Below are 103,535 nucleotides of genomic sequence, written 5' to 3'. Positions count from 1 at the left end.
CTGGGGAAATCAGGCATTGGGCATCCATTCCTACATCTTAACCTCCTCCCTAGATGGTGGCTTCTGAACCACCCTAAAAAGAACTAATTTCTCTGGGCCTCTTAAAGCTCCCTGAAAGTGAAAGTGACAGTCGCTCAATGTGTCTGACTCTTTGCAACCCCATGGACTGTATAGTCCATGGAATTCTCCAGGCCAGAATACTGGAGTGGGTAGCCTTTCCCTTCTCCAGGGGATCTTCCCAACTCAGGGATCGAACCTAGGTCTACCCACATTGCAGGTGGATTCTTTACTACCTGAGCCACAAGGAAAGCCCGTCTTAAAGCTCCTATGCTGTGGATGGCTGACAGGGAAAGTAAAGTTGCCCTGAACCCTAAAGCATTGCTCTCCAATAGCATTTTCCATGATGATGGAAATGTTCTAAATCTGTGCCGTCCAATACAGTAGCCAGTAGCTCTATGTGTATTGAGCACTTAGATCATGAGACTGAGGAACAGATTTTTTTTTTTTGGCTGTGCCTTGCAGCTTGTAGGATCTTAGTACCCCTGACCAGGGATTGAAGCCCAGCCACATCTGTGAAAGCGCTGATTGCTAACCACTGGTCCTCCAGAGAACTCCCTAAGAACACTTTTTAACTCTACTTAATTTTAACTCATTTACATTCTAATAGGCATATTTGGCTAGTAGCTACTGTAATGGAGAATGCAGCTCTAGGGCCTTGGGGATGACAGCTAAGGTAAGACAGCGACAGCAGGAAAGCTGGGAGTTTCATTCCTTATCCCCCACCTGAGGGGTGGTGTTGGGGTGGATGGCCTCAAATAACCACAGAACACTTCTCTTGCCTTTTTATTCTTCATGCACATTGGTCCCCTCTTTTTCTAAGTTTCTCATCACACACTGATATCCCCACACCTTGGCCATCTCTGATGAGTTGTTGGATATCTCTCGGTGAAGGCGCCTGGGAGACAATGCTTCACACTTGTCCCTGCCTGCTCCCAACTGTCTCTGGCGGGCGTCAAAGACCACGTGCCCTACCCGGGTGCCTGACCCTGGGCAGTGGGGCTTCCAGTTGGTTTTGGGAGGCATAGACGTCTGGCGGTAGTTCTGGCAGGCTGCAGGAGCTGTGTCCATGGGGCGGTACACCCAGTCTTGGCTGCCTGCTCGCCGGGAAGGCGGTTGCAGCTCTATCAGCACAGGCACCTCTGAGAAGGTTTGTCGGTTACTGTAGACCACCTGGGCCTTGGCGGGGGAGGAGGGCTGGCTAGGTGGGACAGAAGCCCCTGGAACATGCTGCCCGGCATCATGCCTTCGAGGAATCTTCTCAGATATAAATGACTTTGGGGTCTGAAGTGGGCCCAAAACTTGGACACAGTCAGTTCCTAGAGGGTTCTTGTGGAGGACAGGATTGGGGACAAAGCACGAGTCCTCTTGGAGGCCTGATCCCTTGATAAAGTCCTGAGTCTTGGAGAAGCCAGAGTCTTGAGTAAGGGCTGGACCCTTCTGGGGGTCAGGATGTTGAGTAACTCCTGCGTGCTTGTGGAGGTTAGGGTTGTGGCAATGTTCTGGGCTCCTGTAATGTCTAGCATCTTGGGGAACATCACATCTTTTGACTTCGCTGACTTGGGTAAGGCCCAGATTCTTATGGAGGTCAGAATCTTGAGTAAGGTCTTGGCTCTTGTAAACTCCAGAATCTTGAGTAAGGCCTGGATTGTTGTAGTCTCCTGAGTCCTTATAGAGGCCAGGGGTTTGCACAAAGCCTGGGTTCTTATGGGGACTGGATTCCTGGGTAAGGCCTGAGTTCTTGTTGACTCCAGAGTCTTGGACAAAGCATGGACTCTTCTGTGGTTCAGAATCTTGGGTAAAGCCTAGACTCCTAGACACTCCTGGATCTTGGGCATTACTTGTACTCTTGTAACATCCAGAACCTTGAGAAGGGTGTGGGATACTATGTAGGCCAGTGTTTTGGGAGAGCTCTTGACTTCTATAGAAGTTTTGTTCTAGATTTCTACAGACTCCAGAGTCATGCCTAAAGCCTGAGCTCCTCTGAATGTCAGAAGTTTGAAGAAATGGTGTGTTCTTGTGGAGACCAGAAGGTTGGGTAAGATATGGGCTTCTAAAGAAACTTCCCTCTTGAGTAGAACTTAAACTCTGGGAGCAAGAATCTTGTATAATGACTGAATCCTTGTGAAAGTCAGAGTCTTGGGAAAGGCTTGGATTCTTGCAGAGATGAGGGTCTTGGATAAAGCCTGGGCTCTTGTGGAGGCCTGGATTTTGAGCAAGGCCTGGGCTCTTGTGGAGGCCTGGGTCTTGGGTAAAGCCTGGGCTCTTGTGGAGGCCTGGATTTTGAGCAAGGCCTGGGTTCTTATGGAGGCCTGGGTCTTGGGTAAAGCCTGGGCTCTTGTGGAGGCCTGGATTTTGAGCAAGGCCTGGGTTCTTATGGAGGCCTGGGTCTTGGATAAAGCCAGGGCTCTTGTGGAGGCCTGGATTTTGAACAAGGCCTGGGCTCTTGTGGAGGCCTGAGTCTTGGGTAAAGACTGGACACTTGTGGAGGCCTGGATTTTGAGCAAGGCCTGGGCTCTTGTGGAAGCCTGGGTCTTGAGTAAAGCCTGGGTTCATGTGGAGATTTGGATTCGGGGTAAGCTCTGGCTTTCTGGGAACTCTAGTGTCTTTTGAAGGGCCTGGGGTTCTCTGGAGACCATGGTCTTGGTTGAGGCCTAGATTCTTATGAAGTTCAGGGGTCTGGGGCTGGTTTGGGGTTTGGGAAGTAGTGGAGAACTGAGGAGGGGTGGGACCCTGGGAAGAGAGGACAGACTGAGGAGACTTGGAGGGTGGGGGACATTTGGGGGTCTGTACTAAGATGGAGGGCTTCTGGTGGTTGCTGTGTTGATGAACAACAAAGGATCTGGGAGAAATGAGAGGCAGAGAAAGAGTGCAGGGTGGAGGCACAGTACCCATTGAGTTCTGGGTACTGATTGGAACATGGAAGCAAGGTTGATAAGGGGTAGCATCTTTGGAGTACACCAGGAATTTGGGGTAGACTGGAGTCTGGGAGTCCGTGTTTTGCTTCTCAGAGCTGTAAGGGTGGAAACTGCAGTAAGGGAAGGTCTTGGGCTGCACAGATTCATCCTTGACATCATTTGAAAGCTTCCATTCCATGTTCCCCAACTCCAGGTAACCCAATATGGATCCTGTGAAGGGCTTGGCACTGTCCTCACTACATTGCTTCAATGTTTGCTCAGCTGTACCAGAGCTCACCAGGCCATGCCCCTCTTGGAGCCTGGAGAGTGTACCTAAGTCCTTTCTGGAATACCCAGAGTTCTGAGGGGCACATACATGGAATAAGTTCTGCTTTACCCTGCGGGCATCATAGACCACATGGCCAGTGGAGAGGCCTTGGCTAAAGGCAGACAAAGTAGAGGGAATAGAAGTTAGGATGGAGGAAGGTGGTGTGGAAGGGACTGGAGTGGTCGGCTGGGCCATGACCAGTGCAGGGACAGGGGTTGTGGCAGACATGGGGGCAGGTGCTGGTGTAGGGGCTGGAACAGAAGTAGCAGCAGGGCCAGAAGCTGGGGGAGGGACTGGAGCAGAAGTTGGGGGAGGGGCTGGGGCAGAAGTTAGGGGAGGGACTGGAACAGAAGCTGGAGGAGGGGCTTGGGGAGGGACTGGGACAGAAGCTGGGGGAGGGACTGGGGCAGAAGCTGGGGGAGGGACTGGGGCAGAAGCTGGGGGAGGGATCAGAGTTTGGGCATGGGTATAGGTTAGATGAGCATGGGTCAGAGTGTGGGTAAGGGTGTGGCCCTCGCACTGGGCTGGGCCCTGTGAGGGGGCCTGGTCCGGGGTATAGGCTAAGGTGTGCTCTGGACCACAGACCTGGGCAGAGTTGTGCTCAGGGCCAAGGGTTAGGGAGTTGGTCTGGGCCTGAGGTGGGGCATGCTCAGGGGAGTAAATGGGGGCGTGGGTCTGGGTCTCGGCTGGGGTGGGCTCAGGAAGTTGGGCTGGGGAGAAGGTCTGGGCCTTGGCAGGAGCATGCCCAGGAGACTGGACCTGAGAGCGGGTCTGGGCCTGGGCTTGGTCATGGTCTGGGGTCTTAGTCTTGCTCTCTTGGGGCAGGCGCAGTGGAACCATGTCCACCTTGCTCATCCTACGGAACTTGGAAGATGTCTCCTGCTTAGAGTAGAAGGTGGCTTGGGCCTTTAAGGCTGTGATCTGAGGGTCCTCCCCAGCTCCCGTTAGCCCCTCCTTCCACAGTCCCCATGGCACCTCCATGGGAGCCCCAACATGTCCACACTGAGGCGGCATCCAGCAGCACTTAGAAGCCTTCTCATCGTTTGTGTCTGGTATCCAGGAGTCCAGGTGGTTAGGGTGCCCGAGCAGGAAGCTTGGGCGGCGGTGGAAGCGGGGCGGGACTCTTGAGCACAGGTTCTTGGGATCCACGGAGCAACGTATGCACATGGGATGGCTGCCAGTATAGCTGGATTGCTTGTCTGCAGGGAAAGGTGAGATGTGACAAAGCCTGGGTTCCTGAGGGGCTGAGGATGGGGATAGGGAAAGAAGAAAGGGGACAAGTCCATATCCCCAGAGCCCACGCCGGGGCCCACTCACCTCTGGGGAAAAAATGACGGAAAAGAGTCCGCAAGGAGTTCTTCAGGTGTTTCCAGAGCTGAGGGAAGCAGAGGAGGGGAGAGTCCGGGAGCAGGGTGAGCCCTGAAGTCCAATCCTTGCCTGGCCACACCCCAACAGCCCTCCCAACTAAGCACCTTTGAGACCCCAAGGCTCCCCCAACACTGCTGCCCAGATCCTGCCCTGACCAGAGTCACCACATTGATCCCCACGTTGAGCAAGATGAAGCTGCCCAGGATCAGAAGAATTGAGTCTCCTAGGTCCTGGCACTTTCTGGGGTTGGTGCCAGAGCACGCTTGGGCTCCGTGGTAGGTTCGCTCACCCATGGCTGGGGGTCCCAGGGCTACCTGGGCCCCCTGGCCCCCACATACTCACTAGGAGCCAGACTCCTCTGGTGGGGGAGGGGAAGAAGGACTGTGTCATAATGGGGAGGGGGGTGGGGTCACAATGAGGGAAGAGGAGAATAAAGAGGGCCGAGAGTGGCATTCCCTGTTAACCGGGGTCAGGCAGCCTGAGCCTGGACAGTCAAACAGGGCCCCAGAGGCCAGCACACCTCTCCTCAAGACGTCAATCCTTCCCTCACAGCCCACTGAGTCACTCATTCAAACCACACATTCCACCCCCTTGGCCTCTCCTGAGACAAGACCGACCCCTGGCATCAGAACCCTGGGAAGGCCTGGCTGGAGTCCAGAGCCTTGGCCTTCTTCATGCCCTTCACTGGGTGTGGACCTGGATCTGTTCAGATGGGGACCCTCCCAGTTCCGAAGCAGCTTCTGATATGAGCTCTGGGGACAGGGACAGCTGAGAACACAGTAGGTGCCCAGAGACCAGTGGTTTGGAGTTTGCACCTGCAAATCTATTTCGTTCATAGTACAAGCCCAGGAGGGGCCTGCTGGGAGGACTGTGGCCACTAAGCCAAGGGGACCCTCAGGCCAAGGAGGAGACACTGGCTTCAGGAAGCCAAGGGCAGGGACCCAGGCTGGCAGGAGTGGCGCTTCCAAGCCACAGACCACCAGCGTTTCCTGGACTCTTGATCTTTATTCCTTTCTCCATGCCCTGACCCCCACCTCCTCCATTGGCTGCCGGTCAGTGAATTTTCCCAGTCCGGCTTCTATGCAGAGAGGGCCTGGAGGCAGAGTTGGAAGGTGGCAGCGAGTTGGCTCGCGCCCTGCTCTCCTGCACCTGCCGCTTCAGCTCCAGGCTGTCGTACACCTGGTAGCTGGCATTGCCCCCTGGGTTCCGGCTGAGTGGCATAAAGGTGGGCTGGGGCGGCTCTGTAGCCTGGACTTCGGGCAGCGGCTGGGAGGAGCGGAGGAACAGAGCTGAGCTGGGAGCCGGGGCCCGCTGGTATGAGGCCTCGCCCAGCACAGTGAGGGAGGTGGAGGTGGTCAAAGGGTGCCTAGTGGGCACTGTCTCAGTCCATTCGGCTGCCCGGCGCCGGACCTCATGGGGATCCCGGGAGTAGTTCAAGTGTCCCGTGGAGGGGTGGGGGCTGCGGTTGGGCTGGCCGTGAGCATGGCCAAGGAGGCTCCGTCGGTGGACCTGTGGGGAGAAGTGCTCTCGGGCTTCGGGCCGGGAGCCCCGGGTCAACAGGGCGGAGGGAGGCTCAGAAGCCTCCAGACCACGTCGCCTCTGATCCCAGTTGTCATACAGGAGCTGGCCCCTTGAGGGGTAAGGGCTGTGCCCCGTAGGGACCCACGAGGGGTTGGGGGGCAGCCGTCGGGGAGGCAGTGGAGACGAGGTCCACTGGCCTACCTCCACATTGCCCCAGGTGTGGGATGGTGAGCAGAGGGGCCCGAAGGACTGCAGCCTGAGCTCAGACTTGGCCTCCACACGCTTGGGCAGGCGCCGCAGCTCAGGTGACAGGTAGAGAGAAGGTGGCGGCAGGCTGGCCAGGATCCCACCCTGGCGGCCCCAGAGCCCCATACTGGAGGGCAGGCCCATCCGTTGGTAGAGCCCTCCCCAGGCCCCCCTTGGGTACTTGGGGTGTGGGAAGGCAAGGTCTTCGTCCTCCTCCAGGTAGGAGTCCAGGTCCTCCCGATCAAAGGAGGGCCTCGCCCGCAGCTGTGACATCTTGTGGCTGCGACGTGGCCTACCGAAGACCGAGCAGCTGTAGGGGAATCGTTTGGAGTTCTTCGACATCCGCTGGTGGCTGCAGGGGCGGCTGCGGCTGCGGCCCTGGCGGTGAGGTTCCTGGTGGCGAGGTTGCTGGCGGCGAGGTTGCTGGCGGCGAGGTTGCTGGCGTCGAGGGCGGCGGCTGCGGCTTTGGCTGCGGGGACGGTGGTAGGAGGAAGAGGAGCAGCAAGTGGACCTGGCCATCTTCACTTCTACAGGGTCCAGGGTACAGTGGATGTGGACGTCTTTGGCCTTGGCTGGAGGAGATTTGGGGGAACTTTCACAAGCCTGCGAGATTTCATCTAGGAGAGGCAAAAAAGAGTCTGTGAGGGCCCGGCAACTGTCAGAAGATTTCAGGGTCGGGGAACAACTGGGACCTGGGTTTCTGGTGTCTTGGGAGTGGCAGGGGCCAGGCGCCTCCTACCTGTCTTCCATACTTACTTTTCTGATTAATCCAACAGATGCTGTTGTCTAAGACATTCTGGAGCCTGTGCCACATCTGGGGGTGGAGTGGGGTGGGTGGAGTGGGAATGAAGACCAGACTCTCCCCACTCACCACCCCAACCCCGCCCCAGCCAAGACCATTTCTGCAGGTGCAAGTGCCTGCTGCTGTCTCCCACTCTCAGCCCTCTTCACCCCCAGGGTGTCCCCAACCATCACTGACCATAGTTGCTACGTTGATCCCGATGTTGACAAGAATGACAAGGCCCAGCAGCAGGAGCAGGAAGTCCTCCACATCCTGGGTACTTTCTTGGTATTGATGGCAGCACCCCAGGTTGTCAGACCAGAGCTGATTTTCCATGGTGGGGGGGTCCTAGGGCCACCTGGGCCACCCGCCCCCCCCCCCCACCAGCCCTGACCCACACTGCACTCATGGTGGGACCTGGGACACCTACCAGCAGGTGAGGGAGTGCGATCACAATGAGGCATGTTGCAGGGAGTCACAATGCAGAGGTAGCACGTCTTTCATCCACTCAGCTGGCCCTTGATGTGGCCATCTTCGCCCCTGGCTCCCACTAATGGAGCCCAGCCCCCAGAGTTCAGTCTGTTCTGTCTTTGTGTAGGGGCTGGCTTAACTCGATTTGAAAATGTAACTACAGTGGGCAGATGGTCTTCATAGGGACTGAGCCATGCATAAAGGATTTCCTCTGTTTCATTGAGATATGGCAATCTATAGCCCGTTGGGACTCCCTACCCATACCTGCTTGCAGCATGCAGCTTTGGTAATTAGATGGATGGGTGACAGTAAGAGTCCACTGTGGGGTCACCCCACTGTACCATTCCCTCCCACTTCTGCCCATTTCCCTGTCATAAGCTCTCTAGCACCCACTGGGGCCATCCCTTCCTGGCCAGGGATTGCAGCCTTTGCTGTTGGTGATCACTGAGCCAACTGGCGCCTTTGCTAGAGACCACCCCTCAACCATGGTTTCTCTCCTTCCTAACCAATTGCTCTCCCACTGAGCCACCCCTCCAACTTGAAAAAGGATTAGTTTCCATCTTAAGAAAGCTACATGAAATTCACAAAGCACAAACTTTGGATGCACTTGTTGATGAGACAAAAGGAATCTATGATTTAAACTGGGTTCATTGCTGTGGTCTAAGAAAGTGGTACTGGGGAGACCTCAGGTCATTTTGTTTGTACAATGAACAACTTAGCAGAAAGAGGAACAGGGAATTCCCTGGAGGGCCAGTGGTTAGGACTCTGCACTTTCATTGCCAAAGGCCTGGGTTCAGTCCCTGGTCAGGGAACTGCTGCTGCTGCTGCATCGCTTCAGTCGTGTCCAACTCAGTGCAACCCCACAGATGGCAGCCCACCAGGCTCCCCCGTCCCTGGGATTCTCCAGACAGGAATACTGTAGTGGGTTGCCATTTCCTTCTGCAGTTCATGAAAATGAAAAGTGAAAGTGAAGTCGCTCAGTCGTGTCCGACTCCTAGCAACCCCATGGACTGCAGCCTACCAGGCTCCTCCATCCATGGGATTTTCCAGGCAAGAGTACTAGAGTGGGTTGCCATTGCCTTCTCCAGGTCAGGGAACTAAGATTCCACAAACCGCACTGTGTGGTCAAAAAGAGAGGGGGAAAAAATAGAGGAACAGCCAGTGGGCATTTCCCATCCAAGCCTCAAAACATATAGTAGGTGTTCAAAATAGACCCACCTAGTGGCATCAGTTTAAAATGATCAATAATGTTGGTCAAAGGAAAATGGCAGAGAAGCGAGGTGATTCATAAAAGGCCTATCTGCTCACATTCCAGGAACCCATCTGGTATGGAAGGTGAGGTCTAGTCCTTCAGCCTGGTTCCTTGTTCACAAGTTGAGCATGTGTTGGTGATCCTAACTGTCTAGAAGTAGGTAGGGCCTGGGTTTCTCAGATGTCCAGTGGATGGAATATTCTGATGAGTTTCCATGGGAAACTAAGGGAGATGGGAGATTCTGATGGGCCAAGCTGACTCAGAAGCAAAGGGGATCTACCTGTGGGAGCAGAGGCTGGAGCATCTGAGACCATGAAGTTGATCCTTAGAGTCCATGTGACCGTAAGTCACATGATCTCTCTGAGCCCCAGTCTCATTTGTGACATGGAGATGCTGAGCAGAGGCATGAGGTCACAGAGGGCCACAGCGTCCTCAGTATTTTATCACTGCTCCAAGACTGCTCAAGGGTACAGGAGCTTTGGGTTCTGACAGGGGAACTGTGAGGGCCAGGGTACCCTCACTCTCAGCCATCCCTTCCCAAAGAATCCAGGGCTTAAGAGGGACCACGCCTCACCTGTAGCTGCAGCCTGAACCTGGGCTCTGGCAGGAGCCAGACCTCTTGAGGAGGTGGAGCCATGAGATGAGGGTCTCCCCTCAAGTGCAGTACTGCTGGGGATCTGGAGTGGGATTTGGGGGGTGCTTCCCCGAACACTAAAGAAAATGGATCAGAGGCAGGCAGGAGCCTGGGAACCAAGAAAGGCCTGGGAAAAGGCTGAGGACAGGGCCTGGGGCCAAGAGGTTGATGAGGGGCCTCAGGGCTCTCTAGGCCCTGTTGCCAGGGAGATCATTTCCTTAGTAACCAAGCTTCTGGGTGCTGTGTGGGCCCTGGCACCCCCCGCACACACACCACCACAATCCACCTCCTCTCTTCTTTTTATTCTTCTCCCAGTCACCTCTCTGTCAGGGAACGGTATACCCAGTCCTTTCTCGTCCCCTCAGCTGTGCTGGATCCGGAGGCCAGAGGGTAACAGTGCGACAGGGCCTCCACCTCCCTGGTCAGCTCCCGCAGCCGCCGCCTCACGTCCCTGGCATCGTAGGCAACGCGCCCTGAGGAGCGGCGCCGGGGGATGTCCGGGACATTGGCTGGGCCCAGGATGGGTGGCTCAGCTGGTGTGCCCTGTTCCTGTTCTGCCTGGGCCCCTGCCCCTGCCCCCCCTCCACTGTTCTTGTGGCTCAGGATCTGAGTGCTGGGGAGTGGGGGGTTCACAGGGTACACGTAGGCCTCTAGGCCCAGATCAGACTGCATCTCTCTCTTGAGGGGCCTTCCCTCTATAGTCTGCTGGAAGCGGATGGTCTGGGTAGGAGGCTCCAAGGCGTCCTGGGCCCAGGGAGTCCAGAACCTCTGGGCAGTCTGTAAACCCTCCCAATCCTCAAGGTAGTCCCAGTTGTGGGAGCAGGCCGCTGTGTGCTGATGTGGGGGCTTCTCGTCATCATCGTCGTCAGTGTCAGGGGCCCAGGCTACTGGGCGGCGGGCACGGCGCGAAGAAGAGCCTTGATGGCGACGGCGGCGAGTGGGTGGGGGGGTCACCGTCATCTTCACGGGGTCCATGGTGCATCGTAGGTGGACTGCTGGAGAGCTATGCTTTGAGGGCTGGGTCTGCTTCCCAGGTGAGCGTAACTTAGAAGCTTCTGTGGATCGAGGAGAGGTGAGAGGCTGGTGGGGAGCCTGGCTCCTACAGGGATGGAGAGGCAGGGTGCAGGAAGAGAAGCTGCGTAGTTATGGAGTCTGAGAGGGAGAGCGGGAGGGGAAGGGGCCGGCTTAAGGACAGGGACAGAATGCTGGATTTCTGCCCTTCCCGTGCCCACCCCCAACCCCTACTTACCTTTCTCACAAATAACACGGAACACTTGGTGTAAGAAGCCACGGAGTCTGCGCCAGAGCTAGGTGAGGAAGGACACAGTGACCCCAGATAGGCCCTGGCCATCAGGCCTGCCCCCCAGCCGTCCTGCCAGCACCCTCCCGCCCGGGCCCACCCTGACCAGCGTCACCATGTTGATGCCAATATTAATGCAAATAATAAGGCCCAGCAGCAGCAGGATGGAGTTGCCCAGGTCCCGGCAGCTGTTGGTGTTAGGGTTGTGATATGAGGCCCACCTGGGCCGTGGCTGCTCAGCCATAGCCATGGGGGTCCCTAGGGCCACCGGGGCCCCTAGGCCCCCAGCCCACTGTGCCCACAGTATCCACCAGCCCACTTTTCTGTCCCCTGGGGGTAAACGGGTCACAAAGGTGTGGGGCTATCCCTCACAATGTGCCAAGAGAGAGAGTCCTGGGCCCAGGTTTGAGCCTCTAGCCTGGGCCAGGTCTTAGTAGAGACCAAAGCCTACAGTTTGCATGCCTCTCCTGGAGTCAGCCACGGGCACCATCCTGTGGGCTTTCTGGCCTGCCTGGTGTCTGCCCCCATCAGTCCCTGTCTGGTTCTCTATGCCAGGCTCTCCCCTCCACAGACACTGGTTCTGATCTTAACTCCCCAAACAACCCCATTGTCATGACAACCACACCCCAGCACCCACTGCCCATTTCTCTCAGACCTCAGAGCTCTTCACTGAAAAGGGTTGGACCCTCTTCTCCTACCCCTTCAAAGGCAGAGTCACTTCTCCAAGGTTTGTTTCTTTGGAGCCCCCCACCCCCACCTCCTAACATAACAGCAGGCAAAACCAACAGTTAAACTTTTATATTTACAATATTCTCTTCATCTTTTGCCAGGTTTAAAAATGTGTACAGAGCCGCAAAGGATTGGGGTGGGGACATGGGACTGTCAGGGAATTGTTCTGGGGAGAGGGGCTGGGCATTGGAGTCCGTGGCTGAATCATGGGGTCCCCCAGCCCCCCTCCCATGCCCCAACTTGGGGGGCATCTGTCTACAGGGTTCAGGGCCCAGGTCCCTAGCATTTAGAGGGCATGGCTGTTTGGAAAGGAGCTAGCCCAGGCAGGGGAAGGGGAGGGAAAAGAACCAAGTTTCCATGGGTGAAGGTGGGGGCAGAAAGGACAGTCAAGAGGCAAAGTTCTGGGGAGCCAAGACCAGGGATTCTGAAACTGGGTGTCAGTGGAAAACAGCACTCTACCCCTGACTCACATTTGGCACTAACGAACCCACGAAATGCCAGCAGACAAGGATTTGCTCTTCTCTGCTGGCATCCCTGAAACCTTTCCTGACACGGTTCTCTTCCCCAGAGGCCCAAACCCTTTCTCTTTGGGCAGTCACCTTACACGCGTCCTTTCAAAATCAAATTCTTCCTGCTGGTGTCTGCCTAAGCCCCGTCCCCCACTGCCCCCTCCATCTGTTCCTCAGTACAGCTGACCCCATTCTCTCCCCAACCTGTCCTGGGAAGCCTTTCTCCCCTGCTCTCCTCCCCTCTCCTCTGTTCCTTTCCTTAAGCCCAGGGGAGCAAGGCGGGGGGCGGGGGCGGGGGCAGGTCAAAGGAGGGGGGTGGGCAGCTGCAGGGAGGAGCTGGCTGGACACCAGGAAGGGATGGCTTCCCAGGGGGACAGTGATGCGGGGAGGGAGAAGAGAGGCCGAGAGGGAGGGATGACACGTGGCGAGAAGAGGGACACAGGTGGGACCCCTTAGGCTGCCACCTCCCCCCCCCCCCCCCCCCCCCCCCCCCCCCCCCCCCCCCCCCCCCCCCCCCCCCCCCCCCCCCCCCCCCCCCCCCCCCCCCCCCCCCCCCCCCCCCCCCCCCCCCCCCCAGTTCTACGCTGGCCACGCGTGGGGGGGGGGGGGGGGGGGGGGGGGGGGGGGGGACAGGGCGTGCGGGGGGGGGGGGGCGGGGGGGACAGGGGACCGCTGGTGGAGGGGCTGCCGGGACCTGCCACTCATGTGCGGGGGATCCAGCGCTGGGGGGGGGGGGGGAGGGGGGGGGGGCGTGATTACTTGGCCCATGTGTCATCTGGTGGCCAGGGGTCTCTGTTTGTCAACACACCACTTCCAGGGTCTCCAGGGGGTAGGAGGAAGGAGCAGGGGGGAGAAGGCATGAAGGAACAGAATTCTGGGGTACAAATCCCCGCAGGAATTCTCTGAGGGAGCCAACATGTGTCCAGGGTGGCCAAAAAAACCTCACCCTGCACATGGGAAAACACACCCCCTCGTGAGAAAGCACACCTCCACGTGGGTGTCCCAACAGAGGGGAGAAGACACCCCCCCCCAGTTGTTCAAAGGCCCAGGTCCGGAGAAAAGAAAGGGCCTCTCTGCTCCGGAGAGACGCATCGCCATGAGAAAACCCATGTCCACCTAATGCTCGTCCACGTGTGAAAGCTCCACACGAGAAAAGCCTGTTGCATCAGGGAGGGCCGGGGAGGGGGTCCTCCCCGAGCTGCCCCCTATACCCGAGTGGTGGAATGGGGGTGGGGGAGCGTGTTGTTGTGGCTGGTAGCTGTGGGGGGCGGCGGGGGGAAGGGCCCGAAGGGATGGAGGGACGGGGGCGGCGGGGGAGGGGGTGGCCCCAGGCCGCTGGGCAGCAGGGTCAGGGCCCCGGGGGCCAAGAGAGGCACGTCGTCCGGCGCCCGGCGCAGGGCCAGAGTGTAGTCGGGTGGGCAGGCGGGGCGCAGGGCCTCTGCAGGGTCCGCCCCAACGCCCCCGCCCCTCTTCAGCTGAAGTGACACCAACTCCCTCCTCGGGTGGCAGCTCGCGGCCGGCAGCGGGGAGCAGGGGGCCCCCCGCCGGGCACCCCAGAGCCCGAGCCGCCGGGAGGACTGAGCCGCCGGCACCGCAGCTCCTGCCGCCGGTCCCGCTTGTAGTAGAGGGCGGCGAAGGCGAGGATGTTGAGGAAGAGGAGCGAGGCACCCACGGCCACGGTGACGCTGAGCTCCGTGGAGTAGTCTCGGGAGTCCCCGGGGAAGCGGTCGTAGGCCCGGGGGCCCGGCTCGGGCTCGGGCTCGGGCGGCAGGGTGGCGGGGGGCGGCGGGCGGCGCGTGCCCGGGGCGCCGGGGGGCGGGCGCGGCGGCCAGCGCGTGGCGTAGGGCGGCAGGCGCGTGGTGGTGGTGAAGAGCTCCGTGTGCAGATTGTGCAGGTGCGGCACGAGCTCCAGCCAGAAGGCCACCTTGTTGGCACGGTAGTTGTCGCGCACGCGCGGCTTCAGACCGATGTGCAGGTACTGCTTCTCTTTGCTGTTGAACTTGCTCCACACCACCTCCTCGAAGCGGTTGGGCTTGGTGTGGATGAACTTGGTGTCCTGTGGCACCGGCTGGTTGGGGTCGCTGTGGACACAGGCGGGCAGGGAAAGGAGTGAGGGTGAGGTCCTGATGAGAAGGGGAGGAGGCTGTGGGACCAACGGGGAGTGGGATGGGCAGAGATGCAGAAAGCTGGGGAAACAGGAAGAGAGGCAGAGAGAGACAGACACGAAGAGACAGACACTGCCAGAGACGGAGATAGGCAGACAAATAGGGATCAAGCCAGACTGCCAGAGAGACGGCCTGAGATGACGCCAGAGGGACAGAGAGGGCAGACGGACAGACCGCCAGTGACACAGGCAGAGTGAATGAGATAGAGACATATGGAAACAGAGAGACAAAAGCCCATGAGAGGCACCTGGGGGTGGGGGGAAGCAGTGAGCAAAGAGTAAGCAGATCAAAGAGAGCAAAGATATTAATGGACTTCAGGAGAGCTAGAGACAGCAATAGAGAGAGAGATACAAACTCTTATACACATACTCAGAAACACAGATGGGAGCAGTCAGAGGAGAAAGAGACTGGTATATGGGTACGCAAAGACAGACACAGAGCCAAAGCGATCAAGTGGAGCCCACCCGCCGGAAAGGACCTCTCGGTCCAACATTTCTGAATCTCCAACACGCACAGAGGAGCTGTCCGCCAGGTGTCTGAGTTGAGAAGGTAAGAGCGCCTTGATGGAGGAATGATGGCCGTGTGAGGAAGAGGGAGAGAAGGGGCTGAGGATGGAGGGTGTGTGTGTGCCCTGACCGGCAGGGGTGCCCCACCCAGCCCCTCTGGCCCTCACCCAGTCTTGGCGAAGTTGGTCCAGTAGGTCATGACCACGGCGCTGAGCATGACGTCATTCTTAGAGAAGTTGCAGGGGAAGAGGTCGGTGGCACCCACCATAGGCACACCAAAGACGTAGGGTAGCTCATCCCCGTGCGCTGCATCCGCCCACTCGGGCCGGCCCTCAGCCTGGCAGTGGTGGTAGAAGGTGTAAAAGTAGACAGGGGACTGGTAGTCAGCGTGCAGCTTGGCGGTGGCCACAGCCGGCGCCACCCACTGGTGGTCAGTAAAGAGCGCCAGCAGGGTCTTGCGCCGCATCTCGCCGTTGTCCCGGTCGGCCCAGTCCGTGTACATGAACTTGATGGTCTCCCGTAGCACATCCTTGCCCTCTGGGTAGCCATACAGGTTGTCCACGAAGTTGGAGACCGTGAAGTCAAAGGCGCTGGCGGACACGCCATCCTCGCTCTCTGCTGAGTCCTCCACGAACTTGAGGCCCTCTCCCTGGTTGACCCCAATGAGCATGTCGTAGTTGAGGAATTCTCCCTGCTGCATGAGGATCTCAGGGTCGTCAGGGACGACATCACCATCCACCACAGGCCCAAAGGCGATATGGTAGCTGGGGAGAAGAGGTCAAGGTCACATCACCTGTTGGCTGGCCTCCTCTCCACCCACAGCCTGCTGAGCCCTCTGCTCAGAAGACCACTTTCCCCTAGTTAAAACCTTCAGAGCCCTTTCAGGACACCTGGCCTCTTGGGAAGTCCTCCCTGAAGCACTTCCTGGGGTCTGGTGCATCCAGGCTCTGTTTAGGCACCTCTGCTTCAGAAAGGCTTCCAGGGGAAGGTAGGTCCATGGGAAGGGCCTGAAGTCCACCTCCCCTGGCTAAATAGACAGCCTGTGGCCCACAGGCACCTTCTACCCTCAACCTCCTTGGACCCAGCAAGAAGAGTGGAGGCCTGGACCCAGCCCCATACCGGGCAGGCTGCACGTCCTGGTCCACCAGTTCCCGAGAGGGCTTCCGGCGCAGACACTCCACAGCCTCGGCGCTGTCCTCCCGGTCACAGCCCACCTTGGCAGCCAGCAGTCGTGTGTATTTGAGTGGCTGGTAGTTGACAGACCAGCTAGAAATGGCAGTGCCGCTCTGGGCAATGGCCTTCTGGAACAGCCCTGGCAGGACAAGCAGGCTTTAGGCTGGGCTATATCAGCCTGAGGGAGAAGAAGGGGGACCTGGTAGGGCCAGGGGTTGGGGAAGGGGACAGAAGGGACAGGCTGGGGAGGTGGCTTGTACCTTCCGAGTGGTGGGAGAGGATCAAGAGGTTGACACAGGAGGCTCCTGCCCCAGATCCGAAGATGGTGATGCGTTCGGGGTCCCCTCCAAAGTGGGCTATGTTCTCACTGAGCCAGCGTAGGGCCTGGATCTGGTCTAGGAGCCCATAGTTGCCTTTTGCAGCCTGGTCCCCAGTGCTGAGAAAACCTGGGGGCAGAGGAAGAGAGGGGGCTTCCTGAGGGTGTCATGGCACCCTTGCTCTCTTTCTGGGCAGCTCAATCCAGTCCAGAAGCCATTCTGCTTCAGTTGGGTTTAGTGTAACCCTGCCACCAGGCCCTCCTCCCAGGACTCCAGCCCCTAGAGTTGGCTGCCCACCCTCACCGAGCACCCCAAGCCGGTAGTTGAGCGTGGCTACAATGACATTGCCGTAGGCGGCCAAGACGGAGCCATCGAACATGTTCCCCGTGCCCTCCATGTAGGAGCCACCGTGTAGAAACAGCATCACTGGCTTCTTCCCGGAGTCCCGGATATCTGTGTGGGGAGGGGGTTGGGGGGATGGGCCAGGGGGTGGGGGACAAGGACACAGTCAGACCAGAAGCAGCACCTCCCAGCTCCCAGGACTGCTGAGTTCCAGCCGGGAGCTCAGGGGACATATCACTCCCATCCCTGGGGGGCAAGACCGGATTCCCCTCCCTCCCTCCCCAGCTAGCCCTGGCAGAAGTTCCCTCCCCACCTCCTGCCGGCTTGCCCCACAGCACTTCTCCAAATGCCTGGCAGAGCTTCCAAGAAGCCTAACAGAGGCAGGGGTGGGGGGGGGTGGCCCTCCTCAGGGCACCTGCTGGATCCAGGGGAACCCCTCCCCACACATACACAGCAAATCTCCTTCCTGCTCCTAGGAAGCATGAGCTCCCAAGGCTGGCACTAGAGCTAGAGATGCTAGGAGGGTCCTGGCGTTTCCTCAGACTCAGGCCTTGGGCCTCAGCTCCACATGGTAGCCTGGTCTGTGGGTGAGGGGGTGCCAGGCCCTAGGGTCCCTGGGGGCTTGGTCTCCTCCCCGCCCTAATTCCTTTCTAGGTCACCTCCCAAGTTACCATGGCAACCCCCAGCCTAATTACTGTGGCAGGAGGAGGCAGGGTGGGAAAGAGCCTACTTAATGAAGCCAGGGTGCAGCTCACTAGTCTGGGTCCCTGAAACTGGCCTGAGCCCTGAGTACTGGACCCCTCTCTTGCCCTGTCCCCAAAGGATCTCATGATCACTGCCATATGGAGTAGGCCCTTGGGGCACTCCAGACTGGACTGGAGGGTAACTAATTCCAGAAGAGGGTGGGAGTCTGAGAGGGCTTGTCAGGGTCCCTGCCCCTGCAGCTCCTCCAGATGGAGCCACAATACCTCCAGGCCCTCCTCTCTCTTGACACCTGCCATCTCTAACCAGCCTAGGCAATTGGCAAACAAGAGCAAAGCCTGGGCCTCCAACGCTGGTCCCTAGCACCTCTGCCTGTCTCCCTCATCCTACTGGAAACTTCCCTCTTGGCAGAAGGTCAACCAACAGGTCACTAAGAGACTGCCCTCCACCCTGGATCTCTTCGGACCTTCTCTGCCACCTCCTTCCACCTGACTTTGGCCAGAAGCTCCTAGGTGGGAGGTGCTCTCCCCCAATCCTGTTTTTTCCTCAGTTCCTGAACCTCCAGTGGCCTTCCAGGTTCAGGCTGGTCTCCTTCCCTCCGAGGTCCTGTCCTAAATGTCCTCAGTCCGTCCCCTTCTCCCCACCCAGCACCTCCACTCCCAGTGTGGGGGGAGGGGGAGTTGGAAAGGGAAGGAGCAGGAAGAGGGGCTGGGGCAACAAGAATTCAAAACCAACAACAAAAAAACAGGATCAAGAAAGAAGAAAGAAAAAAAAACAACAACCAAAAAGCAAGAAGCTCTGGGGCAGATTCAACAAGAAAAGAAAAACAAAAAAACAAAAACCCAAAAAGATCCATTTTTGGAAAAAAAGGAAAAAAGAAAAAAGTTCTTTGCACTTTTTCAAAATTTTGTGGTGAAACTTCAAGATATTGGGCCCTGTTTTCAAAAATTTCCAAATTCTTTAATTTGCTTCAAATATGTGTTTCTGCATTGGACAGGCTTTTTTTTTTTTGGAAATCGTAGCAATGTTTCAATTGTGTCATCAATTTGCCAACTTGAAATTTTTTTTTTGAATGGTGTTTTGTTCCAAATTAAAATTGTCTTTTGAAATGTTACATTTCACAAGTTTCAAAACAGTCCAAATTTCTATCAAACTAAACATTTTATCCAATTCTTTTTTTTTTTTTTCCTGACATTCCAATTTCTTTTTTCACTTTATTTTTGCCATGTTTAACCTTTTCTTGCCAGTTTTCTAGTGGGTCCAACATTGTTCAAATTTCGTTTGAAGTTTTCATAATTCTTTTTTCCAATTATTACAAATTTTTCTTTTCTTTTTCGTTTTTAGTTGGGAAAACGACTGAGGGGCCTTGAGGGCTATGGGGGCATTTAGTTAGGGGCAGGGCCGAGAACGTCCTCGTATCAGCAACCACATGCAGCAGCGGGATTTTTAAATCTACCTGTGTCTGGCGGATTGAGCGTCGCCTCGTCACGTTTTTTTGTGAGCGGACCTAAGACCGGGAACACAAAACAGAGAAAAAAGGACAATTTTGTGGGGAAAGATGGGAGTCGGGGGGAGGTGGTGGATGGGGAGGGGAGGAGAGAAAGCAGAAAAGGGGAGGGTGAGGGGCAGAAAAAATAAGCCAAAAAAAGCAAAATTTGTTTGCAAGAAAAAGAAACCAAGAAAAGAGAAAAACGTTTCTACAACCCAAATTTTGTTCCCCTCCCGGGAAAAAGTCATGCCCCAAAGAAAAGGCTGGTTTTGCGGGGGGGTGGGGTGCCTGAGTGGGCTGAGGCCTGTCTTAAGACATATTGACTTGGCTGGAAAGGATTTGGCTTGTCCAAGTGTTTGCTAATTGCTGGAAATGAAACGGTGTTAGAGGTGGGGGTGGGTGGGAGGGGAGGGGAAACCAACCCAGGAGCCTGGGAGCCCAAGGCCAGCTGTGCTCCCCCCAAAGGGGGGTGGCCACCACTCAGGCAGGCCCTCTTCAGGACCAGCCAAGCACCTGCCTGCTCCCCCAGGCTGTAGACAGGAGGGGTTGCAGCAGAAAGAACTCTGCCTCTCTCTGGACCAATCTGGAGGGCAGAGGGTAGTATGGAATTGGGGCAGCCCAAATCCACAGCTCATGGCCCCTGAAAGCCCTCAGCTTTCCACTGGCAGGCAGGGAGGGGAGGTCAGTGAGCACTGCCTGCCCACCTTCCCAGCCTCTCACCAGCCAGCATTTCACTTCCATCTGCACAGACGAGCCTGACTCTCACCCCATATCCCCAGTGTGGGGCGAAGCAGGGAAAGGGGTCATCAGGTCTTGCCCTCCACTCCACCGCTTCCCTCTGACCCCCCTCCCCAACCTCATCCCTTACCCAGGTCTGCTGTCCTTTCCCCCCACAGATGGTAAACTTCCCACCAGGGGCACCAGCCCCTCCCCCCACACCAATCCCTGCTCTAATGCCAAAAGCCCCCTCCCCAATGGGGGATCCAATCCACAAATAGGGACTAGGAAACACACTGCCCTGAGCCAGCCTGACACATAAGGTGCCAGGAGGTGCTGGGAGGCACAAAATGTGTCCCCAGAGGAGGAAAGGCCCCAGACTGGGCTCAGAGTTTGGCTCTAGGCTTCTTGAAGACTGGGTGATCAGTCAAGGGAGAGCTGGAACCCAGAGGTCTGAGGGGTTCCCCCAGGCTGGTCGATTTCTCCTCAGCAGCATGGGGATCAGCATGGGGAGAGACGGGTCAGCAAGGCCAAAGTGAGCCTCTGAAAAGCTCCCCGCAACTGGTGATGATGGCCCCATGAGGACCCATTAGGATCAGGGCCTGTTCTTCTCTGACAGGCTGGGGATGGGGATGAAGTGAGCAGGGCATGTGTGCGCGTGAGAATATTAAGTGTGCGGGTGTGTGTGTGCCTGAGTCAACCTCTTCCTCCCAGAGCTGGTGTGAAGATTTAGTGAGATCACCTGAATGTGTCAGGCCCCAAGCAGGTCTGCAATAAGCGATGGTTAAAAATACAGAAGGTGTGGGCTTGGGTGGTATGGGGGCAGGGTGGGCAATTTGTGTGGAGGTGTTGGGGTGGACAGTAACTCGGTGAGAAGTGCTGGGTGGATGTTTCTCATGAGGGGTGATGAGACAATAGCCCACTGAGCAAGGCATTGGTGAAGGGATGGGGGACAGCTTTCTACATGAAGATGTGGGTGGAGAGTCCACGAGTGGAGAGCATTGTGATGGGAGGTGTGTTGGAGGCACGGGGGTGAGTGATTCACTGGTAGCAGGGCACTGGGGTAGGTGGTCCATGAGAAGGCAGGGGAAGGTGGAGTGGACAGTTCTCAGGCTGGGGAATTAGGGAGGATGTCTGGAGTATATTGGAGTACACAGTCTATTAGAGCGGCTGGAATCTGAATAGCATTGGAGCAGGAACTTCTGTGCAGTGTGTGTATGGGTTGCTTGGAAGCGTGGCTCATATGGGGAGGGGTAGTGACACTGTTGAGGTGCACGAGTGTTCTGTGATTGGTAGGTCCTCTGGGTTCAGGGAGCAAGGCATTGGAGTACCTGACCTGTGAGTAGGGTGCAAGACTGTCACCTGTGTTGTCACAGCCTGAGGTATGAAACTTATGACCTCAGGGCAGGAGCTGGGGTAAGCAATGTCTGGGAGGTGTTGAGAACGCAGGGGACTGTGGTGTGAGTGACCGGTTGGAGCATATGTGCAGGTGCAGAGTTAGTAGGGTGATGGTCTGTGTATGAGTGTTATAAGGCCACAAGATCTATACACCCAGGGATCCTGGGGAGCACAGGTCTATGTGGGTGACAAGGCGCACAACTCCAGAGAAGTGTTGGCATGTGCGCTGTGTGAAGCTGCTGGGAATTTTGATATGTGGGATGCCAGAGCACAAGGTTGGGCTTCCCAGGTGGCTCAGTGGTAAAGAATCCGCCTGCCAACGCAGGAGATGCAAGAGACACAGGATCAATCCCTGAGTTGGGAAGATATCCTGGAGGAGGAAATGGCAACTCACTCCAGTCTTCTTCCCTGGAAAATCCCATGGACAGAGGCACCTGGTGGACTATAGTCCAAGAGGTCGCTAAGAGTCGGACACGACTGAGCAACTGAGCACAGAGCACAAGGTTAGTGTGCTGGTCGGTTGGATACATGACCTGAGTGATGAATAGTTGAACTGCCTGGTCTGTAGGGGGATCTGAGTTCATGATGTGGGAGTTTTGGGTGTACAGTGGGGTTCCTGGGTACCAAACCTATTTTTACAATCATTGGAAGAAAGCTGTGGGGGGACTTTATGGGAGTGGATGTTCTCTGTGGGTGTTGGGGTGTTTTGGCGCAGTAAATAGGGTGTTAGACGGGTAATGTGTTTGTGAGGATGGTCTGCGGGGTGGCTGCAGGCCTGCCAGTTGCCTTCTGCTGTGGGCTGCTGGAAAGTGTTGACACTCTTGATGGTCTTGGTGTGCTGAAGGTTGGCTGGCACGTAACTGTCTGGGGGAGTGTCCTGGGGAGTACCAGAAGCTAGTAAACTGGAGAGTTCATTCAAGAACAGCCAGCTCAGAACCCTGGGGAAGGTGTTCTGTTGGGGATGGGCAGGCAGTGCTGTGAGTGGAGGGGCCCTTGGCAAGGAGATTCCCTGATCCTTTGGGAGTGCATAGGGATCAGGGGACAGAGCCTCCTGGGGAAGATGTATTCCCCTCAGGTGAGGGGCCCTGTATGTGACAGGACCTCTGCCCATGCTGGTCTGGGGAGAAGGAGTCTTTGCTGTCCTCCAGTGGAGGTGTAGGTAAAGTGGGTACTTGCTGGGGACAAGCCCAGGCCTAGGGGGCAGGAGTCAGGGCAGAGCTGGAGTGGCTGTCCTGGCAGCAGATGGATGCCTCCGCCACCTGATCGCCGCCCCCGCTCCGCCCCACCCGCCCCCGTGTCCCTTCTGGTTGTGCTTCCGTGGGGAGGGGGTGGGTAGGCCCAGCTTAGTGCCTGCAGCCCTCCCCATGGGCTAGAAAGGCGCACAAAGAGCTTCTGGACTGCCTAGCAGGGACTCCTATCATCCTGGGAGCCCGCAGGAATGCACCGCCCCTCATGGCCCCCCGCGAAGGCCTAGCTCCCTCCCCCGGGCGTGCCGGTGCCAGAGGGTCTGCGTGGACATTTGTGGGCTGTGTCCACCGGGGGCCCGGCCCGGTGCCCGCGCCCTTACCGTCCTCGGTGGGCACGTAGAGGTTGAGGTACAGGCAGTCCTCGCTCTGGTTCTGCACGTAGGTGGCGGCCGCCTCCAGGTTGTCGGTGAACCACACGGGCAGCATGATGGCCGGCAGCGCCCCGTGCAGGTTCTGCGGGCAGGCGGGCGGCAGGGTCGTGGCGTTGCGCACGCCGGGCCACGAGGCGGGGGCCTCGGGCGGCTGAAAGCGGCGGGCGCCCAGGGGGGGCGTGGCGTAGGGCACGCCCAGGAACTGCACGACCGGGCCCAGGATCTCGTTGTTGAGCTCGCGCCGCACGCCGCGCACTCGCCCGTAGGCTGTGCTCACCACTGGGAAGCGCTCCTCCCCGAGGCCACCGAGACCCAGGCCCGGGCCGCCCGGGGCGCCGCCGCCGGGACCCCCTCCCCCCCGTTGAGCCCCCGCCAGCCCCACCAGACACAGCGCCAGGAGCCACATGCTGATCGGGGGACCCCCCCTCCCTCCCCGGGACCCCCCCCCCTCGGAGAGAGAGAGAAGGGGGGAGAGGGAGGGAGGCCCCCCCTCGCCCCAGGAGGGAGGAGGGGGCGGGGGAAAAGAGGGAGGAGGGGGTTGGGGAGGGACCTGGGTTAGACTGGACAGAGAAGGGGTCTGTTCCTCTCCATGGAGGGGGCGAGGGGTGGGGAAGGGGAAGGAAGTGGGAGAAGGCGAAGGCAGGCCCGACCTGAGGGGAGGGGGGATGGACAGACGGACAGACAGAAAAAGACAGAGGAGAGGTGCAAGAAGGGAAGGGAAATTGGATGGGGCAGACAGATGGGAATGGGGAAACAGAAGAGACAGGTGGTTAGTGACTCGGAATTCAGACCAAATTGCTCCCCTCCTTCCATCCCCCTGCCCCCTTGGCATCTCCTCCCACCCCAACCATCCCCCTCCCTTCTGCAGGGACCCATGTAGAAAAGTCTGAGGCTGAGGTGAGGTCGAGATGTGTTAAATGTCTAGGATAGCCAGAGGGGAAGAAGGGCCAGTTCCCCAGACCACCCAACACACCCCCTTCCAGCAGGGGTCGATCCCTCCCAGGCAGGCTCTCCTCTAGGGACTCAGGAGTCCCAGTTCTCACCTCCCGGGGAGGGATGAGACAGACAAGGAAGAGAAAATAAAAATACCAAGTCATTAATTAGCAGGAAGTGGCGGGTTTGTTTATACGTGTTAATTACTCCGGAGCTGTAATTTCATGGCACTGAACCCCCACCCCAGGCCAGACTTGGGCCTTCCTTGGGACTGCACAACCCCAGCACTTTCCCTTTCCTTCAACATCTCGTTCTTGAAGGGTCTGTGTAGTGGGGGAGACCCCTCTACTCCAGGTCCTCTTCATTTCTCTCCTCAAAAGTTAAGGTGTCTTGAGGCAGGGTCTAGACAGGGAGGAGATGCTGGAGGGGCAAATCTGGGGACAGATGTGTGATCCTGCAGCCGGTTGCCGGGCGACGGGATGCTGCCCCGCAATGTTACCTCGGCAACAACGGGCTTCAGCTTTAACCCCGGAGGGGGAGGGGTCTGGAGGAAGAGGGGAAGGGGCTGGATGGGTTATGGGGTCCACTCAGGGCATGAAGAGGAGAGCAGAGGCATGAGTCAGAATGCTGGAGTTTCCCTGAGTCTTAGCATAGAGGAAGAAGTATATATGTTGGGGGGAGCTGGAGACTGGGGGCAGAGAACCCTGAAAGAACCACCTCTTGCCCCTTGTTGGCCAGTCAGAACCTAGCCCTAGTGACCAGGCCTCTGGCTGGAAAGAAGGGGTGCTGGGGTGGGTTTGAGGGCAATCAGATGCACCCATCAACAGTTACCCTTCCACAGTCTTGAACAGCCTTGACCCCAGACACCTCTTCCTCCATGCCTGGCATTTTGACCCATAGGGGCAAACCATGGCTTCTTTGCATCCCCTTCCAGCTCTTCACCTCCCCTTCCCCTTGCCAGCCCCCCACAGTTGCTGTTCTGATGCCTGGGTGCTGAGGGCAGCAGGGGCAGGACAAGGGAACACGTCAGACTAAAGGGGCAGACACCCAGGTCATCTCAGCAAGCCCCCGCTGCTCCCCTGCCCTCACCCCCCACCCCCCCCAGCCACCAGAGCTGTTTGCTGACGCGGGGTTTTCAGAGCCAGGCGCCAGCCCGCGGGTGGCTCTCTGCAGGTGTCAATGTATTCCAGAGATGAGGACACGGGAATCCTTACCACACACACCCAGTCATGCCCTCCCTTTCTTCAGGTCCTCTCAAGCTCCTGTTCCCCTGACACCTGGAGGGGGCTTGGAGGTGGCTTCCCAGGTTCTCCTCTGCCTGTGCCAGGCTAGGCTCTGCTTCCATGGCCTTGGTGCCCCCTCCCCTTCCCATGAACAAGGTCTGCCTCTGACCCCCCCTCCTTTAAGGTACTTTGGGCCCCTGGCCTCCTCCATGCCAGCCTCTCTGCCTTCCTCCCTCCCACTGGAGCCCTCCCCCCAGCTCTTCTCCATAGCGCTCCCTCAGAGCATCTTTCCGAGGCCTCTTCCAGCTTGCTCCAGCTCTTGCCTTCAGTCTCTTGCCCCTTTTTTCGTCTCTATCTTCTACACCTCCCTTTTGGTGTTTCTCATCTTTCTCTCTCCTTCAAATCCCTTTCCCAAATTTCTCCCTCAAGCCCCTTCTATTTCTCTCTCTCTTTCCCTAGCTCTGTCTCCCCCATTTTCTCTTCCCTGCTCTCCCCATCTCTGTCTGCCACCTCTTGCCCCCCCCACCCCCACCCCTCGCATCCCTCTGCCTTGCTCGCTCCATTCCTGCCCAGGCCTGACTCCCCCAGCCGCGAGAGTTGAGGGACGGGGGCTCAGGCCGCAGGCCCCCCCCCCCCCCCCCGCCTTCTTCCTGCAGTGGGGGAAAATGGCTTGGCCGGGAAGGGGAGAAGGAGGGGGAGGGGGAGATGGGAACACACGGGGTCTGTGGGCCCATTCAAAGGATCATTCATGGGCTGGAGAGAGGCAGAGACAAAGAGACCGAGACGCAGAGACACGGCGAGAGCATCCCTAGGCGGAGACACGCAGACAGAGCAGGCTGGGGGAAATGAGGCGCAGGGAGAGAGAGGGGGAGAAGGGAGACCCCACTGGACCGCCACGCAGCCCCCTCCACCCGGCCCGGCTTAGCTCCTACCTGGCTCAGCCCTGGGGCCGTGGTGCCTCCATCCAGGGCTCCGAGTAGGGGGCGGACAGGCTTCGGGAGGGGGGCGGCGGCCTGTGAGCCCCCGCGGCCCCGCAGGCCCAGCCCCCGCCCGCAGCGCCTCACCCGGCGGGGGAGGGGGTTCGCCCCAGCCCCGGGGGGCGGGGCCGGGATCCAGTCGATCCTCGGGGAAAGGAGAGGTAGGGGATGGGGTCAGGAGGAGCCCAAGAACAGGGAACCCCGCAGTGGGGACGGGGACGGCGGAGGGAGGAGGGAGCAACGGGACAGGACTGGATCGGGGATCCACTGGCTCCGTGGGCTGGCTTCGAGGGGCTAGAAGGCGGTACAAGCGGAGGATCCTACGGGATCGGGTGCGGGAGGAGGAGTCCACGGCAATCCCCAGGGGCCCAAAGCCCGGGAGCGCAGGATCCGCGGTGCAGGGGCAGGGATCCAGCCGGAATCCTCAGGGAGGGGGAGGGATCTAGTCGATCCCGAGGGCGGGCGGGAGGGGGAGGTCCAGGGAGTCGGAGGAGGGCGGGAGCCGAGTCTGGAGCCCCAGGGCGGGGGTCGGCGCGGATCCTAGGAGGGAAATTGGGGGTAAGCGAGAGGCTTCGGGGAAAGCTCAGCAGCCGGGAGGCCCGGACTCCTGGCCCCGCGCGCCAGGGCCCTCCCGCCCCGCGTCCATCCCAGCCCGAGAGTGATGATCCGCCGGCGGAGCAGCCGCAGCAGCCCCGCGCGTCACCGCGCGGCCGCCTCCCCCGCCCCCTGCCGAGAGAGCGGCGCACACCCCTTGCTAGCACCCGCCTGCCCGCCCGCCCTCCAGAGTGTGGGGGGAACTGGAGAAGGTGGAAGGGGGCGGGAGTGGACAGACCGACGGATGGACGAAGCAGGCCAGGGCAGGGTGGAAACATCCCCCCCGCCCCGTGATCTCCCAGCCTCGGGGTTCTGACTATTAGTTGGGGGGCGGGGAAGAGGGGGTGGTGGTGAACTCTAAGGGGCGGGGCATCACACGAAGAAGGCGGAGCCTTCTGGTCGGGAGGAGGGGCTTTGGTTAACGGGCGTGGTTTAAGGTGATGGGTGGGGCTTCGTTATCCGTGGGTCCGCCTCTTTGGGGGAGTGGGTCTGGTTTAAAGCTGAAGAGGAGGAGCTTGTGGGGAAAGGGGCGGAACTTTGCCTAGGGACCGGGATCTTCGGAAATTGACCGGTGGTTGCGGTGGGGGAAGGTGTTAGGAGAGGCTATCAACTTGGAAAGTGGGCCAGTCCGTGACGCAAATCCTCTTGTCCCGCCCCCCACAACCCCGCCTACATTGCTCAGCTCCTTCGGTTTTAATTGGTTCTGGTTTCTCCGCCCGCCAGACGTCTTCGCCACTCAACAAAGGTTTTACAAAGGTCCAAGTACCCGGGTGAGGACCTGGACGCTAAAATGAACACGGCCCGGATTGGGCACCCGTAGACCTTATTTGCATGGGAAATCGGGATTGGCTGGCTTCTTGGGGGGCCCGGGCGGTGTTCGTTCGGCTCGTGACCGTCGACAGCCATGGCGGGTCCCGGGGCTGCTTTCCGCCGCCTGGGTGCCTTGTCCGGAGCTGGGGCCTTAGGCTTGGCCTCCTACGGGGCGCACGGTCAGGGGGCTGGGGATGGAACTGGGATTGTGCTGGGGGAGATCTTTAGGATCTGGTGCATAGGCAGAGTCTAAAGGAAATGTCGGCCCTCCCGTCGACCAGACTGCCCGCGGAACCCTGAACCTTTTAAAAAACCTCTCAGCCGGGTCCACTGGGTTCCCAGAACTGTCCGTGCGTGTTTCCACCAATCAGAAGCCTCCTGGGGGCTCCCTTTCTTGTCGGCGTCCACCCGGGTCCACCACCACCACCACCACAGAAGTGGGGACTGTCTGGGTTGGCGCTAGGACTGGTAACCTTTGCTTCTCCTTTCCACAGGAGCCCAGTTTCCGGATGCCTACGGGAAGGAGGTGAAGTAACCGTGCTGGGGCTCCTCGATTTTGAGGCCTCGGAGGGCGCAAAGTCTGGGGTCCCTGAGAGGAGGGGAGGGACGAAACGCGCGGGTCTTTGGAGTGGCAAGGAATGCAAGTCTGAGGCCTGGGTACCTCAGGGAGGGGCAAGCTGGGGCTTGAGACATCGAGTTGGACGTTCCTGTCCACTGTGACTCTGCCCCAGCCTCCGGTGTCTTGCGTTGCTTAGGAAGTACCCCCATTTCTTTTTTTCTTACAGCTCTTTGACAAGTCCAACAAACACCACTTCTTACACAGCCTGGCCCTGTTAGCGGTACCCCTGTGCAGAAAGCCCGTCTGGGTAATTCCCCCCGTCCCCACCCCTAACCCTGACCAAGCCCCACCCTCACCCCTAACCCTGACCAAGCCCCACCCATTCCCTCTAACTCGCCGGGTTTTTACTGGCCTGAATTCTGCCTTATATCTCCTTCAGGCTGGGTTACTGCTAGCTTCTGGAACTACCTTATTCTGCACCACCTTTTACTACCAGGCTCTGAGTGGAGACCCCAGCTTCCAGAATTTGGCTCCTGTGGGAGGGAGCCTACTATTCTTCGGCTGGCTTGCCTTGGCTCTTTGAGCTTTCTTGTGTTTAATTTCTGGGTATTTTTTTTCTTTTTAAGTATTGGAGCAGGGAAGGAATTAAAAGAGAAAGGCAAATAAAGAACTTCGGAGTTTTTGTTCATCTAACCTCATAAAAGAGAAAGGGCAAAAATTGTCAACCTTTGAACTCCTTCCCTTTCCCAAGACCAAATCAGTGAGGCTTGGGTTTGGGTTGGAGTCACTGTTCACTTAAGGTTAACTTGTTATGAGGTTCTTAAACTGGTGGGCGTTAGAGTCATATAGAATGCTTGAACTAACACAGATTCTTAGCAAAGCCCTTTTTGGGGCCTGGGAATCTATTCTAACAAGCTCATCTTGTGGTTCTGATGCTCACTAGCATTAAGCCTAGATTTTGGTAGGGTAGTGGTTTTCTGGGGCACCCACTTACTCTAGAAGTCAAGGTTAAGGCAAGGTGGGATGGGGTGTCATTACTTACAAAATACTTTGGGGTTCAAAGCTGAGACCGAACATCATGTGTTGGGAGTCAGAAAATGCTTCACAGTGCTTGAGATGATTCTTAAAAAGAGCTCTGTTGTGTGGCTGAAACACAGGGAACAAAGAGAAGGAGATGGGAAGGGAGGGGCATGGGGCCACCTGAGTCCCCAGTGTGGGCTGAGTTTCTTAAGGCAGAAAAGGAGTGAGAAAAGGTGGCCAGGCAGGCTGGAGTAGCACCCACAGCAGAGAACTGGATGGTATTTAGGGGGCTGATTTTTATTAAAGTGTTCATCAAGTGTTGGGTCATGTGTCAGACAAATGTTACAAGGAAATTGAACCAAATGGTTGGACAAGACAGATATTATCTTTCCCTAGTGGGGTTTTCATCTAATACTGGAAACAGACATTAAATAACTGAATACAAATATATCACTATGAGATGTGCTATGTGCTTGAAGGAAAAGAATAGAGAGGCCAGAACAATGGGCAGGGAGGGGTGTGTCCCTTGAGTTAGGAAGGCCTCACAGAGCAGGGCCCCTTAAGGCTGGAATCAACCATGCACCGAGTGGTGGGAAAATGTGGTTTTTGGCAGAAAGAATACCTGGTAAACAGGCTGAAATGGAGCAGTTTGAAATCCTTGAGGCTGGAGAGAATTGAGCAGATTGGAGAAAGCAAAAGCAGCTTGGCTGACATACAGTGATTAGAGGGTCTCCCATGGCCAGTGCAGGCCTTGCAGGCAGTGGTGGTGAAGCACTCAGAATTTATTTCCAGCGTGACAGTAAATCATTGAAAGGTTTAAAGTGAGAGAGTGCTAGAGTCTGATTTATATGTTTAAAAGGTTTGGAGAACCAATCAGAGGACAGCCCAGAAGCCACTGGAGGTCCAGCTGTGAGATGGTGATGGTGGCTTGGCTGAGGGGGAAAGAAGTGGTGAAAATGGTCCAATTTAGAAGATGAAAGAGAGGGAGATTTCTGGTTTATGGACCTGGCTAGGTGGAGGTGCTGTTACTCAGATAAGAAACTGAAGGAAGGGACAGATTGAAGGAGGTCAGTTTTGGACACTTGCTTCTGAAATGACTGGAAGACATCTGAGTGGAGATACCAAGCAGGTAACTGGGGAGCTCAGGGAGAGTGATCTGGCCTCAAGTTTACTTCACAACCCTCTCTGGTCAGTCTTCTATCCCACCTCTTCCCCATTCATGGGAAAGTTTCCATGAATCACTATGATCTCATTTGCCAGACCCAGTGGATGATTTTCAGTCTCATCTCCCTCAGCCTCTGCAGCATTTGACACAGTTGGCCACACTGTGCTCAAAAACATCCTATTTCTTCTGTGACACCACTCTCCTGGTCTTCTCTCTCTATGGCTGCTTTACCAGATTCTTGTCTACCTGGTTTAACCAAATTTTAATTAAAAGAGAACTTATATGCAAATGTATACATATTTTAATTTCACCTTTTAAAATGTCTATTTTTGTGTATATCTTATAAACATGGATATCTGTATAGTATCCTGTCAGTGCATACTTTATTTTTGTGAAGGGGTGCATTCAAAAAAGTGCAGATCATTCAGCTGAGTGAGATAGTTTCTAGGTAATTTCATTTGGCCCTATAGCCTTAATTACAAGTTGCATACTTCTATTTATTTGGCTGCACCGGGTCTTAGTTGTGGCATATGGGATCTAGTTCCCCAAGCAGAGATTATAAGAACCCAGGCCCTCTGCATTGGAAGTGCAGAGTCTTAGCAATTGGACCATCAGGGAAGTCCCTCCATACTTTTAAATTCAGAATTTATCTCTGACCCTAGTCCCTGCTAAACTCCATACCCCTGTAGCATCTACAGTGTATCATAGTGTTTAGTGGAGACCTGTAGGAATTAGGTGATGAGGAGAGAAAGGGGCATCTTCCAGACCAGGGCAAGTGCTTTGAAGGCAAGAACCCCATGCCTTCGAGACTGGAAAGGATTCCTGGTGGCTGGCTTAAAGATCATGAGATGGTCAACAGTGAAAGATGAGAACAGATGGGGCCAAATGATGGAGTGCCTTGTGCTGAGGGGTTGGACTCTTCTGAGGGTAATGGCGGGGGCCAGGTGGCTGGAGCATTTATATCCAGAGGGGAGGTATAAACTGAGGTGTATTAGTAGAGGATCAAAATATCACTTGATTGTAAAGATGAGGGGATGTCCTTGGCAGTCCAGTGGCTAGGGCTCTGTGCTTTCAATGCTGTGGGCCCAGGTTCAATCCCTGGTTAGGGAACTAAGATCCCACAAGCTGTACGGTGTGGCCAAAAAAATGAAGATGAATAAAATAAGGCCTCAGGAGATCTCCAGAGTGCCAGTGGCAGAACCAACATTGGATCCCCAGGCTCCTACCTCCCAGTCCAGTGCCCTTCATCTCAGGCAGCATTTGGAGTGCAGGGAACCTCTGGGCAGAGGAGACCTGGACAGTCCATAGACTGTATCCCTATTACCTTTGCTTTGATCCTCCAAGTGGGTCAGACTCTTGAGGAACCAAGCTAAATAAGGCCCAGTGGTAATTGGTAATTACTACACATTGTATCCACTTCCCACTGAACAGTCCTACTAGTCAGTGGAAAGTGAAGCTATGAGAGGTGAAGCAACTTGTCCTATATCCTACAGCCAAGACCTGGGGAAGCTGTGATTCAAACTCTCTTCTATCCAATTCCCAAAGCTAAGATTTTTTTTTTTTCTTTGTATGTACCAAGAAATTCAAAATTTCAGCAGTGAAAATAGACCCTTTAATTTGATATAATGTGTTCAGGTTACAAGTAGATATTGAACTTGTTTTGCCTTTGGGGACTGGTAAGACTCATTTGCTGAGTTCAGCATGCATAGTTCACCAGAGAAGGAGACTAGATTATACTGGTAGTAAATCAATTGGAGAATCAGAGTGCTTAGAGCTCAGGATGGAATGGGCGGGCAGAAAATGACCAACCAATTAGAGTAAAGGGCCTCCTGGACCAAGTCTGAGTCAGCTTTGACTTCCATTTTCCTTACATCCTATATCCAAGCTATCATGAAATCCTGTTGGTTCAAATACAGAACTTAAAACTGACCATTTCTCACTACCTCCATTGCCACTACCCTGACAGCTGGTCCAAGCCACCATCAAATCTCTAGTTTTTTGCAAGAACTTCCCTTGAGTTCCCTGTTGAATTCTCAAAAGGTTCCTATGTCTGCACCTCACTTCAGATATGTGCTTGTGCTTAGCCACTCAGTCATGTCTGACTCGTGACCCCATGGACTGTAGCCCATGGGGCTACAGAGGACCAGGCTCCTCTGTCCATGGGATTATCCAGGCAAGAATACTGGAGTGGGTTGCCATGCCCTCCTCCAGGGGGTTTTCCCAACCCAGGTCTCCTACATTGCAGGTAGATTCTTTACTGTCTGCGCCACCAGGGAAGCCCTTACTTCAGATATTCTAATGTAACTGAAATGAAGTGGGACCCAGCCAGAGGTTTTTTTAGTTTCGTTTTGTTGTATAGTTGCTCAGTTGTGTCTGACTGCGACTCCATGGACTGTAGCCCGCCAGGCTCCTCTATCCATGGGATTTGTTTAGATTTAATATGTATTTAGCCGTGATACATCTTAGTTGCACCACCTGGGATCATCCATCTTTGTTGCAGCATGTGGGATCTTAAGTTGTGGCATTCGAACTGTTAGTTGAGGCACCTGAGTTGATTCCTGGCCAGGAATGAAACCTGGGCCCTCTGCTTTGGGAGCGCAGTCTTAGCCACTGGACCACCACAGAAGTCCCAGAGGTATTTTTTAAAGCACCCCAGATGATTTGAACTTGTGGCTAAGGTTGAGGACCGCTCTTTCAATATGTGAATCTCATGTCTCCTCTCTGGCCAATTCGTCCAACACTTTGCCTTTCATTCAGTAGAAGCCAGTGGTCTACAGGGCCATATGTGATCTGGCCTCCTGTGACCTCTCTTTCCTCCTTATTCTTTTCATTGCAGCCACACTGGGCTTTGGTTAACTGAACAAACAAGGTACACTTCTACCTCTGGGCCTTTGCTCTTGTCCCCTCTACCTGAAAAACTCTTCACCTAGCAATTGGCATGGCTTAATCCTCAACCCTCTTAATGCTCAACCATCACCTCAGTGATGATGCCTTTCTACTTCACCCTCTTTAAAATTGCAACTCCTGCTCACCATTCTTCTTTCCCTGCTCTATTTTTCCTTAAAACACTTGTCACAGTGTGACTTCTGATGTATTTTATGTACATTGTTTCTTCCTGGGGAGATTAGGAATTTTGTTACTTTTTAAAAAAATGCTACATACCTTTTTTGATTGCCTGTCTGAAATACAGTAGGGGCTCATTAAATCTACACTGAATAACTGAATTTCCGTTTGTGTTTTGGTGGAGGTTGGTGCATGGTTTGGGCCAGGTAGAATCTGAGGCACTAAGGGATACCAGGAGAGAGGTCTGGCACTTGGGTTTGAAGCAGATGATGACTGAAGCTGTAGGACCAGCCCAGAGGAACAGGGACAGAGGAGCCAGCAAACCTGCTTCTCCCTATGTTCATCTTGCTGGGTGAGACCCCCATCTGCCTGGTCACCAGACAGGCAACAGAAGTCATCCTGGACTCCTCACCTCTGCATCTCACCTCTCAAGCAAGTTCTCTGTTATTGTCTAAATATAGCCAAAGTCTGCCGCTTCCCCTCTGTCTACACTATCACAGCCATCCCCTCCCCCAGACTACTGGCAACAACCCAGTCTTAGGTGCCTCTGTTCTCCACCACGCAGTTTAAATGGTTTTCTAAAATAGCTGACCTCCCTCCGTCTTCGTAAAATCTTTCAGTGGGCTCCTGCTGCCCTGGGGGCCAAAGCCCAGCTCCCACAAGGCCTTCTGCGCACGTGGCCCGAATTCTTATCTAAAAGGGCATTTCTTGCCACTAAGCCTTTAGGCCCCCAAGGCGCAGGACCCCCTCACACCTCCTGGCCTGGGCTCAGGACTCCAAGCCGAGGAAGTGATGCCTGTTGGGGAAGGCCTGCCTGCGTCCGGGCTGCCTCCTTAGCCTCGCCTCTCGCACGCTCGTTACTGACACTGTCTGGCGGCCTGTCGCGTGGCTGGGGGCGCCTGAAGGAAGGATTGTAATTGCAAAGTGTCCGTGTGGGTCACTGCTGCGTCAGGTAGAGAAGACCGGCAAGGTAGCCCCAAGGAGGCAGGAGGGGAGCCAGGAGCCAGTCGGAAAAGCCAATGGGTGAGAGTGTAGGGTGCTTGGCTGCGTCAGCGAGGCCCGAACCGCCCTCAGGAGGAGGAGCCTGGGGTCCAGCGCCGCGCGAGCGGCCCTCTCTCCCACTAAGGGTCACTGGTCACTCTCCGCCCGCAGACCTGGCGGGGGCCGCAGGGCTAGGTCTCACCCGGCTGCCTACCCAGGCGAGCTTCAGCATCCGAGCGGAAAGGGCGGGGACGCCCGCCAGGCCTCGGAGTGGGTGGCCTGCGCTCCAGGGCCCCACCGGCAAGCAAGCATTCTTTCTGCGCAGGCGCGCCGCCCTGGCCGGGAGGGGCGGGGCCTGGACGGGTCTGGGGCGGAGTCACCTCTGGGCCCGCCTCCACTAGCTCCTCAGGCCGCCGAGTGCTGGGCACCCGGGCTATTCTAGGGGCTTCAGGTGAGCAGGGGGAACAGAGGGGTCAGGAGACCTCCTTCGAGGTCGGGTCGTCGGTCTGACTGCAGGCCCATCTGTCCTGCGGTCTGCCAACAGCCGCCTCCGCGGAGAATGGGAGAACAAAGGGAGGGGGCGGTACTGGGGCCCCTGCGGGAATCCAGGGTCCCAGCGCCCCCGCCTTGCCCGCTGACACTTTCGGTTTCTCCCCGAGTCAGACGCGCCGCCCTAGAGACCCTGGGCCGGCGCTGGGCGCAGCCGCCTCTCCGCGTTTGCCTGTCGGTCTTTGTGTCTGTCTTTGTGTCTGTCTGCTGTCTTCGAGCTTGCCTCCACTTCTAGAACTAAACCTCTGGGACACCGAGATCCCGCGAATCCTCGCCTCTCTCCCATGGCAGGTAAGTGGGCGCAAGGTCGAGGGTCTCCGTTATCCCCCCCACGGACTTGGTAGCCCGGTGTCAGACGCATCCTCCGGGAATGTGCTCGGACTGGCTGTGTGGGGCCCCTCCCTTCCTCCCCGAGAAGCCGCCGCCCTGCTCCCCCGCCCCATCTTTCTCATTCTCTTCTCATCACAATTTCCCCGCAGCCTCGCGGCCTGTGGGCCAAGGGGTAAAGGGATGAAGTCAGGGACCCCTTCTAACCTACTCTTGTCCCCCCCACAGGCTACTTGCCCCCCAAAGGGTATGCCCCTTCGCCCCCACCTCCCTACCCTGTGACTGCTGGATACCCGGAGCCGGCACTGCATCCTGGGCCTGGGCCCGGCCAGGTGTCCGGGCCCGGGCAGGCACCAGTGCCTGCCCACGTGCCTGCCCCTGCGCCGGGCTTTGCTCTCTTCCCCTCGCCTGGCCCTGGGGCCCCGGGACCAGCTGCCCCCTTCTTGCCATTGCCAGGGGTGCCTTCCGGCCTCGAATTCCTGATGCAGGTGAGTGGGAGGGAGGGAGGGAGGAAGGAAGGGAGGAGTGACAGGGAGGGGACCCAGGCGACTAGGCAGGCCAGCTGATGTCCGCCTGGCCCCTACTGTCTTTCCAGATTGATCAGATCTTGATTCACCAGAAGGCTGAGCCGGTGGAAAGTGAGTGGAAGGAGGAATAGGTTGGGCCTCATCACGGGGGCAAATAGTGGGCTCTGGGGCAGGCGCTGGTGTCGGAGCCTCAGCATGTCACCCCTTGGCAGCGCTCTTGGGCTGGGAGACCTGTAACCGCTATGAACTGCGCTCTGGGGCCGGACAACCCCTGGGTCAGGCGGCGGAGGAGAGCAACTGCTGTGCCCGGCTGTGCTGTGGTGCCCGCCGGCCCCTGCGAGTCCGCCTGGTGGACCCCGGGGACAGAGAGGTGCTGCGCCTGCTCCGCCCCCTCCACTGTGGCTGCAGCTGCTGTCCGTGTGGCCTCCAGGAGGTGAGTGGGGAAGGCTGGGGCCAGAGAGAAACTCGGGTAAGGGGCTGGCCAGTGATGGCGGCAGAACCTGGGTGAGGCATGGGATGAGATGGTCTTCTGATTGGAGTTGGCCAGCAGCAGGTGGGATGGGAGGCCTAGTGAGAGGGAAGACAGGTGGTCTAGTGAAGGGGATGGAAGGTCTCATGAGGGGAAACAGATGATAGAGCTAGACTGGTGAGAGTTTGGGGGCCAGGGTACCCGGCTGGGCAGTGATTCTGTCTGTTTCCCACTCCAGATGGAAGTCCAGGCTCCACCGGGCACCACCATTGGCCATGTTCTACAGACCTGGCATCCTTTCATCCCCAAGTTCTCCATTCAGGATGCTGACCGCCAAACCCTCCTGAGAGTGGTGGGGCCCTGCTGGACGTGCGGCTGTGGCACGGACACCAACTTTGAGGTATCAGGAATAAGGGGAGATTCCTGGGACCTTCATAAACCAAGGCATCCATGAGGTAGGATAGTCAAGAGCTCATTAATCCAAACCTGCTGTGATGCCTACCACATTGCTGGCTTTTCTCTACTCAGAAATAAGATGGACCAGGATCTTATAAAACATGGCTGAGGATTTCATCTGAAGGGCCAATGCTGATTGCGATCTGCAACCTTGTGTTGAGGGAGAAAAAAATAATCTTAGGCCAGGCTGGAGTTAGGGTGAAGGATGATTATTGAGTGTACCTTGGGCTGGGCCCACATGGCTCCTGTGTGTGTGAGTTCGTGAGCCCAGGCCCTGGAGCAAACACTGATTTCACTTGTTAATATCCTGTGGCTTACCTTGCCAAATGTCCACCCATCCACCCCTAGTCTGAAATCCAGGTGATGTCCTTCTTACCATACATTCTGGTTACCAACCCAGAGCCTAGAGAATCCAAGTGGTGACCATTTAAGAGTAAAGCCTGGGAAGCACCTTCTTTTCTAGAAGATAAAGGCACTTGAATACTTTAAGAGATAATTATATGTGTAGATAAGGGAGGAAACAACAGGTATAGTCTGGTAGGCTTTCCAAGGCTTCTGATAAGGTGCTCTACCTAAGGTTACTTTTTAAAACTGAGTCACCTTGGTACCTGGGGAAAGCTTCTTTGATAGGAACTCATTGGCAAAGAGATAACTTGATGATCTCTGGATGGGAATATGTAGACTGCATGGTTCTTATCAGGTCAATCTTCCTTTTATGTAATATGAATGGTCCACATTTGGGGTTGTGCTCTTGGGACCACAGGGCTGGCTGGGAGAGGCCCTGCCCAACCTGGGACTGGTCTGCAGGAAGTGCCCCAGGGCTGTAGGACCTTCGGGGAAGGGGATGGGCAGGACATCACTCCAGTTCTAGCCACAGGAGAATTAGCGGAGGATAAAGTCCAGGCAGTCATTGTGAATTACCACCCACATTGGCAGGGCCTGTTGCTGCTGGGCTGAGAGAGGCCAGTGAAGACCCTGATCCTCAGAGGCCACTTTCTGCTGCCCCCTCCTCCCACTGGATGGACTTGTATCCACCCAGGATGAGGCTTGCATGCTGCACTAGACAGAGCCCTCACTACCTTGCAGATAAGAGGACAGACACCCCTCTGGGCCATCTAGCAGCCTGGTTGGCTGAGCACAATCAGGCATTTAGCAGCTTCTTTTAGCCCATCTGGCCAGGCTACTCTGTACAGGGCACAAACTGCACCAACCATTGGTGGCAAGGACTTTGGTAACCAAAACAAACTTAGCAACTGGCCATCCGCTAAGGAGATTAGATTGTATTGTGCTTCTGTTTCTCCCAACACTGATGTTTAGCAGTCACGTGTGGCCTTTCAAGAGCAACAGATCCAAGTTGCCACCCTGATTTTTGTTGTGGACTCACAGGGTAACTTCAGGTGGGTCAGTGTCCCCAGATGTCACATGGAACCCAAAGGCTTTGGGAGGATTCACTATGTGTACCGCCTGCACAGTTCATAACCGGGGACTGTGGAAGTGGGATGGGAGACAGAGATCAGGCACACCCCTTCTATGTGGGATCTCCCTCCCTCCCTCTCTCCTGCCAGGTGAAGACCCCAGACGAATCCCGCAGTGTGGGCCGCATCAGCAAGCAGTGGGGGGGCCTGCTCCGAGAAGCCCTCACTGACACAGATGACTTCGGCCTGCAGTTCCCACTGGACCTGGACGTGAGGGTGAAGGCTGTGCTGCTTGGAGCCACGTTCCTCATTGTGAGTCGGCGGCCCTTGCTCCTCCCCCCACTACCCCTCTGCTCTCACTCAGAGGTTCTGAGTGCTTCTTGGCCTCCTGCTAGGAGAGGTTCAGAGACAGAGTCTTTAGGGGTTTGGGGTTCCAGACCTGGGTTTTGATAGCTGAGCCAGGCTGGCCCAGCCAGATATCCTGCTGACCATGCCCTCCCCTCAGGACTACATGTTCTTCGAGAAGCGAGGAGGCGCTGGGCCCTCTGCCATCACCAGTTAGAGGCCCTCTCTGGGTGAGGAGACCATCAACTCAACCAGAATTCAGGATGGTCACTCGCCCTGGCCCCTGCTCAGAGGTAGCCCCTTTCCTCTGTGTACACTGCAGGCGAGAGACAGGGAGGCCTGCGAGGCTGGGGGCTTGGTGCCCCATCCCTCCCCTGCTCCCCTGGCCTCCTTCACCTGTGGCCCCTACAGAAGGGTATGTATGAGAGCCCTTCCCCTGCTACTTCCCGCCACATCTCCCGTGGCCCCTCAGCATGCAGGCATATTGGCTTTCAAATGTTCCCTACCCACTTCCTCACAACCCCTTCCAGGGTCTCTGCTCCAGACGAGGCCTTAGAACGCGGGACTCTGGGGTTCTCTGACAGGGCTGGGGGTGGGAAAGACACCAAAGATGGCGGACCTGGCCACCCTTTCCCCACATCTGCTTGGCCAATTTGTTCAGCCTCAGACAATGGCACTCTGAGGGCATCCTACCTCCCCACTAGGGCCAGGACCCCAGTGCCAACTTCCTCTCCCTCAGCTGGTGCTTGCTGCGACTTCCTGTGCCTTAACCACCCGTTCCTTCCTTTGTCCCAGGAAGGAAGCTGTATCTTTTTATGTTATATTCATATAAACTTTGTAACTTTTTGCACACTGGAAGATGTTTGTAATAGGAGAGGGTAGGAGAAAGAGTTGGGTGTGGGAAGAGACAAAGGGAAATAAGACAGCTGTGATGGGCAGGGTCTGGCCCATCTCATAATCCACACTGCCAAGATCATGTGTCCTTGAGTCTAAGAGAGCCCCTTTCATCACCCATGATGGCCCCAGACCATGCCAAGGCAGCTGAGGCTGTATTCCCCAAGTCATCCAAGATGGTTACCCCCAGAGCACAGTGTGGTAGCTGATGGCAGTTCAGGATGGCTTCTCCCGTGACCCAGAATGGCCTTGTGCTCATTTTCTGTAGTGACAGAAGCTTCCTGTGGGTATGATGTGCCACAGCTCCGCTCCTCCAAGTATTCCCTCTTGTTGGGCAGAGTGGACTAGATCCTCCTATGGCCAAGGGAGCTTGTGGCCTCAGAGGCCAAGGGGCAGGTGAGGAGACAACAGTGCCTGATGCTGGGCTCCTCCTGTACCTACCACAGGCCTGTTGGGACCTTGTTCTGCTTCTGCCTTGTCTCATGTGGCTAGGCCCTTGGTCTGTCTGGTGTCTGTGCCCAAAGGAACGGAGCTCAGGGCCGGGCCAAGACATAGCGGCTGGCAGCTGAGAGGTCCCACTGGTAACGCTCCAGGATGCGCCGGCAATCTGCTCTGGACCAGCTGCTGAGGTAGAAGAGCTGCTCTACCTGTGGGGGTGGGAAGACAGGCAGCTGACTGCCAGAGGGCAGGGCCAGGAAGGGCAGGAACCAGGGGAAGGGTCGGACTTTACCTTGAGGTTCCGTATGGCAGAAACCACATCTCCCCCAGTGGCTCTTAGAGCAGCCTGGCACTCCTGGTGGGTGACTCCGTGCACACTCAGCTCTACCTGCCGGGGATGAAGCCTCATTTAGGCCCCTCTTCCAGTCTGTAGCCCCTCTGGACACCGGGCCACTTCAGGGAGACCTCACCTCCATAACCCTCCTCTGCAGCTCGGGGTCAGACAAGGGTCCTCCGGAGGGGATGGTGGCTTTGCTGGCTCCAGGTGCTCCTACGGGGTGACTGTGGGGAAATTCTCTTTTGGGCCAGGGAGGCCGCTCCCTGGGAGGCTGGGAAGAGCTGGCAGCCATGGGAAGACGGGGTGACCGGCCTGGGGGTCCCTGGGGCCCAGTTCTGGCATGTCGAAGTTCAGGGGGACTCGACCCGCCTCCTGTGGGACGGGGACCCAGGGAAAGAACCGACTCCAGACTCTTGGAAATGCCTGCATATTTGAGAAAGAAACCACAACTTGAGAGGAAGCCCAGCTGCCTTCTTTCTCTGGCTATCTGTCCTCGGGGTGGTCCTCTGTCCAGGCGGACCAGAACCCAGATGTGCACGATGGATGCCCATATCCAGGCACCCAGGGGGCCCAGAGAGCAGCCCAGGGCTGCAGGGGGGAGATGCTGCCTGAAGTCCAGCCAGCATGTCAGCAGGCAGAGGAAGGGCAGGACCCGATAGGTGGGGAGATGACAGATACAATCAGAGCAAGGGGCACTGTTGGAGGGTGATTCCAGACCTTCTGGGAGACCCTGTAGGCTCTGTCCCCACCGCCATGCCCACCTTTAGTCCTCTGCAGAGCCACATTCCTTCTCTGGCCCCGAGCCTGAGGGGCATCCTGAAGCTTTGCCTTCCCTCTGTCCCTGTCGGAGAGTATTCCAGTTCATTCTCCACCCCCACCCCAGAGAGCAGTTCCCTCCCCCAAAGAATTTCTGGGGCCTCCAAGCAGGCTGAGACCTGAGGCACCTCTAGCCTGCCCTCCACCTTTACCCCTTCCCCTCCAGCTTCTCCTCTCTGGGGCCTCCAGGCAGGCTGAGACCTGAGGCATGTCCAGCCTCCTCTCCATCTTTACCCACCTCCCTCCAACTTCACCCTTCTCCCCTCCATCTTCACCTCCCCGACAGGCTCCCCTTCCAGAAAAGTTGCTGGGCTTGGTTGGTTCCTAGCCTAGCTCTGGCCCCCACTCTTTCGGGTCCTTACCCATCTGCGTTTCTCTGGTGTCGCTCTCCCCGGGCAGGGGTGCCTCTGAGGACGGGGCGGGTGGCTGGTAGGTCTACCAGTGTCACCGCCGAGGCTGCGAAGCTGCCTACTTTGAATGTGCGACCGTTCTGGCCCTTCCAAGTTGTGGAGTCAGGGCTGTGGGAAGAGGCGTGGGTGAAAGGGCTGGGCCCCAGGGGAGAGTGGGGGCTGGGCCCCGTCCACATTCAGCTCACAAGCTGTGCGCTATGGAGCCACATCTGCCCGGAGGAAGGGACGCTTTTTTCTCTCTAACACAAAAGGGCTCTATGGGCCAGCGGTGGCTCTAGCAGGGAGGCCAGGACTGTGGTAGAGTGCTCGGGGCCCGGGGGGGGAGAGGAGGCAGAGGCCTGGGGTTCAAGGAGCTGGGGGGAAGCTGAGCCGGGACCAGCATCAGGAGGGTTGGGAGGGAGTCCTCCTGGGGCTGGGTGGGAGGCATGAGACCCTCACCTGCCCTCGATGATAGTGATGGGGTCACCAGGTTCCATCCTCAGGGCACCAGGCTCCATGACCTCCCTCACACAACGTCCCTCAGGAGGCCAGGCCTGTAGAGATAGGAGGAAAGGGTAGCTGGGCTTGTGGCATGAGTCACAAGGGTAATGTCATGGGAACAGAGGAGAGACTCTTCATGTACCCATCAAGCAAACCCCTACCAGGTGTGTCCTGGGCCCACGGGGGGGATGGTCCCTGTCTCTCGGTTGTAATCCAGTGGTAGCAGACCTGGATTCCACACCAAGCTGGACACAGCCCAGGGGTCAGGAAGTAACAAAAGGGGACCCTGTCTCTATCTAGGGGGGGTCAAGGGGAGAGTCACCCTGTACACTTTCACTCCATACCCAGGCCCATCACCTCTGCCTCCCAAGGACCTGGGAATTCTCCACTGCCTCCACCTTCATCCAGACCTCTTCATCTCACATCTGCTTCACAGTCATTGCAGTCTACTGGTCTTCCCATCTTCAGCCTCATCCTTCTAATCCATTTTTGCACCAAACCAGAGTGTGTGCTATGCTAAGTTGCTTCAGTTGTATTCAACTGTTTGTGACCCTATGGACTGTAGCCCACCAGGCTCCTCTGTTCATAGGGTTCTCCAGGCAAGAATACTGGAGTGGGTTGTCATGCCCTCCTCCAGGCTATTTTCCCAGCTCAGGGACAGAACCCATGTCTCTTAGTCACCTGCATGGCAGGTGGGTTCAGGAAACCAGAGTGACATATATCTAAGGATGGCCTATAACTCTCCTGCTCACAACCCTTCTGTGGCCCCTAGATGTCCTCAGAGTTAAGAACTAAACTCCTTTAATGTTAGAGTATATAGTGATTTAGGGCACAGCTCTGCAGTCAGTGACTGGTTCAGCTCTCCATTCCTTCACTTCCTTAGGCAAATCACTTAAACTCAGTGTTTTAACTGCCCCCTCCCTAAGATCGAGCTGGGTTGTTGTAAGGACTGAATGAGTGAAGATGCATCAGGATACATGGAGAGCACTTAGTAAGGTATCTTACACACACCAAGCGCTCTCAGTGCTAACACCGGTTATTTACCATGTCTTATAAGTCCCTCCTTGGTGCACCCCGAAAGTGCCTCTGCCACCTTGGTCACTGTACTTCCCCCTCCCACTCTTAACCTTTCCTCTGTCTGTCAAACACCCACTGCATCCTGCCTCTCTGGGCTCCCCTCTCTCTTCCCCAGCCCCCAGCCAGCATAAACTAGACCTCAGCTGTCTCCCTGGGGCTCTGAGGACCCTAAAGGTGGGGAATGAATCTGCTTTGTTCAGAATCAGGTCCCAGACCCCAAACTGGGAGTCAGTATACGTCCATCTTGTGCATGGGACCCTGGGAAAGAAAACAGAGGCAAGAGAGATTGGAGGTTTCCGGGGAGACAGAAGCTCCCACCTCTTGGAGCAGCCCCTCTAGGTCGGAAAAGGTGGGCCGGTCAGCAGGGTGGTAGGCCCAGCAGCGCAAGGCCAGGGTGTAGAGGGCCCTGGAGCAGAGAGGAGGCCTGGGCAGGCGGGCTCGGTCCTTCTCCAGCCGTTGCAGGATGAGGTATGGCGGGACACCGGCCCAGGGCTCCTCGCCCCCAGCGAACATCTCCCACAGCGTCACCCCATACATCCACACGTCCGAGGCAGATGAGAAGGCCCCGTGGCGCAGGCTTTCGGGCGCACACCTGCGGAAGCGGAGCTGAAGGGGGCCGGATGTGTGCACAGGGTGTGTGCCCGGAGCGCCCACCTGCCACTGGGCACGCCCCCTTAATGCGGCCCGCCGGCCTGCGTTCCTGCCAAAGTCCTCCTTTCTCTGCCCTTCCAGACCGGAAGACTCCTCTAGTCCCCGCCTCCCTCAGAGGACCACTCCCTCGGCTCCTGCCCCCAGATCCTGCCCTACCGCCCAGGTTCTCACCATGCAAAGGGGATGCGGCGGGGCCCACCCATGATGTATCGGCCCCGGGCACCGCCCAGCGGTCGCACCAGCCCGAAGTCAGCCACCTTGATGGTGCGCGGTGAAGCCAGTAGCAGGTTGCGTGTGGCCAGGTCTCGGTGGACCAGCCCACGGGCCCCCAGGTACGCCATGGCCCCGGCCACCTGCCGCAGGAAGAGGCAGAGCAAGGCCAGGGCCAGCGGGGGCGTGGGGGCTGGGGCCGTTAGACGCGCGTGCAGGGAGCCCAGGGGCGCCAGCTCCATCACCTGCAGGAGCACGTCGGTGTGAGCGGTGGTCCGTCCCCATGAGACCCTAGCGCTCACCCTCCTGTAGCCCATCGGCCTGGGGACTGTCCCAGGTGCCAGCATCAGGGTTTGCTCACCATCTGCAGAGGCTGGCCTAGTACAAGGCCGTGCAGACGCAGCACGTGTGGATGTTCCAAGTTCATCATGACGGACACTTCTCTCAGGAAGTCCTCTAGCTCAGTGCCCTCGGGACCTTCGGGACCCACCCGGAGGGACTTGACAGCCACTGGGACCTGGGCGTGGGGGGAAGCACCGTAAGGCACAGGAGCAAACAGTTAAGCCAAGGCCAGAGCAGAGAGGGCCCTCAGAGAGGGGGCAGCTGGTCCAAGATCCCAGAATGAAGTAGGTTCCCTGGACACTCACAGTCTGGCCGCTGGGTAGTGTCCACAGCCCTCGGTGCACCATGCCAAAGCAGCCGGAGCCCAGAAGCTCCCCTCGGCACACAGCCCGGTCGGGGATCAGACACTTGAGTCTCCCATCTGGCTCAGGGAGGGATGGAAGGCTATCTGAGGGTGGGGTGGTCTCCTTCTGCCCAGAGGCAAAGCCCCCAAGGATCTGAAACAAGGATGGGAAATCAGGTGTGTGGAACTCTGTTTACACTCTTCTCTGCCACTCAGCCTGCCCCCTGCCCAGGCCTGAGCTGGCCCTGAAAAGCCTCTCGCCCCCACCCCAAAACACACACCTTGTAGACCCAGTTCTTAGACTTGAGCCCCGAACGGTGCCTCTTCAGAGCTTCAGCCAGTCTACGTTGGGCTGAGGGAGGCCAGAATCAGAGGGATGGGGTAATGGGGGCGGCACGGAGCAGGATGCAAGAGATTTACAAGCAAGAAGGCTGGGGTGTGTGGTGGTTGGAGGAGAGTTGCAACTAACAGGCTGGGGAAGGAAACAGTAGGGCCTAGAGGCAGGGGACTCTCACCAGGCCGGCCCATGCCAATGCCATCCAGATCTTCAGCTCTTACAAAGTCGAAGTGCTCCGGCCGAGTCACGTTAAGCTCCTCCAGGATTGGCCGGTAAAACTGGGCCAGCTGGAGGTCTCGGAGCAGCCGCAGCAGCCACAGGGAACCCGCCTCGGGGAGCATGTCTGGAGGAGGGACCCCTGTGAGGCCCCGTCCTCCAGTCACATGGTCCAGGGTAGTCACCTGAGATACTCAGGCACCAGAGACATGGTCACCAGCTCCACCCTCAAACCCTCAGAAACACTCAGGTACAGAGGGAGGGATCTCAGGGTCAGCCAGGAATCCTGCCCTTCATACACACAAACCCCACCCAGGAAGAATGTTCTCCCACACCTAAGATTTTAGCACCTAGCAGACTTCAGATGTGTGGCCCCGCTCTGAGATATGGCACACTGCCTGTACCCCCGTGCAAGCTAAGTCGCTTCAGTCATGTCCAACTCTTTGCAACCCTATGGACTGTAACCCACCAGGCTCCTCTGTCCTTGGAATTCTCCAGGCAAGAATACTAGAGTGGGTTGCCATGCCCTCCTCCAGGGAATCTTCCTGACTCAGGGATGGAACCCGCATCTCTTATGTCTTCTGCACTTGCAGGTGGGTTCTTTACTACTAGTGCCACCTGGGAAGCCCTGCCTGTACCCCTAGGCCACTCAGATATACTGCCTCTTAGACTTGAGGTGCACCCTTGTACACACCCACTCAGGTACACCAGAGACATTCTGATCCACCACATACACTCCAGAGATGCCCAGATACACTAACCACACTTCAGACAGAGGTACAACACACACACACGTCACACCTATAGATCCCCTAGAAATGTGATGCAAAAGACACCAGAGACACATGATACATGTCCACTCCCAGCTGAGCCATATACTAGTTGCCGCAAGACACCAGGATTCCTGCCACGTACCCCTCACACACACCCTCCTTGAAACATGTTGAGTTTACTGCCTCCAAGATTCACCAGCCCTCACGTGTGAGACACCCAGGTCTACACAAACACAGCACACAAGACATCAAGCTTTGGTGTCCACATGTGCCTGAGATACGCCGGTAGGCTGCCCCCTCTGCCCAGAGCCGCCCAGAGTCATTGCCTCTTCCACACCCTAGGCAGCAACATGTGAAATCAAATCGGGCATTTGTGACGGGCGGTAAACCTCAGGTACTGCTCAGAGACACCCAGGCTGCGAGGTACACAGTCCCTTCCCCACCCACCTGAGCTCAGATCCCAAGACAGAGCCCGGCCGGCACACGTGAGTCCCAGGCAACTCCACCAGTCTTTATTCAATAAGGCTCTCGGCGCCGGCTGTCTGCGCACACACTCTCCCTCACACACACCTGCCCCCCGCGCACCCCTAACTTAGTTAAGCCCGGAGGAAGCGGAGGGCCCCAGGCTGGGTCCCGAGGGACGCTCGGAGGTGGCGAGGAATCGCGGGCCACAGCAGGGGCGGCGGGAGGAGAAAGCCAGGATAGCTAAGACATCCGGCCCAGTGGCAAGGTGAGAAGGGGAAGGACAGCACGAGATGGGGGACAGGAGGAGACGTGGCCGCGGAGGAGAAGGACCGGGGAGGGGAGGCTCGCACCGCCAGACGCGCCCCCAAACGAAGGCCGCCCCGCCAGCCCGGCCCCCAGAGCCCCTGCCTCTCCCGACCCTCACCTGGCGGAGGCGGAAGCAGCGGCTGGGGAGCCGCCCAAGCTGCCGGGACTAAATCCCGGGGAGGGCAGGACCGAAGCCGCGGGGCGGGGCCTGGCGGCTGGGCCCGGGTTCCCCGAGGGATGGGGAGTGGGTGGAGGAGGTGGGGGTTGATGCTGGCGGCCGGCCAGCCAGGCCAGACCCTGGGGGGGCCTCCCTTCGCCGGTCCTTTGCTCGCCCCCTTCCCACCCTCTCTCCACCTTCCCACCCTCTTTCCAGACTTCTCTAAAGAACTTCTCACCCCTCCCCAGACTTCCTCCTCGGTGTCTCGTTCTCCCTTCACCCCTGCCCCGTGCCCCCTTCAACCGAATCCTCCACCTGCCTCAACCAGGGCCCCACCCACGAAATGAATAACCCCTGGTAGAGAGACCCGCCCAGGGCCCGGGGATAAAGCTAAACCGGACAGAGTCCCTGAGAGGGCTTCATGGCACTCTGATGCAGAAAGCCGGCCTGGCGCAGCTTTCCGGGCTGTGAAATGGCGCCACGACCGAGGTGTTGATGGTGGCGCAGGTAGTCAGCTCCAGACCGCACCGAGTCTCTAAGACTAAAGCCCTTGGCCTTTCCCCCTGCTCTGAATGTCCTTTCCCAGTCTCATGTGCTGCCCCCGAAATGGACCTTTTGGGGAGCTCCCCAGGGTGGAACGGGGCGGGGGTCTCTGGAGCAAGCGGGGCGGAGACAGCTTCTGAGTGGCCCCTCAGCCCGATTCCAGCTTGGTACCTGGTCTTGGTGATCCAGGGCAGCGCTCCATACCTCAGGGCACAACTTCCCATCTCTGGCACTTCCTGGCCTCCTTCTGGCCCCTCCCACCTGTTACCTCTGCTGACACCAGGGTTCTGTACACTTCTGCTTGCCCTGTGGGGCAGGACAGTCTGGCTCCAAGAAGGCTCTGAGAAGCAGTAAGCCCTCTTCCTTTCCCTCACGGGTCTCAGGACCAGTCTTAGGCTATCTGGCCTGTGTCCTTCTGTCCCAGGGATAGATGTGTGAGCATAGCAGATGCAGTCTCTAGAGTCCCGTGGGGGGCAAAGCCCCCTCATCTTGGTAAACATATGGAAAACTCCAACACTGATGGGAAAATCGTAGTTCACAGTTCTCCTCCTGTGGTTTTCTTGCCAGCTCTCTTGCCCTCCCACCAGGGCAGATAACAGATGTGATTGTTTCCTGCACATGTCTCATCTCTGATTTGCTGTGGACTGGCTCCACACGGGCGGGCTGGATCTGTCAGGTGTCTTGAGGTACCTGGGACAATGCAGGCCTATAATAGGTATGGTGCGTGTTGTCTATGAAGTCTGCTCAGTCTAACTGCCGAGCCCTGGGCGGTGAAAAGAGTGGAGTCCTGACAGCTAGATCGCCAGGGAATTCTCCAGCAATTACTATTCCCATTTATAAAACCCAGAGATGGTTTCTGCCTGCTCTTGACCTTTCGGTCAACAGAATCACACGCTTTATTGTTTGCATTTGGCTTCTTTCACTCAACATTTTTTGTTTGGTTGAGGTTCTTCTTTTTTCCCAAATTTTTATTTATTTATTTATAGCTGTACTGGGTCTTTGTTGCTGCGGGAGGGCTTTCTCTAGTTGCTGAGAGAGGGGGCTACTCTCTAGTTGTGGTGGTTGGGCTTACTGCAGTGACTTCTCACTGCAGAGCATGAGCTCTAAGTTTCGCAAATTATAGAGCACAGGCTCAGTAGTTGTGGCCAGTGGGCTTAGTTACCCTGTGGCATGTGGGATCTTCCTGGCGCAGAGATCGAACCTGTGTCCCCTCCATCGGCAAGCAGATTCTTAACCACTGGACCACCAGGGAAGTCCCTTGTCCAGTTTCTTGATGGGAAACACAGCAGTTCCATGAGCATCTTCAGGAAAGAGCAGGTGAAACCTGATTTTCCTCTGGATGTCCAGTGTCCTCACAGATCTGGGTGCACGGGAAGTCCTCTGGGTCTTGAATGAATGAATACATGCGTTTGGAGCACATGGTGGGATATGAAGGCCGATGCAGCTGGAGAGGCTGGCAGAAGCCAAACTAGCTGTCAGATCATCCTTCCAGCAGGCTTTCACTGTGCCAGGTTCTGGGGACCCAGGTGAACAAGCTGGCACGATCCCTGACCTGGTTGGGTTCAGTCTGCAGGGCCTTGCAGAACAGGCTCAGGAACTCAGGCCTTTCCTTAGGGCTTTGGTACCCCCCGAAAAGTTTTAACAGGAGAGTGACAGAACCAACCAACCCGAGGTGTAAAGAGGCTGGGAAAAGGTGAGAGAGAAAAAGGAGGGAACTCAAGGAAGAGGCTGTGACCATTGGCTCAGGGGAGAGAGGCTGCCCTGCTGGCCTTGGTGTGGGATGGAGAGGAGACTGAGGAGGGGGCGCTCCTGACTGAACTCTTGGCCTGGTTCCTCTGTGCTCCAGCAGGAAACCAGAGGCAGAGGCTCCACCCACCTTTGTCTTTCACTTGGGAAAAAACCCCAGGAAATCAGAGGCCTCTGTATCCCCCTTTGTTTCTTATTTTTGGAATTAAGCTTCTCTCCTCCCCCACCTTTGCCAATAAAGATGATGGGGTATGGAGGAGCAGAGCCTGATGATTCTCACCCCTGCCTCGGGAGGCCTGCCTCCAGGCTGAGATGGGGCATCCAGCTAACACTTAAACTTGGAGGCCCAGAGCACCACCCCCTCCACCCTCTCCATCTGCCTTTCCCCAACTTCTGCCTGGCCCTGCAGGCTCTGCATCCAAGAAAGATGAGCACATTCACACCACCAGAGCCAAGTTTTCCCCACAGGGCAGAGAACCAGGAGGACATGCAGAGATGGCGGCCCAGTGGCCAACCTCCCCTCCCCCACCTTGGGTTTGGCAGACAGATAGGACCCATCCTTCATCAGGAACCATGCTGGTGCCTCTGCCTTCTCCCTTGCTGCCCTGATCCCTGAGATCACTGAGCGTTTCCCCTTCTCCCTGACCACATCAACCTCTCAGCAGAGGAAAGCCCCCCAACATTCTGGTTCTCTCTCTCCTCTGAGCCTTTGCATGACTATTCCCTCTTCTTGAAAGTCTTCCCACCCTTCTCCAAATCTGGCCTTGCCAAATTCAGGCAGCCTACCCCTAATCTAGTCTGGACTCTTCCCCTACACCCTAAGATCCTTGTGCTTTCTTCTCATTGCACTCATTGCTCTGATAGAATTTGCCAGTAACTTGCCTTATCTCTCCTGCTAGATTCCAAGCTCCAGGTAGAATATGACTTCATCTTGTCTGGGCATTGCTATGTCCCTCATGCCCAGTATGGTGTCTGACTCATATGATAAGTGCTCAGTAACCTTTGTTGAACAAATGGACGAGTCAGAGTCATCTGGATAGAGTGAAGCAAAGGAGATTTTTGACATCAGGAGCTCCTTTGATGGCAGTGATGGGGATGGGAGTTTCTAAACTTAATCCATAAGTGTTCTCCTGGTGAACCCACCCCTGCCCCCTCCCCATGTGACACTCCCTGGCCCCACATAGCTAGCTCTCCCCAGACCCTTGAGTAACAGCCTCTTGTTCCATTACCCCATCTCCATCTCCCAGGACCCTAAGGTCTCATTCTTTTCCAGTTTACACTTGCTCACTAGTTAATGGAGTCACCAGCCCACCACTTTGTATCTATCTGACAGTTTTCTTTCCAAAGTGGAAGCAGTCTTAAATCTTCCATATTCCAACAGGCTCATGATGGAGCTGAGGGCCTTTACAGAACAGTAGTTCTGGGACATCCCAGGTGGTCCAGTGGCTAAGACTCTAAGCTCCCAATGCAGGGGGCTCGGGTTCCATCCCTGGTCAGGGGACTAAATCCAACATACCGAAAATAAGAGTTTGCATGCTGCAACTAAAGATCCCATGTCCTACAACTAAGATCTATTGCAACCTAATTAATTATTATTATTATTTTTAACCAGTAGCTGAGAGCTCACTTCTGGAGTCTGACTACCTGAGTTTGGATCCCAGCTTGATCACTTACCATCCTATAAATCTGGGCAAGTTACTTCATGTTTGTACACCTCCGTTTCCTCATCTTCAAGATGAGATTATTATGAGTATCTACCTTGTGGGGCTATTGAATTAACTGTGCCCATGTGTGTGGTAGCTGGTCTCCAAATCAGCTCCCAGTGAACCTCCCCAGCTGGTATCACAGTGTCGTGCTTTTCCACAATGATCTGTGTAATCAATGGGGTTCCCAGGTGTTGCAGTAGTAAAGAACCTGCCTGCCAATGCAGGAGATGCAAGAGACACAAGTTCGATCCATGGGTCAGGAAGATCCCTGGAGAAGGGAATGGCAACCCACTCCAGTATTATTGCCTGGAGAATCCCATGGACAAGGAGCCTGGCACGCTACAGTCCATGGGGTCACAAAGAGTGTAATCAATGGGATATTGTGAGTATGGTGTGTGACTTATGAGCTAGGTAGTGAAAGGCAGTGTGGCTTCTACCTCCCTCTCTTGGATCACTCACTCTGGAGGAGGCCAGCCACCATATCCTGACAGTCAAGTAGCCCAATGGAGAAGCTCCACTTTTCGAGAAGTTGAGGGCTCCTGCCATCAGCCGACACCAACCAGCCAGCCAGACATTTGAGTGAGCTATCTTGGAATCTTGGAAGCTGACCCTCTAGCCCTTAGATGTCTACAACCCTGACCTACATCTGGACAACATCCTCACCAGAAACTCTGAGCCAGAAACACCCATTTTAGCTGCTTCTATATTTCTGATTCACAGAAACCATGAGATAATAAGGGTTTACTGTTTCAGACAATTGAGTTGTAGAATAATTTGTTCCACAGCTATAGGTAAATAACACATAGTCTCCATATCTGTTAACATCATTAACTCCATCTTACAGGTAGGAAGACTGAAGCTCAGGTTGGTGAACTGATGTTTTTCATGTACATATACAGCTATTAATAGGAAGTGGCAGTCAGACACGACTGAAGCAACTTAGCAGCAGAAGCAGCAGCAGCAGCAGTGCCAGCCATATCCTCAATCCAGGGCGTTTTGTTGTTGTTGTTGTTATTACTTTTGGCCACACCACCATGGCATGCAGTATCTTAGTTCCCTGACCAGGGATCATTGAACCCAAGGTCCCTGCAGTAGAAGCACCAAGTCTTAACCACTGGGCCCCAAGGAAAGTCCCAACCCAGGGCTTTTAGTACCAGGTTCTAGGCTCTTCTTTCTGTCCCACCATCCCAGTTATCCATTGTTGAATAACAATACCTAGTGGCATTAAATAACTATTTTATTATGCTCTGGACTTTGTGTCTGGAACTCCAACAGGACACTGTGGGAATGGTTTATCTCTGCTCTACTATGTCTGCGGCCTTGGGTGGAAAACCTGATAGTCTGGGGATGATGATCTGAGAGTGGAGGGCTGCGTTACTTACACATCTGGCAGCAGATACTGGCTTTTGGCCAAATCCCTCCATGGGGACCCTTAAAATAGGCTGGGCATCCTCATAGCATGACGACTGAGTTCCAGAGTGAATGTCCCAAAAGGCAGAAGGTGACAGATTCTTAAGGCCTGGGCTCAGAAAGTGGCTCAGTGTCACTTCTGCCACATTCAGTGAGCCTGCTAGCCATGGAACCCAGGTTCAAGGGAAGGATACATAGCACCTACCTCAGATAGGCAGCTTGTCACAGAGTATGGGGCCATTGTTTAAAACTGCCACACCCCATAGCAACCTCCTGATTGGTGAGGGGCTCTGAAAAACCATCCCTGCCCTGACAGGCCACACGCTGGTAGGTTGGCCTCATGTGCACAAAACAAATACTAACTCCACCAGCCTCCTGTGCAAAGTGTTCATGAAAGGCTTACCCAAGGAAGACCTATCACAAGGGTTCAGAGAAGGTGCTGCAGTCATCAGTGACACTTCCTGGCATCTACCATGTGCCAGGCTCTGAGCGAACAGACCCAGAACCTTAAGCAGTGGCTTTAGAGAGTAGTGTGTGGTACAGCAGGAAGATGTGTAAAGAAACACCACTACCTGAGGTAAACAGGTGCCACACAAGAGAAGCCTGGAGCAGACTCACTCCACTTAGCCTTGGGGGCTCAGAGAAGGTTTCTCAGAAGAGGGGATATCTGAGCCAAAGGAGAAAGTCTTTCCAGACAGAGGAACAAGCCTGGGCAAAGGAAGGAGATATGAGGTAACAGTATTTGGGCAACTAGAAGTGACTCAGGGTGGCTGTGGGGTGGGCAGAGCTGAGGTGAAGCCCCAGCGGACACCAGGGGGTTGGATTCCAAGAGGCATTACCTACCGAGATAGACCACTTACTGGTGAGAAGTGGGCGCATGGCATGAGGGGAGGAGGATGGCTGTGACCCTGTTGGAAGATAGGTCTAGAAAGGTGGACATGTGGAGTCGGAGATGCCTGTGGGGCTTTCAAGTGGGATTCCAGCTCTGTGTCTGGACAGTTCTGGCCTGAGGACTAAAGAAGACGAGGGGAGCTGCAGGTGGAGAGTATTGAATGTCAGGATCAAGGGCCAACTCTATATTCTATAGGCAAAGACAAGCTAGGGAAGGTTTTAAGTAAGAGATTATAATGGCTAATACTTAATGAGGGCCCATTACATGTTGGGCAAAGTCCCAAGCATTTTATATGAACTGATTTGGACCTCACAGTCATTCTGTAAGGAAAGTGCCACTGCACTGAATTTAAGATATTTTCGATTGTAATATATACCATTATGCTATGACATGTCTTCAATTTAAAATGGGTCCTTCAGAGATGTTAAAATGTAGATCGAACGAAAAAAGGAATCAAAGAAATACATGGTCCGCATTTAAAACATGAGGAAACAGGAACAGAAAAATAACTTTCCCAAGGTTTGGTAAATGCCAGAGCCAGGATTTGAAATCACGCAGCCCAACTCCAGAGCCCAAGTTTCCAAGCATCATTTGATGCTGGGCAGGAGGGTCTAGTGATGTGGAATTTTAAGAAGACCAGTGTGGGGACTTCCCTGGTGGGCCAGTGGTTAAGAATCTGCCTTCCAATGCAGAGGGCACAGGTTCGAGCCCTGGTAGGGGGACTAAGATCCCACAAGCAGCAGGCAAACTAAGCCCAAGCACGATAACTAGAGAGTCCCCACCCCACAAGTAAGATCCAACACAGCCAGGAAAATAAATATTAAAAAAAAAAAAAAAGACCAGTGTGGCTGCTAAGGGTGCAGAGTGGGCTTTAGGGGAGTGAGCAGAGTCAGATGCACATTTGGGAGACTGGGCTCCACGGGGAGAAAGAGGGTTCCAGAGAGGGCTGGGGCCCATAGAGCAGGAGGAGGGGCAGAGAGGAGCAAGGTCCTTCAGAGATGGGCAAAACTGTTGACCCACTGCATGTTGGGTGTGAGAAGGAGGACAGCTCTAAAATGCTGAGCCTGGAAAGAGGGCACATTCTTGGGGGGCTTGAGACAGCTCCTGGAGACAAAGGAGAGCTGCTGTGGCTGGGGTGTCAGCAGGGCGCTTCTCACCCCAGTGTGGGTGTCAGCGTTGTCCGGTGCCTGGCTGGCAATCACTTAGTATTTATCAAATGAGTGAATGTTTCAATTGTTGTATGAGCTTGGGCGTGCCATATGATCTCTGGGTTCCATTTTCGGTATAAAATGAAAGCGTTGGACTAGAATGTGTAAAACAAAATGGAAGGTGTTTCTCCAGAAGGGATAAATTACTCCTTTCTCTCTATCCCCAGCACCTTTACAGATTCCCCCAAACAGTGGTTCTAACCCTGGCTGGCTGTAAATTAGATTAACTGAGGCCCCATATGAGACCACTAAACTCTGAATCTCTGGAGACAAGACCCAGCAACAGGTAGCTTTTTTTTTTTTTTTTTCTTAAACAGGTAGTTTTTTAAAGATGACCAGATGACTCTACATGCAGTCTCCCAAGTGGTGCTAGTGGTAAAGAACCCACCTGCCAATGCAGGAGGCATAAGAGATGCAGGTTCCATCCCTGGGTAGGGAAGATCCCGTGGAAGAGGGCATGGTAACCCACTCCAGTATTCTTGCCTGGAGAATCCCATGGACAGAAGAGTCTGGTGGGCTACAGTCCATAGGGTCGTGGAGTCGGACACGACTGAAGTGACTTAGCACGCACACACGCAGCTGGTTGAGAACTGGGAGCTTCGTTTCCAGTTTGAACTTCAGTATCCAGTTTGAAAACCATGGGGCTGTGTGAAGGCAAGGATCCCTCCCAGGCCTAGGCCCTTGGACTGTGACTTATAGCTGGAGTAGGCCTCTCTTTTCATGTCCCATCTCCCATCCCCCAAATCTAAACTCCTGCTAACCAAGGGACCAGACACCAGGGTTTCTCAACCACATATTGCTGAATGTTTAGACCAGATCATCCTTTGTCCTGGAGGACATTCCCATGCATTTTCAGATGTTTATCAGCATCCCTGGTCTCTAACAGTTAGATGTCAGTACTACATTCCCCACCCCACCCCCCATCAAAACAATAAAAAAATCTTCTCTGGTGCAAAATCCCCACCTCCCCAAGTTGAGAACCACTGTGCTACACGAACCTCTCTCTCCCCCTGCCCTACCCAGCTGCAGACAGAGGCCAGGCAGAGGCGGAGGCCATTTGACAGCACGTTTAATTGGGCCTGGCAGGAGGGAGGCCTCTCTCTGTGGGAGGCTTCACAATGTTAAATGGAAGGGGAGCATGCCAGCAGGCTGACTGATGTGGTCTCACTCTAGGGGGAGGGACTTTTCCAGAACACTCATTCCCGGATTCCCAATCAGTCACAGGAGGGCCAAGAGGAGTTTCTGGGGCCTGGCAGCTCCCACGTTCCGGGAACAGGCAGAAAGGGGATGTGGGAGTGGTGGTGAGCAGAGGGGATTCTTTCCTTCTGTAGATATTTTCCTGGCACGGGACTGCCCCCGTCTGATTGGTTGAGGGATGAAGGGGAGGAACTTTCCAGCTGTGGGTGCCTGGGTCCCTGGCGACCATCTGACACTGGGACTATGGGGTATGTCTGAGTATCAGGGTCTGGAAGATTGAACCACTTGGGGCTGGAACTTAGGGTCTGGCTGTCCCCCGCCCTCCCCACCCCACCCCCAACCCAAAGAGAGAAGTGGACGTCGTGGGTACACGAGCTCCTTAGAACTGGAGGCTAGACTCTGTCCTCGTTTTCACAAGTCAACTTTTTGCTCGGAAGTGGTTGTACCTGAGGGAAAACAGAGGGTGGGAGGCCTGGGAAAGGAGGAGGGAAGGGCCGCGAGGGCAGGAGGAAGGATGAGGGGGTACTGGTGGGAAGTGGTGAGGCTGTCTCCCGCCCTGATCCCGCAACTCACTCCACCGCGAGGCTCGGAACACCCAGGAGCAGGGCAGTTCCGCACACAAAGAGGAGCAGGATCCGAGCTTCCCAAAGATCGTGACTTCCTATAGGGGACCCAGGAGGCAGTGAGTGATCCTGGGGACCACACCCATCGATGCTGGGGGAGCCTCAGAGCTCAGAGATTTGGGTGGGGGTGAGGCAGATGTGGGGAGTAAGGACCTGGGAAGCAGCGCTTTCGGGGCCAACAGTACACCTCGAAACCCTGGCAGGTGGAACAGTTGTACAGGATGGTGCTGCCCCCTGCAGGAGACAGTAGGGCTAGCAGTGCGGCGGGAAGCCTCCGTTTCTCTCTGCTTCCACCGCCCTCCGTGGCCGCTCTCCTGAAGTGCCCCAAGCCCCTGGCTCTCGCTACCCCTTCCCTTTCCTACTCACGGCAGGCGGGAGGGCAGAGAGCTGAAATGAAAGACAAGGCAGGGTGGGGGTGGGTGAGCTCAGCCATACACCCCTTTGCCCAAGGACCTAGGCACCCCTTGGTCCTTCCCATCATCCGTACCTTCTCTGTTGTACTCCAGGAGCTTGGTCTTTTGAAGCCATTGCCAATATGAAGGGAGTGAGTAGAGAGACCCTTTGATCTCTGGGGAGGCAGAAAGCAGCTAGAGTGCCCAGGGCCTCAGCAGGGCTGGTTCACCTCCACCCCTTCACCCAGCACCACCCCATCACACTCTCCTGTCTCCATCTGCCCTCCACCCTTCCCTACTCCTCCTCCCCCTCCTTGGTTGTGCCTTCCCCCTTGACTTCACCCACGACTCTCAGGACTCTGTGAGTCTTCTCTGTGATTTTGTTCAAGGATGCATCATCTGTGGAGATGGGTAAGGACAGGGTGATTCCCTCATTGACCTGGAAGGAGGTTCTGGGCCCTTTCCCAGGGTCCAAAGAAGCTCTCCCAGAGGGAGCAGAAAGCGTGTCCAGAGAGGGCTGTGGACTGAGGAGATGGCTGAGAGGCAGAGCTGTGAGGCCACTTGCAGGCCCGTTGGGGCGCAGGGATGACTGTTGCTAGGCCCATCCCTGGATGTCTGATTTTACCTAAGGCAAAGGCCGAGAATGTCCAGGAGACCTCACAGTCCTTCCACTGGACCTCCATCTGGCTGCAGAGCCGAGCCAGGCGGCCCGACAACTCACGGTCTGGGAAGCGGCAGAAGACACAAGCCTCAACGGCTGCCAGGAAGATCCCACCTAGTGCCAGTGTCCACATGAGGCCTGCTGGGGGCTGCTGGAGGGATGGCTGGCCCCACCTAGGCTGGGAAGGCATTGGAATGCTCTGTGATCCTGATTCCAGCCCTTTGTCTGGAGGTTCTAGAGCATTCTAGCACAGTGAGTGACACTGCCCCATCTCTGGCTGGGGTAAACTTGGGGCCCAATGAACTGAGGACTGGAAGAAAATTCTTCTAGTGGGAGATGGATAGAGAAAGCAGGGCTTCTGCTATACCCCCAACCTAGCCCTCAGCAGCCTTCATGAGTTGGTGATTCCAAAAGCAATTTTATTTTTCTTCCTGTAAATCATGACCAGTGATAAACAGTACGTGACTCCCCAGTGAAGAAGCTGTTTGTGAGTATCCCATACCCCCAGGGACTCAGAAACCCATCCCTGTCCACATCCTCCCCCACTCTTTCAAACTCTTCTGTTCATCTCTTCTTCGCTCTGAGCAGCCTTGGGCCTTCCCCAGCTATCTCCTAGCAACAGGCTCATGGTTGCCTTAGCAACAGAGAGTTCTATACAGGCCTCCAAGGCCTAGCTAAGCCCAGTGACTTCTCTTACCTTTCATTAGAAGATCCTAGTGACTCAAAGCTCAGCAGGCCCCTCCTGCCTACGTGGATGTGTGAAGCACATGTGCACACACACCCCTTGTGATTAAACTAATTGTCAGTCTACTCACACCCATACCACAGACACACCTGGTACCAAAACAGTTGCTGGGCAACCCCAAACAGGCCTGGACATGCAGAGGCCACAGAAGACCAGCATACAGACACCACCTCCAGCAACATGGCTGAGAGTCAGGATGCAGGGATCCACGCATCAGTCAGAGCCACTGGCTGACAGGCACGTACACATGAAGGAAGGCAGGCCAGGACCCAAGAAGATGCCCCGCTCTTCCCTATAGCCACCCCCACCTTCAACATGGGATTCTTTAAAACACCTGGATCTCCAGAGGGATGCTCCAGCCCCACAGTTAACGGGGATTCTCCTAGCTCCCTTATGCCAACCTAAGGTGAGGCGTAGCCCTCCCTGTCTCCCTCAGTGGTGGCTTAGGACACAGCAAGGAACCTCCCTTCCCATATTTCACAGTGTTCTGACCTCTCATTTGTCAGGCCAGGTGAGGCCACCATCCCCAGGAGAAGTCACAGTCCAGGAGACCACATTAGAGCAATCCAAAGTTCCTCTTTCCCTCAGACCTCACCGTCCTTCCACAGTCCTGCTAAGTTGAGCCTGGGCAGAGAAGCATACCTGCTTTTCCAGACACTGAATACTGAGCTCCAAGCAAGGAAACACCGAAGGTCCCCAGATTCAGGCAGGACCAGCCAGGGAAGCCTCCCCAGCCCTCCCAGGATCGGCTCCAGTCCAGACCCACTGATCTTGTGGGCTCTTGGTGGGCTCCTGGTGGGCTCCCTCCAATGTGGGGAGTCCTGTCCATACTTGGGCTCTCCAGTCAGGTGCAATGGGGCCTCTGACTCTCACAGCTCCCGGAGCAGAGCTAGGAAAAGGCCTCAGGAGAATCTTCAACCCCTTTAATGACCGGTTCTTTCTCCCCCTCGCCCCTCCATGAAGTCAAACTGAGGGCAGCATTCCCAGGTCTCAGTTCCTAGTGCCGAACAAAGCGTAGAGATCGGGAGTTGAGCAGGTCTTCAGGATCAGGGAAGACAGAGTCGAGACGGAAGCCATGCTCCAGAGCCACCCGCAGCACCTCCTCCAGGAAGCTGGGTGTGCCCACCACCTCCCGTGGCTCTCCTGGTGCCCCGGTCCACAGTGGCTGCAGCCCCAGTCTGCGGTACTCCACTTCGGGGAGTTCCGCGGGGCGGGGGGCCCATTCCAGACGGAAGTGTGGGCCTCCCTCTGCCCTGTCCTCATTGGTCACACCAAATCGGGCCCGCAGGGCACCCAGACACTCAGGATCGGTGCAGAAGAGATTGGCCCGGAAGGTGTCCACCTGGACAGAACTCAGCTCATAGTGGTGTGGGCCTCGACGAGCAGAGAAGTGCACCAGGCGGGGGCTGCTATCTACATCTGCGTGGAGCAGGGCGGCTGTGTGAGCTGGGGTCCCCCGAGAGGCCTCCAGTTCCCGCAGGGCATCCAGGAGGGGTCGGATCTGGTAAAAGTCTGCCTCTGCCCTGAGAAGCGCTGTCTCCCCATATCCAAGGGGCAGGTCTAGGCGGCCCAGCCGGAGGAAATTGAGGATGTGCCGGAAGGCCTTGCCATCTCGATCGATGAAGTAGTGGCCACCTCCCTCGGGATTGAGTTTGGGGGTCATGGGGGTACCAGCCCTAAACATGGCCCCCAGCATGGAGTCTGGGAATCGAGTCAAGGTCTCCAACGTAGTGGAATATAGCGTTCCCCCGACATTCAGGGTCACGGGGCCCCCGAAGGAGGGGGGCGAAGAGGGCACAGTAGGAGGAGAAATTTTGAGGAGTATAGAAGGCACTGAAAGAGAAGAAAAGGCAGAACTTCCTGGATGTGTGCAGAACTGGGTGGTAAGGTTCAGACTGTCTCTGAGTGGGAGGCACAGGTTGGAGTACAAGGCAGCAAGATTTGGGGCTCACCCTAGCTGCCTTGGTGGTGGGGGATGGTTTCTGGGCACAGAGACGCCGGAAAGTTCGAGAGAACGGATGAAAAGAGCAGAGGGAAGTCAGAGAGGTACGGGAGATATAGATCCGATTCTGGGTGGTCAGCGATTCCTTTCTGTGGTCTTCAGACGGTGGCTTTCCAGAATCCAACCAGCAGGTGACGGTGGCGAGCACAAGGCCGACTCTGAAGGGTCCAGCTTCTCGGGCAGATCGCTGTCACCGTGGGCAGGTCCACGCAGGGCTCCGGGGGCCAGTTTGAGGCCTTGCCTTGCCTGATTCCGGCGCGGGTCCCAGGAGGTGGAGGCGAGGCTGATCGGAGCTGATGGCGGGAGGGGGGAGGGGTGCCTCTGTATCGGCTGGGGACCGCAGATGCACGTTCGGTACAAGCTGGGAGTGTCCGAGGACTCCAATGGAAGCAGCCGGGAGTCTCGGGACCCGGGCGCCGACGCCTTCCTCGGGTTTCGCTGCAACCGCTTAAGTCCTCTCCGCCCCCAGGAAGTGGCCTAAGGGCAGCGGCGGGGGGCCCTTTAAGAGGCAGCCCCGCCCCCTGGGCGCCCCGCCCCTCGCCCCCGCCCCCCGTGGTGGAAGCCGAGTGGCGAACCAGAGAGACGGGGCGGACAGGCTGGACCAGCGCACGCTAGTGGGGGTGGGGTCCGGAGGGTGACTCAGTTACGTCGTTCCGGATGTACCCGCGACGGCCTCACGGGCCCCCAGGTGTGCCCGACCTCACGTCTGCAATTCAGTGGATGCCGGCATCTCCAATCCCGCCGCTCAAGAAACTGAGGGCCAGCCGTCAGGGGTTGGGGACCTGTTCCTTTTCTGTCACTCCCACGGGGAATTCCCGAGGGGGCGGGTGCTGAGCATCCACATTCCAGGGATGCCTCCGGGCCAGGGTGGCCTGAGCCAGCCTCGCCATCCCTGCCGGATGCCAGCCGCCCCCCCTCCCCAAGGCTAGACCCAACCCACGCCACGCAAGCGGCCTCCGCCTGGCCGGACTGGTCTGGCCACGTCGCCTGAGCCCGCGAGCCCCCGCCCTAGAGGCCGAAGCTCCCACTTCACTCCCAGGAGTTGCCCCTCCAGTAACTCCAGTTCGAAAACTCCCAATCGCTCCTGCACCCCAAGAGTCGCAGTGCCCTATCTCTCACCAGCCGGAAAAGGGTGGCCAATAAATGAACTTTGAAGAGCAAAGCACAAAGGCTTTAATGGAAAGGGAGGGCGGTGGGGAGGGAAGGGATGGGGGTGCGAGCCCTTGAAGGCCTGGGATCAAAGCGTGTGGAGGTCCTGACTACGCCGGCTCAGCTTCTCCGGGTCGTCGGATGCCATGAGGGAGAAATCACGGAAGATGTCAAGATATGTCTCGTCTCCTGAAGGGAGGGAGAAAGGGCTGAGAGGCTGGGTCCTAGCACGAAAAGCACAATAGGGACAGCCCGGCCTGGTAAGAGCACGCGCTTCCAACGTGGGTGGAGGAGATGTCGGTACTGTCAGGGCAGCGCCCTCGCATATTCTCTGCTTTGTTTCAAGGACCTGGAGCGCAGGATGCGCCCAATACGTGTTTGTTGAATAAATAATGTAATTAATTAATGAAGCTGAGGACAGGGAGTTGGGGACAGGTCACCAGGGGCCAGAAGCCCAGTTACAATGTTGCACAGGGCGGAGGGGAGGTGTACTTTACCAGCCTGGCCCTGGGCCGCGTCGGCCTCCCGCATTTTTGCCAATCGTAGCCTGAAGGGGGAGAGAATTAAGGAATGGACGACATTCTCACCCCACCCCCACCCCCACCCTCCAAGCCTTTGAGCTGGGTTGTTTCATTCATCTGTTTTCCCAGGGTCTAGTATTTTACAGATTCCTGACAACGTTAATGAATGATGCCTCTCTCAGAATAAACCCACTAAGGAAGGTGAGTTTATCCTGTCCTCTCCCCTTCCTACTCCAAGCCTCAGTCAACACCCGGAGAAGCCTGTCTCAGTCTGGTCCAGGAGCTGGCCCCGCCCCTTCCCAGGCCCCGCCTGGCAAGCTGGGGTCTGGCGTGAGCCCCGCCCAAGTGGATCGTGCAAGCGCGAGCCCCGCCTCCCCAGGCACCCTCACAGAGTGACGATGTCAGCGTTGGCTGTTTCCACAGCGATGGTCAGGGGGTCTCTGCCTTCAGAGTCTCGAACTCCCAGATCGGCCCCCCGTTTCAGAAACAGGCAGGCCAGCCTGGACAAGATAGCCAAGTTCAGCGGGCCCCTCACCCTGTCTGGAGCCTTCCTCCCGAGGCCATCATCCCTGTCATCCCTACCCCGTGTGGCCAAGAATGGTCGCGTGGTGGAGCGGGCCCCGGCCTTGATTGTCCACCTGGTTCACGTTTGCCCCGTTCTGGAGGAGAAACTCACAGGCCAGAAGAGAATTCTGCATGGAGAAATAGAGAAGGGGAGAAACCGTGGCAAATTAGAGACAAAAGATATTTTGGAGTCGGGTCAGTTCAGTGGTATGGGATGGCAGGCTCTGCTTTTTTTTTTTTCTTTTTTTTTAAGCTTTATTTATTGACCGCACCAAGGGACGTCTGGGATCTGTTCTCCAATAAGGGACTGAACCCACAGCCCCTGCCTTGGAAGTACGGAATCTTAACCACTGGACCACCACCAGGGAAGTCCCTCTGCTCTGGCTGTTTACATGTTATTACATCCATAGCACAACCTAATAAGGCATGTTATCCCTATTTTACAGATGAGGAAACTGAGGCACAAGGAGGTTCACAGCTGTAAGTAGTGAGGGTCTGGATCCAAACCCAGGTTTCTCAGCCTCCAAATCTCACCCTCTTAGCAATCTAACTCTACTGGTTATCACTCCCTAGGGGCTGGGGAGAGGGTTAAGAGCTGGGACCAAGGTCAGGAGAGGGAAGAGAGGAAGAGACCAAAGGTGTTGTAGGGAGGTCACCAAGACTCTCACAGCAGCTGTGGCCTGGATCAGTGGTGTGGCATTCTCCTGACCCCCGTTGACCCAGTTGACATCGGCTCCATGGGCAAGGGCATCAGCCATGGTAGGAAGGGATGGAGGGTGCCCAGCAGCTCGAAAGAGCAGGGCCCCGGGGTGCAGGCTCTCCAGGTCCTCAGAGGGGGGCTCTGTGAAGGGGAACCAGCCATGAATCTGAGAAGGAAACCCCCAGCACAGACCCCTGACATTGTGATGGGATAGGTCACTTCTCAATTGTGGGGAGGACTCCAAGACCAGAAATTGTGGTGGGGGGTGATGGAGGGTATGAGAGGATATGGGTGGGTCCCTAGGCATATAGTATAGACAAATCTTTCACCTCTTCCTGTCTGACCACCTCAACTGGCGGGGATGATGGGAATGAGCTGATCGTCAACCTCAGCTCTCTTGATTCCCTCTCTCTGGCCAAGCCCCCACCCTCATCCACAGGCCTCTGGAGACCTTCACTCATTCTCCTGACTCATCTCATGCTGTTGGCACCCTCCACAGCCCTTCCTGCTTCCTCCCAGCCCCATGGTCCTTCCTATCCTTCACTTTAATCCCCGAAACTCTTGCCTTATAAAACCAGTGCTGGTACAGTCTGGCCCCTCGAACATTCTCAAGGGGAGGACCTAGACCTGGGACTCTGTGCCTCCTCAATGGGCTTGGCACTGTGCTGAGTGCCCAGCAGGTGCTCACAGATGCCCAACCAACCGTATACCTGGCTTAGAGCTGAAGCTCCCCGGCTTGGGCCTGATACGCCCCGGCTTTGGGGGCACAGGAGGATGTCCCCTGGGGGGCCCCCGGCCACCTCTTCGCCCTCGAATCTCGGGAAACTTGGTCAGGAACTTCTTCTCCACGTATTTAGCATGAATCCAGGCCTCCTTCTCTTGCCTGGCGGGGGAGCGTTGCAGGGGAAGGAGACAGTCTTCCCTCCTCTTGTCCTGGGCCCTCCCTCCCTCCCCAAATGGAGGGTGGCCCCAGCCTCACCGGGAGCAGCGGGGTCCTGGCTTCTTCACAGCCATGGCCTCCACTCGGGCTTCATAGATCTGGTTTATGACGACATTTCCCAGCTCACACATGAGCTGCAGGTGGCCCAGGTGGAGACAGAGACAGACAGGTAGGGTGTGGGTGAGTGTCTGAGCCTCAGGACTCTGCGGCCCTGCCCTTACCCAACCCCATACACTCAACAGCATCCCAAGTCACCTTCACGAGTTCCGGCTCCCATGAGTCAAGGGTCAGAGACCGGACTTTGGAGAAATGAACTCCAAGGCTCCTAGAGAGCAAGAGGGGATATGTCAGGCCCTCTGTGGGGGCAGCTGCTACTCCTGGAAAGACTTAGGGGCAAGGTCCTGTGTGGGGAGGCCCATGCAGATGCACTGGGCCAGGAGGCAGAGGGCAGCCAGGGCCACGTGCTCTTGACCTGGATCAAGCAGGATTCTGCCTGTTCACCATTCCCTCTCCTCCCTTCTCCTCATCTTCTCCAGCCTCCTCCCCTCTCTCCAGGCATTCTGGCCTGGACAACTCTTGCCATGCCACTCCCCTCCCCGCTCCCCCGAGGGCTGTATAGACCTGCTAAGGCCTCATAACATCATCTCTCTCCGCTTTTCATCAGCTCCCCAACCCTCAGCAGTCCTGACCCCACCCCTCCTCCAGACAAATGGATCAACTCCCCTGGGTGTCCTCCTGCCCTGGCCAGACCAGGACACCGAGGGCCTGGGCCCACCTGGGTCCACCTTGGGCCCCAGAAGCTCAGCCCAGGGAACAGGCAGAGTGTGAGAGGAAACCCAGGCAAGTCTCCTGCCCCCAACCCAGGAGGAGCAGGGGCCCACGCTTGGGACCCGGAAGGGAGAGACCTGTGAATGCCAGAGCACTGAATGCAGAGGGTGACGCCAAGGTTGATGCTGGCCCACTCGGGGGCGGGCTCCCGGCAGTCACAGCACTGGGCATTGCCGTCCACGCTCTGCACCTGGGCTGCCACATGTCCCACTCCACCAGGCTCCCTTCCCCTGGTCAACCCGCCAGGGCCCAGGGTGGCAGCGGAGCTTATGGCCAGGTGTCCCGAGCCCTGTGGGGATAGGGGAAGAAAGAGTGGCTGCAAGGGAAGGGATCTCCTAGCTCGCTGGGCAGCCCAGCCCTGCACTGCCAGTTAAGGTACCTGGCCTAGACCCCGGGGGCTGTCCTCAAGTCGAGCCTGGCTGAAGGCTGTGGCGATGCTGCTCTGCACGGCGCTGACCCACAGCTGCATGAGGCGCTCTGAGTCAGCCTGCAGGAGGCAGGACCTGGACCAGAGGGGATGGAGAGCAGGGAGGGGTCTAAGCCCTGGGGAGTCAAGTGGCAGGATGGGCAGGCTGACATTCAGCGAGTGTGTGGCGGGTGCCAGTCATATGGAAATACCTCTGCACCAATTGGTAATACCCTTCTAGATACGCCCCTTTGTCCTATACTCTCCCCCCAAGTTGACCACAAAAGGTTAACATCTGGGGCAGCATGAGGGGCCTCCAAGACCCTTGCCAGCCGGTAAGATTGAGACACACAGGCCATCACCCCTGGGCACTGTACTCACTTGCTGGGGGACACGACCTCAAAGCAGAACCGTCTTTCTGAGTCAGGACAGAGCTTCACTGTGCAGAGACGAAGGTCATCCACCACCACAGTCACAGGGTCCTGGTTGGGGGAGGGCAGATGTCCAGGCAGCCACAGCAGGGCTGAGTCCTCCTGGGGCCCAGTACCCAAGACCCAGCCTACTCACCTTGTACCTCTTCTGATAGACCAGTTGGTTGCTCTGAATAGTGAACCAGCGTCTGGAAGAGGTGGAAATAGCGTTCATGATGTGGGGGTATGGCTCAGGAGAGGGACAGGAGGAATGTGGTGCTCTCAGCTTCACAGAATCTCACTGAGAAGAGAGCCCTGGGCTGCCCATCCCAGGACATGTTGCAGAGGAGGGGCATCTGGGGACATGTGAGGGGTGCTGGTCACATCTCAGCACCCAGTTGTGATAGATTCACAAAGACAAGTTTCCAGCAGATGGCAGTAAAAATGCTTTGTCTAATAACATAAGTCCATCACTACAACATTTTGGCAAATATAAGTATCTTGGAGAAGGGGCTCCGTTTCTTAATTTGCACAAAGATCCCTCAGGGGCCAGCGGTGGCCCTGGAAGGGGAAGGGGTCACATCACAGCAGGTCACCACCCTGCTCCACACCCTCCCATGGCGCCCCACTTCCCTCAGAGCACAGCCAACGAGGCCGTCATGATTCATACCCCGTTAGCTCCACCTGCATCTTCTACCACTTCCTCCTCCCTCCCTCTGTCCACACCCACGGCCTCCCCTCTGTTCCTTGAACGCTCCAGGTTCCTCAGGGCCTTGGAAGGGCTCCTCCTTCAGCCTAGAACATTCTCCCCCTATATATCCTTCCAGTCCTCACTCAGCAGTCACCTTTCCAGGAGGCCTAGACTGACCACCCTACTCAAAGTCACAGCTCCTTTCTGGCTGTGTCCACATTGCTTCTTTGTTGTTTTTTGCCTATGGTATTCTTACCTTCTAAGATAACATATAATTCACTTAATTACCATATCACTGTCTATCTTTGCTGATGGAACATAAAGTCTCTGAAGGAGGCAGTGGGGGGCGGGGGGTAGGGGCAGTCTGTCTGTTCTTCCTGGCTGCATTCAACACGTGGTGTGTGCACGCGTGCATGTTCAGTTGCTTCAGTCACGTCCGACTCTTTGTGACCCTATGGACTATAGCCCCCCAGGCTCCCCTCCCCATGGGATTCTCCAGGCAAGAATACTGGACTGGATTGTCATGCCCTCCTCAGGGGGTATGGGGGATCTTCCCAACCCAGGGATTGAACCCAGGTCTCCTCTGGAGGAGGATTCTTTACCCACTGAACCACCTGGGAAACCCCATTTAACACACTATAACCACTCAAAAATAAACCCAAAACCGATGGTTTTGGCCGATTGGATGTTCACTCCTCACCTGCTCCAGGTCTTAAATGCATTGCTGGCCCTTTTGAAGAGATGTCCTTCCATGACCAAGCCACCAGGCCCCTCCCTTAGGCTTGGCTCTGGCTCCTCCCCACCCAGCTCCTGGGGGCACAAAAGTGTCAAAGGGCAACTGAAGGGGCCAGAGACCAAGGCCCCAGGGCCATCCGCCTCCTGTCTGCGGCCCCAGTCCTCACCTTCTGTTTTAGCAGCACATGTCTCTGCTCCATGTCCCTCTTCTCACGGGCTGAATTCAGGACCAGCTGGTGTAACTGAGCACAGGAAGAGTATCATCAGATGGCCCCAGCCTCACCCACCAGGCCAGGAGAGTCATCTTAGAGCCCCTTCCCTCCCTCTTCCACCTCCCTGCTCCCTGGGGCTCTACCTGGCCACTCAGCTCCTTACGATATTGGGCCAGCTGACTCAGCTCTTCGTGGCCCTGCTGGAAGTGGGTAGCCTGGGCCTCCACCAAACGCAGCACCTGGGGACAAGGTGGGCAGGGGGCAGACCCCTCTCTTTCCCCGGTCCCTCATGCTATCAGCAGGCCCCTCCCCACCCCCACCCCCACCTCAACTCACAAACTCCATGATGTCAAACTTCCTCTTGTCCTCAATCACATTGATCTGAGAGCCCAAAAGATCTCAGGTCAGTCTTGAAGACACACACCCCACCCCTCCCACTACACATCAGTGACTCCAGCCTCAAGGTAATTGAGGCTCTGGTACCCCAGGAGGACAGGTAGGGACAGGCACCTGTAGGGCATAGTCCAGGGCCCGGCCCCGGTACCCAGCTCGAGCAACCTTCAAAGCAGCTCCAGCCTCTTCTGCCTCCTGGGCCCGGCGCCTGGGAACCTCCGCATTGTGGGTAAGAGCAGCCTCCAGGCTCTCAGCCCCCCGCCAGAAATCCCGGCCAGCCTCTCGGAAGCTCCGGAGACCTCTGGAGGTGCAGGAATAACACAGAATTACCCATACACCCACCGACCCCAGCAGAGAAATCCCTAAGGTTTATTCACAGCCTTGTAGCTATGGACACTCAGGACTTTGAGGGGACCCTTGAGGTAGGGGATAATGATCAGGCCACCAGAAGCCTCCAATCTCACAACTCCTTTATTCAGGGAGGCCCCCATGGTAGTGGGAGAGAGGCCAGAAGACTGGTTTCCCTCCCAACTCACTCCTTGACCAAGGTCTGAATTTGCCGCTGCAGTGTTTGCTGGGTGGCGTCCAGAAGCTCCTGAGGGAAGCAGAAGTTGGCAGATGGGGGTCAGGACCACAGACTTCCTTGCTCCCCCCACCAGCCCCCTCCCCACCCCACCCCCACCCCCACCCTCTCACTTACGGCATGGCTGTCCAGCTTGTGGCTCAGGCTCTGAGTAAATTTGTCCAGACACTCCTAGGCAAGAAGATGCAGAGAGAGAGTACCAGACAAGGGCGGTCGGGTCCTCCCATCCCTAGATTTCTGACCTGGGACCAGCAGACCCCAGACCAACCCTCCCCTCACCTTCCCCAGGGTCTCTCTACATCCCAGACTCCACCACAGCCTGGACTGGACCCTCCACATACCGCCATCATGGGCTCTGGTGGTCCCAGGTGGGCGAGATCACAAATGCCCACAATGAAGGCCCGGCTGGCAGCAAGGTAGTTCCGCCCACTTTCCAGGAGGCCATTCCCCAGTTTGAGGAGCTGGGAAACAACAGAGCAACAAGGAGTCCTGCCGGCGCCACCAGTACCCAGTGCTGCTCCTCTCCTGTCTGACTTGTCTCCCCTTTCCCAGGGCTGAGCCCCTCCCTCCCCCACCTACACTTCCTGCGGCCCAGTCTGGTTTCTAATACACACGAGCTGCTTTCTTATCTCGGTTTCTTTGCTCCCACTGCTCTGGGCCTGGATCAAAATCCATCCCAGTCTGACAGCGGAGCCAGTTGGTTTCACCTCCCGGACATCTCTCCTGCCCTGCGACATCTGCTTGGATCCAGAGTTCCCCAGAAACGCCATCCTCAAACACTGTCTGGCTCTCAGGATGAAACCTGAGCTTTACCTGCTCAGTATTAAATTCTACAGAAATGGGGGATACCCTGGCTGTCCAGTGGTTAGGACTCTGAGCTCTCACTGCCAAGCGCCCAGGTATGACCTCTGGTTGGGGAATTAAGATACCACATGCCTTGCCCCCCTCAAAAAAATCTATACAGTATTTACTGTCTGGAGGTGTCCATTCTGTGCTTAGTGAACATTTCCTCATAAATAGTAATCAGTCAGCCAGGCCACAGGGTCAGGGCAGAGATGGTGCTCTTAGGGCCCATTCTGTCTGGCCCTAAATTACAAACAAGGAGGCTTAAAAAAAATAATATTGGAACCAGTCCATTCTGAAGGAGATCAGCCCTAGGATTTCTTTGGAAGGAATTGAAACTTCAGTACTTTGGCCACCTCATGCGAAGAGTTGACTCATTGGAAAAGACTCTGACGCTGGGAGGGATTGGAGGCAGAAGCAGAAGGTGACGACAGAGGATGAGATGGCTGGATGGCATCACTGACTCGATGGACGTGAGTCTGAGTGAACTCCGGGAGTTGGTGATGGACAAGGAGGCCTGGTGTGCTGCAACTCATGGGGTTGCAAAGAGTCGGACACGACTGAGCGACTGAACTGAACTGAACTGATAGTTACTTTACAATGTTGTTAGTTTCTGCTGTACAGCTAAGTGAATCAGCCATTTATATACATAAATCCCTTCTTCTTAAGATTTCCTTTCCATTTAGGGCATCAAAGAACACAGAATAGAGTTCTCTGAGCTATGCAGTGGGTTCTCATGAATTATCTATTTTATACACAGTGTTAATAGTTTAAATATGTATGTCAATCCCAATCTCCCAGTTCATTCCACCTGCCTAGGAGGCTTGATAAATAAAGGACCAGTGATTGGCCTGAGGAGGGTCTCTGGGAGGCCCCTGTGGCAGTAGGAATAGCCTGAAGACTGGTTTCCCTCCCACTCACTCCTTGAGGTGGCCGACTCAGAAACCAGAGCTAGGTTTTCTGACCCCTGGTTCTTTTCACCTGCAGGAACTGCATGGCTCCTGGAGATGACACCATTGGTTCCAGCCTGAGTCACTGTATCTGGGAAGGGGCAAGAGTTCATGGAGCCTGTCAGTTCAGCCTGGGGATCTAGAGACCACCAGGGCAGTTCTATGAGGAAATCTTGGGTAGCAGGGGCTCAGAAAACATGGGCTACAGAGGTTTGCTCACCGAACTTTTGTTAAACTGAAAAACACTTTTTCAGGCTAGTGAAGGCTTCAGGGAACTATAGCATGACTTGAAGATGGCTGGCAGGGTCAGTAACGGTCAGGAAACAGACCACAATCAAATTTTATCAGATATCACCCTTGAGTGTCCGTAATAAGGGACAAGGACTCAGAGGATCACAACTCCCCTGCGGGACTGAGTGTCCAGTTTTTCCCTTATTCACCCTGCCTGCCCAAATAGTTGAATAAGGAACTTTCAGAAGACTGAACTAGTGACAAACTGGTACATCCATACAATAGCACGGGCTCAGCAATGCAAAAGGCATGAGTTCCTCATCAACTATTAATGAACTGCTGATAACTACTGATAGGCCACAACTTGAATAAACCCAAAGACATTATTTTGAGAGGGAAAAAAAAGGCCAATCTTGAAAGGTCACATACTGTATGATTCCACCTAGATAACCTAGAAATGAGAAGTCTAGAGATAGAAAAGAGATGAGTGGTTGTCATGGATAAAGAAGGGGGTGGGGACGGAGGGTACCATTATAAAAAAGCTCAAAAGAGTTTTTTTGTAATGATAGGAGTTTTGTATCTTGAGTGTGATGCTGGTTATAAGAATCTATACATGTGATAAAGTGCCACTGAATTATACACAAAGATTTTTTTTTTAAAGAGTATATTCAGGGATTTCCCCGGGTGGGTCCAGTGGCTAACACTCCATCCTCCCAGTGTTAGGGGGCCCAGGTTCCATCCCTGCTCAGAAACTGGATCCCACATGCTGCAACTAAAGATCCTATGTGCAGCAACTAAGACACAGCACAGCTAAATAAATAAATGAATTTTTTTTAAAAAGGGTATATGCAAAGCAGGTAAAATCCAAGTGAAGTCTTTAGACAGCTTACTGTATCATGCTAGAAGCAGTTTCCTGGTTTGAGCAGTATACTACAGTTATGGAAGATGCTACCATTGGGGGAAGCTGGGAGATGGGTGCCTGTGCCTCTCTGTGCTAGTTTTGCAATTTCCTGTGATCTGCAATTCGTTAAAAATAAAAAGTTTAACTTAAAAATATATGTATATATTCATGTGTACAACTGTGTACAACACCAGAAACTAACACAACATTGTAAATCAGCTATACACCAATTTAAATGTATCTGTTTCATTAATAAATGTATCTATTAGTTGGTTACCTACTAACTTCCAGGTCATGGCAAAGGCCCTGGGGATTGGGGGGGGGGGCGGGGGAGGGGAAATGTAAAAGTCCCTCATGATGCTTCCAATCCAGGAGGGAAAAGTAGACAAGAAACAAACTAGGCAAGTGGGACAGACACAGGCTAAGGGAACCCCTGTGACTCCCGCCTTTGCATAATCCTCACTCCTTGAGTGTGGCTGAGTAAGGATTATGCTTCTCACCATGTGGCAAGGGCAAATAGGATGGCGCCCCCAAATGACAGAGGTAACGGATTTGCCCCGTGATCACATTCTGACATAAACTGACGGCATCTTGTCAGCACACGCTTGGGAAAGCCTACTACTGGCCTTGAAGAAGCAGCAAGCTGTTATGAAATAAACTGCCTATGGACAGGGCCCGGGGCCAGGGAACTGTGGGTGGCCTCTGGGAGATGAGGGCCTCAATCCCACAACAGCAAGGACTGAATTCTGCTTTGAGCAGAGCAGAGCACAGTTAAGCTGTGCTGACCCACAACTATGCTAATACCTGTGCACTATTTGAAGTCAGGGAATGTGTAATCATTTGTTATACAATAGAAAACTACTACAGCAAGTAAACACATAACATAGTTGAGATAAATGTTGTAGAGGGGGAAAAAAAGCCAAATAAGGGGGATGGGAGTGTGATGCTGCTTTTGTAAAGAGCAGCCAGGAAGCCAGGAACGCCTGACTGCATCGTGTCAGTGTTTTACTGATTTGTTGCCCACAGTCTGAGAGTCCCCTGAGGGCAGAAACTCCTGGGGGCTCAGGGTCCCGCATAACACAGGTCTTCAGAAGGAAGTTCACAGGTGAGTCTTGTTTTCCAAGATTCCGAGCTCCTTAAGGATACAGAACCACCTTTTGGTTTCTCTGTAGCCCCCAGTATCCACCCAACCTGGTTAATGTTTGGTAATCTCCAGAATTTATACTTAGTCTCTACTTTTCTCCCCAGCCCTACCCTTCTCGTCTCACTCGCACCCTGGGTCACCCCTCCACATTCGGATCACCTTTTCCAGCCGGGTCTCCAATTCTGACACTTCGGCTTCCACCAGCTCGACAGAGGCTCTGGGAAAGGACGGACAGTGTCACGGGAACAGAGCTTGGGCCTATCTGGTCTGTCCAGTAGGCAGGGTCAGGGGTTGGGGTTGGGAGCCAAGGGTTTGGACAGAAAAAGCTGATGGGTTAAGAACTTCCCACCCACCCGCTCTGGCTCGCTCACCCTGCACAGTGTGGGAGCTACTAAGGCCCAGGCCAGAGCAGGAAGGTAGAAAGAGGGTGGATGTGGCGAGGGCAGGAAGTTGCTAACCGCCCAGAGCAGGTGCTGGGGGAGGGGAGGGGTCCCCAAGAGAGGGAAGAGGGAGTGCCAGCTCTGGGGTTGAGAGAAGCTGGAGGGACCCCCTCCACACTGGCAGAGGGTGGAGAGCATCAGAGCACAGGATCTGACACCAGAGGTACGGCTTTGACTTCTATGCTGGATCTTGCCCCTCTGAGACCTACGCCCTGGAAAGACATCCTCCGTCCAACATGGGGAAGGTTGTGTATATTAGGGAGTGTTGGACCTCCCCACCTCTGCCCCTGGACACCTGTGTACACTTACCGGAAGCGGGGTGAGTCCTTAAGACACTCCTCAAAATCCAGCTTGACCGTCATCTCAGCTAGACCGCTCCGGGGCCAGTGGGCCCTCGGGCCTGGAGGGGGAGCTGCAAGTACGGGCACTCCCCTCGCCTGGGGACGTGCTGATGAGGGAGGAGGGGAGGGTCCTCCCCTGGGGCGAGCCTGGGGGTGGGGGACAGGATTCTTTCCCTAGGGGCAAGGGGTGTCCTAGGAGAAGCTCTCACCCCTCACTTTCAGGCAGTGCTGGGAGGGGTGGAGGCGGGGCCAGGGGTGGAGAAGGGCCTGAGATCAGAGAAGCCACAGCCCCGCCCTCGGAGACTATCTGCAAGTCACCTTCCTAGGGCCCTGGTCTCTCTCAGCTTGTCCTCCTTCAGTGGTTGAGTCATGGAGGCCTGAGAGATACAAGTTCAAACCTGATTGCCTGACCCTGGGCAAGCTGATTCCTCAGTTTCCTCATCTGAAAGATGGGGATGATAACTCCTACCTCCAGGGTGGTTTTAAGAATTAAAGAGGATACTGGTAAGTGTGTGGTTGAATCACACCAGTCATTGTCAGCCCACTGCAGGTGGGTCTTCCTGGGCTCCTGGGTACCTGTTGAGTCCAGTCCCCCTGGCTATGCCAAGCTTTTTGCTCTGCTCTGCCTGCAGTTTCCTGCATGTGAACTTCCATCTCTGCCCCCCTTCTCCTCAACGACAGCTCAGGATCAGCCTGGGACCCCAATTCACAGCACCTAGACTCCTGCTCTTCTCTTTATTGTCTATCCCGATTGACCAAGGGTGGTAAGGGCAGGGAAAGTTGGCTCCCACCCCATCCCCAGCTGGCTACAGTTTCCATTGTCTGGTTTCCTCCTCCTGAGTCCACTGGAGCCGCAGGGTTTCCTCTGGAAGAGGAGGGGCTGGGTTAGTGGCTTTCTTGCCACAGGCAGAAGATGTGGCCCACGATCCCCAGACTCCCTAGAACCTACCCACTTAGCCCCTCACCCTCCCCAGCTTGCCCCTTGCCCCTGCTCAGGCTCACGTCTGTGCTGGTTTTGGTTTGGGAAGTTTGGGTGACTTCCAGGTTCCCTCTCTGAGCCTTCCTTGCTTTGCCAGTTCAGCCCCTTGGATACCAGCCACTGACACCAGTCAGACATTGCTTGGGACCCACTATCTTTGGAGCACCGGGCAGTACCTGGAGCGGGGTAGGTGGCAGAGAGGAATCAGGGAGGAGGCATGGGGGCAGCAGTGGTACCAAGCTGGGGGGCCGGTACCCATCCCTCTGAGCCTCCCTGGGTCCTCTCCATACAATCCACATTGCACACAAGAATGTGGAGGGCCTCTCTCATCACCTTTGCCGATCTGCTGGCCTGAAGGGAGTAGGGGGTTGGGAAGATGGGAGCTTGCCAAGAGCCAGGCCTGGTGAGATGGTGGCCTGGTGCCCTCACCAAGCTTCGATGATGTCACTATCACCTTCCGGGAGCTCTCAGTGGCCTGGAAATCCTGGGAGGAGCTTCCCGTGTGGTCCAGCAGACGGACCTCAGTGCTCATGGGACTCTCGATCACCCAGTTCAAGTTTGTGGGGCCTGGAAGTGTCAGAGGACCAGGGTTGGCACACCCATCAGTCTGTTGGCTCTTAGCCCTCCTGCTCCTGGGCTGACCCCGCTGAACTCTCACTGCTCTGCTGCTCATCTTCTGTGTCCTCCTCAAGCTCAGGGTGGGGCCAGCACCTCAGGTATCTTCCTTTGCTGTAATACTCCTTGCGCTGCAGATCAATTTCCTTCTCCAACACCACAGTGGTGGATGAAGTTGGGGACAGATTTCTGAAGGCAGGGGAAGCTGAGGAATCACCCAAATCAATCTGAGTCATAAGGGCACCTAGAGAATACAGGGCACCAGCTTCACTGTGACCCCTAAGCAGCCATGAGAAGCTCAAGCCTGAGGTTCTCATCTCACTTCTATCCCCTCCTCCCATTTTAGAAAAACATCAGTGACCTTTCCACCCCCTCAGAGTTCTGTGGGGCTTTCTGTTCCTCCTTCCCAGCCAGCCTTCCTTGGGGCCTGATGGGGACCCCACCCCAGCTGCCCTCTGTCTACCTTGGGGACAACAGCCAGCACGACTTCCCTCTTAGGCAGCAGGGCCCTGGGCTGACACCCACTGAGGAAGACAAGCTCTAGTGGAGAAGGTTCTGGACTACAATTCCCTTGGGTGTCTGGGGCCCCCCCCATAGCTAACCTTTGGCTTCTAGGATGTGGTTTCTGGCCACTAGGCCAATCTGGCCCTTGACTCCTCCAGTCATTCTTCCTGCCCCACCTCTTTCCACAGGCCTGGGCTCTGAGTCCAGCAACGCACTTCGACTGCCACTGCTCATACTCACACCACCCACACTGCTGTTCTTGCTGTTATCCAAGGGAGGGTTTTTCTGAGGTTTCAGGAACTTCCCTTCATTGTAGTGTGCCTTGCGGCGCTTTTCAAAATCATTGGATTCTGTGGGCCAGTGTCAGAGCATGGCTTTCCTGCCAGGCTCTCCGCCGAGCTCTCACTCCACCTCCCCTTCCACTTAACCCCACCCCTCATCTCACGTGTCTTGGAAAAGCTGTCTGAAGACCCCGAGCTTCTGTTATCGCTGTACAGGACTTTGGGGCAGACATTGTCCATTGCTGCAAACCTGAAAGGGAGGGAGACCAGCTGGAGGCACAGAGAGAACAAAAAATGGGAGCAGGTGGTAGCTGGGGCCAAGCTGGCAGACTCCCCCACCTTGGCCTGAGTGAGTCCTGGTCCAAATTGTAGTACCTCCCATTTGGAGAGCCAACAAGCAGAGCTGGCTCAGACCCTAGCTCGGGGGTGGAGGGGGCAGGAGGCCGCAGGTCCCTACTGACGGCTGGCAGGACTCTCACCTCTCTGCTAACTTCTCAGGAGTCATTGCGTGAGAGGTACCGGCAAGCAGGTCTTCATCGCTGTCTTGCAGCCTGCAAGGGAGGGAGGCAGCAGTGCCTCAGAGCAGGCAGCAGGCACTCCCCTTCTCCTTAGAGTAGAGAGTAGGAGCTGAAGGGCTACAGCTGCAGACTCGCACCTGTGGAAGGGAGTGCTGGGCTCATCCACCTTCATAAAGCCATAGTTCTTGTCAGCAGGGTGGTAGGTCGCCAGGATATTCATTTCATCCCAGTGCTGAGACTTTCTCCTTCGGGTGAGGAAAGGATACAAAAAAAGGGGGAGGAAATCTCCTAATGCTCAGTCCTCCCTCACTCTCAGTCATTCAAAACTTTTTCCGACGTGTAGGAGGCTGAGGTGGGGTTACACTTGATGATAATCAAGTGCTATGTAATCAAGGGTTTATCCTATACCTGCCTCTCTCTCAAAGGCCAGGAACCTCGGATTCCCCACCCAATTACCCCCACTTACCCTCACTTACTCTCACTTTTAGTTCTTGGGACTCCACCCCCTTTCCCCTGCCTTGGCTTCCTCCTGTGCCTGGAATCCCTTTCTTCCTCCCCGGCTCCTTACCTCTCCGCCCCGGGGGATTTGTGCACCGTGATGGAGCTGCTGTTTTTTAGGATGCTCCGGGGCCGGTCCTCACAGGGTCTGTCTTGGCGCACGCAAGTTGACTCTGATATCGTAATGTTTGCCGAGTTGTACAACCCAGACGCCCCGGACCCCGGGTTGAACGTCCCGGATACACTGGTTCCAGGGAAGGGGGAATTAAACCCGTCAGGTTTTGTACGGGACCCAAAGCTGTGGCCCGCGACTTCCCCAGGATGCTGGTTGAGCCCGGTACCGAGGACTGCTGTCCCTCCGGAGGGCTGGCTAGAATCAGGACTGCGAATTATAGTTCCCCCATTGTGCGTGGGGGGCCCAGAACCGTGAAACATGGTTACTCCGGAGAGCAACCTGGCGCCTGACTCGACTCCTCCGATGCCTCCTGGCACCCCCCTGATACCCCCACCAGGGGATTCTCCATTGAGGCCGCCAGCAGCCCCCACACTTTCCTGCTTCTCCATGGCCCCACTAGGGGGCCACTCTCAGCTACCTCGCCCCGCCTCCCTGCTCCACATAGCCCCGCCCCAGGCCCCGCCCCCACCGCGGCTGGAGAGGGACGCTTGGGCGAGGCCTGGGTCCCCTCCCCCACCGCTCCCTGGAGCCGTGGGGGGCGGAATCAAAACTGTTTAGGGACCTCCGACTGGAAGCCTCTCAGGTTGCCCCTCCCTTTCTGTCCCACCCTAAAACCTTTCTTTGTCTTTGGGATTTGTTCCCGCCCTTCTCCCCCATCACCCTTATCCGAATTATCCAATCATAGTCATGGTCCCGGACGCCGTGCGAGAAACCTAATTGTGACGTCACACACAGTCCAACTGAAGCGTGAGCATCTGGGGAGTCTTGCTGGGGGGTTGTTGATAGCTCTGGGGGTGGCTGTCTTTGAGGGCTGTCAGCGTCGTTGCCTGAAACTACCTGCCAGGGTTCCTTTGGACTCTTTATTCGTGGCTTTAAAACCTAAGTTTGGTTGAACTAGAGTTCAAGATGGGCTTGTCTAGAAACATCGCGAACTCTTTTCGCCCCAACATCCAGCCCGCTCTGTTTCTGCGGAGAAGTGGAGGGATTGCGACACTGTCGAAAGACATATCCGGTCTCAAGTGGTACGGAGTGTGACCCTCTTTATTTACAAAGCTACCTCTATGTGCTCAGGGCCCGCTCACACCGCTTCGGGGCGCTTGGAGCGAAGGAAAGCCCCCCGCCTCCTCCTGCCGTAAAGCGAATACTTCAAAGTGTTGCCTGTCCTCGACGAAGGCAGGGTCGTCGGTGTCGCAAAGCTGAAAGTGTTTGGGCACTACCCCTAAGTCGTAAAAGTGCCTGCGGCAGTCGTTTCTTCCACTGTCGCAAAAGCTCCCCGCCCGTCTTCGCCCCTCTGGAGCCACTCCGTCACCTCGCCCGTGCCGTAAAGCAAACCTGCCCGACTCTGTCGTCCTTTCTCTTCCCACCGTAGTAGTCCTTAGTTCCCTACTCCGGGATGCTTTATTGCCCGGCACTGCCGTAAAGCATATCTGGCCCCAGCCCCCGAGTCCTATTCCCCCAGGGCGTCTGTGCACCGCGGTTGCCACGGTGCCGCCAAGCGCGGCTGTCGCGCGGCCCCGGTGTCAGCGGCGATGGCGGCGGGGTCGGGTGGGAATGGGGGCTCCGGGGGAGGCCCCGGGCCGGGGCCGGGTGGGGGTGGGGGTGGTGGCCCCGGCGGGAGCGGCCCAGGGCCGGGGTCCGGCGGGGGTCTGGGCAGCGGCGGGGAGCTGCACCCGCGCACCGGGCGCTTGGTGAGCTTGTCGGCCTGTGGGCGTACAGCGCGGCGGCAGCAGCCAGGCCAGGAGTTTAACCACGGGCTGGTGTTGAGTCGGGAACCCTTGCGCGATGGACGCGTCTTCACCGTCCGCATCGACCGCAAGGTGCGGAGCTGGGGCCGCGGAAGCGAGATGTGGAGGGTGGTGGGAGGGGACCAGAAGGCGATGGGGGAGGACAGCTAGGGTAGCCCACATTACCGGATACCGAGAGGGAACCGCTAGCCAGAACACCAGGTGATGAGCAGGAAGGGAGCATGAAGCGGAAACATTAAGTCACAAAAATAGGAGGCAAGGAGAGCTTGATTTTTGTCAAGACTCAGGAGTATGGGAGGGACACGGGGCCCCACCCACTATAATGATTAAAGAACAATCCTCCTGGGATAATTTCTGGGAGATGGAGGATGGAGAGATGTCAGATATGTGATGGAAGGAGAAGAGAGATAACCAAGAAAAGAACAACCACTGAAGGACAAAAGCACACCGATGGGGACAGAAAGATGGGTGAGGAGAGATACTCAAAGCAAGAGATGTGTGTGCCTGTGCGGTGATGCAGCGGAAATGCCAGGTGCACAGAGGTAGAATTTGGGAAGAGAGTGAGTTTGAGTGCAGCCAGAGCCTAGGAGAGAGGCCCAGAGAGAAAGAGCGACCAATATACCAGCGAGTATGGAGAGCTGTGAATTTGACTGGTTGAGGAACCACAGAGACCAGATCAATTAGAGATAGCAGGAGCCTGGAGCCAGGGAATTTAACCAGCTTGGTGAGCCAGCGTGGGAAGAGCATGGGATCATAGACAGCATGCACCCAGAGTACAGAAGAGAGTTGCTAACGGAGAGCAAGTCTAATCATTCCCTGAGACCAGAGTCCAGATAATACTTTGTGGGACTGGATCTCTGGATTGGGGATGTCTTGTATCTCAAGAGAGTAAAGCCCAGTTAGCTAAGAGGTGGGAAGAGGGGGGCACAGTGGCCTATGAAGTGTGGGAGACCCATTCGTAGCCCACCCTGAGCCACTGTCCACTGCCCCATCACAGGTCAACTCCTGGAGTGGCTCCATTGAGATTGGGGTGACGGCACTGGACCCCAATGTGCTGGACTTCCCAAGCAGCGCCACAGGGCTGAAGGGAGGCTCGTGGGTAGTGTCGGGCTGCTCGGTGCTGAGGGATGGACGGTCTGTGCTGGAGGAGTATGGGCAGGACCTCGACCAGCTTGGCGAAGGGGACCGTGTGGGTGTGGAGCGCACGGCTGCCGGGGAGCTGCGGCTCTGGGTGAACGGGCGGGATTGCGGCGTGGCTGCCACGGGCCTTCCGGCTCGTGTCTGGGCCGTCGTGGACCTTTACGGCAAGTGCACCCAGATCACTGTGCTCCCCCCTGAGCCGGGCTTCAGCCCCCCTACTCCCAGCCCCACACCTCCCCTTGATCCCTCCGCCCCCCCTGAAGATTCTGCCTTGGCTGAACAAGGGACCTCTGGGGATGAAGGTGAGAATGCAGTTAGGGCAGTGGTGGGGGGACGGGGCAGACAGAATGGCTGAAGGAACGGGGGCGGGGCAAGGCAATGACAAGTGAGGCTGGGTGTGGGCTGGGAGAACAGGGGCTAGTGGAGGGTCTCCTGGCTGTGGTCCCTGCAGCAGGGGCTGAACCCTTATTCCCCTCCCATCCCACCTGGTCCCCAGCCTTCATGGTATCCCCAGCGCAGGCCCGACCGGAGACGTTTCCTAACAGCCTTGAGTCGCATAATGGTGAGGGTTCCTGGGAGGCCTGGGAAGGGGAGCGGGACATGAGGTGGACAGGGGGGGACCTCAGGAGAGGGGTAGGGAGAGCTCGGTGAGCCTGAGACTGAGAATACTCATTTCTGCTCCCTTCCTGTGTCCTGCTGTTGCAGACTTTGCCAGCATGGAGCTCTCTGAGGTGGTGAGCAATGCCATCCTGTCTGCGTACAACGGGGGGCTCCTAAATGTGAACCTGAGCTCCCCCCCAGCAGAGGAAGCACCAGGGCCTAGCGGTGCTGCCACCTCGCCCATTGTCACCTCCAACGATGCTCTCCTTTTCCATGAGAAGTGTGGAACCCTCATCAAGCTCAGCAACAACAATAAGACTGCTGAGCGCCGCCGGCCCCTGGATGAATTCAACAACGGGGTTGTCATGACCAACCGCCCTCTCCGGGACAATGAGATGTTTGAGGTGTGCAAGGTGTTGGGGCCTGGCCAGCGTCTCACCCTCTGGGAACTAGAGATGGGGCTCAATCCCCAATGCTAGCAGAGGGTGGAGGTGGCCTAGGGAAGCTCAAAGGGCGGAGATATTTTTTTCTCTGAGTTTACATTTCCCCTCTCCCTTCCACTGTCATTCCACCCAAGATCCGCATCGATAAGCTCGTAGATAAGTGGTCAGGCTCCATTGAGATTGGTGTCACCACCCACAACCCCAACAATCTGGAGTACCCAGCCACCATGACCAACCTGCAGTCAGGTACCAGCCCCTGGCATGGTGGGGGCGTGGCCTGTGGTCACCGAGGTGCAGGGAGCCCATACCCTAACCAAAGTGTCTGCTTTCCCAGGCACCATCATGATGAGCGGCTGTGGGATCCTGACCAATGGCAAGGGCACCCGCCGGGAGTACTGTGAATTCAGCCTGGATGAGCTGCAGGTGAGGGTGGACACAGTGCCGGCCTCTCTCCAAGGGTACCCCTGTATATAACCGAGCAGTCCTGCCTGGGCCCCATACTCTCTGATCTGGAGCAAGGCCCTTTATCTTTTGTCTGAAGGGTCCTTCTGAGAAGGGCTTCCCTGGTGGCTCAGATGATAGTCTGCCTGCAAAGCAGGAGACCTGGGTTTGATCCCTGGTTTGGGAAGATCCCCTGGAGATGGGAACGGATACCTGCTCCAGTATTCTGGTCTGGAGAATTCCATGGACAGAGGAGCCTGGCAGGCTACAGTCCGTGGGGTCACAAAGAGCTGGACACAAATGATTGACTTTCACTTTTCCTTCTGAGAAGGCAGGGTTGCCCAACTGTTAAGCACTCAGATTTTGCAGTCAGATGGGTTGCATTCTTCTTTCAATTTGGCCTTTGGTGGTGGTGACCTGTGGCCAGAAGCTCATCTTTTTGGGTAGTTTTTTTTTCCTTAATGTCTGAAAATGAGCCTGTTAGTACTATTTGATAGAGTGCCGTGAAGGTTGAGTTGGTGTTGATAAGATAGTTTAACATAGTGCCTGACTTGCCTTGAACATTCAGAGTGGTCTGGGATGCATGGGAACCAGTTGTTCCCCTGTCGCATCGGTTGATGGGAAGGCTGGAGGACTACTCTGTTCTCAGTGTCCAGGACAAGTCTGGACCCCAGCTGTTGAAAGATTCCAGGTTTTTATTTTTCTGCTTTGAATAGGAGGGTGACCACATTGGTCTCACGAGGAAGTCCAACTCTGCCCTACACTTCTTCATTAATGGCATTGATCAGGGTAAGGAGAAGCTCAGAGAGGGTGGCTGGGCCAGGGCTTTCACTGAGGGGGGTCTGTGTCATTCTCCCTTTATTGATTCTTCTCCCCTCATCCCATACACAATGAGGCCATCATTCCTCCATTCCCTGTGCCTTCCACTCCTGCAGGTGTGGCGACCCCCTTGACGCCCCCAGTGGTGTACGGTGTGGTGGACTTGTATGGAATGGCCGTGAAGGTGACCATCGTCCACAATAACAACCACAGTGACCGCCTTCGCCGGAACAATGCCATCCTGCGGGCTCTGTCCCCTGAGGGTGCTCTCCGCCGGGCTGCTCCTACAACCCAGGCAGAACCTGAGCGCCTGCTCTTCCACCCCAACTGTGGGCAGAAGGCAGCCATCACCCACGAGGGACGCACTGCCCTGAGGCCCCAGTATGGCCCATGGGGTGGGGAGAAGCCTGTGGAGGGGCTATGAGGGGATTGGGGGAGGGGTGGGCAAGTGGGAGGCAGTGGGAGTCTGGCTGGGGGGCCTCCTGGAATGCAGACCGTGGGTGCTTGACTTGGGCAGTGGGTGTCGGCCGGGTGTTGCAGTGCTGAGCTTTGGAGCAGTGTGTTGGGGGGGGATCTGAGTCCCCACTTGCCATGCCCTCAGTGCCACCGACGACTTCAATCATGGCGTGGTGCTGAGCAGCAGAGCCCTGCGGGATGGAGAGGTGTTCCAGGTGCGCATCGACAAGATGGTGGACAAGTGGGCTGGCTCCATTGAGATTGGCGTCACCACCCACAACCCTGCCTACCTCCAGTTGCCCTCCACCATGACCAACTTGCGCTCTGGTGAGCTCCCAGGAAGGGCAGGGCCAGGATAAGATGCTAGAGGGGATGCCGTCCCTGTTTTCCAGACCTTTGACTTGTCAGGTTTGTGATGACACATTCAGTGCCTAAAGTGTACCACGTGGATAGGGCCTGTGGTTGGCATGAGAACCACAGAATTTTCTTGCTCTGCCCTGAGAAGAAAAGGCAGGCTGGACTGGTAGCTTCCGGAAGTAACTGGGGGACTGCTGTGTAAAGGAAAGAAGCCTTGGCTTCCTCTTCATGGCTTTTGCCACTCGTTGTCCACTAGGGACCTGGATGATGACAGGGAATGGGGTGATGCACAATGGGACGACCATCTTGGATGAATACGGGCACAACCTGGACCGACTCAAGGTGGGAGACTGGGGGAACCGCCACTTGTCGGTAGCGGGGAGGCAGGCCAGGTGGGGCTGCTGGAGGACGAGCCCAGGCAGGAACTCGGCCTGACTCCTCACTCCAGCCCCGCTTCTTCCAAGGCAGGGGACACGGTGGGCGTGGTGCGGCGGGAGGACGGGACTCTCCACTTCTTTGTCAACGGCATGACTCAGGGTCCTGCTGCCTGGAATGTGCCCCCAGGCGTCTATGCTGTCGTGGATCTCTATGGCCAGGCGGCCCAGGCCACCATTGTGGACGACGTGGGTGAGGGCCGGGCTGGGCAGGGGCTGGGGTGGCCTTGGGAGGCCTCAGAGATGACTGTAGGCCTAAAGGGTGATGTCCACTTGCAGAGGTGCCCCCAGTCCCTGAACCACTCCCTGAGGGGAACAACCAGGTGTCTCCAAGCTCCCCATCATCTGGGGCTGGGGGCTCAGACCTCCGCTTCCACCAGCTGCACGGCAGCAATGCGGTCATCACCAACGGGGGCCGTACTGCACTCCGCCACAATTGCCGCAGCGAGTTCAACGACGCCATTGTCATCTCCAACCGGTCAGTGTCTGGACTTTTATGTCCCCACTTCACTTCCCTACTACTCAGTATCAGCCACCCAAGTGGGGCCTGTCTGACGGCCATTCTCCTGGCAGAGCCCTGAGAGATGGCGAGCTGTTTGAAATTGTCATTCAGAAGATGGTGGACCGCTGGTCAGGCTCCATTGAGGCTGGTGAGGGGCATGTGTGTGTGTGTGTGTACATATACATGTGCTGGGGAGGTGCTTTCTGCCAGAGGCTGGAGACTCGGCTCTGACCCACCCCTGCCTCCTTCTAGGAGTGACCGCTATCCGGCCGGAGGACCTTGAATTCCCCAACACTATGACAGACATTGACTATGACACGTGGATGCTGAGGTTGGGCTGTCTGCTTTGGCAGCCAGCTTGATGGAGCTGGCCGGGATGAGGGAAGCAGGGTTTGGAGCCTATGGTAGCTATAGACCATGACAGACCTAGGTGGTCTGGCTGTTCCCTCCCCCTAGACCCTTAGGGTAGCTTCTACTTTTGCCAGGGGGTTTCCAGGGTGCAGGCGACAAGATTGCATCTCACACCCCAGGTTAATATCCCAGTCCAAGGCCCTGGACGGTTCTGACAAGCAGAGATGGGGCAGAGGCCTGTGTGGGGAGGAAGCTGGGAGGCCGATCTACCTGTTCTGTTATCCCTGCAGCGGCACAGCCATCATGCAAGATGGGAACACCATGCGCAACAACTACGGGTGTGATCTTGATGCACTGGGCACTGGCGCCCGCATCGGTATGATGCGCACGGCCAAGGGCGACCTGCACTACTTCATCAACGGCCAGGACCAAGGCGCTGCGTGCTCAGGCTTGCCTCCCGGTAAAGGTGACTATGCTGTGGCTTTCGACCTGCCACCTTCGGCCCAGCCCACCCCAGGCTATTGGGCTGCTGACACCTTCCGTTCTTACGCAGAAGTGTATGCAGTAGTGGATCTGTACGGCCAGTGCGTCCAAGTGTCCATCACCAATGCCACTGGCCCCATGGACAACAGCCTGGCGACCAGCAACACTGCCACTGAGAAGTCGTTCCCCCTGCACTCCCCAGGTTTAGCCGGCAGGGAGAGGGTGGCAGGGAGGGAGGGGGGAGGGGCTCTGTCTGCCTGTGGTGGGCCTGAGGGGTGCAGCCTCCAGGTCAGGCAAGCTGTTTAAGACAGGCTGGCTGCAGCAGCGGTAGACCAAGGGGAAGGAGGAGGGCTCAGCCCCTGGTGGGGAGCAGCCAAGAGGGGAGGAAGTTCTGCCTGGACGCAGGGCCTGGATGCTTCCCTGCCACCAAAGGGCTGGGACACCATCACTGGGCACGGCAGGTTTGGGACTGAGTCCTGCTGTGGTGAAAGAGGTGTCACAGTTCTTGAGGAAAGACTGGAGGTGGGACTGTCATGTCGACTGCTGCTGCATCTGAAAGCCTCGCCCTGTCCTTTGTGAGGCTTGCTGCCCCAATCCTACCCCTCCTCTGGCGCTGTCTTCCCACAGTGGCTGGCGTGGCCCACCGATTCCACAGCACCTGTGGCAAGAACATCGCTCTGGAGGAAGACGGCACGAGGGCAGTGCGAGCAGCCGGCTACGCCCATGGCCTCGTCTTCAGCACCAAGGAGCTCAAGACTGAGGAAATCTTCGAGGTGGGCTGTGGCGATGTGACCCGGGGGCCACCAAACCTCCATGGCAGGGCCAGCCTGCCTCCCATCCTCCGGCATTGCTCTGAGGGTTCTTCTGTCTCCCAGGTAAAGGTGGAGGAGCTAGATGAGAAGTGGGCCGGCTCCCTCCGTCTAGGGCTGACCACGCTAGCACCTGGGGACATGGGGCCTGGTGCAGGTGGGGGCCCGGGACTGCCTCCCTCCCTGCCAGAGCTCCGGACAAAGACCACTTGGATGGTGTCCAGCTGTGAAGTGAGGCGTGACGGGCAACTCCAGAGGATGAACTATGGCCGGAACCTGGAGAGGCTGGGGGTGAGGCAGCCGACCCTGGGGCTGGGGGTGGGCCCGGGAGTGGGGGCGGCGGGGAGAGGCGGACTGAGCCCTTGTCCTTGCCATACCTTGGCCCTAGGTAGGAAGCCGTGTGGGCATTCGCCGAGGGGCAGACGACACAATGCACATCCTGGTAGACGGAGAGGATATGGGTCCTGCAGCCACCGGCATCGCCAAGGTAGACCCCAGACCTTCCATGGGGCTGGAGGAGGATCGAGGTCCTCTGCTAATTCCTAACTTCCGGTCTGTGTGCCCACAGAGTGTGTGGGCTGTGTTGGATCTATATGGGCCAGTGCGGAGTGTCTCTATTGTCAGCTCCACCCATCTGGATGAGCCAGAAGGCACTCAGCCTCCTTCCCCCAGCTCGGACACCGGCAGTGAGGGCGAGGAGGATGACGAAGGCGAGGAGCATGTCCTGGAAGTAAGAGGTGGCAGCAGGAACCATTGGGCTCAGGGATGGACTGTTGGTGGGCCATCAGCCACCAGGTCATTTTCGGATTCCCTGATCTAGTCCTGGATGGCCAGAGGCTTATTGGCAGGCTCTATGTCCATCCTGGTGGGGTGGCTTTGGTTTTGAGTCGGCACCCCCCAGCAGCTCAGTCTCTCCTCCTTACCAGAGCCAGAACCAAGTGGCCATTATGCCCACAGCCCTTGAGTTCCTGGAGAACCATGGGAAGAATATTCTCTTGTCCAATGGGAACCGTACAGCCACACGAGTGGCCAGCTACAACCAGGGCATCGTTGTCATCAACCAGCCCCTGGTGCCCCAGCTGCTGGTCCAGGTGAGCCACACCTCCTTATCCCCAGCTTCTCTTGCTCCAGGTGACCCAGGGCCAACTCTCCTGTAGAAAGGCTTTTTTTTTCCCAAGTGAAGGATGAAGTGGAAGCCATGCATGCCCCTTAGCTTTCTGGGTGTTTGTTCATATCCTGTGGTGGGAGTTGTAGATCAGTTTCCAGGAAGTACCCACCTGAGGGCTGTGATGAGGGAAGCAGTGTGGAGGGGCTTGGGGAGGCCAGGAAGGCTCCTGATCCTGTATGTGGGAACGGGGCATGCTTTCCAGGGGAGGGGGCATTATGCTGCGAAGATGTCAGTTAGGCAGGTGAAGGAAACCCCCAGGGGCAAGAATCCTTTTAAAGGCATATCAAGACCAAGGCTGAAAGAGGGAAGGACACAAACAAATTGGCCATTTCGGGTCTCTCCAGGTATCAGAACAGGCTGCATCCCAGGCTGCACTCTGGGGTGCCATCTTCTCTCCCTGGTGGGGGTGAGGAGCCCGGTCCTGCTGGATGGGGGACCTCTTCACGGGAGGCTATGATTGTGGAGCAGTTGCCTTCTCCCCAGGTGCGGATAGACTTCCTGAACCGGCAGTGGACATCTTCCCTTGTTCTGGGAGTCATCACCTGCCCACCGGAGAGGCTCAACTTTCCTGCTTCCGCCTGTGCCCTCAAACGGGCAGCTTGGCTGCTGCGGGGCCGAGGGGTCTTCCACAACGGCCTCAAGGTCGGTGGGGAGCAGGGAGAGGGCCCTATCTCTGAGAGTGAGTGGCTGGCCAAGGGAGAAGTGGGGCCCCGAGCCCTGGAGATAGGAGCACAGGTGTATAGCGGCCCTGTAGCAGGTGGGCAGAGGTATGAGTGCCATTACCTGGACAGCCTCAGGCTCACTGCCTACTCCGACATCCCTGCCATTGAGAATGTTGCAAGGGGGGAAGGGGAAGGTGGACTTTAGGTAACTGAAGCAGTGGGCAAGGGTAGAGGCAAAACCCAGGGACTGGCAAAGCTTAGTGAAGGGCGGCGGTGGCTGCTGCCAGTGGGGAGTCTGATCTCCCTGAAGAGAACAGATCTTTCCTTCCAGATCTGTGAGAAATTTGGGCCGAATCTGGACACGTGTCCAGAAGGCACCATCCTGGGACTGCGGCTGGACAGCTCTGGGGGGCTGCACCTCCATATCAACGGAATGGACCAGGGGGTGGCTGTGCCAGATGTCCCCCAGCCCTGCCACGCGCTCGTGGACCTCTATGGGCAGTGTGAGCAGGTGAGTGGCCGTGGGAGGAGTGGCACCTGGGAGGCTGGGTGGTCCCAGGAAAGGGGAAGCTGGTAGTTCATGGAAGGGATCAGCAGCCCCTGGGGGCTGGTCACACCCTGACTGATCACCCCTCTCTGTAGGTGACAATTGTGAGCCCTGAACCAGGGGCTGCCAGTGGGAAAAGTGCTGGAACCCAAGGGGACATGGAGAAAGCTGACATGGTGGATGGTGAGCCCGCCCAAGGGGCCAGGGCCCACCTCACCCCAACTTTGTACTTCTGTACTTTGTACTTTGTACTTCTCCAGCCCCTGTGACATGGGCCCACTCTGCTCCCTCAGGTATCAAGGAGAGTGTGTGCTGGGGCCCGCCACCCACCACTAGCCCCCTCAAAAGCTGCGAGTACCATGCCCTTTGCTCCCGTTTCCAGGAACTGCTGTTGCTTCCTGGTGAGTCCCCAGGCCCCCAGAACCCACCTTATTCCCGGCCCAGCCCCGGGCCGTGGGCTGAGCCCCAGGGTGGGGGCCATGCCGCAAAGTGTGCTGCTTACTCTCCACAGAGGACTATTTCATGCCTCCGCCGAAGCGTAGCCTCTGCTACTGTGAGTCTTGCCGAAAACTTCGAGGGGATGAGGCCCACAGGCGCCGAGGGGAGCCCCCCCGTGAATACGCTCTGCCTTTTGGCTGGTGCAGGTTCAACCTCAGGTACATAGAAGGAAGGATTGTGCACTTCCCGCACTATCCTTTACCCCCCTTGAGAAAAGGTCCTGAGAGGGTGTGTAGAAGACAAAACTTCCTGTCTGGGGAATGACCTTCGGGAGCCAATGACCTTTGTCCTGTCTGTCCACTTGCTAGGGTGAACCCCCACCTGGAGGCTGGGACGCTAACCAAGAAGTGGCATATGGCCTACCATGGGAGCAACGTGGCGGCTGTCCGGAGGGTGCTGGACCGAGGGGAGCTGGGGGCAGGTGTGTAGCACCAGCGGAAGCAGGGCAGGTGGGCCTGTGGGTGGCAGGAGGCCCCCTCTGACCCAGCTCTCCTCCCTCGCAGGCACTGCTTCCATCCTGAGCTGCCGGCCCTTGAAGGGAGAGCCTGGGACAGGGTTCGAGGAGCCTGGAGAGAACTGTGCGCCTCCCCGGGAGGAGCAGCCCCCTCCAGTGCTGCTTTCCCCCTCCCTCCAATATGCTGGGGCTGAGACCCTGGCATCCAAAGTGCAGTGAGTACACAGGAGGGGGCTCAGGGCCACATGGATCTCCATGATTCCCTCCTGTCCACCTTGTCTCCCTGGTTCCTCAGTCTCCAGCCAGCTCTTCATTCACAGTCTTTGTACAAGTTCCATTTATTTTGTTCTATCACAAAGAACAAAGAAGGGAACCCTGGTCATGTGGAAGTTATGTCCTCTCTTGCTGTAGAATGTTTATCCATAGTTATTTAGTATTTTTGAAGGTGACAAGTAAGTACTATGGAAGCGGAAAGTAGAGCAGAGTGAAGTGGATCAGGAGTGTGGTTGGAGCACACAAGATAGGGTAGTCCAGGTAGATATCACTAAGGTGAATCTGAGCAAAGACTTGGGCAGGACAGTCAGTAGAGCAGGCATTGGGAGGAAGACCATTTCAGGTAGAGATGAGGCTGCAGCCAAGCCCCTGTAAGGAAGGAGTGACTACTAGGAACAGCAGGGCCTGTTGCTAATTGAGGTGGTTGCAGGTGCCAAGGGGCAGAGGTACTAGGGCCAGAGGCCTCACTGCCCTATTTCTGCTTGTTACCTGACAGATTCCGGGACCCCAAATCCCAGCGGACGCACCAGGCCCAGGTGGCGTTCCAGGTGTGTGTGCGCCCTGGCTCCTACACCCCGGGACCCCCTTCTGTGGCCCTCAGAGAGCCTCCCGATCCTCACTTCAGCCCAGCTGAACTTGAGTGGGTGACCAAGGAGAAAGGGGCCACGCTCCTCTATGCCCTGCTGGTACGGGTGGAGTGAGGGGCAAGGCCGCACCACTACAAGCACAGTTGGGCCTCGGCCCGTGGACTCGGAATGATGACTGCCTCCAGGTCATTCCAGCGCTCCGCGACATGCATGGTGCTCAGCCTGGCAGATGCACAGGAGCGTGTGGGCAGGCTCCTAGACTAGCTGGGAAGCGGAGCTTGGCTCCGTGCCCCGGCCGGAAGGGGACGTCCCTCTCTTCGCGGTGAGGGCGCAGTGGGGAGCCCGGCCGCAGACCCCGGGAAACCCTCTCCATGCACTGATCTGGGGAGCATGACTCCCCGCGACTCCTCCCCCATACACTTAATTTATTTCCGTTTCTGTTCCCTGGTTACTGTGAATCCCAGAGGCGTCTCCTCGTGCCCCAACGAAGCTGCTGTTCCGGCCCGGGCGGGAGTGGGGAAGGCGGGGGCCGGGGCTCGGGCCTCTGTACAGTTGTTACTGACTCTGATTTATAAGGAGCCAATAAACGCAATCTAAGAGCAGCCGCCTCGGCCCCTGTTTCGCGTGCCTCTCGCCCGCGGGAGGAGCCCCGGCCCCGCCAACTTCGGGGGCTCCGCCCGCTGGGCGGGCCGGGTCGGGGAGTCTCGTGGGGCACATAGCGGGGGTTTGGACGCCACGGGCACCCGTCGCCGGCACTTCCGTCTGCGCTGCTCCGCCCAACCAGCGAGCCCGCGGAGGCCCGACTCCGGAAGGATTCGGCCCAGCGGCCGGATGTGACGCCGCGGCCCTGCAGCTCGGGAGGCCACAGAGAAAGCGACGAGAAGGCGAGTAGGGTGGGGCGGGCGCCCGGGTGGCGGGCAGGGGCGGGAGCACGGAGACCGAGACCCAGGCTCGCGCACGCGGAAGAGCCGCGCTGTGGGCCCGGCCGGGCGGCGGGCACGTGACCGGGGCGGCGGGCGGCGGCTTCCGCCTGGACGCGGCGCGTTCCCACTGAGCTGCCGCCTCCCCGCAGGCCCGGCCAGAGGTCTGGCAGCCAGCGACAGAGCCGGGCGCTCACGGCCCGAGCGTCCCCAGCAGCACCATGCCTGCGCTTCTGGAGCGTCCGAAGCTGTCCAACGCCATGGCCAGGGCGTTGCACCGACACATCATGATGGAGCGGGAGCGCAAGCGGCAGGGTGAGCCGGGCTCAAAGCGGGAGGACACACGGTTCGGGCGCTCCGCGGTCCACGGTGACCCCCACCCACGGGCAGACCAGTGCACGACGGCCGAAGCCAGAGGGACAGCTAGCCCCGTGGTGATGGTGGTGGGAGTTAAAAAAGGCCACGCCCGGAGCTGGGAAGGACCTTGGAGAGCACCTAATAAACCTCCCCGTTCCAGCCCCCTCACAGTGATGAAGCCTATTCCAGAGCACTGGGATAACCAGTTTTTGCTGTTCTTCAGTTCTTAATGTTCTAATATTTTAACACCCTGCCGCTTGCCCATTCTGCCTCTTATTCCAGAGGAGGAAGAAGTGGACAAGATGATGGAACAGAAGATGAAGGAAGAGCAGGAGAGAAGGAAGAAAAAGGAGATGGAAGAGAGAATGTCACTAGAGGAGACCAAGGAACAAGTAAGCAGTCCCTCCATCTCTCCCACTTCTTTCTTCTCTTGGCTCTCCTGCTTTCATCTTCTCTCCCCTCCCCAGATCCTGAAGTTGCAGGAGAAGCTTTTAGCTCTACAGGAAGAGAAGCATCAGCTTTTCCTGCAGCTCAAGAAAGTTTTACATGAGGAAGAAAAACGGAGGCGAAAAGAGCAGAGGTGAGATTACAGAACTAAAAATAAAATCGAGGCCAAAGTGTAACAGGGATCAGGTAACAAAAGATCAGTGTTTAATGGCAAATGGGAAGGGAAGTGTGTGGGGGTGGAGACAGGACAGACTTGTCTTTGACCCGCTTTCCTTTCGCTCCAGTGACCTGACCACTCTGACATCAGCAGCATACCAGCAAGGCCTGACCGTTCACACCGGAACTCACCTCCTCAGCATGCAGGGTGAGGATTAAGAAACTACTGGTCAGAATGGGCCCTCCTGGGAGTTGCAACATCATGAAGCACCCCTCTCCCTCTCTAGGGAGCCCTGGAGGACACAATCGCCCAGGCACCCTCATGGCAGCTGACAGAGCCAAACAGATGTTTGGACCCCAAGTACTTACGGTAAGAGCAGGAAGATTGGGTGTCTAGGCTGAATTTTTTTTTCCTACTTCCACCCAGACCCTAGCATCTTCACCAGCCAGCACTCAAGTCTTGAGTGTGTCTACATCTGAATAGGGGGAATGGGGGTGCTGTCACTTGAATTTCTGCTTCATGGAGTTTACAGGCAGTGAGTTTTCATCCTTCCTTCTTAGACCCGGCACTACGTGGGCTCAGCAGCTGCTTTCGCAGGGACCCCGGAGCATGGGCAATTCCAAGGTAGCCCGGGTGGCGCCTATGGAGCTGCTCAACCCCCACCTCACTATGGACCCACGCAGCCTGCCTACAGTCCTAGTCAGCAGCTCAGAGGTGAGGTGGGAAGAGGAATTTTCCTCAAGACCCAAAGGGAGGAGTGTTGAACAGGCTACAAGGAAGTTTTAATGGTCTCCTGCCTTCCTCAGCACCTTCCGCGTTTCCTGCAGTGCAGTACTTGTCTCAGCCACAGCCACAGCCCTATGCCGTGCACAGCCACTTTCAGCCCACCCAGACAGGTGATGGGAACACCCCATGCTGGGGTCCAGTTCCATGCATCCTACCTTCCTCTTTTCCCCCTTCTCTATTCACTTTACACTCCTCCTTCCCCGCCTAGGGTTTCTCCAGCCTGGTGGTGCCCTGTCCTTACAAAAGCAGATGGAACACGCTAACCAGCAGACTGGCTTCTCTGACTCAGTGAGTAGAACCTTGCAAAGTCAAGGGCTGCCTATGCTAAGGGGAACCTCAGGCTGCCTCAGTTGCTGACACTGTTCTCTGCAGTCCTCCCTGCGTCCCATGCATCCCCAAGCTCTGCATCCTGCCCCTGGACTCCTGGCTTCACCCCAGCTCCCTGTGCAGATGCAGCCAGCAGGAAAGGTAAGGGTGGTGATCGGGTCCCTCAGAATCCCTGCATTGCACCGTTTTCCCTTCCCCTCCCTGGGGTGGCTCTCTGGTGTGGAGTAGACAGGAGGGTGTGCACACTGACAAGGCCCTCCTTTCATCACCACTGCCAGTCGGGCTTTGCAACCACCAGCCAGCCTGGCCCTCGGCTCCCCTTCATCCAGCACAGCCAGAATCCACGATTCTACCACAAGTGACCATCAGATTTATCTTCAGCCTTGACCCCAACCCCTGCCCTTGGGGAGGATCCCCGGTGTCCCAGTACCAGGCCAATAAAATCTACCTGCCACTGCCCCTGGCTGCTGTCTGTGTTGCCTCCCACTGGACTGTTTAAGAGGGTGGGCAGTGGCTGGCAGGAATCACAGGGTGACAGCAGGGTTGGTTGTAATGAACTCAGCAGCAGAGTTCATTCAACCTGTACTCTTCAGATTTCCAAATAAATACCCATTTAATTCGAAAAAGCAGCTGAGTTGGGGACTTCATATTAAACTTGTAGTTTTATTCAGGTTTGATTTTAACAAATGTGTCGGGGAGAGAGCCCGCAGGAAAGGATGAAGCCCATGGGAGCAGGGCCCTCCCAGATGCCTGAGGAGGGGGCATGTCCCCTCCCCTCTCCTCCTCTTCCCTCCCCATCTTTAGATGGGGAGAGACATAGGCAGGGGAGGGGGCTGGTCCCCAGTCTGTGGGGGTGGTGCTTGGGATAGAGGGCTATGGAGGAAGTAAGGGGTCAGATTAAGTAAGAGTTGGGGAAGGGCACAAGGACCATTTGCCAGAATCCACAGCTTTCTGATTCCAGATTGAATTGAATTAAAAAAAAAAAAACTAAACCACAAGCAGCACCCACCCCGTCTCCCCCACCAGGGTTGTAGTGCGAGGGGAGAAGAGGAGGGCAGCTTCACCAAGGCCATGGTGCACTCACTCCTGGCCAAGGGAGCAGGGTGAAGGGCAGGGGCTCCCCGACAGATTGAAGGGGTAGGGGAAACCAAAATAAAACGTCAAATAAATCGTGTAGGAGGAGTCCAGCCAAGGGCCAGGCCAGAGCTGGGCCAGGCTGGGGGAGGGGGCCTCTGCAGGCTGGAGGATCACTGCTGCCATCACAGCCACCCTGGGTAGGAGAGAGAAACCAGGTAAGACAGGGTAAACCTTCATAGGGAAAAAGGGTGAGGGGGCAGGACCGTGCTAGGGGGCAGAAAGTAAGCCATTAAGACTAATCTAGCTCTTTGATGGAAATAAAGTGTGTGAAAGGGGGGAGTCACACTCACCTGGGAGCCAGTTATTTTGCCATGGCCTTGATTGCAACAGCCGCCTCCTCTGTCATGGCGGACAGCACCGTGATCTGGGAGAGCACAGGGAAGGGGAGTCATGTCTGAGTGCAAAGCAGGGGAAGAAGCACAAAGAACAAAGCTGGGTACAAAGTTAGGAGCACCATACCAGGATCTCTTCTCCACAGTCGTATTTCTGCTCAATCTCCTTGCCAAGGTCTCCCTCAGGCAGACGGAGGTCCTCTCGCACCTCCCCGCTGTCTTGGAGCAGTGATAGGTACCCATCCTGGATGCCAATCAGCTAGGGGCAGATAGAGAAGAAAGCTGAAGATGGGCACAAGTAACCTGAGAATGAAGGGAGTGATGGGCAAACTAGGGCGGCAAACAGCTAACACCAAATACCCTCTCTTGCCCATCTCCCTTCTCTCAGCACAAGGTCTTTGGTCAGTCTCAACTTCTACTGTCCACCCCCCCAGACTACTACTACTAACCCACCTACGTACCTGAAAATCGTTCCTTTTGATGTTGGGGACATCCATATTATGAGTTGATGGGCAGATATCTTCGTATTTCTTCCCAGTGAAGATGTCAATACCAACCAGATGGACCTACATCACATCAAAGAAATCCAATTATGCTCTAGGATGGAGGAGATCCCTGGCTCGTGGGGGGGAGTCACACTAGGTTGTCAGGACAAAGAAGAGTTGGAATTGAACCAATCAACTCAAAAAGGAAAACACTAAAAGGCTCACTGAAGGGCTCTAAAAAGAGCCTGAGGCCATAAGACCACCACTGAAATTGTAGCTGACCACACAGGTAAGGTTGTAGGGCAGCCTTGGAGCAGTCAGTTACCTCAAGCTATCAAAACATTAACAAGAGACCAAGATTCTACGGGAGTAGGAGGAACCTAGGTAAAAGTTTACAAGAACTTTTATTGACATGAGCATAAAAGGCTGAGAACTTGGAAGGTAGAAAAGAATTCAGAAAACAAGAATAAGAACTGAAAAAGGAGTTGGGAGGGAGCAGAACTACACATATAGGAATTAAGGAAACTGGAAAGAACAGAGAATGATCTAGACATTTGGGGATAACCCATGACGAATGCCAAGTCAATAGAAGACAGAAAAAGTGATTAAGGAACAAAAGCAGAGGAAATTCAAAGATGAATCAGGTTGAAGTTTTGGGTGGGGGGGAGGTGGGGAGTCTGAAGTTACAAGGAAAGCTGTAAGGAAAATGTTGACCAAGAAAGCAAGCAGGCTCCAAGAAGAGGGGGCAGGTAGAGGCACTCTGACCTTGCATCAGAGATGTGATGGGAAAGCTGGAACTGGAGAGTGGAGCAATGATGTACAGAGGTGCAGAGATGTGCACTGGTGCCCTGCCAGGGGAGGGGTGCATTTTATGTTAGGATTGAAGAAAACATGGGCAAAGTCATGGAAACAAAAAGCACCTACAAAGACTCAAACAGAGAAACAAATACAAAAAGCAAAGGCCAGGAAAAAACAGAGCAACTGAACAGCCAGAGGATAGAGGACCAAGAAGAAAAATTGGAGACACACAAAGATGGAAAAAGGAAGGGGCTCCAAGGATGCTGGGGCACAGGAGGGTAACCGAGGAGGAAGCTGAAGGCTGGTGCAATAATTAAAAAAGGTGTCCAGGGCTGAGTACTGACCACCAGGAGCCAAATGGTAATAAGTAACACAAGAGCTAAGTAAGATAGAGGGCTAGCACTGAGGACAGCAGGTGGGGAAGGCAAGGTACAGAAATGAAATTCTAACCTTGGCATGGCCATGCTTGCCAGTCTTAGAAGTTGACATCTCCACAATCTTACATGGCCGGCCTTTGAGCACCACGAAGCCATTCTTACGTAATGCTGAGCACTGCATCGGGAAGGTGGCTGAGGCCCCTGCATCTCCTGTCTCGAAGTCCAAATCATCTGCCATTTTAAGAGGCTACGATTCCAACTAGAGTCAAAAAGAGAGCTAGGGTCAGTGAGGAAAGAATTAACAGGGTCTCCAATCCATCCCACTCCACTCTAGAAACATTGCTTCATTTTTTCCCCTAGCACTTTATCCCTTTACCCACGTAAAATAGCTTCTAGACTAAATGCTGATTAGATCAAAAATACCGCAAGAACTGGTGTGTGTGGCAGTGGAGATAAGCTGGATCCCCACCCCAAATGAAAGCTAAAAGGGTGGCTTGAAATACCAAAAGCTCCAGGAATTTAGGATCCCAAATCTCTGATATGGGCAAAGGCCTAATTCTTGGTCGAGGGAGGGCTCAGGTGTTACTTGCCACTGAAACCAACCACCCCTGTTCCCCACACATAACCAGGGCTATAATTAGGTGAGCAGCTATGAGCCAGCAAAAAGGCGGGGCTAATGTGGGGGGGAGGGGGTGGAGACCGGAGGACTGGGAGCCCCACCCGTCTCTGTTACACCCCCCCCACTCTATCCACACAAGAGCCCGTCATTGGTACAGGAAACCACAAGGCCGCTTTGGGGGATTCCCGCCTCTCCAACATGCATTTGCAGATGCAGCTGAGAGGGAGAAAGCAAAGTTGTTTTCTAACTGATCTCCCTGCCAAACACCTCTGGTTTCCCAAAGGGAACCCAGGAACCCAGCCTCTCCTCAAGGGCCCTCCCACTTTTCCCAGGATGCATCAGTCCTGTCGGCTTTTCAGGCCCGGCCTGTACAGTCAGTAGAAAGTGGGGGAGTGGGGAGTGGTGAATGACAATAAAATGAAAGCAAAAGGCTGGTAGTAGTGAGTAGTATAAGTTATACTAGGCTAGCAGAGTTAAGGACCCTAAAACCAGGCACTCTCAGGTCCGACACCACGACAAAGACAGTGACAAGGTGAAGAGCACCTATCACAGCGGGTAACTCATCTGCCCGGGGACTTTAAGGCGCCGTCGGCAACGTCTGAGAAGAGTTGGGCTCCCGTCCAATCGCCCTCGGTTTCCCCATTTCTCTGGCCTCCCAGCACGGACAAGCGCCACTTACACCTGGCTGGCCGCCTCACTTCACAGGAGGGCTGGGGGGAAAGCTCCAAAGATCCATGAGGTGGGGGGAGCCGTAACATATGCCCACAGCGGGCTCTCCGAGGTGATCCGGATCCGGGCCTCCGGGCTCTCCCACTCCTCAAAATTCCAAGCTCCCTTAGGCGCCCGGGAAGACCAGCTCTCTCCGCGCTGGGGGTTGCCGGCTCCCGCCCACCATGTGGCCGCCCGGGGCTTCCGGTGGCCGGGACCTGGGGGGAGGGGTCCCCGCGCTGCCATGCGGCCCCCGTCCACGTTCGGCCATGCGGTCTCCGACCCCGAGGGCAGCCTCCCGTGGGGGGCACTTCCGGTACTGCAGCCTGCCCCCTCCTCAAAGGCCGCGCCAGGCCAGAGCCACGCCGCCTCCCCTCCCCCCCCCCGCCAGCCGCCAACCCCCCCCCATGCCCTCTCACCGAACAGCCCCCTCCCCCACCTCACGTGGCCTCGCGGCTCCCGGTTCACAACGGCGCAGGTACCCTTGCCCCGGCGGGCCGATCTGGCCCCCGGCTCTCGCCCTGGCGTGGCCGCCCGGCGGCCTCTCCCGCGTGGCGGCCTCGCGGCTCGCCGTCCCCCGCCCTGCGTCGCTCCAACGTCACCCGGCCAGCCCCAACCGTCACCTCGCGCGCCAACCGGGTCGCGCGCCCAAGTCTCTCCGCACCTCGCGCGGCTCGCAGACAGAACCCCGTGCGGCGGAGCCGCAGCTCCCCTCTGCCCCCTCCCCGACCCTCGCGCAGTTCCATCTCTACTCCCAGGCCCAAGTCAAGGTTTCGCGCACGCGCGCCCTGCCCTCTCTCACCTCGCGCGAACGCACTGACTCGACCCCGTCCGCTCGCCGCGAGCCCAACCGCTGCCTCCGAGCCCACTGCCGCCGCCGCCGCCGCCGCCGCCGCCGCCGCCTCTACCGCCGCCGCCGCTGCTGCACACGGGTCTTAGTACGCAGGCGCCGACTCCCCACTGACCAACCAAGCAGCCCTGTGACAGCCGCGCAAGCGTGCTATCTATCTCCTCCGCCCTCCACCCCCGCACTGCGCAAGCGCACAGATACTCCCTGCTCTCCACCCTCCCTCCCACCTACCCATCCAGTGACGCGCATACGTGAACCCGCCCCTCACAAAGCCTAAGTTCGTCCCACCAGTAGGCAACGCGCAGGCGCATCCGGTTTTTTAATCCCTTCACCCTCCTCTGCCCTCCCCGTGTTAGACCACCAGCCCTACCGGACAATCCTTGCGCCTGCGCGATAAAGAGTCCTACACTCCACACCCTCTGAAGGAAACGCCTCGACCTCAAGGCGCATGCGTGTTGGGAATGCTGAACGCCCCTTCCACCTCAGACGTCGTCTGTACGCCAGGCGTTGAAAAGACCACGCCACTGTATTGCTGGTGTTGTCTAGAACGCATGCGTCTTCGGAAACGCCCCACCTCGACTTTAGCTGGACTTGACTCACACGTTTCAGAAAACTTGTACTATGGGGTGGGCCCCTTGTCGCAAAACCCATCCCTCTCCCCCTGCTCCCCCGTTCCAGACATGCGCGAGAGAGCTCTTGCCGCTTCACTCTTCCCCGCGCGCTAGTGTGGTCGAGTTACCACCCATTTCAGCTTCACTTCTCTAAAACTGTGCGCCTCTACTCTGCCATAGAGTTTCACCCGGAAAGATAGAGCGGTCCCGTCCCAGCCACCATCTTGTTCAAATTCTTAGACCGTATTGGTCCCTATGGCTTCCATACAGGCAATTCTACGGAATCCTGGAGTAAGATTTACATGGCATTTCTCTTTTCCCTTAGCTGTCCTCTGCGGTCTCCAAACAATTCTCTACGAGCACCCTGAGAAAATGGAGAAGGAAATGGTAACCCACTCCAGTATTGTTGCCTGGAGAATTCCATAGACAGAGGAGCCTGGCAGGCTATATAGTCCATAGGGTCGCAAAGAGTCGGACACGACTGAGCGACTCTCACGCGCACACACACACCCTTAGAAAAGAATTCTCTATAAAGTGTGGTATATCGAATTCCACTGATGTTCCCTTTCATAAGAGGTGACCATGAAACCAGAAACTCTCAATGAATTTCCCTGGTCTTTGTTGTAGGGAAGAAAGCTGCTGCTTTTCCTGAAAATTTGTAGTCGTCTACTTCTGCTGCTGCTGCTAAGTCGCTTCAGTCGTGTCCGGCTCTGTGCGACCCCATAGACGGCAGCCCACCAGGCTCCCCCGTCCCTGGGATTCTCCAGGCAAGAACACTGCAGTGGGCTGCCATCTCCTTCTGCAATGCATGAAGGTGAAAAGAGAGTGAAGTCGCTCAGTCATGTCCGACTCTTCGCGACCCCATGGACTGCAACCTACCAGACTCCTCCGCCCATGGGGTTTTCCAGGCAAGAGGACTGGAGTGGGGTGCCATTGCCTAGTTTCTAGGTTTTCAGCACTACCTTCGTGGCTACCTTGTTTGCTTCCGCAGACTGGTGGACAGTATTGTGGAACAAGACAAGCAACTAAATAGCTGGGCTTGGAATCCAACATCCTGAATTTGGTTCCTGTTTAAGATGTGACACGGTAGATGTGCACTACGAACACTAGCTTGAATTAATACATTTACGTAGCACATTGTACTATCACCCCCAAATCCTCCCACTCAATTTTCTGAAATTTCTGCCATTTTCTTTGGGAAAAAAACAAATTTCTTGGATGCGTTGTTTAAAAGTCCAATTCCTGCTCTTCTCAAAGATGTCCATATGACCCAAGAATTCCACTCCTAGGTATATTACCCCCAAATTAAGAACAAGTACTCAAATCATTGCAGGAAAGTACTTAGCGCTATTCAGTAGTAGTAAAAAGGTGGAAACAACGCAAATATCCATCAACAGATAAGTGAATAAACAAACTGTGGTGTATACATGTAATAGAATATTAATCACACAAAAGAATGAAGTATAAATGCATGCTATAACCAGATGAACTTTGAAGATGTTACAAGTAAAAGAAGCCAAACAAAAGCGTCACATATGATTCCACTGATGTGAGATATGCAGAATAGGCAAATTCAAAGAAACAAAAAGCAGACTGGTGGTCAGTAACGGCTTAATGGTCATGGGGTTTTAGAAAGATGAAGTCCTTTGGAATTAGATAGAGGTGGTGGCTGTACAACCCGTGAATTTGAATGCAGTGAACACCACTGAGCTGTTTATTTAAAAACATGAATTTACCTCAGTTTTAAAACTCTTGTACACAGATGTTCATAATAGCCAAAAAGTAGAAACTACTCAAAGTTCATCAACTGATGAAGGAATGAATAAAATATGGTATATCCATACAATGAAATATTATTCAACAATAAAAAAGAATGAAGGACTTCTATGGTGATACAGGGATAAGAATCCACCTGCGAGTGCATGGGACGCAGGGTCATTCCTGGTCCAGGAAGATTCCACATACTGAGGAGCAAATAAAGCCTGTACTCCTTAACTACTGAGCCTGCCTGCTGCAACTAGTGAAGCCCACTTGCCTAGAGCCTGTGCTCCACAAGAAGCAGCCACTGCAAAGAGAAGCTCACAGGCCACAGTGAAGAGTAGCCCCTGCTCATCACAACTAGAGAAAGCCTGTGTGCAACAACGAAGACCCAGAGTATTAAAAAATAAATTTAAATATTTTTAAAGAGAGGGGGGAAAAAAAGGAATGATGTACTGGGTACACACTGCAACATGGCATAACTATGAAACGTATGCTAAATAAAAGTCACAAAAGACCACATACAGTAATGTATTATTCCATTTACATGAAATGCCCAGAATAGGCAAATCCACAGAGACAAAATTTGATAGATTGTGGTTGCCTGGTGCCTAGGGGGAAATGAAGACATGGAGAGAGATTACTAATGACTATAAGGAAAGGAGCAGAGGGTGTCTTTTGGTGTGATGAAAATGTTCTAAAATTGGAGTGATGCTTGCCCTCTTCAGATATTGAAAAAAGTTGAATTGTACACTTTAAATAATTAAATAGTATGGTATGTGAATTACATCTTGATAAAGCTGTTACTTTAAAAATGTATTGTTCGGGGGCTTCCCTGGTGGCTCAGTGGTAAAGAATCCGCCTGCCAATATAGGAGACACGGGTTTGATCCCTGGGCCAGGAAGATCCCACGTGCCGTGGGGCAACTAAGCCAGGGCACCACAACTACTGAGCCAGTGTGCTGCAATTACTGCAGCCTCCCCGCTCTAGAGCCTGCTCCACCATAAGGGAAGACACTGCAATAAGCCCACACACCACAGCAAAAAATAGTCCCCTCTCACTGCAACTAGAGAAAGCCCAAGGAGCAATGAAGACCCAACACCACCAAAAATAAATACTTTAAATTAATATACAAAATTATTAAAAAAAAACAAAAATGTACTGTTAGGAATTCCCTGGCTATTCAGGTTTGATCCCTGGTCAGGAAACTAAGATTCCCACAAGCTGCACAGGGTGGCCAAAAAAAACAAAAATGTAATGTCATCTTTGTTCTTAATTGGTTTACTTCTCTGAGAAGAGTTCTAGATGACCTAAGTCACAAGCTCCATGATTTTAAAAGGGGCTGAGTGATGACAGCTCCCAAGAATTCCCATTCAAAAAAGAAGGGGCACAAATAATTTTGATGGAAGGCTAAGACATACACACTCAGAGAAAGGGAAGGGCAGAATATTGCACAGTATTGTAGAGTAATGAGACAATCGGTGTCTGGAAGACCATGCTGGCATTGCATCTATGGAATTACCACAGCCCAGGGTACAGTCCTCTGCTTTGTAAGCCCCAGCATTTTATTTTGCCAATCAAGTCACTTCTTTAGGGAGCACTTTCCTGACCTACCAGACTAAGCCAACTTACTGTGTTATATATTCTCAGAGCAAACATTATAGCATTTACCCCAGATTGTTGGTTCCCACAAATCCATTTATTTGTGTGATTACTTTATTAATGTCCGGTCTTCTCCATTAGAATATAACATATATAAGGACAGGAGTCTGGCTGATTTTGTTTACCATTGTGCCCCCAGCTCCTAGAACTGTGCCTGGCAAATATTTGGTACATTGTAAATTTAACGTTGAGTGAAGGTACACCTGACTGAAACCAAGTGAACTCACAAAAAATTGACAAAGAAATGGCATATTAACTTCTTTCTAAATGAATTGAATTGGTCAAGGAGAACAGAACATCTGTGTTGGCTGATCCATCTGTTCATCCTGTCTGTAAGAAAATATAAGTGGAAAGAAAAAACCTACTCAAGGAATCTTGAAATCAAAGTAAAGGAATTAACTGCACTTACTTCATGACAGCTCTAAGAGCATAGCACATTTGTCTTCAGTGTAAAAGAGTCCTACCTGTCTTACCTTCGGAAAGAATCCTGGAATAGTAATAATCCTGGATTGAAACTGCCCTGAAAATTATTAGACAATCTTTCTGGCCTTTTTTTTTTTTTTTCCTGATTGGCACACTAAGTATTGTCTTCAGTCCACACAGAAGACAAGAACTGATTTTGAGAACTGATTCAAAATACAATTGGTCAGATTCTATCTTGTCTTAATGACATTCACATTCCTTTCTCACTTTCTTATGATTACACCCACTCACTGAGTTTAGAATTCAAATATTCTTGAAAAACTCTCCAGTTACCCTTATATAGACTTTTTTTTTTTTTTTTTTTTGCCTCACTGCAGGGCTTGTGGAATTTTAGTTCCCTACCAGGGATTGAACCCAGGGTCCTCGGCAGTGAGAGGGCAGAGTCCTAACTACTTGACTGCAAAGGAATTCCCTTTATAGACTTTCATTGGCTTTGGAGGATGTCTTGGCAATTAATTGCATTCATTATTTCCTCATTCCTTTCTCAGAGGGTAACAGTTTAGAGAGTACCCACATTTTGCTGAGAAAGAAGTTTGTCAAATGAGTCTAAATCTGTTCTGGTAGACATTTTTGGTAGGCTTTTTAAAAGTTCTATTTTGAAATAATTTCAGATTTACAAAGAGCTGCAAGTATAGTACAAAGAGTATTTTAAAGAATGTCGATGAAGAGTTGTAAATGGGAACCAATGGTGTGGTGAAGGTTGATTATATAGGCATGTGTCTTTAGTCGCCAAGTCATGGCCAATTCTTTTGCAGCGCCATGGACTGTAGCCCACCGGGCTCCTCCGTCCATGGAATTTTCCCAGCAAGAATACTGGAGTGGGTTGCTATTTCCTTCTCCAGGGGATCTTCCTGATCCAAGGATTGAATCCATGTCTCCCGCACTGGCAGGTGGATTCTTTAACATTTACCAAGGAAACTGTTATATAGGCATATGAGAGCCAACTGTGCACACCTCCCACTAACTCTGAGTTCAATAAAGTCTTATTAGTAACTTAAAGTTGGCACTACAGAAGTATTTACACCACGGAAGTTAGCAGATATTGCAGATCGGGGTCCCTTTACCCTGCTGCTGCTGCTAAGTCACTTTAGTCGTGTCCGACTCTTTGCGACCCCATAGACAGCAGCCCACCAGGCTCCCCCATCCCTGGGATTCTCCAGGCATGAACACTGGAGTGGGTTGCCATTTCCTTCTCCACCCTTTACCCTGAGCTGGCTGTTAAACATTTAGCAGCACACCACACATAAGGAAAATATAGGGAAGGCAGCTCTGATGTATTCAAATAGTGTTAGATCAAGATAGTCCAGCAACGGTGTTAAGAGGTGGGTTGAAACGGTGAGAGATTGGAGGTTAGAAGGCCCTTGGAAAGTTGTCATGTAGTTCAGACCACAAGCAATGAGAATTTGGACTAGGAGTTCCTGGGGTAAGAAGTATTTAAATAAATGGACTTTGAAAAATGGGTGGAATTTGGGGGGGAAGGTAGAAATAAAGGAAAAGTGCATTCCAAACAATGGGAACCGTGGGAGCAAGAGTGTGGAGGAAGACGTGCGAGTGAAGAGAGAGAGTTGTGTCAGTGGTTGGGCATGGAGGGCAGAACTGGTAAACAAAACGTAGGTGGGGAAGGGAAACCTGGACAAGACCATGGAGTCTTGCATCTGTGCAAAAGAGCACACTTTTTTTTTGTATGTATTGGAGAGACAATGCCAGTCACTGATGCCGCTGTGCTCTAGGAAACTCGTCTCAGCCGTGGGTGACAGATCAAAATGAAAAGGCAGTACACACAGAATTTTTAGGGCAATGAAACTACTCTGTATGATACTACTGTGGTAGATACAATCATAAATTCACCCAAACTCACAGAATTTATGACATCAAGAGTGAACCTAATGGAAACTATGGACTTGGTGATAATGATGTATCAATGTATGTTCGTCAATCATGACAAGTGTGCCGCTCTAATGGGAGATATTGATAATGTGGGAGGCGATGCATGTATATATGGGAAATCACTATACCTGCCTCTCAGTTTTGATGTGAACCTTATAACTGCTCTGAAAAATTAAAGTTACTATGTTTGAGGGGAAACAATG

The 103,535-nt window shown here is 55.5% G+C and overlaps 13 protein-coding genes across 25 annotated transcripts; 4 read left to right on the top strand and 9 right to left on the bottom strand.

Moving 5' to 3' along the window:
- C19H17orf74 (chromosome 19 C17orf74 homolog) lies at positions 5,704–7,534 on the bottom strand. The gene is made up of 4 exons (XM_018064068.1): positions 7,397–7,534; positions 7,174–7,231; positions 6,827–7,034; positions 5,704–6,787 (listed from the first exon to the last, which is right to left on the bottom strand). The coding sequence occupies exons 1-4, from the start codon at positions 7,532–7,534 to the stop codon at positions 5,704–5,706; spliced, it is 1,488 nt and encodes a 495-aa protein (XP_017919557.1).
- SPEM1 (spermatid maturation 1) lies at positions 9,837–12,563 on the bottom strand. The gene is made up of 2 exons (XM_013972322.2): positions 10,805–12,563; positions 9,837–10,610 (listed from the first exon to the last, which is right to left on the bottom strand). Exon 2 carries the CDS (start codon positions 10,528–10,530, stop codon positions 9,871–9,873), a length of 660 nt encoding a protein of 219 aa, XP_013827776.2. The 5' UTR covers positions 10,531–10,610; positions 10,805–12,563; the 3' UTR covers positions 9,837–9,870.
- On the bottom strand, positions 12,829–22,926 carry NLGN2 (neuroligin 2). The gene is given in 9 exon segments (XM_018064576.1): positions 12,829–13,586; positions 13,588–13,635; positions 13,637–14,174; positions 14,932–15,528; positions 15,884–16,076; positions 16,198–16,383; positions 16,558–16,707; positions 18,755–18,805; positions 22,470–22,926. Coding segments are annotated over 9 exon segments (2,508 nt in total). The 3' UTR covers positions 12,829–13,298.
- On the top strand, positions 27,089–28,309 carry TMEM256 (transmembrane protein 256). Its single transcript, XM_005694201.3, has 4 exons — positions 27,089–27,236; positions 27,552–27,583; positions 27,843–27,923; positions 28,056–28,309. Exons 1-4 carry the CDS (start codon positions 27,152–27,154, stop codon positions 28,197–28,199), a joined length of 342 nt encoding a protein of 113 aa, XP_005694258.3. The 5' UTR covers positions 27,089–27,151; the 3' UTR covers positions 28,200–28,309.
- Positions 33,914–38,783, top strand: PLSCR3 (phospholipid scramblase 3). 2 transcript variants are annotated; one of them, XM_018064575.1, is made up of 8 exons: positions 33,914–34,296; positions 34,509–34,685; positions 34,950–35,209; positions 35,317–35,359; positions 35,461–35,681; positions 35,956–36,117; positions 37,739–37,900; positions 38,094–38,783. In XM_018064575.1, exons 2-8 carry the CDS (start codon positions 34,679–34,681, stop codon positions 38,148–38,150), a joined length of 912 nt encoding a protein of 303 aa, XP_017920064.1. In that variant the 5' UTR covers positions 33,914–34,296; positions 34,509–34,678; the 3' UTR covers positions 38,151–38,783. The 2 variants fall into 2 exon arrangements, with proteins under 2 accessions (XP_017920064.1, XP_017920063.1); XM_018064574.1 differs by having other exon boundaries at positions 33,914–34,685.
- Positions 38,776–46,978, bottom strand: TNK1 (tyrosine kinase non receptor 1). Of its 3 annotated transcripts, XM_018064571.1 has the most exons (13): positions 46,900–46,978; positions 44,447–44,611; positions 44,213–44,283; positions 43,894–44,085; positions 43,608–43,763; positions 43,208–43,491; positions 42,704–42,977; positions 41,267–41,361; positions 40,781–40,936; positions 40,364–40,443; positions 39,736–40,025; positions 39,558–39,653; positions 38,776–39,474 (listed from the first exon to the last, which is right to left on the bottom strand). In XM_018064571.1, exons 1-13 carry the CDS (start codon positions 46,928–46,930, stop codon positions 39,361–39,363), a joined length of 2,004 nt encoding a protein of 667 aa, XP_017920060.1. In that variant the 5' UTR covers positions 46,931–46,978; the 3' UTR covers positions 38,776–39,360. The 3 variants fall into 3 exon arrangements, with proteins under 3 accessions (XP_017920060.1, XP_017920062.1, XP_017920061.1); XM_018064573.1 differs by lacking the exon at positions 44,213–44,283 and having other exon boundaries at positions 46,900–46,957; XM_018064572.1 differs by lacking the exon at positions 38,776–39,474 and having other exon boundaries at positions 39,568–39,649.
- Positions 55,234–56,883, bottom strand: TMEM95 (transmembrane protein 95). The gene is made up of 6 exons (XM_018064568.1): positions 56,528–56,883; positions 56,245–56,301; positions 55,998–56,078; positions 55,877–55,897; positions 55,664–55,744; positions 55,234–55,548 (listed from the first exon to the last, which is right to left on the bottom strand). The coding sequence occupies exons 1-6, from the start codon at positions 56,751–56,753 to the stop codon at positions 55,457–55,459; spliced, it is 558 nt and encodes a 185-aa protein (XP_017920057.1). The 5' UTR covers positions 56,754–56,883; the 3' UTR covers positions 55,234–55,456.
- On the bottom strand, positions 56,962–59,817 carry KCTD11 (potassium channel tetramerization domain containing 11). Its single transcript, XM_018064567.1, has one exon. The coding sequence runs from the start codon at positions 59,002–59,004 to the stop codon at positions 58,306–58,308; it is 699 nt and encodes a 232-aa protein (XP_017920056.1). The 5' UTR covers positions 59,005–59,817; the 3' UTR covers positions 56,962–58,305.
- Positions 60,455–73,277, bottom strand: ACAP1 (ArfGAP with coiled-coil, ankyrin repeat and PH domains 1). Of its 2 annotated transcripts, XM_005693489.3 has the most exons (22): positions 72,261–73,277; positions 71,671–71,728; positions 67,784–67,903; positions 67,560–67,613; positions 67,396–67,454; positions 66,977–67,160; positions 66,803–66,847; positions 66,610–66,705; positions 66,422–66,496; positions 66,220–66,329; positions 64,986–65,037; positions 64,800–64,900; positions 64,392–64,515; positions 64,090–64,301; positions 63,440–63,509; positions 63,224–63,318; positions 62,955–63,127; positions 62,213–62,385; positions 61,563–61,672; positions 61,370–61,480; positions 60,957–61,006; positions 60,466–60,648 (listed from the first exon to the last, which is right to left on the bottom strand). In XM_005693489.3, exons 1-22 carry the CDS (start codon positions 72,311–72,313, stop codon positions 60,548–60,550), a joined length of 2,226 nt encoding a protein of 741 aa, XP_005693546.1. In that variant the 5' UTR covers positions 72,314–73,277; the 3' UTR covers positions 60,466–60,547. The 2 variants fall into 2 exon arrangements, with proteins under 2 accessions (XP_005693549.1, XP_005693546.1); XM_005693492.3 differs by lacking the exons at positions 64,090–64,301; positions 64,392–64,515 and having other exon boundaries at positions 60,455–60,648; positions 72,261–72,661.
- Positions 73,014–76,304, bottom strand: LOC102184370. 5 transcript variants are annotated; one of them, XM_013972276.2, is made up of 9 exons: positions 75,758–76,303; positions 75,327–75,434; positions 75,151–75,222; positions 74,836–74,921; positions 74,489–74,740; positions 73,924–74,130; positions 73,701–73,838; positions 73,295–73,447; positions 73,014–73,157 (listed from the first exon to the last, which is right to left on the bottom strand). In XM_013972276.2, the coding sequence occupies exons 1-9, from the start codon at positions 76,249–76,251 to the stop codon at positions 73,099–73,101; spliced, it is 1,569 nt and encodes a 522-aa protein (XP_013827730.1). In that variant the 5' UTR covers positions 76,252–76,303; the 3' UTR covers positions 73,014–73,098. The 5 variants fall into 5 exon arrangements, with proteins under 5 accessions (XP_013827730.1, XP_013827733.1, XP_013827727.1 ...); XM_013972279.2 differs by lacking the exon at positions 73,295–73,447; XM_013972273.2 differs by lacking the exon at positions 73,014–73,157 and having other exon boundaries at positions 73,327–73,838; positions 75,758–76,304.
- Positions 76,348–89,231, top strand: NEURL4 (neuralized E3 ubiquitin protein ligase 4). Of its 3 annotated transcripts, XM_018064561.1 has the most exons (31): positions 76,348–76,445; positions 76,548–76,609; positions 76,934–77,679; positions 78,605–79,049; positions 79,244–79,309; positions 79,453–79,751; positions 79,925–80,036; positions 80,125–80,213; positions 80,948–81,020; positions 81,167–81,431; positions 81,652–81,833; positions 82,120–82,205; positions 82,328–82,490; positions 82,577–82,775; positions 82,871–82,947; positions 83,052–83,130; positions 83,441–83,616; positions 83,704–83,835; positions 84,261–84,406; positions 84,509–84,733; positions 84,831–84,929; positions 85,011–85,172; positions 85,369–85,533; positions 86,094–86,252; positions 86,604–86,783; positions 86,915–87,002; positions 87,113–87,220; positions 87,331–87,475; positions 87,626–87,738; positions 87,821–87,986; positions 88,541–89,231. In XM_018064561.1, exons 3-31 carry the CDS (start codon positions 77,392–77,394, stop codon positions 88,743–88,745), a joined length of 4,692 nt encoding a protein of 1,563 aa, XP_017920050.1. In that variant the 5' UTR covers positions 76,348–76,445; positions 76,548–76,609; positions 76,934–77,391; the 3' UTR covers positions 88,746–89,231. The 3 variants fall into 3 exon arrangements, with proteins under 3 accessions (XP_017920050.1, XP_017920051.1, XP_017920052.1); XM_018064562.1 differs by lacking the exons at positions 76,348–76,445; positions 76,548–76,609 and having other exon boundaries at positions 77,391–77,679; positions 83,441–83,610; XM_018064563.1 differs by lacking the exons at positions 76,348–76,445; positions 76,548–76,609; positions 79,244–79,309 and having other exon boundaries at positions 77,392–77,679; positions 83,441–83,610; positions 88,541–88,745.
- GPS2 (G protein pathway suppressor 2) lies at positions 89,392–92,088 on the top strand. 2 transcript variants are annotated; one of them, XM_018064566.1, is made up of 11 exons: positions 89,401–89,515; positions 89,704–89,866; positions 90,191–90,300; positions 90,376–90,488; positions 90,640–90,719; positions 90,799–90,881; positions 91,073–91,226; positions 91,319–91,408; positions 91,507–91,586; positions 91,671–91,766; positions 91,904–92,084. In XM_018064566.1, exons 2-11 carry the CDS (start codon positions 89,773–89,775, stop codon positions 91,985–91,987), a joined length of 984 nt encoding a protein of 327 aa, XP_017920055.1. In that variant the 5' UTR covers positions 89,401–89,515; positions 89,704–89,772; the 3' UTR covers positions 91,988–92,084. The 2 variants fall into 2 exon arrangements, with proteins under 2 accessions (XP_017920054.1, XP_017920055.1); XM_018064565.1 differs by having other exon boundaries at positions 89,392–89,515; positions 90,191–90,488; positions 91,904–92,088.
- EIF5A (eukaryotic translation initiation factor 5A) lies at positions 92,269–97,109 on the bottom strand. Of its 2 annotated transcripts, none has more exons than XM_018064569.1 (6): positions 96,884–97,109; positions 94,828–95,013; positions 93,556–93,660; positions 93,222–93,353; positions 93,053–93,126; positions 92,269–92,895 (listed from the first exon to the last, which is right to left on the bottom strand). In XM_018064569.1, the coding sequence occupies exons 2-5, from the start codon at positions 94,990–94,992 to the stop codon at positions 93,064–93,066; spliced, it is 465 nt and encodes a 154-aa protein (XP_017920058.1). In that variant the 5' UTR covers positions 94,993–95,013; positions 96,884–97,109; the 3' UTR covers positions 92,269–92,895; positions 93,053–93,063. The 2 variants fall into 2 exon arrangements, with proteins under 2 accessions (XP_017920058.1, XP_017920059.1); XM_018064570.1 differs by lacking the exon at positions 96,884–97,109 and adding an exon at positions 96,521–96,660.

This window comes from Capra hircus, chromosome 19, assembly GCF_001704415.2.
Source record: "Capra hircus breed San Clemente chromosome 19, ASM170441v1, whole genome shotgun sequence".
Lineage (NCBI taxonomy): Eukaryota > Metazoa > Chordata > Mammalia > Artiodactyla > Bovidae > Capra > Capra hircus.
This window is presented reverse-complemented; position numbering and strand designations above follow the sequence as displayed.

Excerpts from the sequence above, each read along its gene's own strand:
- TNK1 (XM_018064571.1), bottom strand. The coding sequence starts at position 46,930 with ATGGAGCGCTGCCCTGGATCACCAAGACCAG. Across the intron at positions 44,086-44,212 it reads CTAAGAACTGGGTCTACAAG|ATCCTTGGGGGCTTTGCCTC; the intron begins GTGTGTGTTTTG and ends TCCTTGTTTCAG. Across the intron at positions 43,764-43,893 it reads CACTACCCAGCGGCCAGACT|GTCCCAGTGGCTGTCAAGTC; the intron begins GTGAGTGTCCAG and ends CCCCACGCCCAG.
- TMEM256 (XM_005694201.3), top strand. The coding sequence starts at position 27,152 with ATGGCGGGTCCCGGGGCTGCTTTCCGCCGCCTGGGTGCCTTGTCCGGA. Across the intron at positions 27,237-27,551 it reads GGCCTCCTACGGGGCGCACG|GAGCCCAGTTTCCGGATGCC; the intron begins GTCAGGGGGCTG and ends TCCTTTCCACAG. Across the intron at positions 27,924-28,055 it reads TGTGCAGAAAGCCCGTCTGG|GCTGGGTTACTGCTAGCTTC; the intron begins GTAATTCCCCCC and ends TATCTCCTTCAG.
- C19H17orf74 (XM_018064068.1), bottom strand. The coding sequence starts at position 7,534 with ATGGAAAATCAGCTCTGGTCTGACAACCTGGGGTGCTGCCATCAATAC. Across the intron at positions 7,232-7,396 it reads GGATCAACGTAGCAACTATG|ATGTGGCACAGGCTCCAGAA; the intron begins GTCAGTGATGGT and ends CTCCACCCCCAG. Across the intron at positions 7,035-7,173 it reads CTGTTGGATTAATCAGAAAA|ATGAAATCTCGCAGGCTTGT; the intron begins GTAAGTATGGAA and ends TGCCTCTCCTAG.
- TMEM95 (XM_018064568.1), bottom strand. The coding sequence starts at position 56,753 with ATGCCTTCCCAGCCTAGGTGGGGCCAGCCATCCCTCCAGCAGCCCCCA. Across the intron at positions 56,079-56,244 it reads CAGAGTCCTGAGAGTCGTGG|AGATCAAAGGGTCTCTCTAC; the intron begins GTGAAGTCAAGG and ends CTGCCTCCCCAG. Across the intron at positions 55,549-55,663 it reads CCGAAAGCGCTGCTTCCCAG|GAAGTCACGATCTTTGGGAA; the intron begins GTCCTTACTCCC and ends GGTCCCCTATAG.
- GPS2 (XM_018064565.1), top strand. The coding sequence starts at position 89,773 with ATGCCTGCGCTTCTGGAGCGTCCGAAGCTGTCCAACGCCATGGCCAGG. Across the intron at positions 91,409-91,506 it reads CTTTCAGCCCACCCAGACAG|GGTTTCTCCAGCCTGGTGGT; the intron begins GTGATGGGAACA and ends TTCCCCGCCTAG. Across the intron at positions 91,587-91,670 it reads AGACTGGCTTCTCTGACTCA|TCCTCCCTGCGTCCCATGCA; the intron begins GTGAGTAGAACC and ends TGTTCTCTGCAG.
- NEURL4 (XM_018064561.1), top strand. The coding sequence starts at position 77,392 with ATGGCGGCGGGGTCGGGTGGGAATGGGGGCTCCGGGGGAGGCCCCGGG. Across the intron at positions 84,407-84,508 it reads AGACTGAGGAAATCTTCGAG|GTAAAGGTGGAGGAGCTAGA; the intron begins GTGGGCTGTGGC and ends TCTGTCTCCCAG. Across the intron at positions 87,476-87,625 it reads TGGTGCAGGTTCAACCTCAG|GGTGAACCCCCACCTGGAGG; the intron begins GTACATAGAAGG and ends TCCACTTGCTAG.
- ACAP1 (XM_005693489.3), bottom strand. The coding sequence starts at position 72,313 with ATGACGGTCAAGCTGGATTTTGAGGAGTGTCTTAAGGACTCACCCCGC. Across the intron at positions 66,706-66,802 it reads AGTTTGACATCATGGAGTTT|GTGCTGCGTTTGGTGGAGGC; the intron begins GTGAGTTGAGGT and ends CCTTGTCCCCAG. Across the intron at positions 61,673-62,212 it reads TGATCCAGGCCACAGCTGCT|AATTCTCTTCTGGCCTGTGA; the intron begins GTGAGAGTCTTG and ends TTCTCCATGCAG.
- KCTD11 (XM_018064567.1), bottom strand. The coding sequence starts at position 59,004 with ATGCTGGGGGCCATGTTTAGGGCTGGTACCCCCATGACCCCCAAACTC.
- LOC102184370 (XM_013972273.2), bottom strand. The coding sequence starts at position 76,251 with ATGGAGAAGCAGGAAAGTGTGGGGGCTGCTGGCGGCCTCAATGGAGAA. Across the intron at positions 75,223-75,326 it reads CCCAGCACTCCCTTCCACAG|GCTGCAAGACAGCGATGAAG; the intron begins GTGCGAGTCTGC and ends CCTCCCTTGCAG. Across the intron at positions 74,922-75,150 it reads CCTGAGAAGTTAGCAGAGAG|GTTTGCAGCAATGGACAATG; the intron begins GTGAGAGTCCTG and ends CCTCCCTTTCAG.
- PLSCR3 (XM_018064575.1), top strand. Across the intron at positions 35,360-35,460 it reads GAAGGCTGAGCCGGTGGAAA|CGCTCTTGGGCTGGGAGACC; the intron begins GTGAGTGGAAGG and ends ACCCCTTGGCAG. Across the intron at positions 37,901-38,093 it reads TTGGAGCCACGTTCCTCATT|GACTACATGTTCTTCGAGAA; the intron begins GTGAGTCGGCGG and ends CCCTCCCCTCAG.
- EIF5A (XM_018064569.1), bottom strand. The coding sequence starts at position 94,992 with ATGGCAGATGATTTGGACTTCGAGACAGGAGATGCAGGGGCCTCAGCC. Across the intron at positions 93,661-94,827 it reads GCAAGCATGGCCATGCCAAG|GTCCATCTGGTTGGTATTGA; the intron begins GTTAGAATTTCA and ends GATGTGATGTAG. Across the intron at positions 93,127-93,221 it reads ACTGTGGAGAAGAGATCCTG|ATCACGGTGCTGTCCGCCAT; the intron begins GTATGGTGCTCC and ends GTGCTCTCCCAG.
- SPEM1 (XM_013972322.2), bottom strand. The coding sequence starts at position 10,530 with ATGGACCCCGTGAAGATGACGGTGACCCCCCCACCCACTCGCCGCCGT.